The sequence below is a fragment of the Gymnodraco acuticeps genome, unplaced genomic scaffold, assembly GCF_902827175.1.
Source record: "Gymnodraco acuticeps unplaced genomic scaffold, fGymAcu1.1, whole genome shotgun sequence".
Lineage (NCBI taxonomy): Eukaryota > Metazoa > Chordata > Actinopteri > Perciformes > Bathydraconidae > Gymnodraco > Gymnodraco acuticeps.
The window spans coordinates 96696-240874 of record NW_022990186.1 but is presented as its reverse complement, the minus strand read 5'-3'; the positions used below and the strand labels follow the sequence as shown (position 1 = coordinate 240874).

Here is a 144179-nt window from a genome sequence, read left to right as displayed (position 1 = left end):
AAAGAGTCCAATGGAAGCGTTTCAGGCAGGGTGTGTTGGAGATGTATGTAATCTATTTAAGTAATGTTATTTACTTTAATGCACATTCTTACTTTTACTTCTCAATGTTTTATATATACTTTATATATGTGTATATATATTATTTCTTCATTTTAATTCTTAGCATTTTTAACAAAATCTACTTCCCTCAACGCATTCTGATTGATTCTGATGAACGTTGTTTGGGGAAGGCTAGTTTCAGAGAAAACGAGGCCACTAAATGACAGAAAACTTCTCTCTGCAGTCGAGTCAAACAGCTCATTTAGAATGTGTGAATACCAAGAACAATGCATTTTACTGTATGTCACTATGGTTACTGAGGAAGCAGTTTACGTATCACAATATAACCCAACCACATAACATACAGACAAAAGGAGTTGTAGATTTCTCACACAACATTCTCTAGAACACTCTTTCCCTCTGTATCTCATCAAGAGACTCATAAATACACACCACAGCTCTGAGAGAGGACTGCATCGACACAGAGGTCAGAGGTCACAACCATCCTTTGCTGCCTTTGTTTCTCTTAGCTTTTGCTTCTCTGACATGACAGATGGACCCTCGCTACAGAGAGCTCACACACTATTGAGAGAGACTGTGTGGAAAAGAGGTGCAAAACTAAGTTATTTAGTCAAGCTGGGGGGGGGGGGAATGTAGTGCCTTTGAACGTCCTGCCCTTCTTCAGGGTCCTACATCATGTTTGTTCTTCTATGCAGAAAGTGAGCTGAAGTTGTATCTTTACCATGTTGCCACTTTCTGATGTCCAATGTTGGGGACTTCACTGTATGTGGGAGATTGCCAGAACCCACTAATCACTACTTTAACTATAGTTTGTTATTTGGTCCTAGGGAGGTAAATCTTTTTCACACTTTTCCCATTTTTCAATTTTTTTTCCCTTACAATATGCGTTATACCCTTTGAATAACATTGACTTATGCTGCGTTCAGACCGGTCGCGATGCGAATATTCGCTTCGCTCTAATCGCTCCTATCGCATCGCTCTCTAAACGCTCGAGTTTCACCGCGGCTGCCAGCATCATTCAAACAAGACGCGCTGGCTCGGGAGCTACAACTACAACAAAATGAACATATTTGACCGTGATTAAATTGTAATACACGTTTCTAAATGATGCCGAAGTAACAACATACTGATACCGGTTAGTAAAAACCATGAGTGAATGCTTGACAAGTCTGCAGACAGACGGCAGACGAAACACCTTTTAAAATGCTTGTTTTCTGAATGGAGATTGGGTCGACCAGGCTAAGCTAACGTTGTATATGCTCACTCCACACTCATAACAACGGCCTACAGACATAAATAAACCAGCGACTGTATTCGCCATGACACAGACAGTCTGTGGTTTGTACTTGCTTAACTTTTGTCCAGTTTCTGAACAGATATGAGGAGCTGTGAGCTCTGAGGGCTAACAGCTAATGGCTGATGTTTTCTGGTTGAACGTCAGTGACGGCAGGCTGAGATCCTCACCGCTGATTGGCTACCGCGAGATTGCGTCACGCGAATATGACGCTCGAGTTGAAAAAATTGAACTTGAGCGTTTATCGCGGCCCCCTTCAATCGCGCCGCGGAATTCGTGTCTCTGCATTTTAATTTAATTTAATTTAGTGGGAATGCTGTTTACAGCATTCCCACTAAAGTGGGAATGCTCAAGTGGGAATGCTGTTTACAGCATTCCCACTAAATGTTATTCTACGCACGAAAAGTTTATTATTATTATTCCGCCGGTATTTTGGCCCTCTTCTCCTCCCGCATTGAACATCGCAGAAACTCCGTTCAAACATTAAAACGTTCAGCTCGGTCGGGAATCGATGGCTATTACTTTTCTCATTCATAACTTTCATAATTCCAGAGATCCATCCCATAATACATCACATTTTTAACATGGAAGTCAATGGAGGAAATCTTCAGACTTCAACAAATCTTCATGCGACTTCAACTGCTAACTGTTTATTCATACTTTCACTCAGAAACCTCATTCCAACTTTAAAATGTTTCAAATCTTTCTGACATTATTCGTGTGAAACTACTTTTAAATCTGATTCTTACTTTTAGAGATATTAACATTTGTTTAGACCTTGTTTTAGAGGTTTTCTTCACATTTTAACATTAACTAGAGTGCATGATGTCACAGCTAGAGGGTGAGAAATCTTGAAATTTGCCTTCATATATTTTTTTTAAACTGCCATAATTCCCAAACCCTACATTCCTGGGACATCATTTGTCATGATAAACGTAGGAAAACATCTCGTAGCTTGAAAAATGACAAATAATTAAGCAAAAATAATTAAACAAAATGCCTCTTGAGGGCATGAAGTGACAACAACGTTCAACATTCCTCCATTGAAGCCCATTGTAATTTCAGGCTGATATTTCCTCACGGTAGCAGCCGCACACCTTTAGTTAAACTGCCAAAAAGGCCACATTATTAACCCGAAAGTACACAAAAATTACACTTCAGATACTCAACTTCCTTGACATGCTTCACGTTTTGAAATGTCACAGATATCTGTTACGGTTCTTCCACAAAACGTTCACATGTAAGAGGTTCATCTCTCATTCAGAACAATGGAAACCTGTGATCTCAACAGAGCTCGTTAGCTCAACTATAAACACCTGTGTAATGGAACACGATGATGTCATCACTCCAGCTGACATGCAGCAGACTTCAACAGTCCAGCTGTGAAGACATCTTCGGGACAGTTTGGAGATTTCTTCAAATGCCGTTGCCATGGCGACAGATCATTCGCCATCAACTTAGTTCCGAAGTTTGCAGTTCAAATATTCTGCTGCTTTTCCAAGCCTTTTTACTTTCTTTTCTTCTCTCATCACACATTCAAGCCCCCAGTGTTCATGTATCATTTCAATCTAAATGATTCACTTTCTTCTCACACATTTCATTTCAGCATAGCAGTTCAGCGTCAGCTTTTCAGCATAAAGCATTCCCACTAGCAATTTCTTCAGGAATTGCATTCTCTAGTTTTTATTTGTCCCGCTCATGGTACGCAAAACCAAATGTAAAATAATTGCCAAGAAAATATGACTACCAAAACACCATTGAGCGAAAAGGAGCAGGGAGAAGAATACAATCTTATGTGACCTGCCCCTTTCTAAAAAAACTAAATAAATACAAATAGATTGTCTGCCCTTCATAATAATTTTTTTTCACAGCCAAACATAACAGTATCTTAGGATACTAAGAGAAACACAACAAAAATACTTATTTCCCACTTGACGGTTAACGGAAAGAACCAAAACATCACATCTATAAGGAAAAGAAAAGGGAAAGAAAAGTGCAACACCCTCAATAAATTGACTTTACATGTAATCGCGCCACCCCCAAACATCGCATCGCGTCCGGTGTGAACGCAGCATTACACACCAACTAATAGTCTATTTGCTAGCTCATAGAGTCCTGTTGTGAACCCTGAAATGTTGAGTCCCCCAAAGTGTATGATAGAAGTGTATAGTAGGGTCCCCAGCACATAGGAACCACTTTCTCCAACATTAGCTATTGAGGCTTCAGGCCTCACAAGAAGTGAACTATATTTGTTATCAGATCAGGAGATTCACTGTGCTATATCAAAGATTCAGAGCCATCTTCACTACAAAGGATATGCTGTCACACTTCCTGTATTTTTAGAGTTGTTATTTTGTCTTCTTGACAAGACCAAGACAAGGACACATTCCTCCAGGGAGGAGATGTCTCCTGCGGATATAAAAAGCAAAGGCTTCTGGAAGTCTTACTTTTAAATTGAAACAACTTGAGGCACAGCAACATTTGACCTTGAACAGGGAGGCACAATGTTTGAACATGATGTAACTGAAACAAAAAACATGGTTTCATATTGGTTAGAATTGTATTTGCTGGAGATAAGCAGTTTTAGCAACACTATTTGTGTGATTTAGTTTATTTTCTTCATTTGTCTTTTAAATGTTACAACACGCTGCTCTGCTGAGTCAGTTCTGACCCTGTACCAACTGACCAGATTCATGTTGACATATAATGACTTATGACACTAATGGATTGAGTAGGCCTTAGGGTAACATGAAATTGATTCAAGTGTGAGGATTCTGTAAACCACAATGCCGAAAGACCCATAGGGCTGACCTGTAAAATCTCCACACTAAGTTTAAAATATCCTCACACTGAATAAACCAAAACCCAATCAAGCTGCTATAGAATGGTTTTCTAAAATGTTTGTCCGTGTGCTTGCTATCTTTCACATGCCAATTACCAAACCCACCTAACCCATTACTTATCAGTGGAAAACAAACAGAATCCTAAAGCATATGCTCCATGAAATAACCTTACATTTGATTTGATTTAAATCCTCATACCCTCTGCATATTTATTAGGCTGCCAGGTCTTACAATATTTCATCCATTAATAATATAATTTTGCCCTCTTCCCGTTAAAGACTATGATGAACCACCAATTTAGAACATACATGGAATCAAATGAGTGGCAGAGTAAAACAAAACTTTTCAAAATAACCCTAAAAATAATAACTAAATTCAAGTATTTTCTCTAGACTAAATTGTACATGCAGAAATCCTGCTGCCGTGGTCAAGAGAACAAGAGGAAGGAGAAACGGGGGGACTGTAGCCTTTCTGTCGTCCCACATCTGAGGAACCTTTAGTCCACACTAATAATGTAGACAGACGAGGGCAATGTCATTCCTTTAGTCATCACCTGAGCCATGGGAGGATTGCAGGACTAAAAATAAAGCTGTGCAAATCAAACAGAATGCACACTTCATGTGACAGGAAAAGATCAGAGAGAAGAAAGAAAAAGACTGCAGCAAGTAAATGAAATAAACAGATTATAAAACATCACAGAGTTAGGCAATTGTGATTTAGCTAGTGGTGTGATGTAAATGTATAAACAATTATTCAAAAGATTGCAATGAAATGTCCTACAGACATTTATGGTAAAACAATTACCCAGCACCCTCTCCTCCACCAGTTTACCTCATTTCAGTTGTAGTCAACCACACCAACAATTAAAACCAAACCATTTATTTGAAAGGGAAGTTTTATTTATTTTATTTGCTTGTAAACTGACATTATTCAGTTTATTTTCACACGTTTTTGCACAGCTAACACAAGTGTGTGTTTGTATTGTATTAATTACTTTCTTTCTTTGAGTTAGTGAAGGAGGTTACTTCCTGGTTCAGCAGAAGGCGTGGCTGGGGGCGAAGGATATAAACTGCAAGCAGCCAATGGGTGGTGTCCCAGATGAATACTCTAGAGCAGAGGTCTTCAACAGGGGGTCCGCGACCCCCAGGGGGTCCGTGGAGGTACTGCAGGGGGGTCGCGAAATCTTTGGTTGATTAGACAATTTTTTATATTTCTTAAAAAAAAAAAATTTCAAAACAAATTGAAATGTCTTTAAATGCACATTAACATGATTCCAACATATTGTAGCGAACGGAGAAATGGAGGACGTTATCTTTCAGTCAGCAATGCACGCATTCAGCTACACACAGTAGCTATCTCAAGCTAGGCGCCGGTTCACTCACAGCAGGAGACTACCCCGGACCTGTCCCACCAGGCCTCCTGTACCCGCCCTTATCGCTGCTGTGCCAATCACGAGGCCGCATGACACACGCTGGCTCTGTCAGGTTCCCCGTGATTGGCCGAGAGCCTATTCAGTCCCCAGTTTACTAAGGACCCAGACACAAGGACGCACGCTGCGATATTATTGAGAAGACCATAACTTTATATATATATAAAAATGGATCGTTTTGTAACTCGACCAAAAAAATCCACAAGCACAAGAGAGATACCATCCACCTCAGAAACCACCAGTGAACATGCAAGTGGCGAGGCAGAACCTGCTGCTGATGTAGCAGCTAATAAGGGTAAGCACAAACGAGAGAAGACCCACAAATATGCATATGCCATCCACAGATGGTTTGTGGATTCACTGTCCCTTCTACATGTATGTTTAAAGTTAAAATCTGTGAATTAATGTAATAGCTCTGTGTTCCGTGCAAGATGTATGTTTATAAATGGCAGTGGCATGGCCACCTTGCACATGTTTAAAAATAAAAACATGAATATATTAACCTGTGTATTATTTTAATACAGTAGCTTAGTATTGAATGTACAATAACAGAGTAGCTATGTTTATACACGGCACTAGGCCCCGTTTAATATAAAACACAATTGTATGCCATACATATAGTAGGGGGGTCCCTGCTCCAGCTCTCCATCAGTTTGGGGGTCCCTGGCCTGAAAAACGTTGAAGACCCCTGCTCTAGAGCCCCTTTCTGGTACCTGGACTTTGACACTATGCTAAGTTGTAAGAACTTAACTCTGAATAGCAGTTTGAGCCACAGTTGCTTCAACACATGATTAAAGTGTTGTAGTTAAGTCTCCTTTGTGTAGTTGTGTAATGTTGTATAGGAGAGAAGACAATGATGGTAGGAGCAGTTTTTATCACTACAAAGGATACAATGACATTTTCTTTTCCCTGTAAAGAAACCCTGCTGCCTAATGTTGGCCTGTGTTTGTATCTCGGCAGCAACAATGTATTTAGATTGTTCTCTCTTCTAGTTCAAGGTCCTTTCTGTTATAATTCAAGGGTGAAACAGGCAACAACAGCGGAGCAGGAAAATTGCTCTGTCATTTGAAGAAGCCTTTATAAAGACAAAAAAATAAAAATGTCTATGCTGGGGACCCGTGTTTTTTTTGTTGTTGAGCCAAGACAATAAAGCCACAGATCCGGGCCCTATAGTCCAGGAGGCATAAGGACGGATGTCACAGTGAGTGTCAGTAAAGCTTGATATTTGTCTCTCAATCACCCGTTTCATGATCCTGCTGCTCCGTGACTTGCCACATGTTTCCACATATGTTAGAAGCAGAGACTGAAGGGACTGTCCCTTAAACATGAAACTCCTCAACAACACTAATCTAGTTATTCAGTATATGAAAGCTCTCTGTACCTTGGTATTATCTGAAAAAAGTAATACAATGGAAAGTGTTCAACAAGTCAAGTCCATTGGGGATCATGGTATTTTCATTTCTTGGCTCGTCGCCCTGTCTGCCAGCACTCGCGCTTTAATGACTTCCTGTGGCACAGTGGCAACACTTCACCAGCAACTCACCATCAGTATTTCCATCTGCATAGCCCAGTAAAACCTGGATCCTCTTCCATATGGAAAATACCGAAACAGAAGGGCTTTAAGAGCTCTACATTAGCTCTGTGTGCTAAACATGACTCCAAACCAGTCATTTATTACAGTTTCATTTTGGGCTGAGAAAGATCTAACAAAAGCTGAACTAATTAATGTTCTTTTACAATGGGTAAAAAGAGTGAAAGGTGTCACTTATAGTGATCACATATCAGATACAGGGTCCCAGGATTTAATAAAGTCAGACTGAAGCTCTCCTTTGTGCACCAGTCCATCCTCACATTAAATACAGAGCTAATCCCAGGTCTAATGTGCGATAGAGGGTCTTAAGCATGTGGTCTTCAGTGATTGTAATCTTATGTTAAATACCTGTTTCCTTGTATCTTGTCTTAATATCTGTCCTTGTTTGATGTTGCAAATGGGATGTAATAAAAAAATGACAGACTTAATCATATCGTTAACAACATTGTTCCAAACGTGCAGTCCCGATCAGCTCTGCAGAAGCTTTTTAGTTTCTTTCAGCTTGTTTTTTTTGTTCTAGCTTACATTAACCTGTTTTCTAACAACAGATTAGTAATCTCAGTTAACCAGAGGTGGGAAGTAACGAAGTAGAAATACTTCGTTACTGTACTTAAATTGATTTTTCAGGTATCTTTACTTTAGTATATATTTCTCTGACGACTTTTTACTTTTACCCCCTACATTACATTTTAACACAAATATCTGTACTTTCTACTTCTTACATTTTCAAAACAGGCTTGTAACTTTCATTTTAATGAATGCATGTGAGGTGCATTATCAATTCTTTTTATTTACATCATTGTGGGCCTTCCCCGAGATCAAGACTGATTTAAAACTAAATGGATGTGACAATAACACGTAGAGAAGACGAGCCATGGGGTGCAGATCATGCACGACAGACGAAAGTAACGTAAAAAACGTATGACGAAACAGCTGCAGAGATGTTAAGGGAGAAAGGTCTAACGGCATAATGTCCATGAGTAACCCTAGTACAGTCAGCGACAGGACTGAAAATGAAGATAACATTGAAGCGATTCATCAGACCACCAGCAAGACATCCCGCATCCATGGCCTTACTTAAGGGAGATGTTTGAAGTTGTGGGAGCAAAAAAGTATTCGTGGCGAATGCACTATAATCATTTTTGTTGTTGTTCACGCTGAATACATTCAGAATGACAGTAATAAAAGTTTAAATGAAGTGTTACGATCTCAGGCACTTAGGATGTTGGACCCAATTGCAAACAGGGAGACAGAGGTAAAGTATTGTAAGATACTGTATTTTTCCATCACTGGCAAAAATGAACAAAAAGGTAACCACCAAAACTCTAGTCGAGATGACAAAAAACAGAGAGCAAAAAATGAAAGCGCTCACGCAGTGAGGAATCAAAAATCTTTCATGAGTACCAGGAGCATAGACCTTACCATGACAATAGACAAGACGAACTGACACTGAACACTGGGAGACAGGGGAATTTAAACACAGGGTAACAAGACACAGGTGGGAACAATCAGGGGCGGGGCTGACACTGATGAGCACAGGAGACACACAAGGAGGGTGAAAACAATCAGGAAATTAGACACACCAGGGAACTAACGACAGACATGAAAACACAGGGAAAAGAGACCAGACAATATACAGGGAGGAAAACATGACTATAGAGGCTTCTCAATACTCAAATTTCCCCTCCTCGACTCCTCGGTCCTCCGGTAGTGACCCGGAAATGAATTTCAGCGCGCCATTTTGAAGGACATCTAATTTCTCTAAATGCACACCGAGGACCGAGGATCGAGCGTCGAGGAGGCTCTCTGGATGAGCTATAACCGAGGATACACTGATGGTTCCTCCACGGCTCCTCCACGGATGCATTTCCGGGAACGGTGGAGGCGTGACGCACGGCCGGACTTATCTCAGCCAATGACAGCTATGCATGCATCCCCTGGATATTATTTTAGAAACTGCTTTCATCGCGTCGCGATGTTTCCAGAGAGAACAGCTATAAGGTCCATGCAGAAAGCAGAGCAGTGTGTATAATATATATCACTCAGTATAACAGGCCTACTCTCTTTATTTGCTTTAGTTTAGTAGATATCTACAAACAAAGAGTCGATATTTTTTGCTTCACATAATAAAATACACAACGGCTTGTGCTTTAGGAGCTGTAGGTGCGTGTGGTACAGTGTGTAGGTGTGTGTTGTACAGTGTGTAGGTGTGTGTGTGGTACAGTGTGTATGTGTGTGTTGTACAGTGCGTAAATGCGGCGGACAGACGGGTCTCAGTTGGTTTGGTGTCCTCTGATAGGCCTACTTGTAAATACAACTTTTGGCCCGTAATTTCAATTCCCCATTTCAGTGACCAGAGAGAGGGGGGAATATATCCAGTCTCTGATTGTGTTACGTTATTATGAGAGTGCTCTCATACTTTAAATTGTATATATTTATATAAATATATTTGTGTGTGTGTGTCCGCATCTGTAGCCTGTTATTGTCTCATTATACCGCACTCTCAATGAATTCAAAGTAAATATGTGGGGGAACAATGTTCAGCTGATCTAACAGAGATACAGCGCTATGACAAAACACTCGACAGCTGTTGCCACGTAATAATGAACAGACGTCTCTTTAAAATGACCGCTCAGAGGAGAGGAGTTCTCATTTCTTTAAACGTCTGCTGCTTCCCCTCCTCTCTCCTCGGTTCCCCTCCTCGGTCCTCCGCTCGCATCTCCTGTGGGCGGGTCTAAGTCTCGAGGAGGGGAACCGAGGAGGGGAGTCGAGGAGGGGAAATTTGAGTATTGAGAAGCCTCTAAGGAGAACGGAAAAACACCCACACCTAGACATAGAAACGTGACATGACATAATAATCCTGACATGAAGCTCCTTTTCAATTATATTAATATTATATTAACATGATGTAAGGTTCAGTTAGCTTTGCACAAAAACAGCCAGTTTAAAAGTTACTTTGTACGTTTTACTGTGAGTACATTTCAGAGACTGTACTTTTGTACTTTTACTTAAAGAGCCTGTGACACGAGTTTCCCCCATCATCCAAACCCATCAATTTGAGTAAATATTGTCCCCTTCAAACCGTTACTGAACTGATTTTGGATATTTGTACTTTGATAACCATTAATCTGCCCTTCAATGTTGACCATTTTCTGGATCTTCTCGGGGATTCTTCAAGTCCCGCCAAATGATGTGTGACGTCATTGCGGGAACAGCGCTCCAGCTGCACCGTTCAGGATCCCAGCATCTGCATGTAAACGCACGATGGCGCACACAGCAGCAAGCTCAGACAGCGATGACAGTTTCATTTTGAACGTGTCTGAGAGCTCATATGAGGCTGAAGGATCGCTTTATGTTTTATCTGTTAGAAGTTTAGGAATTAGGTGCGTTAATATGGGCGATCATACGGTCATGTAGCCAGTGGTGGACTGGGACTAAAAATCATCCCGGGACTCTCGACCGGCCCACTTCGGTACCGCTAGTAAATTGTCAACGGGGGGAGTGGGGGATGTGCTAGTGACTTATCCGACCGGCCCACTTCGGTACCGGCCCATCGGGATTCGTCCCGATGGCCAGTCCGCCACTGCACCCAGCCCAGCCCACGTAAACTGTCAACGGGGGGAGCCTCGCTGCGGGGAAACGGTGGACCTAGTGTCCCGATCGGAGTGGGAATAATAATAATAATAATCCGTGCATTTTATCCATTAATTTCCCCAACATTGTGGTAAAAAAAAACACACGTTTAATCCATGTTGGTGTACTACAACTACAAAAAGCATTGGTTTGTTTTCTCATCAGGAAATGCAGACAAACAATTTTTTAAATCATCATTCTCACGATCATTTAATGTATCATATGTTCGCCGAATTGACATGAAAGCACTAATAAATGTAGTTTCATCCACTTGAGTTTACAACTACAAAAATAATCGATTTGTTTTATATCACATCCGACGGGAGGAAATTCAGAAGCTCTCACTACCGATTTGTAATCCTAATGTAATCATCATCTTCACCACGATCATTTATGTTTATGTTCGCCGAATTGACATGAAAGCACTGACAAATATGAATATACTGTAGTCAACTTAATTAAAACGTTATTAACGTGCCTAAACTCAGTAATTCACCATTTCTACGCATGACAACACACTTTGTCCGTGTTTGGCTCTCTCGCCGCACAGTGAAGCGTTCCCGCATTGACGTCACTTCCGGCTTCCCCCAAAACGGCCATGGCCGTCGTAGCCCCTCGGTCTGGCCGTTATGCCCCACAAATAATTGTACGTCCTACGGCCACCATGGCCTTTGGGCCCCTCGCACTGTTAAAAGTTGCTTTAAAAGCGTCAGAACAGTGGTTTCTGAACTGCATTATGCTGCGTTCACAACGGACGCGATGCGAATACTAGCACTGCTCCAACCGCTGGAGTTTCACCGCGGCTGTCAGCTGTGTTTACTCCTGTCATTCAAACAGGACGCGCTGGAGAGGGGGCGGGGCTTATATCCATGTAAATACTGTGGTGGAAACCAACTACGACCAAATTAACCTATTATATCGTGATTTCATTGTAATACACGTTTCAAAATGATGCCGAAGTAACTAAATACTGATAACGGTTAGTAAAAACCATGAATTAATGCTTTGACAAGTGTGCAGACAAGACGGCATGCGAAAAACCTTTTAAAATGCGTGTTTTGTGAATGGAGATTGGATCGATCAGGCTAAACTAACGTTGTAGCTGCTCCGTCCAAACTCACAACAACGTCCTAAAGACAGAATTAAAGCAGCGACTGTATTCGTCATGACAGAGACAGTCTGTGGTTTGTACATCTTTAACTTTTGTCCAGTTTCTGAACAGATATGAGGAGCTGTGAGGAGTTGATTAAAGAGACACATGCACGCACGCACGCACACACACACACGCACACACACACACACTTTTGCATTTCAAAGTATTGCTTGTTCATACAGTTGGATGTTGGAGCTTCACTGTGCACTGCTGAATGATATATGTGCAGAGTTTGACCCTTGAAGGCTGTTTCTTCTGCTCTGAAATGGAATATATTTGTTACATATTAATAGAATTTTTGATTTTTAGATTTAATTTCGGATTTGTGAATGGGAGTAGTAGATGTAAAACATACCAAACACTAATTATTCAAAGTAAAGTATTTCATTTTATATACGGTAATACTAAGGAGGCATAGGCCTATATGATTATTGATATTAAAAAAGTGATTTATTTGTTGTCATTAGAAAGTGAAGTTATTTATTTTTAAGCTCCAAATCCCAATTTTTCCCTCAATGGTCTTTGTGCCCTGGCATGTGGCCTTTGCGCCCTAAAAAAATGTGTGACACCAAAGGCCAAATGGCCTTGCCCCTAAAATGACGAAAATCCAAGCCTGCTAGTAGCCCAATATTTCATTGCACAACAGTTGTTGGGAGGCTGTCACAGGCTCTTTAAAGGGGACCTATCATGCAAAATGCACTTTTTGATGTATTTTATACATAAACATGTGTCCCCGGTGCGTCGGGGAACTCACGCAGCGTCAGAAAATAAAACCCTTTCTCTTTTCCTCCGTACCCAAATATTTTAAAAACGGGTGTACAACGAGCGGATACAGATTTGCTGCCGATATGACGTCAAATCAGCAGCGGACCCACAGAAAGTTGCTATCAAAAACAATGCCTGACGTGTTTTGGACGTAATCTCGTCTTTGTTTACATTAGCAAACCTCGCTAACACTCAGAGCTAACCTGTACTGAAGAGCACATGTGTTTAAAAAGCAGGAAATCAAAAAAGGAACTCACCTTGTGATAAACCTGCAAGAGAAAAAGCATTTGAGCTCCATACTGTTTCAGAAATAATCCTTGACGTGGTTTAGAACAGGATGGCGTTTTATCACAGCAGAATTTAACTTTATCTCCGGTAGAATTTTGATCAGGCATTAGCTCCGCCTCCTCTTTTTTTTTTTAAGCTAAGGACCCAAAATCTGCGTTTCTCTAACAGGGCTGCAAAAGAGGGGTATGAGCAGTATGAGGCATGGCTACAATGGGTGATCTGTTTGGTATTTTAAGCAAAAAACTTCACAGACATGTTTTGTGCCATACCACTCACTGCCATACCTATGTATGGCCCTACAATATGTGTTTCCAATGTAGCATAATAGGTCCACTTTAAGTAACAAGTTGAATCAGTACTTCTACTTTTACTAAAGTCTTTTTTTACACAAGTATCTGTATGTATACTTAAGTAAATAGAGTGTGTACTTTTGCCACCTCTGCAGTTAACCCACTGTACGCTTCAGCACCACGGACAAAGTTAAAGAAATGTTTTGATGGGGCACCGCTATTGGACAGAACATTTCCTTACAAACTTTTACAAATCCCCTTATGACCATTCTCTGCCTGCCCTTTTCAAGGTTTGGTTTGTAAGGACACAACAACTACGAGGTGAGATTACAGTTTGAGTCACTGTCTGGATTTGTTGACCAATACAGACACAGCCTTCCCTCTGAGGGTTTGAGGGTCAGTTCAGTGTCACACTGGTTCCCCATTTGCTTCTTGCAGCAGAGAGTCATTATTCACTTTGCAGGCATTTTGACAAATGACAAAATACTTGCTGTCATTTTCTTGGGAGGACATTCTCAATAAAAAAGATGGCCAAAAGAAGGAAGATCCACATCCAGGAAACTTTATAAAGTCATAGTTGTTTTTGGCTAGACTTTTCTATAGGCTCTATGAATATATTGTTATAAATGAATCAATGATTGGTCCTGATATGTAGCCTGCAAAGCAAATTCTCCCCTTTAAAGTATTATTATTTCAGGGTATATCTAAAGAACACAAAAGGAAATGGACACAATGTGACCAAGTCATGGTGGATATATTGGACCAGTCACCAGTCTCCTGAATCCCTTTATCTGTCCCAGAGAGGGGAGAGTTACCTTGTTACAGCAGTAGAGACGATACAATACAAATAACACACTATTAGATAAAAAGGCAAGCACATAGTATTTAAAATTATAAAGAGTAAACATTTTTTACAGAAGTACACATTCATGAAAAATAGGTAAGTAAGCAGTATTTATGAAATAAAATAAATGTAGAAAAGTGTTGTAGCGGGTAGATGCAGTTGTAAATAAAATAATATAATATATTTACATAATAACATACAGATTATTGTTGGAATGGACTACCTAAGAAGTAGCAGACAGTAGTCATAATAATAGTAGTTATGAACAAATTGCACATAAGTGGTGTCATAGTCTCTGTTTGTTTTGACATTATTGCACCTTGGTGTCATAGAGATGCATGTTAAAGAGGGTTGACAGAAGAACACCCACACACCACGTCCTAGGAGATATGACACAGATAATTCCACAGATCTGGGTACAGTTTCATTGTTATCTCTGCTGAGGACAGTTGTGACATTTATGTCATTAACCATCTGGTTTCTTGGCTCATTTGCGTCCAGGATTGTCAATTCCGGCTTACCGAGACATCGATAACCAACATATTTTAAGGTCACGACTTCTTCAAATCAAGCCAAGACTCTAGTCTATAAATCGGAATATAAATCTAACAAAAGGAATCCAGTCTGGATCCACATCCAGCGTCTTAACTCTCCCTCTCTGCTGTGTGTGACAGGCTGCTTCCACCCAGCCAGCCACAACAGAGACACATTCCTGGCAGGCAGAGCTGTGCAGCTCCACGATCACCACAGCTATGTTAAAGTCCAAAGGATGAAGGTATAAGGTGTTACTACAGCAGGCTAATCAGAGGAATGCTCTTCTCCAGCAGCTAACTAAAGTCTGGCTTCAACAGCTCAGATGTGTCATGCTTACAAACATGTAGAATCAATGTTGCTGTCAGAACTAAGTGAAACATTCGAGGGCTGAGGTGAATTCTGCTCTTTTTTTTTTTTTTGGCCCTCCGGCCCACACACAGCACCGGCCCACCGGGGAAACTCCCGGTATTCCCAATGGCCAGTCCGCCCCTGAAGCTACCAATGAATGATATGTTAAATAATAAAACAAAGTATTCATTCAAATGTGTGCGGTAAAATCTAAAATAGAATGAACTTTTGACATATCAAATGTCCCAATACAGCTAGCTGGTAGCACTGTTCATTGCTGCATTGCATTTTATTTCAAAAACTGCTTTTCCATTCCAAGTCAAATGTCTGCTGTGAAAAGAGGCCAATGAATTGGATTCACATAGGGTCGATAAAGCATCATGGGTGCTCTAATACATTTTTCTTATTCAAGCAACTTGCAATTTAATAAAATAACTGTACATTTCACATCAAACCTGCTCCTATTTAAATCTAGCCAAGATTGTTTTTCTAAATTCATCGGCACAAATAAAGTGTAAACCTGACAAGAATCCCCCATCACTTTTTACGTTGACTGATAATGGCTCTTTTCAGCTTAAGGGAAAAAAAGAAAAAGTCAGTTATCACTAACACAGTGATCCTCACAATTTACCAAAGAACCAGAGCTCCACTGACTTTGAAATGTTGCCTGGAATCAGGATCCCAGGTTAATATGTAGCTCTTGTAACAGCACACACACAAAGTAAAGCCTGAAGGCGTACAAATGGCTTGATGCTTGGTCATACTTCAAGACATGATTTGTTGGTAAGAATAAAGTGAAAACAGCAATGGATATTCTGGATGTAGGCTGGATTGGAAATCTGTAAGACTGCTTGGTTTGTTACTTGCACTATTTAACCATTATTTATAGAGCAAATGGCTCATCCTAATTGATGATTTTTGAATAAACCGTGACAAAAACATAACAATTGGCCCCAAAATATAAGTGTATCCAAGTGATGTCACAGGTCTGTGGAGTGAAAGTCAAAGTTGAACTGCAGGTATTTTTTATTTCATGCTTAAAGGGGACCTATCATGCAAAATGCACTTTCTGATGTTTTACATAAATATGTGTCCCCGGTGCGTAAGGAGACTCACAAAGTTTCAGAAAATAAAACCCTCTCTCTTTTCCTCCTTACCCACATCTCTAAAAAAACAAAAAACGGGGTATACAGCAGAGCTGATCCAGTATTTGGGTCCTGCTATGACGTAATTGGCGACGTGTGGCACACGTGACACGTCCCAACCTATCGTCTCTGGGCACACGTGACACGTCCCAACCTATCACCTCCGGCACACGTGACACGTCCAAACCTATCGCCTCCGTATAGAGTCTGAATCCCTTCTCGCAGCTGTGTGTCTGTGTATTCAGCAGGATGTTTGCAGGAGGCACTTAGAGTAAAGTTGTTATATATAATACATATAATGGCACTGTTCTCGCGGCAAACACTTAAGAAAGAACATGTCAACCTATGTGCTGTATCAGAAACAATGCGCGGCGTGTTTTGGGAGTAATATGCTCTGTGTTTACATTAGCATCGCTAACACTCAGAGCTAACGCTGTACTGGAGAGAGTATGTGTAAATAAGCAGGATATAAAAAGGTACTGCCCTTGAGGCAAACCCGCGAGAGAGAAAGCGTTTGAGCTCCATACTGTTTTAGAAATAATGCTTGATGTGGTTTGGAACATAATATGGCGTTTAATCATGGCAGCGTTTAGCTGAGTTTCTCTCGGTAGAAAACTCTCTTAGCAGGGGAAAGCTGGGTGACACTACAAAGGGGCGTGGCTAGCAGCAGCTGTTCCATTTAAAGCTACGGTCACAGAATCAGCCTTTTTGGAACAGGGTTGGAATAGAGGGGTATGAGCAGTATGAGGCATGCTATGGGTGATCTGTTTGGTATTTTAAGCAAAAAATTTCACAGACATGTTTTGTATAGGCATTGCCCTACAATATATGTTTCAAATATAGCATAATAGGTCCCCTTTAAGCTAGAAGGTTTATCTAAAAAAAGAAATCCAAGTCATGTTAGAATTAGCCTTAAAAGAAAAGGTGATCCTGTAAAGTACACAACCACAACCAGAATCCTCTGCAGTGACTCCTCCATTCTCTCAGCTGTAATGCATCTTCTACAGTCAGCTGCTGTTCTACATCACCTCTCAGTCTGGATCTCAGCTGAAGGGTGGTGTATCTGAAAAATAATGAAATACTTTTCTCCTTGGACAGTGAGTGGTGCACGCCACAAAACTGATTGCCCCCCCCCCCCCCCCTCTATCGCTCCATGCATATTTCTACACTGTCGTCTGTCAAATAAAACTACAACAAGACACATTTTCTCCTCCAAGCTCCTGCCATTCACAGTCTCTTGAGTATGGCAACAATTAACACCACCCTTTTGATTCAAATAGTAAACTCTTTATTTCTCATACATTTAATAATTTAAGAAAATCAATTAATCAATTAAGTAAATCTGATCTGACCTTATCATAAACAGCAGAGACAGAGGGACAGACAGACAGACAGAGGGACAGACAGACAGACAGAGGGACAGACAGACAGACAGAGGGACCCCAGAGACAGACAGAGGGACAGCAGAGAGAGGGACCCCAGAGACAGACAGAGGGACAGCAGAGACAGACAGAGGGACAGCAGAGAGAGGGACAGACAGACAGACAGAGGGACAGACAGACAGACAGACAGACAGACAGACAGACAGAGGGACAGACAGACAGAGGGACAGACAGACAGAGGGACAGCAGAGAGAGGGACAGACAGACAGAGGGACAGCAGAGAGAGGGACAGACAGACAGAGGGACAGACAGACAGAGGGACCCCAGAGACAGACAGAGGGACAGCAGAGACAGACAGAGGGACAGCAGAGAGAGGGACAGACAGACAGACAGAGGGACAGACAGACAGACAGACAGACAGACAGACAGACAGACAGAGGGACAGACAGACAGAGGGACAGACAGACAGAGGGACAGCAGAGAGAGGGACAGACAGACAGAGGGACAGACAGACAGAGGGACCCCAGAGACAGACAGAGGGACAGCAGAGACAAACAGAGACAGAGGGACAGACAGAGAGACAGCAGGAAAACAATCCGTCTCTCTGGGCGGGGGTCCAAACTCAGGGCCAAAGATCAGAGTTATCCGTTATTTGAAAAGCTGTCAACACAAATGTGAGGTCAGACACGATGACAACCCTACACACAACCCTCTGAATACACAGAAACACTCTGACCAGAGGACAAATAGCAGGGAGAAGAGCTAGAGACAGGTGAAGCAGCAGGACTCACACAGGTAGGAAGTATGGGGTTTTGCGCCCACAACACACACACACACACACACACACACACACACACACACATAAACACACGTACAGAAGAGATATGCTCAGTGAGAGAGATGATTGGATTAGAGCCCCCTGCTATAGGAACATTGAGACAGGCAGCCGGCACACTTTCTGACTGCACTGTGGAAGTGAGAGGCTTCCAAGTGAAATGAATAATTATGATTAGAAAAGTGTGTTTTAGAGACGGTGTTATGGGACAGCATAAAAAGTCACAAATGTCCCAAATGTATGGTTTGCTAATTTCTCACATGTATCAAGCATCAAGATAAGACAGCATTGTTGGTGAAAAAAAGCTAATCTGAAATGTAGGATGAGCCCCCCCATGGTAAGGCGCCAGGACATAGATGAAGAAGGATGTGATGCATCTATTAGCTGACGGAATACTAATATTATTTCAGTGTCCTCAAATTACCTCAAAATCAAATGCAAATAAATACAAGAGAAAATAAATATATAATTAAGATGTTTTTACTAAAGTGTATTATGTAAGACAACAGAACAATGTGACCTGAGAAAAGAAGAAACCAAGATATTTAGGATCAGGAATGATTTTATTTATAGGAAAAGCTTATATCAAGATTATTCAGGCAGTAGCCAAACACATACGCACATACTACAGTTTAAAACTAAATTAAGTTTGATGACATTAAAGATATTCTCATTCCGATAACGGGTTAAAAAATACATTTTCTTCAACAAGGATTAAAGACATTAGTGACATCTTCCACACAAGCACATACACACACACATTTTGAACAAGTGTATTGAGAAATAATTCATTTTAAAAGAGACAAAGCATTACATCAGTTGAGATAAACTCACACAGCAGCTGCACAGAGCCTGCAGCAACACCAAGAACCAGAGCGACTCCACCATATACACACACACCCACACACACACACACACACACACACACACACACACACAGCACAACACACATCCCACACCACACGCCCACACACAACCACACACCCTTACTCCACACCCACACACACACCACACACACACACACACAACCCACACACACACACACAACACACACACAACACTATTCACTACACAACACCCACACATCATCCACACACACACACACAGATTCATCCACCACACCACACACACACACACCCACACCACACACACACACACACCCACCCACACACACACCACACACACCCACCCACCCCACACAACACACACACACCACCACACACACACACACCACACACACACCCACACACACACACACACACACACACATTCAACACACACCCCACACACCACACACAACATTACACACACACCCACACCACACACACACACACACACACACACACATCATTCCATTTACACCAACATCTACACATCATGTGAGACCGTGAATAGGTTGGTGTGTTTGGAGCGAGCCATGAGGCCAATAATATATATAAACACAACATTGAAAACAAACATTATTCTGGTGGAGATACATGTTAGCACTTTGTCAGCATGGAACACAGTTTATATTAATAAGCACTAATGCATTAGACATGACCATGGGATATAAAGTCTTTTAAATCCCATGTTAGACATTCCCTGATTTGTTATCCAGCGGGAAGAAAACTGATTTATTGTTGGCTTTTTTTAGGGACATGATTTTATCAAATGTTCCAAAACCCTTTCTTCATCGAAAAAAACCCCAAAGATACGGCAGAGTTCAAGGTGTGTGCTCCGGATAAGCTGAGCAGGCGGAGCCGCACTGTATCACACAGCCAGCCAGCTAACGGAGCTAAACGATGAGCTAATGGCATGCGAACAACCAGCCGCTAGCAAGCAGTGAGGCACTTCCTTGTTACTCAGCTGGCCGCGCCCTCATTTTTTCTTTACTTGATGCTTTAAAGGTCTCCTATTATACTGTTTTTCAATAATATATTACAGGTCTCAGATATACTGTATACAAACATGTCTCTGAAGTGTTTGGCTCCAAACACCAAACAGATCATTGCAGCATCCCATAATCCTCTCTGTTTCAGCCCTGTTTCAAAAGTGCTGATTCTCTGTCTGTTACTTTAGATCAGGGGTGCCCAACCTTTTTTGAACCGAGAGCTACTTTTAAAGTTGCCAGTCTGCCGAGATCTACCAGTCCAAATAGAGAGGCGTAGCCATTACTGACAGCGTACTACCAGGTAAATACACACTTCTACTTGTATAAAACTGACCTTTGTACGATGAATACTTCATAAAATACTGCAGATCCTTTATCTTACCTCTTTCTAATCTACACACATACAAGTATTTAACTGAAGTTACACAACAGTGTTGTTGATACAGAGTTGGTGTTTATTCACACGTCACATACTACAGTGGGTAATGTTTTCAAGAAACATTGAATAGTGCTGCCACATATGACACAGGAAAAAAAGAAAAGACTCTGAACCCTTTCTTTGCCATTATATAAAAATAGTGTTGCTACAAAAGTATAAATTATGCTTACTAATAAAACAACTCAGATCTGAAGCTACACAGGAATCTAATCAAATCCTTTTTTTTTGTTGCATTTTAGTAGAGTATACAAATAAATGCCTTTCAAATAGGATGCCAGCAACACTAGTTTCTTAACCTGAATTGATAATAGACTATAATCAATTTAAACAGAACAGATCTTAATGTTTGCATTCTTATACCATTTTGTACAATAATTATAATGAATAAGTTCAAACAAACTAAAACTTACAGCTGATTAATAACGATATCTAACTTGAGTTTTTATTATATCAAAAACCTGTTGAAATGCTACTGTTATTTTTACTGTCCCCCAAAAGCGCGTCGGCAGCCTCCAGGAATGCTTCTTTCACAACTTCGCCGTCTTTGAAAGACTTCATGTGTTTCTCAAGAACGTGACTGACACGATAAGATGCTATGGTAGCAGCCTTGCTCTTGATGTTGGGCCTGGTGAAAATGGACTGCTGTGCATTTAGCTGTCCTTTCAGGCCCCTCCCCTTTTTGGAGCGTAGGGCAGAATTAGGAGGGAATTCCGTCTCGTAGCGTTTGTGCACTGTTTTGAAATGCCGCTCCTAAATTACCCTTCTTCGATAAAGCCACGCTCGCATTGCAGATGAGACAGATGGACTTTGAATTGGAATAGATACAAAAATAATCATCCTCCCACTCGGAGTGAAAATTATATATTTTGGGCTCTTTTGCTTCTGCCATAATTGCAGTCTTGTGTGTGTGCGGACTGTCACTCCAGTTGACACGGACAACGTCAGCGAACTAGTGCCCACCAGCCACGCCATGACACATGGGGTCACGCCGGCCAATCACAAATCTTTGATGCGTTCAAGTGCATTATTCTGGCACAGGAAGATTATGTTATAATATAGGACATTAACGATAAAACTGAATATTGTTGTTCTATTTTTAGACGAATCTTGCTGGGAATCTCCCCGCGATCAACCGGTCGATCGCGATCGACTGGTTGGGCACCCCTGCTTTAGATGAAAATAAGGAGCCCCTCCCCACGCCCCTCTGAGAGAGATTTGGTTACAAAGAACTCAATGGTGCTCTAGGAGAGGATTCAGGTGATAAGGTGATACCTTGGTTGGTGATTGGCTAATGGTTACACAAGCCAAAAATACGTTATGACATCATAAAGTGGCCAAGATCTGATCAGCTCATTTTCAGACAGGTTTTTATAGAAATGGATCAGGACAAAAAGTGAGTGAATATTTTTTCCTGGAACTTTCAGAATCTCTTAACACAGAGGGGACACATGTTGATGTATAAAAGACATGAAAAAGTGGATTTTGCATAATAGGTCCCCTTTAATATTTCATTTCATTTCATTTCATTTTTATTTGTCCCGCTCATGGTACGCAAAACCAAATGTACAATAATTGCCACAAAACATGACTCTACCATTGAGCGAAAAGGAGCAGGGAGAAGAATATGTGACCTGCCCCTTTCTAAAAAAAACAAATAAATACAAATAGATGGTCTGCCCTTCATAATAACAATTTTTTTTTTTCACCGCCAAACATAACAGTATCTTAGGATACTAAGAGAAACACACACTTGACGGTTAACGGAAAGAAACAAAACACCAAAACATCACATGTAAAAGAAAAGTGCAACTTTACCAGGTGAGTTATGAGAAATGAACACCCCCCAAAGTTGTCATAAAGGGGGAATCTAACTATACAGAGAATATGGTTTTTGAACCAGGGCAGATGCATGTTTATTTCTGCTGTAAAGTTGGAAATGTCAACATGGGGGTCTATGGAAGTTGCTCCCATCTGCAGCCAGCCCCACAGCAGTTTGTGGCACTTCCACAGAGGCTTCACTATGGAGCCCCAGATATTGCAACTTGATTGGTATGCAAGCACATAGTTACAGTACACCACTCCTATGCTTCAAGGAATAAGGTGACATAAGAGATTGTTGCACAGTGAACACATTAGGTTGCACACATTACAACCCATGGCCATGAATGAAAAAAACATCCAGCACAGCCCACAATCTCTGTTCAGTCATCTGTTCAGGATTTGAAGCATTTGACTTCCATCCAAGTGTTAGTCATTGTGCCGTATATCAGAAATCCTTTTATTGTCCAGCCCTGAGCTACACACATGGTTTAGTTCTACTAAAATGATCATCTGATCTAATTACTACTCAGAATAATCCACCGTGGGATTACAGCACCCATCGGCTTGGGGGTGGGGAGTGCCACACCTGAGCCTTTTTATTATTAGAAGAAGCTGCAATAGGAAGGCCCCCACCCTCCTTTTGTTTGTTAGTACAGCCGGGAATAATTGATTTCACATTGCAGCCACAATTTGACACAGGTCTTGTAATGCGGTGTAATGTAAGAACGGAAGATGATTAAATTAAAGTTAGGGTTAGGGTTGCGTGTGATTCTGGAGAGAGATGTGTCACATTATTTACTCAAGGTGACATCATGAAAACGCATAACAACTTATTGTTCTGAAAGACTTTAGGGAGTTTTTTTGTGGACAGTACAACAGGAAGTATTTGGTAGCTTTCCCATTTTGTCCCAGCTGTGAGTTTATCACACATCTAAAATCTAGAAGGCTTGGAATTAAATAAAATGTAGCAGATGCAAACAGTGATGTGCCTTCAGATTGTTCAATCTAACAGTTTTCCTAAAGTAGCACGAAGGGATGAATATCATATGGATGTGAAATCAAAAGTATCATAGACCGTATTCGGTGTGGATAACAGTCCTTATAGTCTTTCAGTTGGATTAGGTATTATTGTGTAGTTAAGGCCTTTTTCCTTTACTGTTATTTACTTCTAAAGAGTTTTTCATTTGACAGTCAGATGCAGTTGTTTCATATGCCATATTCACTTATGTAACACACGATTGACATACATTTCATACGTTCTGTGAGTGTAAAGGACCGAAGTGTATTATGGTACAACTATTAAAAAGAAATATTGGGAGAGCCACCAAAATGCACGGGACTTTCTCCTTGTACTGTCCACAAACAAACAACTTAATGAATTTCAGAACAATATCTTATACTGCATTTTCATAATGTCAGCTTGAGTAAACAATGTTGCACATCTCTGTCCAGACTTTATGAAATCAGTGTTGCAGATGCAAACTGTGAGGTGCCTTCAGATCATTCAATCGAACAGTTTTCCTAAAATAGCACTAATAACATGAAGTACCTTTAAACAAAAATGTAGTTCTTTAAGGACTAGCCGAGAACTTGACCACAGCAGGTCAGTGAAGCAGCTGCTATGTCTCGCTATGCTAACTTTAGCTAGTCGACCTAGTTAGCGGGCGCTCATTCATAGAGCTCAGTGAGATGGAGCTGCATGTTATATGGCAGGCCAAGAGGAAACTTGCTGCGTCAAGATTGTACACATTATACTTTTATCCTCAGGTCAGCTTCAGGTCTGCCTGGCTGTAATAATGTGGAGGCAGTGTGCAGAGAGGCCCAATATAACTGTGCCACAGTCCATTACGTTGTAATGTTCTGCTTTTTTTGCAATGGACACCTACCTGATAACACTTTCAGTCAGACAACTCACGTGTTCCTTTAACATGTTTATTAGAAGTAGCATATAGTTGAGTTTGGCGACTAGGCTCGGGCATCATCACTCCATAGATATACATAGCACGATGAGTGATGATTAAATAACTAACCCCGAGCCTACAGGTGGAAGCTGGGGTGGTGGTGGGGCAGGCAAGCAGCAGCGACGTAGAGGTAGCTGCAGCAATAGCAGCAGCAAGCAATGCATGGAGAGAGATCTGGCAGGTTAAATAGAGCGGCGTATTAAGGAGACTCTGTTTGGTTGGTTGTAGAGTGGCAAGGGGGCGTTATGTATGAATGCAGCATAAGTGCTCGAGTTGACTGCCTGAACTAGCTCGCAGGCTTCGCCCCATTTCACAGGGTTGATTGGATCACACACTTTAAAGGTCCCATGTCATGCTTCTCCGGTTATTACCCGTCCCCTTGTGTGTTATGTAGCTTTTTCTGCATGTAAACGGTCTGCAGAGTCACAAACCCTCAAAGTACACCCTGTAGCGAGTAAAACTCTAACACAGAAAAGACCTGTCTATGCTGCCCCAGAACGCCTCGTTGGACATTTCTCTTTTTCCATTGTTTTTTTCTTGGGGATAGAAACGTATTTGGGTATAGTGACGTAACGTAACGTTACGTCCGTGGAGCCGTTACGTTACACACACACTCAATCTTTTCTCAGCTGCAGCTCCGTCGATTTCTCCGCCTGAGACGGCGGGATGCGGCGAGGCTGTGAGTTTGTGTGTGAGCACACACACAAACTCACAGCCAGGCTGCGGGTGTGTGTGTGTGCTCGGGCTGGGTTTCACTGTGTCTCGCTGTCTCGCAGACGGCCACTGGGCTCACAGGGAGGGGGGGGCAGGAGCTCCAACAAGCCGTGTAGGAAAGAGAGTGAATACACATACTATACAGAGATGCTGTGAGAAACCAATGTGAGTTTGGAAAATTGCACAATTTAAATATATTCTAGCAGACCTCAACAATGGAATTATGATCAGTAGAAATGGCCATGACATGGGACCTTTAAGAGAAGTAAAACATCACCCACAATTCCTGAATTGTGACTCGAATATTGTAAATAAAGTGAGTAAATGTCATCGACATTTGGCAGAACTTCATGGTTCTTTACAAAATATAAAGAACTGAAAGGAATCAGACTGGAAAACATGAATTAAATAAGGAGTGAGAAACACAGACTCCGAAGATGCGTTTAAAAAAAATATTATTTTCTTTTAAACAAAGAAAAATCCAACATTTTAACCCAGTTTTGAGGAACATAATTACAACACACTTTTGGAGCTTGATCATTTTTAACGAAATACTGCAGCCAAATTGCATCGGAGAAAGATATTTTTTTAACATTGCTTTATTTATTGTTGCTATGGGTTTTACTCACAGGGTCTAGTTATTTTAGAAAGGAGGATACCTTTGTGGATAATTCGACTCCCAGTAAAAACCTCCAGGAAAAAGAACAATCTAGGAATCTGCTTCTAATTAGCTTCTAACTGGGAAAACTGACTGAAATAACAGAAATGAAGAAAAACTCCCATAATCCCATGCTACTTCTTTTGTAGTAGTTTTGATTGACAGTCCTCTAGTGGCAGCACATGACATAAGAACTCCACAGACCGCCAAACTGAGTCATTCTACCCTCCACAAAAATAAATAAAAATCCCCAAAATCAATTACAAACAGCCACTTACATTTCCAGGATGATTTACTATTTTTAGATGTTGACTCACATTCACATTCCTCAAATAGCTCTCGCAAGTGAAATAACATTGAGAATAAGAGCCTGAAATCCTCAAAGAAATTCTCTCATGCAATATTTCTGACATTTCCTGCCAAGTAATCTTGCCTGCACACACACAACACACACACACACAACACACACACACGCATGCACGCATGCACGCACGCACGCACACACACACATTCATTACACACTTTTTTCCACGTGCAACTACAAGGCAGAGTGAGTCTATGCGTTGGATAAACAATGTGTACAGGTTCATAAGGAGAGAGAGGAGCCCGATGGAATTGACTGGGTGTCATCTCGGTGCCGATGCAGCACCCTGCAGACAGCATGTAATCGCTGCTATTGATCTACTGTGTGTGGGGGGGGGGGGGGGATACAGAGTATCCTGGCTTGTAATGGGGGTTCAAACCCAGAAGCTGCTGGGCCATAACAGCCTTCACTCACAGTCTGCTGGACGTCAATCCCCCTTTACTGACAGCACAGAGGGGCTGGCTCTGATTGATTGGACAGGGACAAATGAGAAGGGACAGTGGTGGCATGGTGTGTGCATGTGTGTATATGCAGTCACACCAATCCGTAATGCTTGCAGGAATAAATGGTTACTAATTGACAAAAAAACATTTCATTGAATTTAGATGCAAAAAAGCAGAAAGAATACAGTGTCAGGCTGAAGGTGGTATAGGGCCTACTTCACTGGTAAATGGACTGCATTTATATAGCACATGTTCTGTTTTCACACACATTCATACAGAAGCAGAGGCTGCATCATACACACACATTCACACACAGTTGGTCATGATATTGAAGGACATGTGGGTTTAAGTATCTTGGGACACAATACGATACGATGATACTTTGTTCACTGCCAGTTGTGGAAATGAGCCTGCAATGTGTCTCTGCTGCCACACTGACAAATACAATTAGCTTCCTGTACATACCACTTTGTTAACACTCAACAAATCAAACTTACAACAAAGCAGTTATATCAATCTGCATCAGCGCAAAGAGAATCCATTCTTAAATGTTAACATCATTTAAACAATGACTTAATCAGCCTTTGATCATCTTAGGAACATAGCAAGACATATTTTTTCATTTTTCATTGTTACTGGACAGTAGCGTCAAAACCAAAAATTGAGAAGCAGCATTCAGTTGCAACTATCCATCCTACCAGAGGATGAAATTACTCAACAGTAGTCTACATGTGTGTATTCAAATATAGCTTCTGCTGTAGATGTATCTTTTCCAGAGGTAATGACACAGGAAGCAGAGACAGATGGCCCCTTCCACTGACCTCTCACACTGCACGGCAGATGATAAGAAAGCCTTAATTTAGATACCGTTTTAAATAGACCTGTTTATCAGGAAGGAGAAAGTACTTGTGTGATTTATTCATGCATGTCAATATAATTCCATTCTTCGATCAGAACTAAAACAGGGACCATTCATCTGGACTGAATAAAGGGATGTTTTTAAATCCAAGGCTTTCACATAAGATTACATTTAAGGCTCATGTACAAACATCATGGATTGAGCTTTGGAAGAAGAATTAAATATAGTTTGGAGATAATAAAAATACAAGTATCTGTAAAAAAACAAAGAAATCATTTCAGGTTAAGATAACAGAAAGGGATTAAATGGTAAATAATCAAACCTGTGGGTTTGTCACTGCGTACAGTACATTGTAGTGTTGTCACGATACCAACATTTTGTTTCGATACCGATACCAAGTCAAGAATTACAATATCTTAAAAAAGGGGAAACCGTCTTAAATGTCATTATTGTGCTTTATTATATATATATATATATATAATATATATAAATAATATATAAAATAAATTAAAGCAATGGCATTCAAGGTAAAATGACAAGAATCGCTATTAACTAAAATAGCAGTATCATCTCAAACTACTTTTTTGTCAAAATTCAAAATAGATTTGACATTAAGAAATAAGAAATGACATAAGACATAAGACACAATAAGAAATGACATTCAACACAATGAGTGAACAACGTGAACTGTCAACGGGGGGGCGCCTCGCTGCGGGGAAACTGTGGACCTCTGTCGCCTGTGTCAGCACTACTTAAATGATGACGTTTAAAAAAAAGTCTACCCCTGTTTTTGGCCAAGAAAACAAGGGTTTCTAAATGTTCCTCACTCATTCTAGAACGCCTCGTGGTGTCCGTAGGCTTGCCCTCGCTGTCGGAGATGTAACAAAAATACTTCCAATTTAAGCCGAGGCGCATCGGCAATAGCACTCGCACTTGCAGCCATGCTTCTCGTTTTGTCAATTGTCACATGATATGATAGCTAGAGCGTGCATGAGAGAAAAAAAACGGCACGTCACAGGGAGGCACTGCAGGGAGTGGAAGCAGAGCGCTGAACACACACAGGAAATACTGCTCTTATTAAAACAATGTCATTCTTAAAGTACAGATACTAATGAAATGGAGGAATCGTTTTTAACGGCAGTGTCGCGATACAGTACCTTTCTGTTTCATTCTTGCCCCTCATATTACAAGAATGGACGGTTGAAGCACTTTTAGCTGCTTACACTTTATTAAACTTTTACATAGAACGTAGCATAACATTTACACCCTGGCTTCATCCGCATGCCTACTCCGGTGTGTGTTCCCCTCAACAGGGTCCGTGTGGAAACATATAACAACTATTGTAACATCCGTTTTCTTTTTAAGTGTAGACCTCTACAAAATCACTTATTAATTTGTTTTCTTAAATACAAATTACAAAATACAATTTTCACTCAACATTTTTTCTTTTAAATCCCCCCCAAAGTCCTTGAGTCACATCACATCAGTGACCCCATATCAGTGTGCATAGTCCTGCAAGTACTGTGGCCTAACAACTGGTCGGCCAGCTCTGGTAGTCACAGTCTGTTGTGTGTCACACATGACTCTGTCAGGGGTTGTAACAGTTTCTGGAGTCGTGTGAGTGTCAACAGTCACCGTACGGGCTGTCACACTCGGTACTGTGCCCTGGACCCGTCTCAGGTGACGTTGATTCCTCCTTAGAACACCTCCATTCTCCAGCTGCACCGTGTAGGACCTGTGGTCAACAGGCTCCACCACAGTAGCCGTCCTCCAGATCGTGTGTGGTTCGTAAGGCTGAACTCTAACCCGGTCTCCCTGTTTGAGCATGTCCATGTCCTTAGCTGTCCTGTTGTAGTATGTGGCTTGCTTCTCCTGCCTGTCAATCCGCTCTTGTGTTGTCTGTTTCACCTCGGGTTGTAGGAGACTGTCCCAAGTAGGTAGTAGAGTTCTGGTCCTCCTGCTAAGCAGTCCCTGAGCCGGGCTTGTAGTCAGTCCTTGAGTAGGTGTGTTGCGGTGATCCAACATAGCCAGGTACGGCTCCTGTCCCGCCGCCTTAGCTTTCAGCATCAGTCGTTTTGCAGTTTTCACAGCAGACTCGGCCTTCCCGTTGCTCTGTGGGTATCCAGGAGACGACGTTTTGTGCTCGAACTCCCACGGCCGACTGAAACGCTGGAACTTTTGGGACGAATACTGGGGCCCATTGTCCGAAAAAAGAATAAGCGGAATCCCCTGACGGGAAAAGTGAGCTTCCAGCTTCCTAATTACAGTACTTGACTTTGTATCAGGTAGGTAGTCAACTTCCCAAAAGTTGGAATAGTAGTCCACTGTAATGAGGTAGTTCTTATCGTTAAAGGTAAACAAATCTGTACCAACCTTGGCCCATGGTCTGCCTGGTACCTCATGTGGATGTAGTGTCTCTTTTTGTTGTTTCGTGTCAACTGATCTGCAAATGTCACATTTCACTATGAACGTTTTTATCTGTTCATTCATTCCCGGCCAGTAGACACATTCTCTCGCACGCCTGAGGCATGCCTCCACACCCAGGTGAGAGGAGTGGATCCGGCGGGTGATGTCCCTTTGTAGTGAATATGGGATGACAGCTCTCTCCCCTCTGAAGATGATGTCATCCTATACACTCAGTTCCTCCTGGAATGAGTAGTAGTGCATAATATCTATCGGTGTGTCTTTCTTATGTTTAGGCCATCCCTTCTGAATGGTGTTGCTAAGTGTCTGTAGCGTTTTGTCTCCTTGTGTAGCAGAGCGGATTGTGCTCAGTCTCTCTTCAGAGATAGGCAAGTAGGCCACCATATTGACCGTCTCAATCTCAACTTCCACTGTTCCTGCAGATGAGCTCTCTGGTAAGTATACTCTACTCAATGTATCTGCAAGTAACATGTCACGACCTGGGACATAAATCACATCAAAATCATATCTCTGAAGTCTGAGCAACATACGTTGGAGTCTCTTTGGTGCACTTAACAGTGGCTTCTTGACATTGTTCTCCAACGGCTTATGGTCACTCTGTACTGTCACTTTCCGGCCATACGTGTATTGATGGAACTTTTCCATGCCATAGACAATAGCTAAACATTATTTTTCTATTTGGGCATAGCCCCTTTCGGTTGGTGTCAGTGCTCTGCTCCCGAATGCTACAGGTTTCCCTTTTTGAGTCAGTGCTGAAGCATCACACTGCAATGTCAGTTCCTCTTGTGGGTCATAGTACTTCAGTACTGGTGTTTTGGCTATATTGTCCTTGAGCCTGCTGAATGCTTCTTTGTGCATTCCTGTCCATTCCCACATATTTTCCTTGTGTGTGAGCTGTCTCACAATCTCACAGTCATCTGACAGGTGTTTGTAGAATTTAGAGAGATCATTTACCATGCCCATCAGTCTCTCACTGCCCTGATCTTCTCGGGGTCAATTTTCAGTCCATCTGCTGTCAGCAGGTGTCCAATATATGGCACCTCCTGCTGCCTCAACCTGAATTTCTCTGCATTCAGTCTGATATTCTTTTCTCTGCATCTGCTTAGAAACTGTCTCAATGTATCATCATGGTCTTTGAAGGCCATTTCTTGTGTGTCACCTTCTCCTGTGATCAATACGTCATCAGCTATGATGTAGATGCCTGGCAGACCCTCCAGTGCTTGATTCAGCATCCGCTGGAAAATCTCAGGTGCTGGGCTGATTCCCATCGGCATCTTGAGCCACCTAAATCTGCCAGACGGTGTAGCAAATGTTGTTAGATAGCTTGACTCCTCCTCCAATTTCACATGCCAAAAGCCATGTTTGACATCACAGACTGTGAACACCTTCGCTCTCGACAGGTCTGGAAGGATGTCATCAATGGTAGGAAGTGGGAAATGGCTCCGCTTTAGAGCCTTGTTCAGTGGTCTTGGATCAATACATATTCTTGGCTTGCCATTAGGTTTCTGCACTGTGACAAGACTACTTATCCAGTCTGTGCTTTTCTCCACAGGTGTGATGATCTCTCTCCTTTGTAGATCCTGCAGCTCTAACTTGAGAGGAGTCATCATGGCAACCGGGACTCGTCGTTTGGGGAGTTTCACCGGCTCAACCCTTTCGTCGATCTCGATCTTGTACTCTCCTTCCAGGCAGCCGTCACCTGTGAACACATCACTGTACTCCTTCTGTATTTGTTGCATGTGTAGACCACCGTGGGCTGATTTCACTTCAGTGATAATACTGTCTGTTTTGTCAGAGCCCCAAGTGCAATTCAACATCTGGCTCCAGTCCAGCAGGTGGAGACAGGGAGCCTAGGGTCTGTGATTCCACTGAGAATGTGGCTCAAAGGAAGAGTGAGTCTCCTATTTAATGAGCTAAATGCAACACACCTGGGAACACACTCTTAGCAGGCTAGCTGGTTAGCTGCACAGCAAAAGTTTGTTTTCTTTTTCTTCTTTTGTACTGCTCTCTTACTTCCAAGTTTCCAATTTCCGCTGCCACCATGTTTCATTTTTGCCCCTCATATTACAAGAATGGACGGTTGAAGCACTTTTAGCTGCTTACACTTTATTAAACTTTTACATAGAACGTAGCATAACATTTCAACCCAGTCTCATGGCATTTCGTGTTCACCAACACGATTTTTAATCTATTGATTCGTGTTCACCAACACGATTTTCCCCTTTTTTTCGTGTTGCACAGCACGATTTTAAAAGCAATGTATTTCTACTGGTAATGACGCTCATGGAAGCACGGCATTCGTTTGTGTCGGCTGCCCTTAAAGGCAATGTGAGCGTCCATTCCCATTGGATAACGGAGAATTGTACACCCGGAAGTAAGTATTCCCCTTACTGTCGATTGATTTTACAGTGATATCTGCATTACTCATCGACTAAAAAACACCAGATTATCCTTGTTAATTACACAACATTGATTGGTTTAAATTGTGTGCAATGCTTTTGTATTTTTCCCCTTCGATTCGGAGAAACAAATAGTTTTTCGGAGTAAAGGATGGCAGAAGACTTTTGCTTTTTAAACAACACAAACTCTATTAAACTCTTTTCACTTTAACGAATGCCGTGCTTCCATGCGCGTCATTACCAGTAGAAATACATTGCTTTTAAAATCGTGCTGTGCAACACGAAAAAAAGGGGAAAATCGTGTTGGTGAACACGAATCAATAGGGTTGAACATTTACACCCTGGCTTCATCCGCATGCCTGCTCCCGTGTGTTCCCCTCAACAGTGTCCGTGTGGAAACATATAACAACTATTGTAACACTTTCTAGTATCGGTGCACCGTGCAACACTAGTACATACAGTGTTTGGATCCATTGTTAATATTAAAACATAGATCAGTGCAGTTCAACAATATGTTTACGTTTCACTGTTTATTAAGTGAATTTTTTTTTTCTTTCACCTGTAGCTTGTTTTAGAACTGTTGGCTAAGGCATGCTGTCAGCCCTGCAGAGGGATTTATTTTAGACATGAAAAAACCTGAACAAAGTAATAAAGCGCTGTCTGATCAAGTAGCCAATTGTGTTTTTTTGAAAAACGAACAGTTTCCCAAAATGCTCCTGTCACAAACACAAGTGCTTGCTTTGTCCTGTAGGCTGTTGACCGACACAGACTGCTATTCAGACTGCTTACACACACACACACACACACACACACACACACACACACACACACACACACACACACACACACACACACACACACACTATACAAAACTAAAAGAGCCTCCAGTTGGCACTTGATTATATCAGTGCGGTGTACCGATCTGCACGTCACACGCTTCTCCTCATGCACACAACACACACGGTGACTTTATGTAGAACAGGAGGCCTGGTGGAGCCTTAGATGTGACTCATGCCCAGCCACAGTGCCTGGAGAGCTGTCTTCTGAATACTCACACTCCTGCACTCCTGTCAGCGCCTCCACTGGTACTGTAGATAACAATCTTTCAAAAGTAGATAGTGGATCAACATTTCCATGTTCATGTTCCTGCGGCCATTTTTTTTTTTTTTAAAGCCCGTAAACCACTTACATTATCAGAATTGCAACCATTTTTCAAGATGGCCATCATTGCCAGCAGATAAAATACATTTTACCACCGGATCAATTTTGGTGATTTTGGTATTGAATTGTATATGTTTTACTTTAGGAAGTCAAATGTACAATTGTAACTTCTTCTGGGCTTTTTTGTGTCATTTTTAACACAAAATGTTAGAATGCAAGGCTTATGAGATAGCATTTGAGACACTTAACCGCACTAATATGTATAATAGTTTTCTATGTTAGCTACATTAGTTGTCACCAGTACCCCGGGTTGTGCTGCAATAGTACTTCTGCTAGTGCACTCGTATGAAATTGGCAGATTATTTTGATCGTATGGCTGGCTGAGACATGGTAAAAGAAGCTTCTGAGTAATTCCTGATGTCTGAATTTTCAACGCATTCAACAATTATATTTCCAAGCCAGCTGGTTGGCCATGTGAAAAAGAACCCACAAATGCTGTTGAAGTTAGACGAGATGAATGACCTTATCACTTTATATCATTGGTAACCGGGTATGATTATAAAGACATTAATCCAATTTAAAATTACTGGGTTACATATCCTTTTTTAACCCTGTTATTGTGTGTCATCTTTTCAAAAGATTCTCTCAACAGCCAAAGCACTATAAAACAAAGCTTTTCATGAAACTTGAATAAAGAGGGATGTCATGTCACGATGAAGATAATTAATATAAGAATGCACTAACAGTTCAGTGCACGACAGTCTTTGTTCGATGTTATGATGAATATTTTTGAAGTAATGTGAGACTGCTTGTATAAGGAATTGAAATTTGAGATGTCTTTGTTCTTTGTAATTGTACTGCTTAAAAACCTCTTATAATGTTGAAGTGAAATTGTAGGACTTCAAACGGACTTTGACACGGATCCCAAGTTGCCACATTCCACGTTGGCTTTGTTGGACCATTTTCTTATAACCTACCTTCAATCAACCATCCACTCTTTGTAACTTTCTTAGCAACGATCAAATGGATTTTCATAAAATGAACTTGACAATATGTGTTTATGACCAAATACCTGCAATATAATGATGTTCCAATCAAGTGCTTTGTATGCAGTGTAGGCTACAGTGTACATCTGACATTTGGCATTATACTTCAGTCTAAACAGAAACGAGTGGTAAAAGAGGTCTAACACGCTTTGATATGCAATCTTAATGTAAGATTATAAAATATCTTCAAAATCAGTGGATCTACTCTCTGGGGAGCTTGATTGTGCTTAGTGAATTACAAATTGGACCATTAGATTTCATTTAAAAGATTAGTGGGGTCAATTAAACATTAGGATTCATCCTTAAGGGGCCACAATTACCCTCAGAAATTAACAGATTATCATGCACTGGACTTAAGTGTTCCAATCAACCTTATCATCCTTAGGCCTCGCCACTAATGGGGTCAGTCAGTGAAATGTTCCAATAATGAAATGATCTTTGTTTCCTTCACGCCTGGCTCTGAAGTCAAATGCATCATAGAATAGAAATGCCTCTCCTAATACTTGAAACTCTTATTCAACAGGCAGTACATGTATCAATAAAGTATTACACATGAACTTGATTTAATGTCTCAACTGAAACTGAATACAAGATTGAGAATATATTATGTTTAACATTGCTGTCCTTAGGTCCGCATGACAGTTCATGGTTGCGTGGTTACAAGCATGTAATGGGATTTGTGGGGATAAAGAAAAAGAGATGGTGACATAATGCTGGCTTATGATAGGAATGAATGAACAACAGTAACAGAGAGTGGGAGATCAAAGCAGAGAAAATAACAAATAAGTAAGGTGAGGAAGGGAGGACGATATATACTACAATTCAAGGATATAAAAGGACAACTCAGAGCAGAATGATGAAAATATGTGAGTGCAGTCGGACTGGAGAGATCCACAGCTTCGGATTTACTGACACAGCAAACAGAGCCTTGCACATCTGTCTGTTGCCAGCTGAGCGACACATCTGTGTGCTGTGATACCTGCCAGACTGATGATCACCCCTTCACACACTCACAGCCATACACAGCCATACACAGACACACACAGCCATACACACAGACACACACAGCCATACACAGACACACACAGACACACACAGCCATACACAGACACACACAGCCATACACACAGCCATACACAGACACACACAGCCATACACACAGACACACACAGCCATACACACAGACACACACAGCCATACACACAGCCATACACACAGCCATACACAGACACACACAGACACACACAGCCATACACAGACACACACAGCCATACACACAGCCATACACAGACACACACAGCCATACACACAGCCATACACACAGACACACACAGCCATACACACAGCCATACACAGACACACACAGACACACACAGCCATACACAGACACACACAGACACACACAGCCATACACAGACACACACAGCCATACACACAGACACACACAGCCATACACACAGACACACACAGCCATACACACAGCCATACACAGACACACACAGCCATACACACAGACACACACAGCCATACACACAGCCATACACAGACACACACATACACACACAGCCATACACAGACACACACAGACACACACAGCCATACACAGACACACACAGACACACACACAGCCATACACAGACACACACAGCCATACACAGACACACACACACACACAGCCATACACAGACACACACAGACACACACAGCCATACACAGACACACACAGACACACACAGCCATACACAGACACACACACAGACACACACAGCCATACACAGACACACACAGACACACACAGCCATACACAGACACACACAGACACACACAGACATACACAGACATACACAGACACACACAGCCACACATAGCCATACACAGAGACACACAGCCATACACAGCCACACACAGACACACACAGACACACACAGCCATACACAGACACACACAGACATACACAGACATACACAGACATACACAGACACACACACACAGACACACACAGATACACACAGACACACACAGACATACACAGACACACACAGCCATACACAACATACACAGCCATACACAGACACACACAGCCACACACAGACACACACAGCCATACACAGACACACACAGCCATACACAGACACACACAGCCATACACAGACACACACAGACACACACAGACACAAACAGCGTACACAGACACACACACACAGACACACACAGATGCACACAGACACACACAGACATACACAGACACACACAGCCATACACAACATACACAGCCATACACAGACACACACAGCCACACACAGACACACACAGCCATACACAGACACACACAGCCATACACAGACACACACAGACACACACAGACACAAACAGCGTACACAGACACACACATTACACAGTGGGAAGACAGACTGTGCGCTGATTACTGAGTCATTACAGATAGAAAAACTGTTTAGAATTGAGGCTAAAATACAGATGAACAAATATATTTTACCCAGTGTTAATGCAACATTATGCTCTTGTAGAAGTGGAGATACTTCAGTTTGTACCAACCAACCAACAAACACGCTAGCTGGGTGTAGCATGGGTAGCTGAAAAAGGCTAAGGTACCACCACCACCATCACCACTACTACTACTACTACTAAAGTGCCTGTAAATGGCCTAATGTCTGTGTAATATCTATATCTTAGCTCTGATTTGCACCTAACATTAACACTGTTTCCTGTAGATATAACAGTCCTCCCTAGTCCTGTCATGGCTAGGCTATATCCCAATTAAAGGCTCAAATCTGATACTTTTGACATTTAATGTGTCTCCTTTAAAACCTTAAGAAGCACCCAAACTATGATAGTTTCAAGAAAGTCGAGACTCTCGTGATGTTGGCCAAAAGGAAAATATACAGATCAATACCAAATAAAATGCTCAATTCTGCTCAGTTCTTCCTGGTAAAGTGGACATTTTTATTTACATACAGTACAGAAATAGGCCTGTTTTATTTCATTGACATACTGTATGTGTACTGCATTTATGTAATCTTAATAGAAACAATGGTTTCATTCAGAATGTGTCTGTTTTGAGGATGAGGAAATGACTGTACAATAAGAAATACCATAAGATAATACATCACATATCACTTCTCCAATTTAAAGCAAGTGCTCAGTAGATCAGATCTCTGGTCAGTTAAAGATCAATATCTTAAGCTTGTACGCTATGCTTATTCTGTCGATGCAAGTTTGTTTAGTTTTTCAATCTGTGATTCTGTTAGCCAAACTGTCAATCAAACGCTGATTTGAGCTATATGTGCATTTCTGTATTCTGATCCACAAAGCTTATGTTTTCTTCTTTTTAACAGTAAAATGCAAAGCCAACATTGAATTTTGCTTTAAGTTAGGAGATATCTATGGAGCTATTTCAGGGTCATACGTTTTGATAATTCAACAAAATACAATTTATTTGAAAGTTCAAGTTTTCATCCTGAACTTTGAAAAATACAATGATGTATTCAAAATAAAAATAAGTATTTGAAATCATTTTTCAGGTTGAATATTATTTTTGATTCAGTTCAGCAATTTTTTGGAATAAAATATTTATTTTCAGATTTCACTTTTATACATATTTTGATATTTGAATCCTTATTTTTTTCAGTTGCAGATTTTTCGTTTTCAGATTAAAAACAATTTCAGTTTCAAATCTTGTTTTTTCAGGTTTCACATTGCTTTTCACCTTCAGATCGTTTTTCACTTTCAGGTCTTTTTTTTCACTTTCAAACTTTTGGCCCTGATGTTGCTTGGGGGGGCGGGGCTTACCAAAGAGTAGTTGGGCATCCTGAGTGACAAGCCTCCCTCTGTCATGTTGCCTTCATGGATGTTAGTAATAGGTAGCGCGGGAAATATAACTCAATACTTTCTATACACAATACTCCCGTGATTGGTGGTAAACTGATACCAGCGTCAAAGTTCCGTTAAGCGAGCTGTTGAGCATCGTAGTTGGCAACAATCAAGTTATAAGAGCAATAAACTGTGCTAGAATGTGAAATTACGTACTTTTGCGAGATCTCGCAATACTTTTCATTTAGCTCACCTAGGATGAAAATTACAGGCCTCTCTCATCTTTTTAAGTGGGAGAACTTGCACAATTGGTGGTTGACTAAATACTTTTTTGCCCCACTGTATGTATCCTGCACTCATATTCTAACAAACAAGTATCTGCTCTGCTGGGAAAATGCTTAGTCATGTTCTGCAAGGTGGAGGCAGAGACAGAGAGGATTCTGGGCGTTGTGACTGCAGGAGGAAACTATGGACCCTCGAACACTAACACAACTGTCGCCCTGCATCTAACCTACCTTTAATTCTAAAGTTGTTCTGCATGGCTTCAATACTTAATGCTTTTCAAAACGCTATAATTTGATAAATAAAGACATAGGGTAGGAAAGGGAATTGAATGTAGAGTCTCTGTTGTAGCAGTGTGAGATCTGTGACATGCCTTCAGATGACAGCACAGGGAGCTTTCTCACTAAACACATGTCATCTCTTTTCTTTATTTATTCATTAGTTATTCATTAGTTCTATTCAGTGATAGCACCCCTGTGTGTTGCTGACTGTTATTCCAGCACTAAAATAGGTTTTTATAACCTCTAAATTCCAACAGCTTCAAAGGCAGCCTGGAGAATTCACACGCATACATAACTCCATGTTTGAAATCACTGAGTAACGTAATGAGTCGGCCTACTGCTGAACGTTCTGACAGTCTGGGTATTTAAAGTCACACGAACACACAGATAAGAGAAAGACTGCTAGTGACTCAGCAGCAGTGCTAATGTTAGCCTTCACTTTACGGCTGGAAGCTATAGCCTAGCTTGCTAGCTTCTACTCAACCCAAATGACCCCAGAGGGTACTTAGTATATGTTATAGTTTGGATTCCTAAAGCTTTTTGTCTACTATCCCATCATTCAAGGGTGGTTTTCACTATAAGTTATGGTTGTTTTTTTTGGACGGACACAATCATTTAATTTTTTTTACTATGTTCAATCTCAATTTACTTTCAAATAAAAACATCTATTGATTCTGACTTTTCTACATCCAACTCACAGGTGTATCATTGCTTTGAGAATTGTTGTAATTAATGTACCCCTTTTAGAAGTGAAGATATAGTCATTTGTTCTGGGCATGTCATTTTCGAGCCTGAAACCTGAAAAACAGGCTCAGGGCTTAACAGGTTAAAAGGACTCCAGCACAATATCTCCTTTCAGATCATGTAAGTTGTTAAACTTAAATCCCTGAAGGGTTTACATCCAAGTCTTTTGAAAATGTCCAAAAATCATAGAAATGTGTGTTGTCTTAATTGGAACACAAATTAATGAACTATAATATAATATCGAATCAGTTCATTCTTGAGACTAAGCGGACGTTTGTGCCAAATTTGAAGAAATTCCCTTAAAGTGTTTCTGAGATATCACGTCCACAAGAACCTGAAATACGTGAGGTCACAGTGGCCTTGACCTTTGACCGTCATAGTTTTATCAGTTTATGATTGAGTCCTAATGGCATTTGTTTGAAATTTGAAAAGATACCATCAAGGCATTGCTGAGATAACGCATTCATGGGACTGGAAAAGACAGACAAAGAAAATATATAGTTCCAGCCATCATGGAGGCATGAAAACGTGTTCAAACCATGCTTGAGCAACAATGCTCATTGGATATTAAAATAGTTTCTTCTGTCTAACCATTTTGTAACATTCCGAAACCAAAGATCATTCACAACATACAATAACAATAACCCAACAATTTTTTCAACACATCTTACAATCAGACAATTTTAAGACATTGAAGTTCCAGATCACAAGGATTACTTTTGAATAGCACAAAATTACTTTTTAGTAACAATGACCAAAACTCTTCTTTCTACGCACTGTTCTGGGATTTAAACCAGCAAACGTCTCATAACAAACTCCTACTTGCTTCCCATTAATAAAAAAATCCAACTGGGCTTCAAAGATGGAAACTGAATCAAGAAGTTCTGCCATTCTTCAATTGATCACTCCTTCATTTCTCTCCTCCCCTCTGTCTCTCTTTCAGATCACGCTGCCACAGTCCCAATCTGACCTTGGCAGTAACACAAAGACGAGTGGCAGATGTCCTCCTCTACAGGAGCAGATTGGCTTATTACACGTCGAGCCCCTCTACTGCCCCTCCACTCCACTCACCCGAGATGAATATCCTGAAGGCAACACTGACTACAAACAGGAAGTCACCCCTGTTTCAGGCCTGAGGTACTGGGGTGAAACCAAGCGGCAAACTCTGAGGCAGAGCCGGGACGCCAATAAGGAAGTGCCACAAACTGCAGTTCATCCATTGGCCGATAGGCGATGACTGCAGAAAGGATCCATTTCCATAGACCCCCATGTTAAAATGCCCAACTTTACAGCAGAAATAAACATGTTTCTACCTATGGATGCAATACAAATTATTCGGGATATAGTTAGATTCCACCTTCATGAATATGAATTGGTGAGTGAATTGTTTTCTAACAAGACCCTTTTATTTATATTAGGTCTTAACGTTTTTGCATAAATTAGGGCGTGGTCACATTGAGTGACAGCTCTGTCAAGTGACTGCTGCTGTTAGCTTCTTGTCTCTCTGCTAGCTGCTCCGTGAAGCTACAGGGACTCTGCCTGCTCAGTTCATCCAGGGAACACAACTTGAACTTGTTTGTTCTTCATGCTTATATATCGGACTATTGTGACTCGCACTGCGGTTGAAACAGACGGTACATGAATGCGGTTTTACGGTAAGTGAAATTTGAGTACTTTATTTATGTGTTAATGATTTTAATCAGCTACGTAATGAATGTTAAGGCTTGGGTTAGCATGTGAGCGAGTGGTAGCTACATCAGTGCTAACGATGCTAATCGTAGCCTACAAGTTAAAATCATAGACTGTATATATAAAGGTTAAAACGAAATATACAAGTGTTAAGTGGGATAATACTGTTGAACAAACGGCTTCTGTTTGAGGTTGATAAAATAAGGTCATCCTTGTAACTTAGAGAGATATTTTATTATGTAGGTAGGAACTGTATGCATCGCTAAGGTTAATTTATATTGGCTATGCTCAAGTATGTAGACAAGCTAACGTCGAAGTAGTGTATGTGAAATCAACCTCACAATAAGATGTGTATATTACAATTATGAATGTCATATTTCAAGATGATTAGTTCGATATTACAATATGGTTGGTTGAGCGGGAGTTCATTATCGAGCTTACACGTTAACGTCACAGTCATCTGAAGAACGAACCCAAACCTTGTTGTTTTTATTAATTGCATTACCAAATGGGTATCAAATAAACAGTAAGCATTGGTAACACAACTTCCAAAGTTACAGTAAAATAAAAAGGACCCTGACACGGACAATACATAATCCAACATGTTCAACAGAAGAGAATCAGTTGTAAGTTGTAAGTATTGACTTGAATACACTGATATACATTCTATTAAACAATACTAAATACTAGATCACCTACACATCAGTTAAATTGAGGGTTTTTTCCATGCAAAAAGTTACATTTAGATGTTAACAAGCAATATGACTTTGTCAGCTTTCTAATTTAATGTATTGAAGGCAAAGATATTTAACACATAGTGAGAACTGCTACTCTTTATCTCTCAATATTGTCTGTAAAAAACGTGGTAAAAGTTATTCTTTCAGTGAGACAACAGAGCAAGCTTCTACAGTTGCACTACGTTTTGATAACAGTTAAATATTATTTTGATAATAACATATATTTCAATGTTGATGAGCTTCATACATAATCTGATTGTCTTTGTAGCTCACTGTTGAAAGAAAAAAAAACATTACAATTACAAAATAATTATATCTACAGCCCCTAAACACACAAACACACTGCTTTCATAAATAACACACTTGTTCTGCAATAATACGTTTTATGTTTCCTGTCATTTTTGTTAGGAAATGACATGCCTGAAAGACACGACATTTTCTCCTTCTCTGAGGGTCAAGAAGAACTTCCAAGAGGAACATTAAAAGCTGATGTTATGAGATTTTAAGACCAGTACAGGACATTCACTAAGAAACTACTTTTATTGTAAAAACAGTCAGCTGATCGAATGCAGCTATTTCCACATCTACACTCCATCAGCTGATTATTTCTATTTGCCTCACTTTATGAGCTTCACATCACTTGTGCCTTGTACCGCAGAGTTTGCAACGTCACAAATAAATGGGGCCAATCTTCAGTCAGATGTGAATGTGTCATCTAACATTTTCAGTAAGAATAATGGACAAAAGGAGTGCAAATACAAATACAATTTATTGAAATGTGAACCAAAACTTAATCAAAAATGTTTTGAATAAAAAGCACATATGGACAGAAGGTTTAAACCTATTAAATGTATAAGTAAACACATTTAGTCAAATAAAGTGACCGACTAGGCCTGTGCAGTTGGTATCAGCTATGCCCAGCATGGGCTCCTCCATCAGGCCTGGTCCTCCTCGCAGAGGAAAGACCCTCAGTCCTGTCACGGTGTGTGAAGCAGGTAGGACCCAAATGCAGGTTAAAGTGAGAATTCCTTTATTTCAAGGCTAGGTGCTAAACAAAGACAAAACAGAACACTCACCGACGAACTAGTCATGACACAAGACTAATCACAGAAACAAGACACAGGTGAGGAGGGAGGAGAACTGGAGCCGGAACCATGGCTGTTGGGGCCTGTACTGGAGCCGGAACCATGGCTGCTGGGGCTCGGGCTGCTAGCCTGGCCTTGCGACGACTCCTCTTAGCAGCCTCCTGAATACTCCGTGGACCTCCATAAGCCAGACGAGTTCCGGAATACAACTCCTGGACAGGAGCAGGAACTGGGGCAGAAGCACGGGTTGACTTCAGGCGAAACCGACCTAGGCGTGTGGTGCCAGGTTGGGAATTGTGGAACATGGAGTTAGCATGCCTGGGGCTAGCAGGCCGGGAATCACATGTTTCAAGGAAGTCCAAAATCCAGTCAGGTAAGAACTCCACAAAACTTAGTTTCTCTGCTGCCAACCGGTGCGCCTCTACCAGAGCAGCCCTCTTCTACCGAACACTTCCACCAATCGAAGCAGCAAGCCAGATAGAATGTTAAATGCTGTAATTCAACCTCCCATGGATCATCTGCTGGGTCCATTTTGTGGTCGGTTCGTTCTGTCACGGTGTGTGAAGCAGGTAGGACCCAAATGCAGATTAAAGTGAGAATTCCTTTATTTCAAGGCTAGGTGAACAACAAAGACAAAACAGAACACTCACCGACGAACTAGTCATGACACAAGACTAATCACAGAAACAAGACACAGGTGAGGAGGGAGGAGAAAACACAGGGACACCAGTTGAACACAATCGGGTAAATTAGACACACCAGGGAAACTAACGACCGGGAACCACAGACAGATTTAAACAAGACACAACGCAGACAGAAACAGGCAAGACAGGAAGTGAAGACCTTTCAACATAAAACATGAAACAAGACAAGACAAAACACCATAAAGACAGATCGTGACAAGTCCTCTCCAAACCAACAGACAGGACGTCCATCACATGGAGGTTTCTTCCTGAAGTCTCTGCAGCTCTCTGGACACCATGCTGTCTCAATCCGTCCACACTGAATATGAGATTGGGAAAATGAAAATAATAAATGCTTGAGACAATAAGAAACATAAAGTTGACTGTTGAGTTGCTCAGTTTTTTTAGATTGTCAATACTATTACTGTATAACTAATATCTCAGGTTAAGAGGCACATTCAAATAAAGATTGGTCTTTAAATACATTTTGTCTTTTGAATTGTTTGTCTAAAGTCAAGGATCTAGAACTGGTACTTAGTTTTAATGATACAGTCTGGTTATTATGCTGTTTGGAGGAGGCCTCACAGGTAAGAGCGCTAACTAGCTACCATCACATGTACCTTAGCTTGACTTAAATGTATTAAACGTATAGTTAAGTGATATCAAAATATAAATAACTAATGTCATGCAAACATATTAATATTTGCTTGATTCCAGTGTTGAATTTAGCACAATTGCATACAAACGTTAAGGGGTTTTAAGATTCTGAAGTATTATGCTAAAAACTCAATAACTTAGATTATTATTTATAGTTTTGCTGAATAGTTTCATGTCCGCTTACCTTAGAAACGTCAAATGTGACGCATGTTAGCTTGGTAGCTTCAGCTAGCTCTGGAGCTTCCAGCTCAGTGGCAGCAGGTCCCGCCTCGGCTCCGCCTCTTTGCCCTTATTTGGAGCAGGCGTGAGTTGAACTCTGACGTCACTGTCGAGCCGTTCGTGGCCGACTCGGCCTACTAAGGGCTTCTCGGCAACTCTGCAGAATCCTATGGGTGACGTCCAGTCTATGGTGACGTCACGGACCCTACGTCCATTTATATATACAGTCTATGGGTGAAACGGGGGGAAGAGGATCATTTGTTCTTCATGGCAGCACAGCCTATAGGAAGTCCTCCACTTCCTGATTGGCTTGTGAATTCACATGTGTATGAAGGCTTATTTAAGTTACGAACATATTCGGGATATGATGTTTACATAAACACAGGGAAATCAGGGCTATTCATATTCCCCTTGTCCATGATACATTTGAGAGTCTTGTATGTGCTGTTTTAGACAAAACCGAGATGGGAGCAACAGGAAATATTAAACCCTACGCTGTATATACTACCACTTGACAACTTAATTGCTTATTTCTTTTCCGATCCAATTACCCAACAATACAATAATGCCTCATGGTTAGTGACCTCTTTGGATAGTAACATGTCCACAGAAAACAGCCACAAAGGCTAAACGGAGGGGAGCAATGGATTAAGACATGCAGCCTTTTCCATTACCAAAAGACATCATCGCTCCAACAGTGAGATTCTTTTGACATCACTTAGCTTAATATCTATGAAAATGTAGTCAAAGAGACAAATCTGTGTAATTTATCAACTAAGGGGGTGCCGAAGTTAGAAATGATCAAATTGACATAGTGGCTTTAAACTTGTTTGAAAGGTTGATTGTACTGATTATAAGACTGACGGAGGTCCTGCTAGCATGGCTTTTTTTAAATACCAACAATGTCCCTTGCTCGTGAAACATATCTAATTTCACAGCAATTAACTGCAGTTCTTTCTTTAAAGCACTCCTCTCACTTCCACCTTCTCACTTCATGAATGAGCTATGAATGAGTTTGTGTGTGTGATGATGACACAAGTCTGTACTGTTTTTACTTTGATTTAACCATTTCATTTGCATTGTAAGGCCTGGTCACTAGCCTATTAGTGAATGTACCTTACCCACTAAGAGTAAGCATTTAGTTTAAAGACTATACTGCCTCAAAACTTGACTTTAATTGAGAGTGTATAGTAAAAACTTGGTCAGATTTCAAGTTTAGACGTAACAGACAAAACTACATCAGGCAGACCTCGCATGGCCACACACTGAATATTAGATTTGTAGGCCTGTGCACTAAAAGGATTTGGTCTCTCTTATTGTCAGGGTCTTTTAACACAAACTATAAAGGAAATGTTATTTTGCTGAGTCATTTCAATGGTCAGCGCTCAAAGAGCAGAAAGGAAATTAGCTTAGTAAGATTTGTGGATTGACTCAGACTTGTCATCGAGGATTTACAGCTCTGATTAACTGATAAATCAATTGCAAACAGCTAACAGCTTAGAAAAGGAAACTGATGATTTTCTTTTAGAAAGTATTTGTATCCATGTTGATGCTTACTCATTAGCTTTTATTTTAAGCATATGAAGGTATGCATAGGCCGATTGAAACATCCAAACTCAGCTGCAGTGGTAATTTGGAGTGCTTACAGGAAATACTACAATTGTGGTTAAATGGAAAACACATTTCCATCACAACTTGGATCTCAAAAAACAACTTTAAAGGTCACCTATTATTCTATATTTGAACAATATATTATAGGGCCATATCTATGCAAAACATGTCTCTGAAGTATTTTAGTCAAAATACTGTTGTGTCTCGTCAGATTTGTTAGTATTATTTCTCTGTTTAGTTTATATTGTCAAGTCCGCGTCTGCTAACCCTTTTTTGTTGTCTGTCATTTCCTGTTTTACTTTGTTATCTCTTCTCTCATTTCAGGTAGTTCCACTCCTACCTTGTTAACTGACCTGAATATCTGCCCCGCCCTTATTGTTTGCACCTGTAGAGTCCCTTGTGTGTGTATTTATTCTGTGTGTTCCCTGTGCCCACTGCCAGATCTTTTCGACCCTTGTGTTGCCTGTCAGCCAGTTGTGTTCTGTGCTACAGTGAGTTTAGGTTAGCTTTTTGTGAAGTATTTTGAGAGTTTTGTATTACCTTGTATATCACCTCAAGTAAATCCTTTTTTTGAATCATCTTTTGTCTGGAGTAGTGCATTTGGGTCCTATCATTTTTGTGTGTGCCCCAGTCGTAACAAATACCAAACAGACCACCCATTGTAGGCGTACCTATCGCCGGTGCAGCCGGTGCAACGCACCGGGGCCCAGAGCCAGCCAGGGGCCCATGCAAAAAAAAGAATATATATATTTTTTTTTAATATATTTCTTTTAAATATATATTTGCCCCAATGGCATTGACCGGTTGCCTAAAGAAGCACAGTCTCAAGTGTGAAGGTTTTTGGATAAATGGTTCTTTACAAAGCTGCAGGCAATACCAGAGGCCAAGCTCAACCAATTCCAAACACGCACGTTTTAAATGGGCACTGCACGAGTACCATAGGCGTTGTTTATACTGGGGACTCTGACATGTCCCCACTACTTTTTGAAATGGCGAATTTCGTCCCCACCACTTTGCATTAGGATCATTTGTTAAAAATTGTGCAGTTTGGACCTGCGATACATTATTAATAATTGAATAGAGAATAGTAAGCCATTTTTGCTCCCTCTTTGCAGCAGTGTAGATTTCAACAAAAGTACTGTAAGCATGTATGTATGTATGTATGTATGTATATACAGTATGTTTGTATTGTTTGCTTGGGGGCTTAATTCAGTAGTGTTTTTTTAAATCAGAAAAAAGTGTCCCCACCACTTTTCTAACAAAGTGACGCCCATGACTAGTACTACTGACCAATGTACCAAAGTGATATCAGCTGTTAGAGTGACCTATAGGGGGTCGCTTCAATTAGCATGGGATTATAGTATTTCCTGCTAGAATAGATAAGAGGCTCCTTGTGAATAATGCATTTAACATATCCAGCCGTATTCCTATGTCCCAAACAAAGACCAGGTTTAACACACGACATCCTAAACCTGAACATGCTAGATGCATTTTTTGTAGTCACTAGGATTTAGATTGTAACTCAAAATGAGCCTCAGGTAACTCACAGACTCTCAGGTTTCAGATCAGGCGGTGTGAGCAGTATATCTGTCCCTCCAGTCATGTGTTCACATTAGGACATCAGAGGCTGCCAGACTGGTGGCCCTGATAGCAGCTACACCTGTTGTGAAGGCATCAGTGTGCAGGAGGAGGCAGTAAACAGATCTACCTTTACAAAGACACAAGCTGTATCGTGTCCTATATGAGTGTCAGAGCACTCTGTGTTTAATATTAATCTAAACTGTAGATGTTATATCAAAAGAACATCGTGACGTGCAGCTTGTCGAGATGATAGACTATGTAATAACACCAACATGCAATAATGTAAAAAACAAACATGACTATGACACCACTGTTCCGCAATAACACTTAGGGCTGAACGATATACCGTGTCATGGCGATAACCGCGGTATGCGCATGCGCGGTATTCACACCGCAGGGACGTGCGGTTTTATTCATTTTTTTTAAATGCTAACGCACTTTAGCACATAATTCAAAATAAAGATACCCTTATTACTTATCGAAACTGCACATACAATATATCCGATTAAAGCTGAGACTCCACAGATTATTTAAGTATAGTATCTAAGCGATCCGATCTCGCAACAGGGGAAGCAAGCACAGACATCACAACACGTACCTTTTACGGAGCTTTTACGGGAGATCGTCTCACCGTAGCTGTCAATCTGATCAAAAGACGTGTTCAATGGCATTAAACCGAGAAAGAAAAGACGCGGCTGAATCGGTTGATCCATAGGTTGATAATGTATCTGTGGCTTTGAAGCAATTGTTTATAATCCATAATTCCATTTTTATGTAAAAATCGGATCACAAAAGTTAGCTGCTAATGGTAGCCACCTTGGTGGTATGCAGCTTCCGGTTCTGGCTATGCGTCGTCACTCTCACTCCTTATTTGTTCATGTGTTGGTGTGTGTAGAACTTCCCCTGATATTTGACCTTTTTAGACAGATTTAGCACCAAAAAAACCCTCTTTTGGGGCCATTTGGGTGGATTTTCCATATCTCTGGCCCACCTTGCTGGATTTTGACATGTGACATCTCTTTCTGACCGTCAGAGCCAATGGAATCGAGGGGAAATCACACAGTCCTTATTTGGTAATGTGTGTGTGAGAGACTTCCGCATAGCCAAGACCGGAAGCAGCAGCCACTCTGGTGCCTACCATTAGCAGCTAACTTTTGCTCTGCGATATTTACATAAAAATGGAATTATGGATTATAAATTAAATCATTTTTTTATACAGAGACGTTAAAAACCTATGGATTAACCGATTCAGCCGCGTTTTTTCTTTCTCGTTTTAATGCCATTGAACACGTCTTTTGATCAGATGACAGCTACGGTGAGACATCTCCCCTCGAAGCTACGTAAAGGTACGTGTTGTGATGTCTGTGTTTACTTCCCCTGTCCGAGTTCAGATCACTCAGTGATGATACTATATACCTAAATAATCTGTGGAACCTCAGCTTTAATCGGATATCTTGTAAGTGCAGCTACGATAAGTAATAAGGGTACTTTTATCTTGAGTTCTGTGCCAAAGTGCGTTAGCATTTTTCGCTCAGGGGTCATTTAGATGCTTCTTATGAGACTTGTGTTTTGTTTTGGTATAAAATGGTTTGTATCGTCAGTTAGCTGAGATTATTTCCGTTAATCTGGTATAACACATTAATAGGTTCTTAAATATTACGATCCCCTGAGACACTAATATACCGCAGGGGGGGGGGAAACCGCGATGTCAGTTTTTTTCAATACCGTGCAACCCTAATAACACTTATGTGCAATTTGTTCCTATCGTTACAATTATTATTATTACTGGCTGCCTTCTTAGCTTTGATCATTGTAAGGGAGTGGCTATATACAGGACCGTCCTGTACACAACGCCAAATTACTATATACAGGACCGTCCTGTACACAACGCCAAATGACTATAGGACCGTCCTGTACACAACCCTCTGAAATGGCTATATACAAGACGGTCCTGTATATAAGGTCTCTGAAATGGCTATATACAGGACCGTCCTGTATATAAGGTCTCTGAAATGGCTATATACGGACCGTCCTGTATACAAGCTCCGAAATGGCTATATACAGGACCGTCCTGTATATAGCCATTTCAGGGCTTCTGTGCAGGACCGTCCTGTATATAGCCATTTCAGAGACCTGTGTACAGGACGGTCCTGTACACAACGCCATTTGGTGTTGTGTACAGGACGGTCCTGTATATAGCCTCGGCCTCATTGTAATACTGTAACAAGAATATGTATGTAACTCTGTCCAATATATAATTGTAACTCTGTTATAGCTTCTATTCATCATGTTACACTTTATTTATTGTATAAATACTGCCCGAATGTGTACATTGTCAATTGTAATGATTTATTTTATGAATATGAACTTTGTGAATTGAAATAACTTAGATTTTTTATATTTTGAATATTAAGTGCATGCCCTTTATCTAATAGTGTTTATTTGTGTGTCTCTATCTCTCCCCTCAGTGGGAAGAAGGAAGGAAATCTAATTCTGATTCCTGATTCAGAATGATTTAAATGTATTGTCAACATTGCACCGAAAGAAACCATCTTCATAAACACCAGCAGTGCCATCTCTTGCCCTGGATAAACAGCATGGAGAGCAGCCTGCAGACCCTCCAGCAGGGAATTGGAACAGCCAAATGTCACATTCAAGGAAACGCCTTTCCAACTACTGATGTCTTCTTATGGGACAAACACTACAGCCTTTAGTATCAGTGTCAACGACAGTGTCAGCAGCATCACGTCACACCAAACTCCACTTAAAACCTGTCAGTCCTGTGTCCCTCTGTCATCATGCATGACATGATATGACGTCTTCACGTGTTGTGCTACATTCGGCGTGCACTGGATTCACCAAGAGGCACTCTCTTCTATAAAATCTGAACTTTTATAAGTTATACACGTTGAAAAATCAGATTATCTTGTGTGAAGTGGTTACGATTTAAATGTGATTTTTGTTGTTGTCACTGGTTAACTCATGAATGCATGCCGAATTACACTGAAGTGTGTGATGACTCAGACTGTGTGGATTATTGCTCTTGTACGCACGTGCCCTTGCAGATGACCGAGTGAGTGTCAAGCTGATCTATTTTAAATGAAGTGTGGCATGGTGGTTTGGTTTTATAACACATGTGTTAGGGTGTATTGGGGAAGCAAGGGGGCACAAACCTGTCGGATTGTAGCGGGGTCCTCAGTCCCGGTGGGTGAAGGTGTCCCTCCTTCCATCGAGGCTGGGGGGACCGGAGAAGAAGCCATATTCCCCCCGTCAATCACTCACTAACAACTGAGTCACTTCCCGCGGTGTGCTCCGGCATCCAGAAGACCGGGAACCAAAGGTTTCCTACCCGAGCACAGTGCCTCTCTGTCCGGCTGCACAGTGGCGACTCTGTCCCTCCTCCGGCCGGAGCGCGTATGCTTGTAGTCCGGTAGTACGGTCCAGGCAGATGACGTCCCTCACTCTCACTCTCTCACACACGACCACGCACGCACACACGCACTTTCTCTCTCTCTCTCTCTCTCTCTCTCTCTCTCTCTCTCTCTCTCTCTCTCTCTCTCTCTCTCTCTCTCTCCCTCTCTTCTTCGCATCGGTGTGTGCATGTGTGTGTGTTTGTGTGCATGTGTGTATCTCTGTTGCCAGTTTTGTTAGCTCACTGCAACATTGCATTGGCATGACGGGAAGCAGTTCCCAGGATCCCATGAAGTCAACACAATATTATGTTGACTTGATAATAAGACATGTGGATAATGTGTAGCGTGCTACATGAACCTAATGTTGTTCTTTCATGATGAACCAAACGGGATATAAACAACAAGCCTGTAATAAACCTGTAAAGTGCAATATACCCTTTTCTTGGCAAATATTGTTCATAATATGTTGATATAGCAATTTAAATGCTGCTACTCATTTTTAGCCATGGAAGAGTACATATTTGCCTTTATTGTCATTTTATTACGAATGTGTGCTTTTTCTCTATTTAAAATGTTAGCTATGTAATCTTTTATTTTCTGCCCTTATTACCTGCTGTCACTTTTTGCTGTAATGCTGTACATTTTCCCACTGCGGGACTCATTCTGATTTTGATAAAATACCTCCCACACACACATCCCACACAGTCAAATGTGCCTCCTCTTGTCATAATATGTTTTTCTTCACTTGTCTGCCTGACACAGACAGGGGGAGGCACTTTAAAAATCAAAAAGGCCCCCCATCATATCATATACACCTGCACCCTATGCAGGACATAATGGGGAGGGTGGTCTGTCTGATGGGGGTTGGGGTACCAAGACCCTCAGCCATCCAATTTGTCACAGGGGATGCTGGGGGGGTGTGGTGTTTGGATGAAGAAGACGAACGAGGAGGGGGGGGGGGGACAGCTGGTTCATGATTGGTTGTGTTGGTTCAGGGCGATGACATTGACTGCCCCTCAGGGTGACCCCATAACACAGGCAGAATAGAAGAATGGGAGGGGGGTCCTGCTTATACCCCGGGAGAGGAGAGTGTTATCATATGAAAACACACAGTCATATTCAGAAATGTGGGAACACATTGTAATGCTGAGTAATTCCAGCTGAACATAAAACAGAAGTGTTAAAACCACAGATTAGAAGAACGGATAGTGACTTTGTGAAGACTATATTTTATTGTGGTAAAATGTGTTTTTAAAGCCAAAGTAGAACTTTCAATTTGTTTTGTTCCCCACATTGTGATGTCAGTGAGTTTATTGTGTCCTTTTTAATAAAACACGTTTGATTTTGAGAGTATAGTGCATCTATTTATCCTCCTTTGCATTGTCCATCAGCATGAGATACTTTCCAATGACTCTGACCCAACCTTTCCTCTTAGAGATGCTACCAGAGGGCCAGCTGTGAGAAAATACAGTCCCCCCATACTGCCAACACAGAGGGCTGCAGTAAAACGCTGGGTCATTGGCATCACAATGCAATGTTGTCCTGCAAAGCACTGTCTCAGCCAATCAGATAAGTGCAAAAGATTCAAGATATTTTATTGTCCTATAACAGGCAGGTGCACTGTACAATGACATTCTTACGCTCAGCTCTCCTCACCTAAATATTTAGAGCTATACATACAAGAAAACTTAAAATATTAGCTGATCTACATAAAAAAGGAAAGAAAGAAAGTAGAAAGAAGTAGAGATTTCTAGAAGCTGTGTACAATTCCTGCCCCAGAACAAAAGTGAAGGATATGCTGTATGATCAAACTAAAACTAAATAAGATGTATAAACAGCAAAGTAGAGCCCCCCTCTCCTTCCACGTTTCTGAGGCCGGAGTTGTTACACTTTGCCGGCCGGTAACGGCGCTGTCTGACCGTCGTAGAAAGTTGAAGTCGGTCTAAAAACAAGCCCTGGTGAGCTTTGCCGACATACGTGTGTCTCTGCTATATCTTATAAATGCATTACACAACTTGATGTTTAAAGCAAATAAACAAGACAAAAAGGAGTCTGTGTTGGGAGAGCAAAACAATGACTTCTGCCAGGGTGGGCGCCATCTTTTTTCCAACCTGTCATGGCAAATTCTTTATAGATTGCATTCTAACCCAAATAAAAGAATGGTATTGTTAACCTCACCATTATTACAAGAGATGATTAAAAGAGTGTCAATGTGATGACAATATTCCCTCTTCTTTAGATGTGCTGGTCCATGAGATCCTGAGTAAAAGATGTGTCTCCTTAGCTTCTAAATGGTCCAATCTGATCGTAGCTGTTGTCTCGTGTGTGCTGGTTAGTGCACAGTTGGTTTATCAAAGGTTTTTCACTGAAACGGCTGCTGCTGGACACAAGGTTAATAAGACCAAAAACAACAATCAGCTAAAAGATGAAAAATATAACTGATATACCCATAAAACTAAGGTGTTTATGGGTTTACAAGGTACCCCCTTCACAATAAACACAGGTCACACACACACTGATCCATTGTGTATTAATACTGGCTGTTAAAACAGCTTTGAGGTAGAATAGCTATTCAATCAACACAGCTTGAGCAATTGCCATTATTCCATAAATTGTAGCTAGAGTAAATAATTGATGTCAAATTCCCTGGATACATTTCAGTGCCTGCCTAAATAAAATGCCTACTTTGTTGCAATTCAAAAGATCCATACCTTTGTTGCTGTAGGAGCCATGAAACATGTATAGTAATGTGTTCTGTTTTAATATAAGATATTTGTTTGATCACTATTGATTGGTTGGCTTGGGTCACATGGATATGGGCGGCACTCATTATAATCCTGTTCACCTGCGTGAGGTGTGTGTGTGGAAGAGAGGGTGACACAGGGCCATTGTACTTTTTGTTGACCGCAAGATTTATGATTGCTTTGATCATTATTATTACAATGTCTATGTCTGATCACCGCATATTTTTCATTAAACTACATCACAATTCAACAGAGTTTTGATCTCAGCAAGTACTCTTTTTTAGCGCGTCATACAATATCAAAGTGTATGTGTGTGTGGTGTGTGTGTGTGTGTGTGTGTGTGTGTGTGTGTGTGTGGTGTGTGTGTGTGTGTGTGTGTTGTGTGTGTGTGTGTGTGTGTGTCAATCCAGTTGTCCTTTGTCAATGTTACAGCCAGTCCAGAAAGGAAGGTCAAGAGTGATTGACAGCTCAGTCTGTGCTCTCAACTGACATTTTCCATTCAGCCAGGGCACTGAATGGAAAACATATACACACATACAGTACACTTCAGCTGTGATGTCATTAGGGGCTTGATTCCTCAGCAGTTTGCGATTGGCTGAATAACGATTGTGGGAGTGGCTTAAGGACTAAGAATGAACTCTGCAGGTTTGTCATCATGTAGAGATAACAGCTGTATTGCTTCAAATGTGTACATCAATCAAACTGACACATGTTCAAGCAGAATGGCTGTGAATCTTTGAACCATGTTTCATTTGATGTTTTCTTTTGGATTTGACTCACATGAACCTCACATTTATAACCTTTTATCCAGTATCAAATCAAGACAAAACATTAGCATTTTAGAGAGGGGTGGCTAACCAGACGGGTACATCTCAGTTCTGGGTCTCCCAGACACTCTGACTCAGACAGAGGATGACGCCACACCAGCAGCACAAAACCCTTCCCTGCAGACATGCACTGCAGAGGAGCCACACAAAGCAAGCTTTCCCAGTGAAATTAAAATACAAAAATCCACATGTGAAGGGAACCTGAGACTCCAACAGACTCACATATGACTGTTTGGTATTATGCTACAGGGGAGGACATCATGCATGATCATGTGGAGATACACGTGTTTAACTGCAACATTCAGAGGATGTTTTCAGGATGTTATTGAGGCCTGAGATGACAGAAAGTTTATTTATAAAACGTTCCTTTAATGTGATATGTTAACAAAGGTGGAACGTTTTGCCTGCAACATTCTAAGGATGTGTTTTGGACGTTGTTGGGTAACACATTAAACATGTTCTTTATAAAGCGTTCCCTCAATGTTACATGATAACCAAAGAAGAACATTTTTAAAGCAACATTTGGATAATGTTTTCAGGAGGTTATTATGTTTTTATAAAATGTTCCTGTGATGCGAAATATTAACACGGTCATGGTCAACGTCAGATTTATTTGTAGTGCGCTTTAAAAAACAAACTTGCTGCATTTGTTTGAAAAGGATGTTGAAAAGAAATCTGATGTCACCACATTTTCCTTTTTAGAAAAAAACAAGCACGTAATTCATGATATTGCATGTTTGCGGTGGCATGTCTGAGTTCCCAGCTAGACATTGTTGGTTCTAAAAACATTCTGAGAATGTTACCATTCATTGTTCTAGGAATGGTTTCATCGAGAAGTTTTATTTTGGTTCCTAGAATGTTCTTCTGAAAGGTAGGATAACGTTCTCTAAAAACATTCTTAAAATGTTTGGTGATAACATTGTTGGAACATTATACCCCAAGTGTTTTTGTTGTTTATGCACATATCTCTATGGTCATATCGAATAACACTTAGAAAACCAAAGACAGACATTTAGAAGAACGGACCGACTATCACTGCCCGTCCCTGAAACCCCTGTTAAATGTTACTTTCACCAGCTGATTCCGAGTCATCCTTTTACATGTGTTAATAGTCAAATTCCAATAGTTAAGTAAACTATCAAAATCATCCTAATGACCACAGTGGTCAGTCCACTTACCCAGGAATTTTGAGTTGAACAATTACAGGAATATTATGTCTTTATGTTCGAATAATGTAAACATATTTTAGTAAATTGTTACCACAGAACATTTGCATAATGTTTTAAACATTAAGCATGTTATCCTTCTCTAAAATAATAACATTCTGGCAACATAAACAAATCTAAAAACATTGTAAGAACAGTAGGGCATAATGTTCTAACAATGTTATCAAAACACTTAAAGAATGTTTTTAGAGAACGTTATCCTACCTTTCAGAAGAACGTTCTGGGAACCAAAAGAAAACTTCCCGCTGAAAACATTCCTCGAACAATGAATGTAACATTCTCAGAATGTTTTTAGAACCAAACATTTCTAGCTGGTATGGTCCATACATACAGTAAACACAGTTAAAGAAGATACATTTGAGGAAAAACAACCATAAAACTACTGATTATGAAATTAAAATATAGAGAAAAATGTACATGAAATATAGATATATATAAAAAACAACATACAGTATAATATGCGCTCCTGCCTGACTCATCATACTACTTAGCTGATGGCTCCCACAGGATTGCTGACATCCTCGTGGATCTTCTTATTACAGACACATGCATTTCCAAACATTTGGACTACCTATGCTGTAAATATATTATCTCTTCGATTTCCACACGGCATCTATTGCACGTCTGTCCGTCCTGGGAGAGGGATCCCTCCTCTGTTGCTCTCCCTGAGGTTTCTCCCATGTTCCCTTTAAACTGTGGGTTTTCTCTGGAAGTTTTTCCTTGTACGATGTGAGGGTCTAAGCACAGAGGGTCTAAGGACAGAGGGTCTAAGGATAGAGGGTCTAAGGACAGAGGGTCTAAGGACAGAGGGTCTAAGGATAGAGGGTCTAAGCACAGAGGGTGTCGTATTGTCATACTGATATTCTGTACACACTGTGAAGTCCACTGAGACAAATGTAACATTTGTGATATTGGGCTATATAAATATACATTGATTGATTGATTGATAATATGACAAAATCATAAAAATAAAATAATAATGTTAAAAGTGGAAAGCTATACAGATGTGCATAGAAAATGTACTATTATACATGCAACACAATGCATACTATGTGAGCTAACCCCAGATCAATCTGTGATATCTCTCACAGTGTACAGTTTTATTTATATAGCACATTTATAAACGATTTTTGGTCGAGCCAAAGTGCTGTACATATAAGAAAAATAGCCTACAGTAGAGACACTTTACAGCAAATACAACAGCACAGATTGTTCAGAATATCAGTATGAGAAAAACGACACCCTCTGTCCTTAGACCCTCTGTCCTTAGACCCTCTGTCCTTAGACCCTCACATCGTACAAGGAAAAACTTCCAGAGAAAACCCACAGTTTAAGGGGAACATGGGAGAAACCTCAGGGAGAGCAACAGAGGAGGGATCCCTCTCCCAGGACGGACAGACGTGCAATAGATGCCGTGTGTAAATCGAAGAGATAATACATTTTACAGCATATAGACCGAATGTTAGGAAATGCATGTGTCTGTAATAAGAAGATTTTTCACCCATCAGCTGCGATATTCTTTGACAGGTGAACTGAGTCATTTCTAAGTAACCTCGCTTCCTACTCCCAGCCTCAGACACACACACACACACACACACACACACACACACACACACACACACACACACACACACACACACACACACACACACACACACACACACACACACACACACACACACACACACACACACACACACACACACACACACACTGGATGTCTAGCGGCCTAATACATGTTAACACACGAGACATAGACACACACACACACACTTGACCTCTCTAATACAAATGTTAAGACACAAGAGACACCCCCCCCCCACCCCCACAAACACATACAAATACACAGAAATGGTTGTGAATGTTTAAACTACTACTACTACAACTATTACTACTTCTACAACTACTACTACTACTACTACTCAATACTACTACTACTACTACTAATTTACTCAGTTTACAGCATTCACACGCATTTTCAGCAGGAAATGGATTTTCTAGTTGTTTTCTTGTAATCCTACTAAGCCCTCCAAAGGAAAAAAAACGTATTTAAAAAAAGAGCAAGCAAACATACAAGTGTTTTGTTATACATAATTTCTCTTCTGGTCTGGTTGAGAAAAACTTTCATATTAAATAATATATTGTGAAAATTGACATGATGTATTTTTTCTATATACAGAGCCTATATTATTCAAAATGCATTCAATGTCACATCCTGGCCCTGGCTGATCGCCTCACTCCCTCACCTGTGTATTTTCGCTCCTGTTAATCACCTGCCTGGTCTCAATGAGCCTCAGCTGTCCCTAATGATCACTCCTCACCTGTGTATTTAGTCTGTGCTGTTTCCTTGGTCAGTGCCAGTTCGTCTTGTCTGTATAGCAGAAGGTGCTCCATGTTTCTCTTCTGACGTAAGCTATTGTTCTAGCTGCTTAGCATTTGTACCAACCTAGTTGGCTGTTTTTTTGTTGCTTCTCTAGTAGTTTTCCGCCAACTTAGTTGGTTGTTTTTCGTTACTTCAAGTCAGTACATTTTTTGATCATTGCCTGTTTTATTTTTACCTTTTGGATTAAACGCTTGACTAAAGACCTTATTGCCTGGTTGTGCTCTTGAGTCCTATTTTTGCTCGTGCCCGTACTTGTGCTTGATATTCAATGTGTCACAGAAGATACGTAAACTGGAAAATAAAAGTCTTATTCTGAAGAAAAATCTTGAAATGTGCCACGTTAGCCTAGATACATTAGTAAATAATAGCTATTCAAGCGTTGGCCCATTTAAGGGTTCAATATACATCTGTATAGACTAAATGCATTACACTTATTTAGACAGCATTAAGCTTCCTCTCAGCGGCACCATCTGGTGAATAGCTCAACACTCTGACGTTTAGTTTAGTTTAGTTTTAGTTTATTTATTTTTTTCGAGCGTGTAAAACCAAAGAAAATACAAATGAAACAAAAGATGATACAGACATGACACAGTACTATACAAATGAATGCAATAACGAAACGAAATATTTCATTAATAATTGAATAATCTGTAGTATCATTGTCTGATATCAATAAACAACAAAACTTTAGCTAATTACACGTCCGAAAAGGGCTCGGAAGAAGTTTCCACTTATTTAATCCGACCCCTTCTCCCTTTTTTTAAAACTTTTTTTCAACGTCATAATGTTGGATGACTATCATGGTAGAGCAGAGAGCAATGCCCACACCTACTGGGCAAAATGATTAACCTCACATGGAGTTTTAAGATCCAAACTACAGATGATATTTTCAGTTACCTCTGAATCATCAGTAGTTTCCGGAGCTGGCGAAGCGAAGGGTTGGGCAAAAGTGAGCAAATTAAATATCACAATATTTCTGTTTAAAATAACTTTCTATCAAGATGGTATTGTTTGGTTGACTATAGGTGCTTTCAGAAAATATTGACACAATGATTTATTTGGAATAATCAACAGTAATATGGATATAATAAGTAAATGGGCAAATAATAGAAGAGTCCAGAAAGTTCAGTAAATCAAATATTTACTGTAATGCAGCCAAAGACGGAGAAGTTCAGGATATGGAGGGATCATTTTCATACATAATAAACAGCACAGAGGACTTTTTAATGTTTTTAATATACTAATACTAAGAAACAACAACACAGGAAATACACACTGAAACGTTTAATTTAATTAAATGTATTATATCAACAGATTTCACATCACTGTATTAGGTTAGTTTAAACTTTAAACTAACCTTTTTGAATTGAATTGAATTGAACCTAATACAGTGATGTGAAATGTGTAAAGGCAACATTTCACTTTTGTCAGTGCAGTCAACTGGGTTGTTTATAGCAGGTGCTTATTCATTGTGATGTCATACCCCATGGGTAATCCTACTTTAAAATATATACAGTGGCAATATCTTTCTGACAATACCCTTTCCCTGGACTTCAGCTTGTTCAAAAATACAAATGTTATTTATAAACTGTGTTCTTTATTTTCATGTGCACCCTCCAGTGTATATATGATAATATTGATTTAAATTACAGCATATTTAAAAATGTGTTGTAGGCAGAGTTCCCGTTAGAATATTTTTTTGCCGGTCAAAATGTCCGTTAAAGTTTAAATCTTCCGGACAAAATGAGAAAAGTGCCGGTCAAAGGTCTTCTTTGTTATTTATTGTGCTAACAAATTGATATGATTCGATATTAAACAAACTAATTATAGTAGATTAACTACATTATTCAAAAGTGTACAGTAACTTACAATAACACGGGAATAATAAACGGAGCGCTCTCTCTCTCCTGACAGCCCGTCAGTCTCATGCAGCTCGCTGATCCAGTAATGAGTGACCCGACAGTAAAACTAAACATATCTATAACTAGTTTAGGTAGTTTGAGAGGTCATTAAAATAGCTACGTGTGATATTCTAACCTGAAGTGTGTGTTTTGTCCGCTCACCGCTGCAGGGTCTCAAAAGAGACCTAAACAATAAGCATCGCTATGCAACCGGGTCAGGCCACAAAGCATAGCATTATGAATTTGTTTACATGCCCACCGAAACCCCGAGGCATTACCAACAGATCAACGCATACAGGACATCTCTTTCTCCACATTAAGTGTTAGACATTATAATTGACTATTCTTGTCTTGTCTGCCACATACTGTTCCTGTCTGTCATACTATTCTTGTCTGTCACATGAGTGGCGCAACTAAAGGGAAATTATTTTGACCGGAGAGATTTAGATTTGCCGGTCTTCAGCATATTTTACCGGTCATAGTCCGGTAATTACCAGCTAACGGGAACTCTGGCTGTAGGACTCATTTACAAACCATTGTTGGGACTGCTGTACTGTACCATTTGATCAAAATAAAAGGTATGCAGAAGTGAAACAAATTAAGTGCCAGTTTTAGTTCAAGTTAAATTCCAACATTTTACCCCCTCATTGCCTAAATGTGCATGTTGTTCCATTGAACATGTACTGTGGGGGAGAGTGGGGTAAGATGAGCCAGTGGGTAAGTTGACCCACCACCTTTATCTAGGGAAATCTGCACATTTGTTATCATGTGACCATAGCTTCAGGAAACACCCATCATTTCCATTTGGCTGTGATGGAGAGAAGCACATGGTGAAGTGGTAAATGTGATTTTTTCATAATAAACCATGTTTTGCTGACAAAGTAAATGTTCATCATGTCAGGTATAATTACTGTAATGTCAAAGAAAATGTATCCAGGTCTGAAAATATGTATCATACATGTTGATTATTTAACAAGGTGTAAAACCATGTGAATCATTTAGCTAAAGGTTAGCATGAAGGTCTAAGGACAGTTTTTCCCCAAAAAAGGGGCAAAGTGAGCCAGTGGTTCAACTTCAAATTGAAGTTTAGTTAAGTTTCTGTACAAAATGGTATTTCAGTGTAGTTTTACACAAGTGATTTGTTTTGGATGTTTTAAACGTTGTAGAAAGAACATCCTTCTGTACCAAACAGCTGGAGAGAAGTATGTGCAAGAGATCACATGATCCAGTAGGTTAACAGCTAAGGTTAACTGGTCTTGTGTAGCTAAATCCAGTATCTTGATTGAATGAATTCTATTCTTAGATCTGGATTGGTTCAATCATTTTAAGGCAAGACACCATCTTTCCTGCCGTATGCCTGGCAGGAGTTCTTTGACAATCTGGTTAAAGTGATAGACGGATGAGAAAATAACCATTTGATAATCAAATCAAATCAAGTTTTATTTATAAAGCACATTTAAAAGCGATTTTTGGTCGAGCCAAAGTGCTGTACATATAACATGAAATAACTACAGTATGAGTGACTAGCCTGCAGGGACTCAGCCCCCCCCCCCCACCTCAGGCCTCTGGCCCCCCATTGACCAGAGATGCTGATACCAGAGGTAAGTTATATGGTTGTTTTCTTATGTATTTTTCTATTTAAAGTATAGATAGCTATAGACAAGTTAAGTCAATAGCAAAGCAGTGGTGGAAATAATTAAGTACATTTACCACACATACAGTGTTAAAGCAGTGACTAGTAATGTTAGGAAAAGTCTCCAAGTCTCTCACAGGTTTTGTAACAGGTCTCCAGCATTACATTACATCCGGCATCAACCTCCCCCCCGGGAAGAAGAGTTTACTGAGGACCAGATGTGAAGGAAGGATGACTACTGATGAAAGTAAGGGAGTAAGTAATCCCCTCACAAGGATTGGATTTAATAAAGGAGTTTTATTATATTTTTCCATCATTGTGTAACATCTAACAACAAAGAGGTTGCATATTAGTTTCTGTCTCACAGGGCAGGACTCCTCTTTGTGTTTTTGGCAGGTGAATGTGGACCACCACCTGATGATCACAAAAGTGTGATTTACCCTGAAACTGAAGTTACCTACTGTAACCCCAGTTTCTATGAATAAATGGCGTAGCCCTCTAAACCCCAGTTTCCACCGGGTCCGTCTGCGCCGCGCTGCGCCGCTTTACGGCTGCGCCGGGTTACGGCTGCGCCGCGGCGGTCGTAAGGATCGCGGCCACTCTAGTCAATGGGTGCTATTCCACCACACGCGCCGCGTTACGGCTCAGACGCGTCCCAGAAGCATCCCAGAAGCGGCTCGGCGCAGCGCTTCTCCAAAATTAGGATGAATCCTATTTTTGCCACGGCACAGCCGTAACATAAGGTCGAGCAGGCAGCCCCCCCCTCGCAGGAAGTGGAAAGGTGAGCATCCGGGCCAGGCCCATCCCCCACATATACTAATTTAGCAGACCCCCCTCCTTCATCACAACACCTCCACTACGATACGCACAATGGACGACGAGGTTTTCATCATGGAAGTGGAAAAACACACTATTTTATATGATGTAACCAATGCTTACTACAAGGACAACATCAGAAAGGACAAGGCCTGGTTTTAGTCGCTGCAGTTTGTGGAGTGGAAGGTAACAACTACATATTAGGAAATTTATAACAACAATAAACACAATTTAAACAGACACAAAAATAAAACATTTAACTACGTAGCCTACTTACTTTCTTGTAGAAGTACAAATGTCCAGGATGCCCGAATCAATAACAAAACTGCGAGCCTGCACGCACGACGCTACGCTTCTGAAACGCTTCTGGGACGCGTCCGGTGGGTTATGGCGCTAGAGGAGGTCGGACCAAAACCTCGGCGCAGCCGTGACGCGGCGCAGCGCGGTGCAGACGGACCCAGTGGAAACTGGGGGTAAGGCTATCACTATTGGGTAATCCCCCTGCGCCCCCGCGCAGCACTGAAACACTTGTAGTCCACGCCCACCCGCAAGGTGGGCCCCACCCTCGGGCTTCCTTCCGGTATAAATAGGAAGGAGGCTCTGCAATCTGCTCCCATACAAAATAACTTTTCTTCAGCTATTCGTAGAGCCAGTGGGGCCCAGCACTTAGAGGGCTGCGCCAATACTCATAGAAGCTGGGTTACAGTGGGTAACTTCAGTTCTATTTCGTATATGGCTTCGCTATTGGGTTAAGGGCGAAGCATGATGTAGTCTGCGCCCCACTGGGTCCGCCCGGCACTAGAAGCACAGACACACCTGCTCAATAACACCCCCTGCCTGTTGTGCCATGCGTAATGGCGCATCACCGTCCCTGGAACATAGCAAAACATGCCTATTTTCCCGACGGGGTGAAGGCTGGGAACAATACATACCGGCCGCTGTGAGAAAGTAGAGACGAAGGTCCCACCTTGTCCAGCTATCCTAGAGGGGGAACAGCAGCTCTCTGCGTGTCAGACAGGTAGGAGAGCGCCCAGCTGGATCCCTGACGTCACTCACTCTGACCAGGCACTCCGTACAAAGTGTGTCAGAGGAAAAAGGAACATCCCTCCTATAAGAGGGAAAGAGGGCCGCTCTCCGCGTGCCGAGAGGCAGGAGAGAGGCGCACAGCTGGCTCCCTGACGTCACTCACTCCGACAGGACACCCAGTACAGGGTGTGTCCGCTCTTCGCTTCCTGTCGGCTGATGGGAGACGGGCACAATGCGAGCAAGCGACCTGCTGGCTGAGAGCCGTGTCCGCGTGCTCTGGCCCCAGGCAGAATTCGCACATTGCGTGCTGGTCATAGCTCATGATATATCCCGAGCCACACGAGGGACAATCACGGACACAGTTGTTGCTCATGATGATTCTCAATTGCTGTGCTTCACTAACTGTGCTGGTTTGCTGAAGAAAAGAGGGAGCAGATTGTCGGGCCTGCTTCCTATTTATACCGGAAGGAAGCCCGAGGGTGGGGCCCACCTTGCGGGGGGGCGTGGACTACAAGTGTTTCAGTGCTGCGCGGGGGCGCAGGGGGATTACCCAATAGCGATAGCCTTAGAGGGCGAAGCCATATACGAAATAGAACCGTTTACGTGCCTGCTTCATTAAAGCCAAACCGCGCGGAAATCCCTCACATCGACAACAACAACAATGGCCGATTGTATTGAAGCACTGTTCGCTTTGGTTATGCTCTTACGAAACGAAATGGAAGGCATGGGACGACTTTACAAGGAACAACTTTACAAGGAACGACTTTACAAGGAACGACTTTACAAGGAACGACTTTACAAGGAACGACTTTACAAGGGACGACTTTACTTGGAACTTTACAAACATCGAATACGAAATTCAAGACTTCTTTGCGGTCTTCAGGAGGTTGATCCCGCCCATGCCCCTGCCCCCGCCTCGACGTAACCCCTAGATTCCAACGGGTCCGTCTGCGGCGCGCTACGGCGAGTTACGGCGCGTTACGGACGCGTTATGGCTGCGCCACGGCGTCCGCAAGGATCGCGGCCACTCTAGTCAATGGGTGCTATTCCACCAGACGCGCCGCGTTACGGCTCAGAAGCGTCCCAGAAACATCTCGCCTCTGGGCTCCGCTCGAAATAGGATTGAAGTCTATTTTTCGACGCGATGCAGCAGTAAGGTAATGTCGGGCAGGCAGGAAGTGGAACGTTCAGAGCATATATATATATACACACACACAAACTAATTTTGCAGACCCTATCCCTCTGTAGTCTTTCAAGTAGGAGGAGAAATGCCAGTGTTCTCCTCCGGTTTACAGGCACAGTGTAAATTATATATATAGAATAGTTATGATGATGAATGCTTTTTTTTACCACTAAAATACAGCAACACATCTTTGATTCATGTCGTTTATAACTGTGATATTACAATTATTATTAACTTTGTCTGTACATAGTAGCCTGTCCAGGAAATATGCCCAAATCAACAAAAACTGCGAGCCGGCAGGCAAGACGCTCCGCTTCTGAAATGCTTCTGAAATGCGCCCGGTAGGGTATGACGCCGGAGGAGGCCGGACAAAAACCGCGGCGTAAACCCGGTGGAATCTAGTGGTGAGAGAGACGTAAGCGGCGCCGCCTCTCAGCTAAGAGGCGGCGCCGCTGCGGTGTGAAGAGGAGAAACCGGTACTTTTCATGCTACAATGATCTGTTTGGTATTTCAGTTATATACAGAGACATGTTCTGTATATAACTGACAGTGGCTTTTTTATATGTACAAAAGTGGTGGGGCACAAAAAACTTAGATGCTTATATATAAGCTTCTGCAGTGACGTGCAGTGAGGTTCATGGCTGGTGAGGCACTGGCACTGACTCTTCAGCAGGGGTGTCGCCTGGACCTGAAAACATTCGGGGCTTAGCCCACAGTGGCGCTACAGTGGAATTTTCTACTGCAACACTCCTCACGCACACACACACACAGACTGTTACAATGAAGGCTCAATAATCAGCTCACGGCATATAGGCAGGGGTAAAGTGCTATTTTTTATGAGTGGGGGGCGGACCTCACCTCCTCTAGGGGGGTCCGGGGGGATGCTCCCCTGGGAAGATTGTTTTTTAAATACTGAAGTTAAAAGCATCAATCTGGTGCACTTTGAGAGCAACATGGAGAGATCTATGGATTAGGGATGTTAAGATTCAGCGATTGACATCGGTGCACCGGCATAAACATTCAAGATGCGACTGCACCGGATGAAAGAGTGCACATCGGCTACAGTTCGGGTTGAACTCGTGATGCAGCGATTGTAGCATCCTTGCATCGGTAAAAAAACGATTCATTCATATAATATCCTCTCATCCTGTCAGCACTCAGCAGAGACGATCTTTGATCTTTGCTTCGTACTACGGAGGCCGAGAGTCTCAGTTATCAACACACATGGAAGTTGAGGAGAAAGAGAAACACAGCGCACCGAAAAATACCTACAAATCAAACGTTTGGCAACACTTCGGATTTTTCAAGAAAGACGGTCAACTTGAAAAATCGCTCGCAAATTGTAAACGATGCCGTGCCGCTTTAAAGTACACAAGTAGTACGAGGAATTTAGCAACGCACATAAAGAGGCGACATGGGGTCTGCGTCTGAAAAGAGAAACCTGAAAGTTAGACATATGAGTGAAATCACTCAGTGAGGTGTTCTGTCAGAGAGAGTGGTGTTTAGTTTACAGCAGCCTGTGACGGCCAATAATAATAATCCTAATCCTACAATAATCCTTACTGTAAGCAGTTAGGAAAGAGCTGTTTGTGAAAGGTTATTTGTATTCTTTATTGTTCCTATAGAAACCACTGCTTTCTGCTCACTGGTGAGTTAGCCTATGAATGAGTGTCAAGCACATCAGGCTGGCAGTTGTATGGGCATTGCACTATGGTAGTTGTTATTAATCATTGGCAATGCATCCTTAAATAGTTTAACTGTGAGGTGTTATACAATTGTACTGTACTCTGGAGAGTTTTTTTAAGGTAAAAAAGGTAAAAAAGAAACAGCATGATGGGATGTGCAGTACTAGTAGAGAGAACCAATTATGTAAAGCACTTTTTTGTTAATTTATGATTTGCTGCATATAAGGAATAAAACAAAATCCTCTGTCGTACCATATTGAAGTATCATTATTTTGCATCGTGTTGAATCGCATCGTATCGCCCCGTATCGCCCCGTATCGCATAATGTTGAATCAAATCGTATCGAACTGTATCGCAACAGGGGTGAATCGTATCGTATCGCATCACCTGGTGTTTCAAATGTATCGTTAATGTATTGTATTGTGGCAACGTATCGAGATGCGCATCACATCGGCCTCAGTGATGGAGATGCACATCCCTACTATGGATTCATCTCTCAAGGGCACACTAGTGGTGGTGTTCCAGGCGGGAACACCCATATGAAACAGAACTGTAAACAGATTTTCTTTTTCTTTATGGATATTTTACAAATCACTCCCCTTTCAAACTCTATCTTGTTTACTGCCATATAGTAGATTTCATAACTGTTTTTCCTTTATTCTCTCTTTTTTATAACTATAATGATCATATGAAGGTGTGCCGCGGAGATAATCTTTTGAATAAATTGTGACCAAACCATTTGAGACCCACTGAGACAACTTAGACTAAAGTGAACTATCTAAACACTCAGAGAGTCCTTTGTTTAGCTCACCTGAGCCTCTCAGTCTGAGAGGAGAGGAGTCTCCTCCAGCTTGTTGTGGAACAAACAGCTCCTTATGTCCGTTAGTGCAGCGAGCTAACCAGATGCTAACGACACGATTCCCTGCTGGCACCGGTCCCCCTCTCTCCCCTCTCTCCCCTCTCCCTCTTCTCTCTCTCTCTCTCTCTCTCCTCTCTCTCTCTCCTCTCTCTCTCTCTCTCTCTCTCTCTCTCTCTCTCTCTCTCTCTCTCTCTCCTCTCTCTCTCTCTCTCTCTCTCTCTCTATCACACTAAATGCGCTATTGCCACACACACACAGAGCCGAGCTTGAATGACACAAGCCCACGTTTATTGCAACTCTCTGATTGGTCTGGTGTCTTGCCTCTGTTGCATTCATTGAACACGGGAAATTACAGTTCTGCCGTCCTCTCTTGTGTCATGATGAGGTTCACGTAAAGCACGGTTAATGTATTATATTATTGAGGGAGAATTGTCCGGGGCTACAGAAAAAACATTTGGGGCTCAGGCCAGGGCAGGCGACGCCACTTCTCTTCAGGTTTACAAATATTATATTTTGACCTAAATCAAAATATTCAATTATTTTCAAAAGCTTTTTTAGTCTGATGCTTTGATTAATTTTGAATAGACAGTTCAACAAAAGGATACCCAAAAAATGTAATTTTATCATTTAAATATTGGATTGTTCTCTCTTAGTAACTTCCCATTTTCAATACAATTGTGGTCTTACCTTGACTTGAAGATTAAGTCCATTTGCCTATCCTTCTGGACAAAAATCTCTATTACTTTTTTGTAAAAGTCCTCCATCTTCCTCTAGTTTCAAAAGTCGAATCATAAATCTAATCGATAGATTTATTATAATTATAAAAGTAGGGTATGGATATTATCCGGCTGAACAAAACGTGCATTTATCTAACAGGTTCGTTTTCCACAGACCTTATTTCGAGCTATTTTCTAAAATCCTATGGAGAAATCTCATCGCTTTTTTGTCGAGGGAACCAAGCCCCCAGGAAGGGCGCCGGACTCAGATGAAAATATTCGTTGTGGCCAAACGGCGGTACTACACTTCCATTTGGTTGCCAGGCCCGGAAACACTTTTTCCCATTGACTTACATTGGGAAAGAGTGGTCTGTAAATCGTTGGATAATTTTTTGTTAAACTAAATAAAGAACCCAGTATGAACACTTGTATAGCCCTTATTAAAAACATTCGTTCCTCAAGTTGTAAAAATGTGCTAATAACGTTATTCTGAGAGTTATTTCCCTCTGCATTATGAACGCGCATATAACCCACGGGACCGCGCCGCCCGGCACGTTCATGTTACGTGTTCAGCACTACATGAGTTGTACCTTTACCCTTGATGTGAACGAGCATTTTGGTTAAAGTTTCGCATGCGCTATGAGCGCACATACGGGTACTTCTCAGGCATGCTGGGTAATCTGTGACGTTTCGCTCTCTCAAAAGTTGGGCCATTTTATCATCATGCGCTAATGAGCAACTCTCATAGGAATGAATGAGGCCCCGCCTCCCACGCTGTATCCAGTTCTTATTATACATCCATGGAGGGAACCCATGCGTAGCTTACTTCCGGGTTTTAGGACACGTCACTGCACCACTCTTTCGTCTCCTCTTCACACACTACACTTTTTGCGGCACAAGTACTTACAGCCAATCAGCTCTGAATTATGTGAGATTACGTTTGGTGGGGATGCCAGCACTATGCCCCTATGGTGATTATTTTGTTGCCCCATTTCTCCTCCTCGACTCCTCGACATCTAATTTCTCTAAATGCAAATCCAGGACCGAGCATCGAGGAGGCTCTCTGGAGGAGCTATAATCGAGGAAACAGTGATAGTTCCTCCGCGGATGTATTTCCGGCAACAGTGATGTTTCAAAGAGTAGTGACGCACGGCCGGATTTATCCGGATGAGGAGGAGGCTCATTGGCTCCGTGCAGAAAGCAGAGCAGTGTGTATCATATATATCACTCAGCATAACAGGCCTACATTACTCTCTTTATTTGTATGCTTTAGTTTAGTAGATATCTACAAACAAAGAGTCGATATTTTTCTAAAACCATTAGTGCTTCACATAATAAAATACACAACGGCTGTAGCCTGATATATATGATATGCTTTAGGAGCTTTAGGTGCGTGTTGCACTACAGCAGGGATATGCAATTACACATTCAGTTGGGCCAGATTTTATAACTACAAAATTCAGCTGGGCCAGACATTCAGCGGCCTGTAAAAAGCGGGTAATGACACATTTTAAACCAACACATATTACTGCGATGAAAAACATGCCATTTGTATTCATTGTTCATCTAACAAAGGTACGTCAAAAAGTGCATAAAAACACAACAAATTAGCATTAATTTAACAGAATCTGAGGATTCTCAAAGTGCATAAAAAAAAAAGTGCACAGTTGTAGCATTACATTTGTTTGCTTTAGAAGTCAAATATTCAGGTTATTTTTTTTTTAACCAGGCACATCACGAAGTGCATTTAACTGCATACAATAATAGCAGTCTTAATAAATGTTCTCACATACAAAATACAATTGGATACATATGACACATGCACATCAAAAAGTGCATTAACAAACAGTTAAAGAGCTCCAATGTAACAAAAAGAGGTAGTAGGCCTCTAGCAATACTATTTTTTCACTTTTCAAGTAATAACAAAAAAATCATACGTTTTGGTCACATTTGACCCAGACACATTACAAAGTGCATTTAAACACAAAAACAACTGTCAAACCCTTCAGTGCACAAACAAGAACATAACAACATAACATATGGATAAGGGTAACTAACATATGAATGAATACTACACTACACGTCTACTATAGTAAACTAGGTGCTTACTATCACCTCATTTGTGATTTGTCATCGCTGAACTTTCTCAATGGGAGAAGTGACATTTTAGTTTTGAACAAGAGCAGTGATTTTTGGCTCATAGGATGTCAATGCAATCCTAGAGACATTGGTGAAGAGTGCCGTCAGTCAGGGAGCAGCGAGTGCTACTTTTTATTGAGTTAATGTGTGAAAAGCTTGATTCACATTTGTATGTTGATCCAAACATACTGAGCACACAGATCGCTACTTTCTGAACGTTAGGGAACTGTTGTTTTTTGACATCACTCCAAAACTTCGCTGGCCCGTCAGTGCGCTGCTCTTGTGCCATGGTTACGGATGAATGCATGTCAATAAGTTCCAGTGTACATTTCCCCTCGTCGATGGAGGGGACCACTTCCTTTGGTTGATACGTCCCCCTCTATTGCAACAGTGAAGGGGTCTCTGGCAAAGCCCATCACCTCTTTGGGCAGAGCAAGTCCATCCAATCGACCGGCAAAGTTCTCTTTCAACCTCGCAATGAAATCTGTCATCACATCGGTGATTTGTGCTGGGGATGTGATGTGTTTGCGGAGCGTCGGAAAATGCAACATCTGACCCGTACTGAAGTCGGTCGCGAAAAGGTCCAGCTTGACTTGGGCAATGACTCGCGCATCTGCTCCACAAAATCAATGACCGTGTTGTCTTTGTTTACGCTTCAGAGTTGAGAGAGACATGTTTTAGAGTTGCTATCATAGGACCACCGTTACTAGCACCACGAGATGCACTTTCAAAAAACGTGCTGCGTTGTGGTTTCTATGCAACATGGAGTGTTGCGTTCATGGTCTGTACTAGTGTAGGAATTTGGCCACGGGAGGCTGGGCCACTCGGGAGTTGGTTCTGGGCCGCATCTGGCCCGCGGGTCGCCATTTGAATAGGCCTGCACTACAGTGTGTAGGTGCCTGTTATACAGTGCGTAGATGTGGCGGACAGACAGGTCTCAGTTGGTTTGTTGTCTTTTGCTTACTTTTACTTGTAAATAGAACTTTTGGCCCGTAATTTCAATTCCCCATTTCAGCGACCAGAGAGGGGGGGGGGGGGGGGGGGGGGGGGGGGGGGGGGGGGGGGGGGGGGGGGGGGGTATATCCAGTCTCTAATTGTGTTGTCGTTATTATGAGAGTGCTCTCATACGTGTTTGATTCTGAAATTGTATATAAATATATATGTGTGTCCGCATCTGTAGCCTGTTATTGTCTCATTATACCGCACGAACACATCTGTCATCATTAATGGACGTCTCTTTAAAATGACCGCTCAGAGGAGAGGATTTCTCATTTCTCTAAACGCCTGCTGCTTCCCCTCCTCTCTCCTCGGTTCCCCTCCTCGGCTCCTCCGCTCGCATCTCCTGTGGGCGGGACTAAGACACGAGGATAGGAGTCGAGGAGGGGAAATTAGAGAATTGAGAAGCCTTCCATTGAATAGCAAAAGACTGAGCATAGAATGCGCAGTGTAGTTTTGAGCCCACATGGCTCAACACAGCTCAATAAGCAACACGCACACACTGTAGACAGGGCCGGCTCTAGAACAAATCGAATGGGGGGGGAATAATTTACCACGGTGGGGGGGAGGGGCACACACTGCCGTCAACAACCAACACACAAACACCAACGCAACTTCAATTTCAAAACATGCTGTAAAGTCTATTGTATTTCACACACATTGCAGGGGTGTAGTGCTATTTATAGCGCACCTATGACTTGTGCATACATGCACGGTTGTGGCACGACCACCAAAACAGAAACATATGGACATAGGCCACCATATTAAAAGTGTGCAAATGTATTTAGTATCCTATACATGTGAACATGTTTTAGGTGGGGGGGTGGACCTTGTTCTAGTGGAACGCGGTTCCAGGGCCGGTTCGGAGCTGGAGCTTGAAAAGCACTGGTTTTTCCTGTTCACACCGCAGCAGAGCCGCCTCTAAGCTCTGGAATCCGGTTTGTTTCAAGCACCAAAAAGTTGTGGGTCTAGAAAGCAAGCACCGCATACGTCACGCTTACGTCGGAGGCGGGGGCAGGGGCATCAGTTTTAATGTTATACCATAGTAATTAATGCTGCAAAGCTGGGTATTTTGAGCTTGGCGCATGCAGAGGCTAACAACAGCTAGCTCTAACCTCATCGAATAGGACGTATATTTATATAACCCTAACCCTTCTTTCTCCTACGGAATCGTCGTTGAAGTTGATGATGATGATTGTAAAGAACTTTTTAATGTAGCATGTAACGACTGTAAAGTTGGGAGTAAAGTAGTCCCATGTCTTCCATTTCGTTTAGACAGAGCAAAACCAAAATGAGTAGCGCTTCAATACAATTGGTAATTGTAGTTGTTGTCGATGTGAGGTGTTTCCGCGCGGTTTGGTTTTATGAAGCATGCACGCAAACTGTTACGTCATGATACATACAATGACGCAATGACGCAGTACCAGTCGGGCTCTGAGCGGTGTGAACAGAGTGGGAGCTGAACCGAAGAACCGGTTCCGAACCAGAACAGCTCTAGCACGGAGCTAAAATGGGAAAAGCCTTGGTGTGAAAGGGGCATTAGGGGGTCCGGGGGCATGCTCCTCTCCACCGTAGTCCCAATCCTGATTGTATTTGTGTAGTCTCTAACAATAACATATTTGATAAACTAGTGGTCTTTCTATAAGATTAGTCTCAACCACAGAAGAGAGATACAGGATATTTCATAAAGCAAGCAGCAGCCACACACACAGCACACACGTTGTGCCTGATGTCACATGTGTTATAGTTGTGGTGTCTAATACCAAAACCCCCTCCTCTTCCACAAGAACAGTCATTTTGTATCTTTATTTATAGTGTTGGAAAGTAACTAAGTACTGTGGTGGAACATTACGGGACATAATTCACTGTGTTATACATAGTATTTTACCCCACAGACCTGTTAGGTAGCGCACCTGTGGTTTGTTATCATTCTAGCTTGAGTAGCATGTAATGAAGTTGTTCTGAGTTGGTATACGGTCAGCCGCTGAGGGTTCCAGGGGATATCCTCCCCAACGCCTCGGCCCCCTGGTCGGCGGCGGTCGAGCGGGTTTTCCTGCAGGACGCCGCTAAGGCCTTTGCTCCGATCCCCACTGCTCAGCACGGAACTCAGGTGTCCCGGGTTCCCGTGGAGCTTCGCTCGGCAGAGCACGTGTTCATCCGGCACGACGCTCACAGAGGCCCCCTGCAGCCCCCTTACGATGGGCCTTTCCGGGTCTTGGAACACAGGGGCAAGCACTTGGTGGTCGACCTGGGTGGCAAGGCCGAGCAAGTCTCGGTGAACCGGGTTCAGGCCACTCACCTGGACTTGGACCAGCCGGTGGTGCTGGCACGGCCTCCGCGTCGGGGCCGCCCCCCCAGCATTGACCCCGGTCACCGATTTGGGGCCTGCGGTTCCGGTCCCACCTCTTCCAGCGGCCGCCCCTGCAGGGGTCGCCTCCCCGGCTCCAGTTCTCCGGAGTCGTGGTGGTCGGCCTGTCGTTCCTCCCCACCGCACGGACTTTGTGTATGGGTGAATTCTGGGGGGGCTTGTGTGGTGGAACATTACGGGACATAATTCACTGTGTTACAGAGAGTGTGTTGCGCCACTGACCTGTTAGGTAGCGCACCTGTGGTTTGTTATCATTCTAGCTTGAGTAGCATGTAATGAAGTTGTTCCTACCTTTCTGTAAACTAATGGAAAATAAAGTGTGGAGTTCCATACTCAACACGACGCCTCCGATTCCCATTCATCGGCTCTACAATACTCAAGTTTTTTTTACTCAACTACTTTTTGGGCATATTTGTACTTTACTTGATTATTTGCATATAATTCTACTTTATATGTCTACATTTCAGTGGCAAATATTGTCATTTTACTCCACTTCATTTATTTAACACTCACAGTTACAAGTTACTCTCTACATATGCTGATATGGCTAAATGCAGTACTGTACAGTACTACTAATCCTCATAGTATCTAAGTATTGCAATGTGTTCTACATGGAGAAGCTACAATACTGAAATCCTCTTGTTAAAAAACAGGATAATAAAATAACTATAATAAAACGAAAATATAATACGGTGAGAAGACTTTTGAAACTTGAACTACATTTAGCTGATAACGAGCCATTGTGCATGATGAGCAGTTTTACTTTTAAAGTCTATTTTGATGCTAATACTTTTGTACCTAAGTAAAGTTCAAATGTTTACTTTTGCTTTTACTGGAGTACGTTACGACCACAGTGTTTGTACTTTTACTCAAGAAAAGGATCTGAGTACTTCTTCCAACAATGGGTGTTTTTATGAAGAATTGCGTTTCCACCAGTATTTGAGATGGGATGCTTTTATTGTGAAGAACACTCTGACCGGAAGTACCGTGCTGCTGCTGCTGCTGCTGACAGCGGAACTCGGGTCTGTATGAGGTTAGCTCTCTTGACAGTGTTTTTACACGGTCTTGCCCTGCCATATATCCTCTGTATAAACCCCCTCTGCTGCACACAAAGGTAAGAACTTCTCAATCTGAACACATTTACATGCTGTCTCAAAAACTCTCTTTCTGTAGCGTGAGAGTCACGTACTACTACCCCTGTTCCTGCTGTCATGCAGAACATTTGAGCTAAGAGCTAGCTAACTGGAGCTGTCACATATTAAACCTGTATTTGTTTATGCCATTTTGTGATATTTAAATCGGGAAATAACTACTAGTAATTATTTATATGACTGTCCCTTTTGTCTGGTGTTTTCAAGCTACACTTTGGAGGTCTGTTTGATTGAGCAAGCTAACGCTAACGGACGTCAGAGGGCCAGGTTAGGTCAGTGCGCTGGAAATGCGAAGCTGAGGGAATATGAATGAACAGAGGACAGGAGGACTAACATCATTATGTTCAACAAAAGGGACGTATAACACCCAGAGGTGGAGAAGTACCAGAGTGTAGGAATACTCTGTTTCAGTAAAAGTCCTGCATTCAAAATGTTCCTCAAGTAAAAGTAGAAAAGTATTCTCATCAAAATATAGTGAAAGTAGCGACAGTAAAAGTAGTCGTTGTGTAGATTGGTCCATTTCAGAATAATATATATGATATGTTTTATAATGATTGATCATGAAAGTGTTCTCAAAGCTGGTAAAGGTGCAGCTAGTTTGAATGACTTTGTGTACTGCAGGGTAGCTTGTGAATTTACTCCAGGTGGAACTAAAGTCTGATTCAACACTTGATTAGATTTCACATCATTCATCCAGATCTGTGAAGTAACTAAAGGTATTAAATACATGTAGTGGAGGAAAAGTACACCATGTACCTCTGAACTGTAGAGGAGTAAAAGTACAAAGTACAAAAGTTCATGTCCCTCAAAATTGTACTTAAGTATAGTACAGTAAGTATGATCTTGGGGTACTACAAAATCCTTCAAAATACACATGTTTTCACTGTCAAGCATTGGTGCTGGTTGTTCAGGGGGTTGTACCACACAGTAAGGCCCTGCTCCTAAACTAACCTGTCAAATATGTGGAAATTCAGGATGTGAGGGCCCCGTAAAGAGCTTCTTTTATCAGTTCACCTTTCACACAGATAATATCTTTCAAGGAAATGACTTGCCGTTAAACCTGATGTTCTGATCTCTTATTCTGTTTCATTTTCAACAAGCAGGCAAAAGCTTGTCCAACATTCAGATACACATTTCCATTCTAGATTTTTAAAGATTGATTGGTTTAAAGTGTAATCAGATTACCAAAGGACATTTTCAGTTATGAAAGGTTTGGGAAATACGGGCCAAGAGTTCACTAACCCTCAGGGTAATCCATTTCCACACATGCAAAGACCCCAGATTGTAGGCTAGGCCTTGTTAATAACCCTCTTTATGCCTTGTTTCATATGATCCCTTCTTCTGTGTGTCAGTGTAAGGCATTAAACACATGCTTCTGTTGCTTCCATTTTTTGATTTAGATTTGTACTGACAAACAGAGGAGGATGTCTGCGACTGTGAATAATCCTTTCCAACATATAGTTGAGCCCCTGGACCCCAAGGACCCAACGCAGCAGTTTTACAATCTTTCCAAACTTGGAGATCCCAGATATGGTAACGGAATGCTTTACTATATGCAGATATGAAACTTCTTTACAGGGTCATTTGTATTTTACTGATATCAATTCCAGCAATGTTCCATGTGAATGTGTTCTTCAGAGCGTCTCCCGTTCTCCATCCGGGTCCTCCTGGAGTCTGCTATCAGGAACTGTGATGAGTTCCTGGTGAAGAGCTCAGATGTGGAGAGCATCCTGAACTGGAAGCATACCCAGACTCAAACTGTGGAGGTCCCGTTCAGACCGGCTCGAGTCATCCTGCAGGACTTCACGTGAGTGGACCCCCCTCTTATAATCAGTGTCAGTGATTTGCTCCAAAGGATTTGAGCAAAGGAACAAACATCAAATAAAGCTCTATTGTGTAGTAACGCATAGAGCATTTCAAATTCTACACATATGTCTCAGAGTCACATGGAGTGTAACTTGTTCTGTGAAAACACATTCTTACAGTATGTCTTATGATCTTCTGGAGGAACGATAACCCTGATGCTGTCATAGTCATGTGATCAGGGTCATCTCAGTTTGGGCTCGGAGACTTAACGTTTCTAATAGAAAGCCTGTTTGGATTATAAGAGACATGGTCCTTTGTCAGTCAGAGAGGGTCTACCAGAAAGAGAACTATTGAGTTGCATTATGGGAAATGTTATATCCAGTGTTTTTGCTCGTTGACCCGACCAGGGTCTTAAAGTCAGGTCACACTCGGCTGCTTCCATTTTGACCATTTTGGGGACATATCTTTATTGTATACTGATACACAACTTAAAGGATAAGTCAGGTCATATTCTATATTTGCATTGTTTGCAGCAAATCTTATTTACACAGCCAAACCAGCAATGAATGGACTTACTAACAATAATAGTGTTTATCGTAACCTGATGTGTTATAATCTGTGCTATAGCGCTCTGTTCAACACCTCAATGAGCCACTCTGTAGTGCATACATGTTCATTGATTCCAGTAAACTGTGGTTTTAACCCAAATACAGCGTCCTGTTGCCCCAAACACTCAGTAGAGCCTCAAATATGTATTCTTCCGCCACTGAAAATAGTCTTCAATAAATGCGCAAATTCCATCAATTTGAAGTGACTTCTGATCAAAACTACAGTGAGATAAGAAATGCCTTTAACAGCTTTTAAAATGATCATATTAAAGAGCAACATAAGGGTATGGAATACAGAAAGCATTTAGAGAAATGCAAAATGGTGTCATTCTTATCCTTTACAATATCTATTATTTTAGCATTTTATGATACTGTGCAAATATAAGAACATGCTGTCAAACAAAAAGCTCAATGGTTAATGAACTACTGAATATGTGAATAAGAAGACCAGTGCAGACCATGGTGAAAGAATATGATGCTTTCAGGCCCATCCCTGATTTGACTGCTATGTTTCCTTAGTTAAGTCATGACCAAGTCTAAGTGACGACGCCTTTCTTTTCATCCCTCCTTGCAGTGGAGTTCCTGCTGTGGTGGACTTTGCTGCCATGCGTGACGCCGTGATGAAACTCGGCGGAGACCCAGAGAAGATTAATCCTGTCTGCCCTGCTGACCTGGTCATCGATCACTCCATCCAAGTGGACTTTAACAGGAAGTAAGACCAGGTTCATCATGCTCTTTTCACCACTGCACCACCTGCTCATAGTTCCTGTGTTATCATCCAAATAGCTACGATATCATAACTGCTGTGTCTTTCTTTACAGTTTCAATATACTGGGGTAGCGTTCAAACTGTTTCCTTAACACTATTCCTTAACCTCAATGAAAAAGATGTGAAGGGGAATTATCAGGACTTATGCAAAGACAACCACTTCCTAACAGAATCCGACTGCTCTACGTTCTTATGATGCGGAGGCAGATGTTATCATTTAGCATCTGCTGTGGGAAAACTACTATTTTCTGTAGATCGATTACTAAGAACCCATCTAGATACTCTGCCTTGTAAGGACTTCATTACCAAGGTTTGAATTAAAATAAGAAATAGTTGTTCACGCTCTCTCTGTCCACTTGGACAATTTATCAACATAAAACCCAATTATTATGATTGAATTCAACCATTTTAATAAATAATCTTATTATATACTACTGAACTAATTAGGAACAGTCAAAAGCAAAACAAGTATTTGACTGCAACCAAGATTCATCAAGCTCCTTCCACCATCGTTCCATAGGTTTATAGATACAGTATGTATATTCCGTTTTTTTTAGGCTTTAACACACTATCTTTTTCCATTAGGTCTGATAGCCTCCAGAAAAACCAGGACTTGGAGTTTGACCGCAACAGAGAGAGATTTCAGTTCTTAAAGGTATGTCAAGAGAACCGTGTGGGTTCTACTTGTCTGATTATATGGTTGACTATGAACAGATGTTCTAACTTCTCTGCCTCTCCTCCCCAGTGGGGCTCTAAAGCCTTCAGGAACATGCGGATCATCCCTCCCGGTTCAGGGATTGTTCACCAGGTCAACCTGGAGTACTTGGCCAGGGTGGTGTTTAACTTTGATGGGTACTTCTACCCCGACAGCCTGGTTGGCACGGACTCCCACACCACCATGATAGATGGACTGGGAGTCCTGGGCTGGGGTAAGAAAAAGTATAACGCATAAGTTATGATAGGATAAACCGCTATTGATGTCCTTTGGGAAATTCAAGTGAGAAGCCATCAAAAAAAAGGCAAGCATATGTTGGGATCTACTGTACAGAGGAATTGACTTAGGGCTCCCATAGCCTACTGCAATTCTCAAATTGCAGGAAGTGCATTATTTGTCCAGGCAAAATATGTATAAATATTATTCTCAATTAAAGATTGTGGTGCCACATAGATTTCCTACCCTTCAAATTGTATTTTATGGACTTATTAAAAAAAGATCCTCTTTCAAAATTCCCATTGTAAATAAAGTTTTCAATGATAATAAGAAAGATTATGCAAAAATTATAAATCGCTTCAATATCATGAATCAAATCGCAATTCCAATATCAGTCATTACTATGGCAATGAGTTCTGTTTTCTGAATCGTCCAGCTGTTTTGAATAGCAGTCCTTGCAACAGCCAATAGATAAGCTCCTATCTGACGATAACAGCACAATAACCCAAACATCTTCCCTTGAGCGGATCATTAATAATGAGTTCCTAAATAATTCCTCATGAAATCCTCAGGTGTGGGTGGAATTGAGGCGGAGGCTGTAATGCTGGGTCAGCCAATCAGCATGGTACTTCCTGAGGTGGTGGGATACAAACTGTCCGGGACCCCAAACCAGTTCATAACCTCCACTGACATCGTCCTCACTGTCACTAAGGTAATTGCAATCCGTTTATAAAGACATGTTTGATTATTTTCACAATCTGATATTTCCCTCCCCCTTGTGTTTTTAGCATCTCCGTCAGGTGGGTGTCGTTGGAAAGTTTGTGGAGTTTTTTGGCCCGGGTGTCTCTCAGCTGTCCATCGCTGACAGAGCCACCATCGCCAACATGTGTCCAGAGTACGGAGCCACGGCAGCCTTCTTCCCCGTAGACGAGGTCAGCGTTCAGTATCTGGAGCAGACCGGTGGGTGCTGAGCTGTTTAGTAAACACATGTGTACAAATAATCTAGCACGGTGACATTAAGTGAATGTTCTGAGGCACAAGTTTGACTGATTGACATTGACCTTTATATGTTTCCTTCAGCACCATCAATATACAAAAGATTAGATTTTTCACCCAAAGAAGCAGCTTTCACATTTCAAATGACCGGTGTACCAACAAATGCATAAAAGACAGTCTATAAGGAATGGGAATGTGACGTCCTGACTCGGGACTTGACTTGGACTTGAGCCTTCTGACTTGAGCTGACTTGATAATTTAATTCAGAGGTCTCCAACACGCCGATCGCGAGCTGCCGCTAGAAGAGCAGACTCCCGTCGGGGAGAACAGAATCTTCAGCCGCTTCTACTCTTGCTGAGAATCCTTGCAGGCAGGGGCGGGTCTTTATTTAGATGGGCCACCATGCGGCCAATCATATGCGAGGACACACTAGGATCATGCCATTATGTGAAAGAAGGGTGGGGGGCAGACGCTCCAAAGACAGCAAGTGTAGTGGTACAGGCCAGCTACAGAGCGACGGGGAGACGGATTGAAATGCAAGCGCGTCGGAAAAAGTCAAGAAATGAGCGAAAACCGAAAAAAGAAGCAGCATCTGGCTGCTTTTCAATGATATTGGAGAAAGCAAAGCTGAGTGCAGGATTTGTAAAATGAAAATAACCTTCAGAGCAGGGTTTTTGTTTGGTAACCACTCAGGATGTATTGCCAGAGGTGGGGGAGAAGTTCAGATCTTGTACTTGAGTAAAAGCACCAGAGTGTAGGAATACTCGGTTACAATAAAAAGTCCTGCATTCAAAATGTTACAAGTAAAAGTACAAAAGTATTATCATCAAAATATACTTAAAGGAGACCTATCATGCTATATTTGAATAATATATTGTAGGGCCATACCTATATAAGGTATATTTATACGTTTTCTTTTTCAAAATACCAAACAGATCATGCATTTTAGCCATGCCTCATTTTGCTCTCCTCCACCCTGTCTTTGCATGAGCTGCAGCTGACCACGCCCCCTTCAAAGGAGGGGCCGAGTTACGACGTCATGTTACCATGCTGTTACCATGCGGTTACCATGCTGTTACCATGCTGTTACCATGCGGTTACCATGCGGTTACCATGCTGTTACCATGCTGTTACCATGCAGTTACCATGCTGTTACCATGCTGTTACCATGCTGTTACCATGCTGTTACCATGCGGTTACCATGCGGTTACCATGCTGTTACCATGCTGTTACCATGCCACGGCAACCTCTCATTCCCCTGATTGGTGGAGAGTTGCCCATATAGGCGGAGCTCCTCGTTCCTGACGTCAGACTATTTTCAAATCTGGATCAGTCTGTATCAGATCTGTTAAAGCCCCGTTTTTAGAGATTTGGGTATGGAGGAAAAGAGAGAGGGTCGTGTTTTCTGACACTTGGTGAGTTCCCTGACACACCGGGGACACATATTCATGAATAAAAGACGTACAAAGGTGCATTTTGCTTGATAGGTCCCCTTTAAAGTACCACCTGCAGAGGGATCTAGACTCAGGTGTTCTCTTCCCCATAGAGACCGCCTCGCTGCACATTATCCCTTGCATAAAGATAGATTGTGGGTCCCTTATAACATGTTGTACACAGTGGAAATAAACATTCTGGTCACCTCAACATCAGGGATCTTATCCATTAAACTCCTTCTGAATCAAACCGTCACGGTAGCCTCACCTTACTGATCCCTCTTCAAATAGAAAAAAGCACGTTACTTTACCAGCAGAGAGAAAATGGATTATTATTAATGTGACTAATAAAGAGCAGTTTGATTATTAAGTATCGGTGTCATTACATTTGTTGAAAAGCACATAAGAACTTTAAGACTCGTTTTGTCAAAGTTTAGGACTTGGACTTGACTTGAACTTGCCCATCCTGACTTGAGACTTGACTCGGACTTGAGCGCAAAGACTTGAGACTTAACTCAGACTTGCAAAACAATGACTTGGTCCCACCTCTGGTAACAGGAATCGGTCCGTTCTTCTCTCAATGGACAGAACGGCTGCTGCTGTTCCCAGAATGCACAGCAGTTCACATTCCTTCAGTCAGAGCATTGTTCAATTACTGACTTGAGATTTTGATTTAAAGGGATCTCTCATTTTTCAGATTGTTCAGCAGAATATTATTTTCAAAATGTTTGTTTCCATTTGTGTTGTATTCAGGGCGAGACGCAGAGAAGCTGGCCTACATTACAAAGTACCTGAAGGCAGTGTCCATGTTCAGAGACTACAACAATGTCTCCCAGGATCCAGACTTCACCAGGGTCAGTCTCCTCATCAGTCTGTCTGTTTTCAGTTATACAATGTTGAGCCCATAAAAGAAGGGTTGATTAAGACTTGCCTTCAAAAGGTAGACTTTGTGGTATTAATGCCCCAATGGCATAACAGAACACCTACAGACACTTTCTTATGTCATAGTAGAAAAAGATACCAGGGTGTCAAGATTTCCTTCTGTAGGCGACAAGTTGTAACATGATACTAATAGCAAAAGATATACAAAGTTTCTGCAGACTCTTCCATTTCTTCATGAACCTTAAAATAGGAAGTAATTGCTACTAAAATGTCCGATTCCCAAAAGTCTTAAAAAAGCTGATGCATGGGCAGTACAATTAATTGTAAATGTACAAAAAAAAAAGTCATGTTTTACATTACAATTCACAAAGTGACATATGTTGTTTGTTTTGTCAAATGTGTGTATTGTAAAGGTCTGGAATCTAAGATCGGAGTGGCATTGGAAAGCTTACAAAGTCTTAAATGTCACTTGCCTTTAACTGTAGGAAACCTCAAATAATATTGAGAATAAATTATACATTTAACAAAATACTGCAGACAGTTTTAAATGTAAAATGTATAAGCAGAATGTATTAACTACCATGCCTAATATATTCTGATATCTCTCCTGCTCTCAGATTGTGGAGTTGGACCTCACCACAGTGGTTCCATGCTGCAGCGGCCCCAAAAGACCTCAGGACAGAATTGCTGTGTCTGATATGAAATCAGACTTTGAATCCTGCCTGGGAGCCAAGGTAAGCAGCACTACGCTCTCATGCTGCACATTAGAAAGCAGGCTGGCACCCTATCAAGGTGTTTTGATATACCAAGGTATTGAGAATTAGTCAGAAATACTATCTATTAAACTGATCCAGAGGCTTTTCTGAGGGCACGTGTTGTAGTGCACGGCTTCAGCCACCAGAGGTCAGGCTATACTTGTAGAACAACAGACTGCAAGCCCTAAAGATAACGTGACAGCAGCGGTGGAAGAAGTATTCAGATTAATTTCAAGTTAAAGTCCTGTATTCAAGATCTTACTACTACTAAAGTATTATCAGCAAAATGTACTTAAAGTATAAAAAGTAAAAGTAATCGTTGTGCAGAAAAATGGCCTTTATGTGTGTATATAATTCTATCTATATGTGGCATTTCCACATAGTAGTGTTCTATCAAGTAGCATTTGACTGTTACTTTCAGTTCTGATTGACATTTTGTAAAATATTTTGACTTTTGTGACTCAAAGAGTTAGATTTTTAGAGATGCTTTTCGTTCAAAGTAGCTATAGCTGTTAAATAAATGTAGTACAGTACAATTACATTATTTCCCTTTGAAATGTAGTGGAGTAGAAGTATAAATTAGCATAACATGGAAATACTCAAGTAAAGTACAAGAACCTCAAAATGTTGAGTCTTCTTTCAACCACAGAGGCAGCTTATTAGCTACATGATTCACAAAGTGTGTTTCCTGTTGAAGACCATGAGCTATTCAACGTTTGCTTTTGTTGTTTTTCTTATAAAACCTTTTTTACCGTATTCCTAGTGAGATGTCAGGAACTTATGAAGGAATGAAAAATGAAATATAGTCCAAGCCTTTAATGAAGAATGAAGGATTCAGATGTTTATTTCTTACGTATTTATTTAAAAAGGACCATGCATACATTCATCTCAGAAAAGAGAAGGGATATATACTCAACTGCTGTTACTCTCAGTTCATTGGCAACTCATTTCCTGGTGGTGTGTGTCATTTCCAGCAAGGCTTCAAGGGTTTCCAGATTCCTCCGGAGCATCACAGCACTGCTGTCCCCTTCCGGTTTAATGACAAAGATTATACATTAAACCACGGCTCTGTGGTCATCGCTGCTATCACCAGCTGCACCAACACCAGCAACCCCTCCGTCATGCTGGGGGCAGGTGGGTCTATATTGGATTATAGTGGGCTTCAAAGATGGTCAGGGTGAAGACTGTCATTGGACAAACGTATACAATATAAATCCTCTTCTTTCAGGGCTCCTTGCAAAGAAAGCAATAGAGTGTGGCTTGAGTGTGAAGCCGTACATAAAGACCAGCCTGTCCCCCGGCAGCGGGGTGGTCACCTACTACCTGAAGGAGAGCGGAGTGATGGACTACCTCTTTCAGCTGGGGTAAGATCCACATGTCTCACTTCGGTTATTTTTCATTTCCTCGCTCCTCGGGCTCGGTCTCACCAGAAGTTGATTTGTCTGCGCCATCTTGAGTAGCGTCCCAGTGGCCTTATTTTTGCCGGAGGATCGAGGAGTGATAACGGAGGAGCGATAATCGAGGAGCTACCAGACCATCCTCCGGTGAACTCCTCAGACACTCGCCCCGCCCCCTTACTGTGTATCGCTCACTGATTGGACGATGCAGCGCATGCACTGATCTGGCTGCTGTCAGGCGATCAGCTTTGCAGAGTCATCACAAACAGACGTCGCTTCACGTGACGCTCCGGAGGAAACGACGTCTCATTGCTCTTAAAACTCATTTCCCTGCTTCTCGTGGTTTCCTTGCGTCTCTCCATGCTTCCCTGGTGGGAGGGACTAGACGCAGGGAAACGACGCAAGTGAGGGACGCAAGGAATCAATTTAACCGAAGTGAGAAGCACCCGTAGAAACATGTTGTGTCCATTATGTTAGTTGATTATTTACATTAGAGAACAGTAGTTTGACACTAATCAACACAACTCAAGATCTTCTTACTAGCTTTTTTCTTTACCTTTTCAACTCAATTTGCACTGAGGTCATGGATATAGCTCATAAACACATAGATTACATCTGCATGTACTTTAGACAATCATACATATATACACACGTATATCATTTCCCAAATGATCCTTGCTGTCCCTATCTGAGACTGAAAGGCAACTTAAACCTTTGGAAATATGTGAGCCAATTTGTAAAAGGAAGTTGCAATAGAAAAGAAGGAACAAATGTTTGCTATGATTTAAATACTTAATCACCAGTACTTTTCCAACAGTAAAATGCTCCAATCAGCATTTTAAAAGGGATCAGACGTGTCAACATCTAAACTAGTGTCAGCTTCACAAATCACTTGCTGGTTTATTTGAACTAAACAGTGTATTATGTAGTGTATAAACATCTTCAGTAATATTACACCACCTTTTAAATACATTTCCTGTTGTATTATGTACATTATTTTGAGACACTGTTTACAGATACTGGCTATCTAGTAAAGAGAGCTAAATATCTAGAAAAAGTAAGGTTCTTATTGATATTTACGGAAATGGTGCATTCGCAGGAATGTAGCATAAAGCTGTCCTGCTCACTGATATGCAGCATGGCCTGCTGAGTGTACACAGAGATATTAAAGAGTTGCCACAATAAAAGAGACAGCTTTCTGTAGGCACGAAATCACCATTCAAATATAGTTCTATTATTGTTAAGGCTGCTTGATACAGTCAAATAGTGATATCTGATGGATTATCTTTTGTTTGTATGTATTCAAACACCATGATGGAACCAGGTCTCACAGCTGTCATTATTAATATAGTCAGTAAATATTACCTCCATAAAACTACACTTGAAGGTGGTCATGTCATGTTTGGCACTTGAAGTTAGCATGAAGTTATTTAAAGATACTTTTCTAACCTTTTAAACCCTCATTTTGTGTCTCCTGATAGCTTTGAGGTTGTTGGCTATGGTTGCATGACCTGTATAGGCAACAGTGGGCCGCTCCCAGAGCCGGTGGTGGAGGCCATTACCCAGGTACCCCGGGCTGTTTCAACATTGCTGCTGTGTCGTTGCATATGTCAAAGCTCTCATTAGCTCCTTTTCCCCTCATTGTTTCTCTTCCCACCATTCCTCACCCACCTCATTTTATTTTTGTTTTCCTTTTTCCTGATCTGCCTGATCTTCACTTCCTCATTTTACAAGCTATGTACATAAACAATAATGCATAAACAAAATGATATCCTCCCAACATTTAAGGTTTGTTTTTCTTTCAGGGTGATCTGGTGGCTTCAGGCGTCCTATCAGGAAACAGAAACTTTGAAGGCAGAGTCCACCCCAACACCAGAGCCAACTACCTGGCTTCCCCCCCGCTCGTCATCGCCTATGCTATAGCCGGCACTGTGAGGATAGACTTTGATAAAGAGCCCATCGGTGAGAAGTTAGATTTGGAAAGTAACTGCAAAAAGAGAAACAATTAAGTTAAGAAATTCCCTTCATTACTCCTAACACATTGAGTCATCAGTTCAATGGATAAGCATATTGGATAAGCAAACTGTCAGGTGGCATTGTGGGTAATGTGGTGCCAGGATTTGACAAGGGAGAGAAGGGATGTGTGGAAGAGAATATTTCTGATACTGCTGCTTTGTTTATTACCTTCTTTATATTCATCCAAAACATGTATTGTGTGTCTGACTGTTAGAAGACTGTAATGGCAAATCAGCGCAAAACTATTTGGATCACTTTTATTTTCCATTCCTTCTTTATCAATTTGAATAACTCAGCGTAGCTAGTCTTTACAGTGGCCGTAAGACACGAGCTATAGATCAATCTCTTATCTGTAATCATACACAACCTATTTATAGACATCCATGGATAATTAACGGTAACTTTGGGAATTTAAACCGATTGGGAATGACGTTCTGGAACTGGAGACTTTGGACTTTGAATATGACACTGACTCATAAGGATGAAACATGTTCAAGCACAAAGGACTAGATGTTTCAATCCCTTCAGTTTTTCCTCAGGTCCTTACAGGGAAATGTTGATTTACTTTCTCTGCCTTCATTGCATCTCAGAAGACAGCTCATTCAAAAATAATTACGGTGGAAACAGAATGAACAGAGGTTGTTGTGTGGATTTGCTGTTGGTGTTTGGCCGTGTGTGCAGCGTGTGGGAGCTTTGGACAGGTTGGCAGACCTGCTGGATCAACAGTATTGTTATAATGACCTTTTGTTATTGTTCTAATACTGTCAGCAGTTGTGGTCTGGCTTGAGGAGAGAAATAAGGTTGCCTTCCCTTTGCCACAGAAATGTGTCTGAGGGGTCCAAATTAACACATTCCAACCACCAGGGACAAGAGGGAGCCATGCATCTAATCTAAATCTACTATAACTAAAGAAGAGGCATTTCCACCAGGCTGTCAGAGTTGTTGCTATAAGAGGATATATTCTGCTGATGTTCAGGTGTATATCAGTATGTAGTGTCTCTACTTTAAAGAGTCCTCTCCTGCTGATGTTCAGGTGTATATCAGTATGTAGTGTCTCTACTTTAAAGAGTCCTCTCTTGCTGATGTTCAGGTGTATATCAGTATGTAGTGTCTCTACTTTAAAGAGTCCTCCTGCTGATGTTCAGGTGTATATCAGTATGTAGTGTCTCTACTTTAAAGAGTCCTCTCTTGCTGATGTTCAGGTGTATATCAGTATGTAGTGTCTCTACTTTAAAGAGTCCTCTCCTGCTGATGTTCAGGTGTATATCAGTATGTGGTGTCTCTACTTTAAAGAGTCCTCTCCTGCTGATGTTCAGGTGTATATCAGTATGTAGTGTCTCTACTTTAAAGAGTCCTCTCCTGCTGATGTTCAGGTGTATATCAGTATGTAGTGTCTCTACTTTAAAGAGTCCTCTCCTGCTGATGTTCAGGTGTATATCAGTATGTAGTGTCTCTACTTTAAAGAGTCCTCTCCTGCTGATGTTCAGGTGTATATCAGTATGTAGTGTCTCTACTTTAAAGAGTCCTTTCCTGCTGATGTTCAGGTGTATATCAGTATGTAGTGTCTCTACTTTAAAGAGTCCTCTCCTGCTGATGTTCAGGTGTATATCAGTATGTAGTGTCTCTACTTTAAAGAGTCCTCTCCTGCTGATGTTCAGGTGTATATCAGTATGTAGTGTCTCTACTTTAAGAGTCCTCTCCTGCTGATGTTCAGGTGTATATCAGTATGTAGTGTCTCTACTTTAAAGAGTCCTCTCCTGCTGATGTTCAGGTGTATATCAGTATGTAGTGTCTCTACTTTAAAGAGTCCTCTCCTGCTGATGTTCAGGTGTATATCAGTATGTAGAGTCTCTACTTTAAAGAGTCCTCTCCTGCTGATGTTCAGGTGTATATCAGTATGTAGAGTCTCTACTTTAAAGAGTCCTCTCCTGCTGATGTTCAGGTGTATATCAGTATGTAGTGTCTCTACTTTAAAGAGTCCTCTCCTGCTGATGTTCAGGTGTATATCAGTATGTAGTGTCTCTACTTTAAAGAGTCCTCTCCTGCTGATGTTCAGGTGTATATCAGTATGTAGAGTCTCTACTTTAAAGAGTCCTTTCCTGCTGATGTTCAGGTGTATATCAGTATGTAGTGTCTCTACTTTAAAGAGTCCTCTCCTGCTGATGTTCAGGTGTATATCAGTATGTAGAGTCTCTACTTTAAAGAGTCCTCTCCTGCTGATGTTCAGGTGTATATCAGTATGTAGTGTCTCTACTTTAAAGAGTCCTCTCCTGCTGATGTTCAGGTGCATATCAGTATGTAGTGTCTCTACTTTAAAGAGTCCTCCCCTGCTGATGTTCAGGTGTATATCAGTATGTAGAGTCTCTACTTTAAAGAGTCCTCTCCTGCTGATGTTCAGGTGTATATCAGTATGTAGTGTCTCTACTTTAAAGAGTCCTCTCCTGCTGATGTTCAGGTGTGTATCAGTATGTAGTGTCTCTACTTTAAAGAGTCCTCTCCTGCTGATGTTCAGGTGTATATCAGTATGTAGTGTCTCTACTTTAAAGAGTCCTCTCCTGCTGACGTTCAGGTGTATATCAGTATGTAGTGTCTCTACTTTAAAGAGTCCTCTCCTGCTGATATATCAGTATGTAGTGTCTCTACTTTAAAGAGTCCTCTCCTGCTCATGTTCAGGTGTATATCAGTATGTAGTGTCTCTACTTTAAAGAGTCCTCTCCTGCTGATGTTCAGGTGTATATCAGTATGTAGTGTCTCTACTTTAAAGAGTCCTCTCCTGCTGACGTTCAGGTGTATATCAGTATGTAGTGTCTCTACTTTAAAGAGTCCTCTCCTGCTGATATATCAGTATGTAGTGTCTCTACTTTAAAGAGTTCTCTCCTGCTGATGGTCAGGTGTATATCAGTATGTAGTGTCTCTACTTTAAAGAGTCCTCTCCTGCTCATGTTCAGGTGTATATCAGTATGTAGTGTAGGGCTGTGCGATTATGGCAAAAATCATAATCACGATTATTTGGGTCAATAATTGATATCACGATTATTTTGACGATTATTCATTGACCATTTATTGAACTTTAAAACAAATAATATTTTACCAATAAACAAGATCAACAAATATGTTGGAGCACACTTCCAAAACCATACTAAACATATATTATTAATATGATAAATAAAAATAAATTAGACCAAAATAAATGAAATCAAACATGTTGCAGTGCACTGTCACAACCTACTGAAAACTCCTTAACATATAGCCAACATGTTGGTAAAACATATTCAACATATTCCACTCAGTTAAACGTTGAAGGCTGGCCAACCGTCATGGTCCAGAAGTAACAGGAAATAAATGTTGAACTACAATTTAAGACCAAATAAAAATGTTTAGGCCACCATGGCAAATGCTGGTAGGGCTGCTCATGTCATCATGTTAAAGATTGTTCGCTAGAAACACCAGCCTGTTTACATGGTCTGGTTTCAGAGATGAGCGCAGGCAGGTGACAATATTGCCACCTGTACTGAAGACCCTCAGCCACGCCCCGACACATGGGGTGACGCCGGCCAATCACAAAGCTTTGATGCGTTCAAGTGCATTATTCTGGCACAGGAAGATTATGTTACAGGACATTAACGATAAAACAGAATATTGTTGTTCTATTTTTAGACACATCTCGCGATCGACTGGTTGGGCACCCCTGGGCTAGACCATAGGTCCGTTGTGGTCGCAAAGTAGTCAGCTGAAGCCACATCTCTCTCAACTTCCCCACGGCATTTGTCATATAGCGCAGGCAGCGCAGACCTGCTGAAATAATACCGAGACGGCATCGCGTAACGCTTGTCCAACGTGTTGACAAGTTGCTTAAAACCCTGGTTGCTAACAGTGCTAACTGGGCACATATCTTTAGCGATGTGAAATGTAATGGCACCTGTAATATCTCTGTGTCTCTGCGAGCTCGTCGCGTAGGCCGTTGCTCTGTACAATGCGTCCAGAATCGATGACTGTGATGATGTGGTGGATGAAGTCGAGCGGGCATCTGCTTTTTGTTGTATTACTGCCCGGTCGTATTGCACTTTGTGGTTGTATTTCAGCTGATTAAAGAGATTGGTTGTGTTAGCGTGTGGTGCCAACACAACCTGGTAACAAATCCTGCACTGTACTTTGTTTTGCTCCACGTCGGACTCCTGAAAGCCAAAGTACTTCCAAATAGTGGAAATAGTTTGACCCTTCTTTTTAACGAGTTGCTGCTCTTGATCTGACATCTTGGCTCGCGCTGAACACTCACAACACATGTCACTCCCACGTGGCCGAGTGGGCTTTTAGGGAGGGGCGAAAGCGCACCCAGCAAAAATAATCGTATTTTGTCAATTATGCTGTTTTCATAATCGTCGCAAACCATAATCGTAATCGCGATTAAAATACGATTAATTGCACAGCCCTAATGTAGTGTCTCTACTTTAAAGAGTCCTCTCTTGCTGATGTTCAGGTGTATATCAGTATGTAGTGTCTCTACTTTAAAGAGTCCTCTCCTGCTGATGTTCAAGTGTATATCAGTATGTAGTGTTTCTACTTTAAAGAGTCCTCCTGCTGATGTTCAGGTGTATATCAGTGTGTAGTGTCTCTACTTTAAAGAGTCCTCTCCTGCTGATGTTCAGGTGTATATCAGTATGTAGTGTCTCTACTTTAAAGAGTCCTCTCCTGCTGATGTTCAGGTGTATATCAGTATGTAGTGTCTCTACTTTAAAGAGTCCTCTCCTGCTGATGTTCAGGTGTATATCAGTATGTAGTGTCTCTACTTTAAAGAGTCCTCTCCTGCTGATGTTCAGGTGTATATCAGTATGTAGTGTCTCTACTTTAAAGAGTCCTCTCCTGCTGATGTTCAGGTGTATATCAGTATGTAGTGTCTCTACTTTAAAGAGTCCTCTCCTGCTGATGTTCAGGTGTATATCAGTATGTAGTGTCTCTACTTTAAAGAGTCCTCTCCTGCTGATGTTCAGGTGTATATCAGTATGTAGTGTCTCTACTTTAAAGAGTCCTCTCCTGCTGATGTTCAGGTGTATATCAGTATGTAGTGTCTCTACTTTAAAGAGTCCTCTCCTGCTGATGTTCAGGTGTATATCAGTATGTAGTGTCTCTACTTTAAAGAGTCCTCTCCTGCTGATGTTCAGGTGTATATCAGTATGTAGTGTCTCTACTTTAAAGAGTCCTCTCCTGCTGATGTTCAGGGTGTATATCAGTATGTAGTGTCTCTACTTTAAAGAGTCCTCTCCTGCTGATGTTCAGGTGTATATCAGTATGTAGTGTCTCTACTTTAAAGAGTCCTCTCCTGCTGATGTCCAGGTGTATATCAGTATGTAGTGTCTCTACTTTAAAGAGTCCTCTCCTGGTGATGTTCAGGTGTATATCAGTATGTAGTGTCTCTACTTTAAAGAGTCCTCTCCTGCTGATGTTCAGGTGTATATCAGTATGTAGTGTCTCTACTTTAAAGAGTCCTCTCCTGATGATGTTCAGGTGTATATCAGTATGTAGTGTCTCTACTTTAAAGAGTCCTCTCTTGCTGATGTTCAGGTGTATATCAGTATGTAGTGTCTCTACTTTAAAGAGTCCTCTCCTGCTGATGTTCAGGTGTATATCAGTATGTAGTGTCTCTACTTTAAAGAGTCCTCTCCTGCTGATGTTCAGGTGTATATCAGTATGTAGTGTCTCTACTTTAAAGAGTCCTCTCCTGCTGATGTTCAGGTGTATATCAGTATGTAGTGTCTCTACTTTAAAGAGTCCTCTCCTGCTGATGTTCAGGTGTATATCAGTATGTAGTGTCTCTACTTTAAAGAGTCCTCTCCTGCTGATGTTCAGGTGTATATCAGTATGTTGTGTCTCTACTTTAAAGAGTCCTCTCCTGCTGATGTTCAGGTGTATATCAGTATGTAGTGTCTCTACTTTAAAGAGTCCTCTCCTGATGATGTTCAGGTGTATATCAGCATGTAGTGTCTCTACTTTAAAGAGTCCTCTCCTGCTGATGTTCAGGTGTATATCAGTATGTTGTGTCTCTACTTTAAAGAGTCCTCTCCTGCTGATGTTCAGGTGTATATCAGTATGTAGTGTCTCTACTTTAAAGAGTCCTCTCCTGCTGATGTTCAGGTGTATATCAGTATGTAGTGTCTCTACTTTAAAGAGTCCTCTCCTGCTGATGTTCAGGTGTATATCAGTATGTTGTGTCTCTACTTTAAAGAGTCCTCTCCTGCTGATGTTCAGGTGTATATCAGTATGTAGTGTCTCTACTTTAAAGAGTCCTCTCCTGATGATGTTCAGGTGTATATCAGCATGTAATGTCTCTACTTTAAAGAGTCCTCTCCTGCTGATGTTCAGGTGTATATCAGTATGTTGTGTCTCTACTTTAAAGAGTCCTCTCCTGCTGATGTTCAGGTGTATATCAGTATGTAGTGTCTCTACTTTAAAGAGTCCTCTCCTGCTGATGTTCAGGTGTATATCAGTATGTAGTGTCTCTACTTTAAAGAGTCCTCTCCTGATGATGTTCAGGTGTATATCAGTATGTAGTGTCTCTACTTTAAAGAGTCCTCTCCTGCTGATGTTCAGGTGTATATCAGTATGTAGTGTCTCTACTTTAAAGAGTCCTCTCCTGCTGATGTTCAGGTGTATATCAGTATGTAGTGTCTCTACTTTAAAGAGTCCTCTCCTGCTGATGTTCAGGTGTATATCAGTATGTAGTGTCTCTACTTTAAAGAGTCCTCTCCTGCTGATGTTCAGGTGTATATCAGTATGTAGTGTCTCTTCTTTAAAGAGTCCTCTCCTGCTGATGTTCAGGTGTATATCAGTATGTAGTGTCTCTACTTTAAAGAGTCCTCTCCTGCTGATGTTCAGGTGTATATCAGTATGTAGTGTCTCTACTTTAAAGAGTCCTCTCCTGATGATGTTCAGGTGTATATCAGTATGTAGTGTCTCTACTTTAAAGAGTCCTCTCCTGCTGATGTTCAGGTGTATATCAGTATGTAGTGTCTCTACTTTAAAGAGTCCTCTCCTGCTGATGTTCAGGTGTATATCAGTATTTAGTGTCTCTACTTTAAAGAGTCCTCTCCTGCTGATGTTCAGGTGTATATCAGTATGTAGTGTCTCTACTTTAAAGAGTCCTCTCCTGCTGATGTTCAGGTGTATATCAGTATGTAGTGTCTCTTCTTTAAAGAGTCCTCTCCTGCTGATGTTCAGGTGTATATCAGTATGTAGTGTCTCTACTTTAAAGAGTCCTCTCCTGCTGATGTTCAGGTGTATATCAGTATTTAGTGTCTCTACTTTAAAGAGTCCTCTCCTGCTGATGTTCAGGTGTATATCAGTATGTAGTGTCTCTACTTTAAAGAGTCCTCTCCTGCTGATGTTCAGGTGTATATCAGTATGTAGTGTCTCTTCTTTAAAGAGTCCTCTCCTGCTGATGTTCAGGTGTATATCAGTATGTTGTGTCTCTACTTTAAAGAGTCCTCTCCTGCTGATGTTCAGGTGTATATCAGTATGTAGTGTCTCTACTTTAAAGAGTCCTCTCCTGATGATGTTCAGGTGTATATCAGCATGTAATGTCTCTACTTTAAAGAGTCCTCTCCTGCTGATGTTCAGGTGTATATCAGTATGTTGTGTCTCTACTTTAAAGAGTCCTCTCCTGCTGATGTTCAGGTGTATATCAGTATGTAGTGTCTCTACTTTAAAGAGTCCTCTCCTGCTGATGTTCAGGTGTATATCAGTATGTAGTGTCTCTACTTTAAAGAGTCCTCTCCTGATGATGTTCAGGTGTATATCAGTATGTAGTGTCTCTACTTTAAAGAGTCCTCTCCTGCTGATGTTCAGGTGTATATCAGTATGTAGTGTCTCTACTTTAAAGAGTCCTCTCCTGCTGATGTTCAGGTGTATATCAGTATGTAGTGTCTCTACTTTAAAGAGTCCTCTCCTGCTGATGTTCAGGTGTATATCAGTATGTAGTGTCTCTACTTTAAAGAGTCCTCTCCTGCTGATGTTCAGGTGTATATCAGTATGTAGTGTCTCTTCTTTAAAGAGTCCTCTCCTGCTGATGTTCAGGTGTATATCAGTATGTAGTGTCTCTACTTTAAAGAGTCCTCTCCTGCTGATGTTCAGGTGTATATCAGTATGTAGTGTCTCTACTTTAAAGAGTCCTCTCCTGATGATGTTCAGGTGTATATCAGTATGTAGTGTCTCTACTTTAAAGAGTCCTCTCCTGCTGATGTTCAGGTGTATATCAGTATGTAGTGTCTCTACTTTAAAGAGTCCTCTCCTGCTGATGTTCAGGTGTATATCAGTATTTAGTGTCTCTACTTTAAAGAGTCCTCTCCTGCTGATGTTCAGGTGTATATCAGTATGTAGTGTCTCTACTTTAAAGAGTCCTCTCCTGCTGATGTTCAGGTGTATATCAGTATGTAGTGTCTCTTCTTTAAAGAGTCCTCTCCTGCTGATGTTCAGGTGTATATCAGTATGTAGTGTCTCTACTTTAAAGAGTCCTCTCCTGCTGATGTTCAGGTGTATATCAGTATGTAGTGTCTCTACTTTAAAGAGTCCTCTCCTGCTGATGTTCAGGTGTATATCAGTATGTAGTGTCTCTACTTTAAAGAGTCCTCTCCTGCTGATGTTCAGGTGTATATCAGTATGTAGTGTCTCTACTTTAAAGAGTCCTCTCCTGCTGATGTTCAGGTGTATATCAGTATGTAGTGTCTCTACTTTAAAGAGTCCTCTCCTGCTGATGTTCAGGTGTATATCAGTATGTAGTGTCTCTACTTTAAAGAGTCCTCTCCTGCTGATGTTCAGGTGTATATCAGTATTTAGTGTCTCTACTTTAAAGAGTCCTCTCCTGCTGATGTTCAGGTGTATATCAGTATGTAGTGTCTCTACTTTAAAGAGTCCTCTCCTGCTGATGTTCAGGTGTATATCAGTATGTAGTGTCTCTTCTTTAAAGAGTCCTCTCCTGCTGATGTTCAGGTGTATATCAGTATGTAGTGTCTCTACTTTAAAGAGTCCTCTCCTGCTGATGTTCAGGTGTATATCAGTATGTAGTGTCTCTACTTTAAAGAGTCCTCTCCTGCTGATGTTCAGGTGTATATCAGTATGTAGTGTCTCTACTTTAAAGAGTCCTCTCCTGCTGATGTTCAGGTGTATATCAGTATGTAGTGTCTCTACTTTAAAGAGTCCTCTCCTGCTGATGTTCAGGTGTATATCAGTATGTAGTGTCTCTACTTTAAAGAGTCCTCTCCTGCTGATGTTCAGGTGTATATCAGTATGTAGTGTCTCTACTTTAAAGAGTCCTCTCCTGCTGATGTTCAGGTGTATATCAGTATGTAGTGTCTCTACTTAAAGAGTCCTCTCCTGCTGATGTTCAGGTGTATATCAGTGTGTAGTGTCTCTACTTTAAAGAGTCCTCTTCTGCTGATGTTCAGGTGTATATCAGTATGTAGTGTCTCTATATGTCTCCATGCTTTAATGTTCAAAAAGCTCTTCATTTTTCTCATACTGCCTGTGCTGCAGCACAGTGGTGTTTATGTTTCACTGCCGTTCCGCCCAGTGGTGAAACTAGGTCTTCATAGAGCAAGGTTTGGGTAATTAGGAGTTTGGGAGCTCAACATAGACATAAACGATACAATCCTTTATTCTTACTCCACCAACACATTCTCTCCTTTGTTTTGGTCGCTTGACAGAAGATGACCCTCTCTAAAGAGCCTGCTGTCCCTATTGCAGCTCTTTATTTTTCTCATACTGCCTGTACTGCAGCACCTCTTTTCACCCTCTGTCTGAAACCAGAGCCCAGTCTGCTCTGATTGGTCAGCTGGCCGGCTCTGTTATGATTGGTCAATTTCTTATGAAATAAGAACTGGACGCGATGCGAATATTGGCTTTGCTCTAATCGCTCTTATCGCATCGCCCTAAACGCTCTAGTTTCCCCGCGGCTGTCAGCTGTGTTTACTCGCATCATTCATTGAATGTGTGGGAAAGAAACTCCCTCTGGAGGGAACACAGGGGTTTTAGCCTCTGCAGACCATTTACATGCACAAATACCTGCAGGAGAGGGACAAAAACAAAAGTAGTTTTCACATATTTAATTATTTTCACTGTGTCTTTTGCAGGCACTAATTCCGAGGGCAAAGAAGTGTTCCTCAGGGATATCTGGCCCACACGGGAGGAGATCCAGGCTGTGGAGAGAGAGTTTGTGATCCCAACAATGTTCAAAGAAGTCTATGAGAAGATTGAGGTAGTGAGCCTGGAGTCTGATGGCCCAGCATTGTACATGTATGTGTGATTGACCTGATCATCTGATACGTGTTGTGTCGTAGAGTGTGAACGAGCGCTGGAACTCTCTGGTTGCTCCCTCCGACAAGCTGTATCCCTGGGACACCAACTCAACATACATCAAGTCTCCACCTTTCTTCCATGGTTTGGTAAATATACAAATTAAACATCCTCCTAAACTCATGCTACGACTAGAATTACTCAACTTGAAGACAACAAGTAAATGAATTCAAATGGTATTTTTCCAGTTTTTCTGTAAATGGCTATGGGAATGTTTGTATCGGCAGCAGTAGTGTAAAAGCTCTATTATTACCATACTATACTTTGACTTTCTCGAAATACTGTAGTATATTGTTTTTTCTGATATGTTTAACATACTACACTACATACGATGATATTTAGATTTACTCATTCACATTCACAATGTTGACATCTCACTGATACCACTGCTATTATGAACTACTACTGCTAGTAACTACACAATTATATAGACTAATATTAGCATTGTTTTTGGCCATGGCTGTACTGTTCGTGTCTCATGTTGTCTTTATTCAGACCATGAAGCTGCAGCCCCCCCAGTCCATCCATGAGGCCTACGTGCTGCTGAACCTGGGGGACTCGGTGACCACGGACCACATCTCTCCTGCAGGGAACATCGCCAGGAACAGCTCTGCAGCGCGCTACCTGACCAGCAGAGGGTGGGTCACCTCACCACTTTAGAAAAGAAGAGAAATCTCTTTTCTCTTTTGGTTCAATGTGTGAGTCATGTGAGCTTCAAAAATAGTTGGCCAATCATTCTTGAAACTATGAAAACAACCTAGGAGCAAAATCTGCAGCATCTGTCTGACTTTCACCTCATGTCATACGATCATTATTATCCACTGAACAGGAGTTTGTGTATGTTTCAAGGTGTTGTAGGATCCTTTATCTCTGAGATTACAGTTATTATGTTGTTTGTCGACTAAAGCAGAAAAAAACAACAAATAGAAGTCAAACTTTTACATCGAATTCTCCTCAAAACCACAGGAAAAAATACAAATGTAACTAAAATGAGAATGATGTATCCAAACTGTCAATGAAAGCTTTTCCTTTCACACTTTTCTTCACAGTTTGAGCGCCCGTGACTACAACTCGTACGGGTCCCGTCGAGGGAACGATGCCGTCATGGCCAGAGGGACGTTCGCCAACATCCGCCTCTTCAACAAGTTCCTTAATAAGCAGGCGCCGAAGACCATTCACCTGCCCACAGAGGAAACGGTTAGCAAGCCTCTCTTTAACTCTGTAACAACTATCAGGAAAATGCTTTTGTGTTAGCGAGTAACTTAACACCATCTAGGCTACTGAGACTGTTACATGGACTAACTCCTGCATGTTGTCCCTGTTGTCCAGATGGATGTGTTTGATGCTGCAGAGAGATACATTCAGTCCGGTGTGCCTCTGGTGATTCTGGCAGGGAAGGAGTACGGCTCCGGGAGCTCCAGAGACTGGGCCGCTAAGGGCCCCTTCCTGCAGGTGACGAGGATCACTTCTTTGTAACCATTTGAAGAAAATAATGAATGTGTTCTTTTAAGAGAAAGCAGTGAAAGAAGTGTTTTAAAGGTTTGATTATGAACCATTTATTTTTGTTGTAGGGTATTAAGGCGGTGGTGGCGGAGAGCTATGAGCGGATCCACCGCAGTAACCTGGTGGGGATGGGGGTGATTCCTCTGGAGTATCTGGCAGGAGACAGCGCTGAGAGCCTGGGTCTCACCGGCAGGGAGCGCTACACCATCCTCATCCCCGAGCCCCTCACTCCCAGGATGCTTGTGGACGTGAAGGTAAACACACTCTCTCTAGGACTGGAACATAACTGCAATGTTGAGGTAATACTGAATGTGGCCTGTCTCTGTCCCTCAGCTGGACACAGGGAAGACGTTCCAAGTGAGGATGAGGTTCGACACGGACGTGGAGCTGACCTACTTCCACCACGGAGGCATCCTCAACTACATGATCCGCAAGATGTCTGAAAACTAACATGCCAAGTACAGTGCAGCGCACAGCGAGAGCAACACGTGCTATTTTTCTAATTCCTAACTAGCGTCCAACACTGCATCACTGTTTTGAGTTCATCCAATGATTTACAGAAGAATTATGTCCAAAAATAATCCAGTCATTGGCCATGTTGGGGCAGAGAACTAATGTACAGCCAGAAAACAGTATCAGTTGAGGAAATGTATATTTTAGATGTGTATATTAACTAAAGATATGCTATAGAAGATGATTTAAAGAGTTATCTGAGAGGGTGTATGGTTGTGTCAAAAGATTATTCCAGATTATTCCAACATTAGTCTTGTTTTTGTACGTTTGGTCTTCATTTATGATAGCATGAAGTTGCTACTCACTAGAGCGAGGTAAAACTAATTATGGTCCTACATGCTTTGGTACGACAGCAGCATGTAGCGAGCAGTAAAGTCAGTACTCCAAATTGACAGTTGAAAGGTTATCCGTCAGCCAGGAGAGATTGATTATATCCCCATAGTACTGTGTTTACGTTTTTTGGTCTAGCTTCTTTTCGTTAGCCAATATTTTATTATGTGAACAAAGTTGAATTAACTGTGATAATGCCTGGGGGGTGCAGTGAGCAGTGGAGATGTATTTGTCTGTTACTGCAAAGAAAACCCAAACAGCCAATCACAGTGGCCTCAGCTTGTAGTAGCACAGCTTCCATCACATGTAGCCAGTGAGGTAGTGCTTCACCTTCACGCAGCAGCAGCTTAAATCCTTCAAGGGAAACAGTGCCAGCACTTTATCAAACTGCCATGTCTGGTAGGTCTGGTTGGTGTGCCGCTGTTAGCTCTCAGGGGTGAAAACGTGACATTCCAGCTGAGGTTCTACACTGTTCAGCAGTTGGCAGTATAATGTAAACAGGTTTCAAACTGTTCCTGAGAGTAAACAGAAACCTTAAACCCCATAACTCTTCTTCAGCTGTTCCATCTCCACCCACAGCCAGGCCCAGCTCTGAACAGATAACAGTCACTAAAGACCCATGTTTTAGTCATCCAGAATTCTCTTTTAAAAACCAGGACCATTATGAGATTCAATCATATATTTTCTTGACTGTAATGAAGAAGATGTTGTGATGCGTTCAAAGCTGCAGGAAAAGCCACTGCATGGAGGAAGTGGAAGTATGTTGATGATAATATCATATTATTGACTATGATTAATGAATGAAGTGTGACTTGAATGAGTTAAATATCGTCATGGTTACTCCTCCAGGTAAATACGCTGAAGTCTGAAGCTAACCATTATTCCTCTTTATTGATTAATGTGCAGATTATTTCCCTTAATTAAATGTTATAAAATGTCAAGAAATTGTGAAAAATTCAAACCTAAAGAAATGTAAATATGTTCTAAAAAGCAACCGATAACAGTACAGCACCTGAGACGCTGGAAACAGCAATTGCTGCCATTCTTGTGTGACACATTGTTTTTTGTTTCATTCTACCCTCTTGATGTTTCCGGATTATTCACAAATATGTTCATGGTTTCTCTTTCTGTCCGTCTCAGATAACTGTACAGAAATCATGCCTGTTTGTTCTTCAGACATTCCAAACGTCATTGTGAATCTGCCTTAATAACGTCATGCGATCGCCTTGATTTCATATGTTTGTGTCTTCTTACAACACTGATCATTTGATTAAGAAGACTGTCAAAACCGTGCTCCATGTTGATTCAACCTAAACTGATTGCATTAAGCCACAGATGACTGAAAAGCTGAATAAAATTAGATTTTTCATTTGTGGTTATTTTCAAGTCATTAATAAGCTTGTATTTAAATTGTGTTTATTTGTAGAAGGGACCAATATAATGTGTGGAGCCAGTCTGTGAAGCTGGTCCTCTGCAGTCGCTCGGCCCTGCTCTGAACTCCAAACACTATTACAAGACTATAAGGGTTTAAGTTTTCTTCCTTTTCTGTCTTTAATACACTGGAGGATATGAGCCTTAAATTGTCCCCAAAGCTCGCTCTGACATGTCATAAATATTCTGCAGCCTGTTGGTACTCTGCTGTCACTTAGGGTTATAGAGTTTATCGACAGCACAAATGTTCAAAGTGACACACATTAAAGAAACAAAGCTTTTTGGAAAAGTTACCTTCATACTTTTAAAGTGGAACACTTTATGTCTGGTCCAGCTGCTCATTTTACTAGCCATAATAATAATAACACATTTAATTGATATGGTGCTTTTCTAGATATTCAAAGTCGCTTTGCGAACAACAAACAAAGATGTACTGAGCGTGTTGACACCTACAGATTATAAGTGAGGGATTGGAAGATCCCTTGAATCCTGTTTTTGCTGCTTACATTTCCCATGAAGTTAAAAGAAATCTAATCTGAATGCTATTATAATGTTTCCAACACATCACAAGGAAATATTTCAATTCATCGCAGCATGGCTTTCATTCATTGCTAGAGCCATGACTCTCACACTAGTCCATTCACTTCAGTTATGTGTTCTGTTAATGGTCCTAATTACAAAACACTGTTTGAACTATAAATATTAATATTGTGAGAGTTTAACAAATGATACAATATCCGTATTCTTAACTACCTTCAACATATCTTTGGCAAATCCTTTCAGCTTAATCTTGGTTCCTATTGTCAACGTATAAACAAATACAGGCAAATCAAATGGGGCTGACTGTGGAAACACTACTTCCTGTTAGCAGCACCCAAATGATGTCATCAGCAGTAAAAAGCTAATGTTAAGGCTAAACAAACTGCACCAGTCACATGACTTCACTGCACCACCGTCAGCTGAGGAGCTGGAGGACATTTAATGTCCACACCTTTGGTGACATCTCTTGAGCTTGTGTTCACCACAGATCTATTTCAGGCATCTAACCAAAAGCCATTGCTTAAAGATGAGGAAACAGGAAGTGCAAAAACGCTGACTCATGTTACAACTTAATCCTCCAGCAGTGTCAGATGTTATCTGACACTTTCATCATGCTCCTCCGGCACTTCTCTTTCATTTGTAATCACTTGCCACTCAGACTGAATTACATGTACTCTTGTTGGATTACTAGAAGACACTGTGAGAGGACGGCCATTGATCAGGGTCTCCTCTCTGGTTCCTGTTCCAGCCGTTTGTCTCAAACAGAGGGGGATGGAAAAAAGCTGGTGGGGGAGGAGTGGATTTAGACATAAAAGCAGCTGCACGTGTTTCCCACACGCATGACCCAGCCGAGGCCCGTGCTGGACACACAGCATGAGCACATGCTCCAGGAGAAATGAACATAGCTGAGGTTGTGTTGCGCTCATTGAAGAAACACATTTGAATGATTCAAACCTTTGTAAACCTTTCAGTTCACTTAACCCTTTAAGTGCTGAGAGCCGAGCGCTTAGAAGATAAAACAAAAATATCCTGTGTAGTCTATTTTTAGTCAGGATGCGGTTAGCCTAGCTTAGCATAAAGCCTAGAAATGGGAATCGTGTTTTTTTTTGTCAATCCCACAAATAGTCTGATTAGTACTCAGATTATTTACTTAAGTAAAAGTACAAATATTAAAGTGTGAAAATACTCATTAACAAGTAAAAGTGTTTCAAAGTTCTACTTAAGTAAAAGTATTAGCATCAAAATATACTTTAAGCATCAAAAAAGTAAAAGTCCTCGTCCTTGCACAATGGGACATTAAAGAGCCAGATATTTTTATTTTATAAATGATTGTATTTAAATGATTGGTTCATTATGTGTTCATCATCTTAAATGTTGTACTTGGTAGGAGGGTTTTATTTGACCTGACTTCAAAATATTTGAAATTATTCACTTTTTACATGTGACTCATTACTCATTAATTTGGAGTTTTTTTCTTTTGATTGATTACTTTAAAAAAATATTTAATAACACAATACATTACATATATAAATACTTCCATTTACAAATCAACATTTTGATACAAATGACCTATGAAAGGTCAAAGGATCGTGTAGAGCCATATGAAGTGTCATATAAACAGCAAATGAATACATTGGCACAATGATTGCAACTTTTTCGCATCATTTATTCAATAAAATCATCCAAATTAGAGCTATTTGATACATCAATTTCCATACTGGAGGAGGGTTTGTCAGCATTAGCAGATTCTATACATATCCTCCCTCCCTACTTGATCATTGAAATGTGTAGATATTGTGTTAGTAGTTCCTCAGTCCCCCTGAGTACATGACAGGGTGAGAGACAGCAGTACAACAGATTCAGGTCTGATGACGGACGATGGTTCTTCAACACATGCTCTATTGAGGTAGAAACATCGGACGCATCATAATCTGATGATTCTCTGACTACTCTTTGAAAGAGTCTAAACCTGAAATGTAATGAATAATACAGTGGTCCACCCTTAAAGGAACATCTTGCTAGATTTAAAGTGCTATATTATCACATGTAGTCATTCCAGTGCCGTACATAATAAACATAATCATTTCTAAACATTGTTCACGGGAACACAGCAGTATATATGAGAACAACTTACAGTGTTAATCATATTTCTGAAATTAGACAGTGATCAACATGAGTTATCAACATGTAACCGTAACATGCAAGTCTACTTTAGATGGAATTCCCTCCCTAATCACAGAGGACAGAACAGCATGAAAACACACAGACACAACACATCTTCATCCCACTAATGCTCATGTAACATTTTCAGTGCAAAATAAACTCTGAACAAAGAAATGACCTTTTGGTAATTCTGCATTCAAGTCCAATTTCCTCTTCATTCATCGTCAGGCTCAGGTAAACACAGAGCTTTTTCATGGACTCTCAACCATGTATTTTGTTAAAGACAAAACACATTTACGGAATGCAATCGAACATGCCACAAAGTGACCCAGCAGAAATGAAAACGCCCAAAAAGATGAGCCAGAAAACACACTTTAGCCTGTCAGACCAAATCCAACGGCCATCATTGACGAAGGTTCGGACATTTTTCTTTTTGGCTGAGACATTAGAAACTGCAAGGCTGTACTTTTGATCTGTTACTGACCAATAATTCACCTTCTCCCGAACCCTGTGCCTCTACTTGAAACACATGGACATAGACAATTAGCACAGTCAAAGATATTTGCAACAAATATTTGAAACAACCAAACCCAGCAGGACTCTATAAAGACAGAAGCAGTCTAGCAGGCAGGAGATCATCCTACAGCAGACGGCGCACATGCTTCATGCAGCTGAAGCTGATAAAGAGAGAGATGTGTCCCATAATGCAGAACACATGAAGCATTCATTCTGTTCAGGTGATAAATACTCCATCATCTCTAAAAACCCAGATAGCCCTAAAAACATTTAATGTTGTTCTGAAGACATTGTTCAATTGTTCAATGACTGTTTTATCAATCAGGATAATTAATATAGCAACCAAACTAAAAATGTATATATTTTTGTATGAAACAATAAAAACACAACATTGATTTAACCTAGGGCTGCTCGATTATGGCAAAAATGATAATCTCGATTATTTGGGTCAATAATTGATATCACGATTATTAAAAACGATTATCCATTTACTTTGAAAACATCCATTTATTAAAAAAAATAAATAATTGAACAGCATGTTTTTAACAGTTGATTACCCTGAACTTTAAGTATAATTCAACTGAAAAACCAATAAAATAAAATAAATAATCGTTTTATTTCGATTATGTTGTTTTCATAATCGTTGCGAGCCAAAATCGTAATTGTGATTAAAATACGATGAATTGAGCAGCCCTAACCTGTGAATTAACTTTCAATTTTGGTTATCGAATTGAGCAAGGACATTTTTACTTTTTAATTGGGTGCATAGAAGAGTCACTAAAATATATTCAGAACATACAAAAAAAAGACCCTCTGGTTTTTTTAAAGATTGCCTGGTGTATACAATATTTGTAGGAAAACAGCTCTTTGACTCGAAGGTTTTAGTAATAAATGAAATGTGCAAATTGTTATTTACCTGATCTAACTGTCGAGTGCAGATCTAACCAGGAAGTTCCTGATGCAGGACTGTCACTGTTCCAGTATGGCTTTTGCTCAGAAAGGCTGCGGTCATCAGACAACATAAAAAGAAATCTCTGCTTACGTTGTCCAAAAATATCTCAAAGCAGGCGTTTGAAATGGAGCTACTGCTTAGAAATCTTTTTGAATGTTAGACATGTGAATGTTCAGATTGAGTACCAGGTCGAGAACGCTTTTATACTGACAATTCAGATTGACATGGCATTTAATCTGAACAAGAGCACACGTTTGAACATCATCTATGGGGAACTAGTCATCGCATTATATATACACTACACATTTTGAATAAACAAAACACATCAGCAGGACATCATTTCCTGCTTCAGTAATGATACACGTTCTTTAAAGTTAAAAGCTAGCATGGCTTCTTAATGACAAAGCGGGTTTGAAAGTGCTTTACTGTAAGACTGATATAAGCTCTCAGTTATTTCTGTTGCGTCATCAAGGCCACCGCGCTTCCTGCTGCAAGGGTCACTTGAAAGGAGAGGAAATGAGAGTGCGTGCGAGCGTTCATGGAAGGAAGAGGAAGAGAAGGTGTGGTCACCAGAAGCCAATTGAGCCTAATACAATGTATAACAGCGGGTTCAACTGCAACCATAGTGCAGGTCTTCTTGAAATATGACGTTCAAGGTTAGGGGAAGTGGAACAGGAAGGACTACTAGACTGCACATAAGCAACTTCTGTAAATGACATTTAAACCACATTACCAAGTGTTATGTGGAAAATGTTCTGCTGGGTACCAACACCTTTCCTGTGTCCTCAAGTGTACAGTGCACTCCCTAGAGGTAGTCATTATCGCCACTGCTCACGCATCCTGTTGGAACATGCAGGAGCAGCTCAGGGGAAAGAACTGGCAACGTCCATCAATATCCACTCAACCAGACAGCCACCATGTGGTGAGCTCAGAATATAATCCTCTCATCTCTCGTTGTCCCTGATTTCTGCCTATTACAGCCTGAAAATCACTCTTAAAGGGGTTGGAACATATGAGGGATTTAAATTCAGGACAGGAAATGCTCAGTGGCATTTGAGATGTTCCCTGGGGTGTTCCTTTGCTAGCTTGTCTCTCTCGGGTCCGAAAATGCAGTTGGCATGCCAGGAGAACCACACGATGACGGAGATGATGGTGGTCTGGAGGAGGAGCATCACCCCATAGGTTGAAGTAATGGTAGGTCCAGGTAGGGGGGCGAGGGTGGCGGGGGGCAGCAGCAGAGTCGGGCTGAGCAGGATGGCCTTCACCTCGGCCTTGATCAGGTGGAGCTCGTCCAGGATGGACAGAAAGGTGCAGCAGTGGAACCACTGGTGGCTGTGGCCCCAGATGTCGAAGCGCCCCGGGGCCAGCCGCTCGGGGATCTTACTGATGTTGAACACGGCTGAGACCAGCAGCCAGAAGCAGTGGCGACAGAAGAAGCCGGCTGTAGAGGTGGAAGCCGCAAAGGACGAGGAGGTGGTGGAGTAAGGTGATCTGGTGAGGAGGCGGTAGAAAATGGGCGTGGAAGAGACGAGGAACGGCAGGAGGAAAACGAAGGTTCGGATGAGGTATCGATGCCGCCTCCACCTCTGTCGAGTATTGCAGCAAGACAAGACGCAAATGATCGCGACAAGACATGCGGAAGGGATGTAGAAGTTCTCAAAAAACACACAGAAGTCTGGGATTGCATAGGATAGAGAGCCTGCAGGTTCCTCTTTCAAGTCCGTTTGGGAGCCATTGTTGCCTCCTGTCTCCACTATACCTGCTCGAGGGTGGATGTAGTAGTAGTACGCCAAAGATGAGCCAACTGTGTAGGAACTGATGGTGCCGTAATCCACAAAGAAGCAGACTTCCCTCACCACCAGAGACATTGAGTTGAGCAGGTGGGCCATGCTGCTAGCCATTAACAGACAGAAGACCCCAATAAAGTAGTTCCACAGTGGATAGAAGAACGGGGAGTCGGCGTGTGGCGCACCTTCCCAACCAAATACCTCCACGAAATAATATGCAAAGATAAAAACTGGCAGGAAGTGTGTCCAGAAGTTTCCTGTCTCATTGGTAGGCCTGAATGCTGACAGTAAGCAATCCTTCACGCTGTAGTTTGGGAAGCGATAGCCGGTCAAGATGAAGTTTTCTTTGACCCGAGATGGCACATCCGTGTGCCTCAGAAGAGGCATTGACTGGCCACAGTTTAGAAGCATACTGGCAACAGTTAATGTCTGACAGCAGAAAGTGTTTAATTGAAGGTTTTATTGCTTGACTGTCGGCTGATTACAGCAGTTAATGATCACAATAGAATCTCTTGCTTACATGTGGATAAGGCATCTGCCGGCTGCTCTGCTTTGAAAGACATTTCAGCCCTGCTCTTCTGTCGACCTTTGACCCCAGCTCCACTGTGGGCCCCATGAGCTGTAGGCTTATCCAAATAGAAGATATGGTGTATATTCTAGCGGTATCCCGTGAGAAAACGGCAGGGCAGGGTTCAGCAAAGAGAATTCTCAGGCCAACTGCTTTGATATGTTTTGCTTCCTCTTGACCCTAGAGCCCTACAAAAACGTCAGCATGCAATGATATTCATGCTGTGTATATCATGTTCCCTTCTTAGCACAAGGCATGGTTTGCATCTCCGTCTCCATCTCACATCCACATTCACATGTCTTGCTTTGGACAGATCTGCAGCAGCAAATAAAAATGAAGGTCACTTATTACTGTGTTACAAGGTTACACAGGACGTCAGTCAGTAAGATGCTTCCACGCAGCAGAGTGGTCCTGAAGGAGCGTCCATTCAGCTTTGCGGTATGTAGGTCAGACTGGCATTCAACCCCCAAATACAGGCTTCTCTTCTCCTGTTGTTCCGTCCTTCAGCCTGGATCCACGTTCGACTTTCATTTCATCCAGCTCCGGTCCGTTGCAATGAAGTCCGCTGCGGAGGGGAATAAATCCCCCGGGGTTAAAAACAAACGCTCTGTGTGACCTCGGTCCTTTACCGTGAGGTCCCGTTTAAATATTTCCCGGGTCACGGGTGATAGCTGGGACAACGACTGCCGTGAGTCCCTGTGAGGCTGAAGCCGACCGGCGTTTCGGCAACGCACCGGGGAGAACCGGAGACTGTTTGACAGGTACTCGCATCAAGTTACATAAGCGTTAATACCGGGGTTCCGCTTGTGAGTTTCAAAATAAAACTAAGAGGTAGTTATCACTTCTAAAGGTCATAATGGTTGTTTCCAGTTACATCTAAACCAGGGGTGGGCAACCTTCTATGGAATGCCATTTAAGCCAAAATTAAATAAATAAATTCATAAATAATTAAATATAAATATAAATATGCCTATGAAATAAATAAATGAGGTAATAAATAAATGAGGCAATAAATATGTATACATGTAGATTTAAATACACATTTATTTATTTCATGGGACTTTTATTTCATAATGACACATTTATTTATTTCAAGAGACTTTTATTTCATAATGACACGTTTATTTATTTCAGGGGACTTTTATTTCATAATGACATATTTATTTATTTCAGGGGACTTCACGGGCCGTATATGCAGGTCCGGCCTTAGACATTTTGGTACCCTAGGCGAGATTATGATTTGGTGTCCCCCCCCCCCCCCCCCCCCCCCCCCTTCCAAGCAATACACAATAGAATATATAAAGAATAAATGAAAAATATCTACAAAAGACCAATACACTACAACAACTTAAACGTATTGACATGTTGGTTATATACATAAACAAGGTTTCAAATGTATTAATTATTGTATGAACATGTTTTAATTGGGGGGTGGACGTCAAATCCTCTAGGGGGGTCCGGGGGTATTTAACATTTTAAAGTAAAATGCTTCAATCTGGTGCACTTTGAGCAGAATTACTAGAGACTAGATCTAGGGGGTACAACTCTAAAACACCCATATGAAAAAGATCGGTTTATATTTTAATAATCAAATAAGTATCTAACAAATAACAAATAAATGTAACGTATTTTATTTTTGTTGTTCATTTATATCTTATTTTACCTAGTTAACATTTATTTATTCATGCATATTTTTAATATCTCCAGTTTTAAAAGATAATATGTTGGTTTACTGTCCTATAGTATACATTGGAATGATTTCAAACCTGTTGTTATTTATCCTAATAATTATGTGCCTAGGAAATATTTGTTTACATAAGTTGTGACCAAACCGTTTGAGACCCACTGAGAAACTTAGACTAGAATGAACTATCTAAACACTCAAGAGTCCTTTACCTCACTGAGCTGTAGTTATCAGCCTCAATCCAACAACAATACGCGGTACCGATTTGCGCCCTCTCTCTCTCTCTCTCTCTCTTGCTCGCTCGGAGGCTCGCTCGCACTTTGGCTGTGAGCTGCGTGCGCCTGATAAGTCCCGAAAAGGTCAGAACAGAACACAACAAGCCTAACGTGTCATCACGTGGTATATGTCTCGTCTGACATGAGTGTAGTGCTGACGGAGAGCACCGGAATGCCACTCCGGCACTTGAAAAATTGCAGTACGCATAAGGAGTTGCACACATGGGACGCGGGAAGTCAGTCAGAGTTGGGGGTGCGACGACTGAACAGGACCAGGTAAGAGTGCAGAGGGGGGTGTGCTAGTGGAGCCTCGCAGCGGCGAAACTGTGTCACGCTACACTGTGGCACGCTACACTGTGGCACGCTACACCGTAGATGCGCCGCGTTTGCGGAGGCTCCCTCCGCAAAATGAGGCCCCACCCGCGAGGGGTCTGCGTGTAGGGAGGTATAATAACGTCATATTAAATGCAGTCATTTGGTCTTTAGCAACAGCTTGTGAGAGTAGTGCATTCATCGGTGTTCATTTGAATGCTGCCAGTTTGTTGACGGCCTGTGTGTTGATGGGACTTCTTATGCTCCCTAAATGTTTCCCCTGCCTTTCGCCATTAAACCCTGCTTTCACAAAACTCCCATCCCTGATCTTGTCTGCACCGTCAAGCTTCTTTTCTATAGCAGAGCAACAGAAGAAGCACACCGCATTATCACTTTCTCTTATATAGTGAAGCTTTTTATTAACTGCTTACACTAAATGCTAACTAAAAAATAGTAACTAAAAATAAAACTTTTGTATTGATTTGTTTAGTGAACTTTTTGGCGTTGCAGTTACAACAGATGGGGGTGCTGCAGCCCCCTCAGCACTCCCCCTTCCCACGTCCCTGTACACATTCCGCAGTTTTTGCGTGGCTGTGTCTTTAGTTGTAAACTCAGTGGCGATCTGTTCATCTGTTATACTGATCATATAATAACGCCATCGAAAATAATAGGATGCATTACATTACAAGTACTTCTGGGTCTTTGTGTGTCATTCAAGTTTAAAAGTGGAGTGATTAGTAAAATATCCATAAAGAAAAAGAAAATCTGCTTACAGTTCTGATTCATATGGATGTTGAGAGATGCATCCATAGATCTCTTAATGTTGCTCTCAAACTGCACCAGATTGATGCTTTTAACTTCAACATAAATAAATAAAAATCTCCCCGGGGTCATGGTGAGATATCTGGATTAAGAGGTTGCTTTTTCTTGGCACAGCATGAAAGAAAGGCGAAATGAATGGGCTTTGATTTTAGTTTTTTTAAGCAGAGGTTGAGTTCAATCATTTGTACGGCCCTCGGAGGATGTTGTACAAATTGAAATGGCCCTTGAGAGGAAAAATGTCCCCTACCCCTGATACAAACGGACCTGATTCATAAATGTTACTTTCACTAGACCTTTGATAATTCAAATATTTTACAGGCAAGCGCATTTAATTCCCATTAGTATTGCCAAAGTAGAATGAATATAATAGCAAAGGAGCGGACCCCCCCCCCCCCCCCCCCCTTACATCTTATTTTTGGATGTTTTATTGTTTGTTTAGTCGGGGCAGTAAAGCAATTAATCTGAATTAAAACAGAGAGAAAACCTGAGCCTTATTTTGAAGGCAGATTCACTCCATTTCCGGTCCCATTCTGAATAACTGCGTGCTTGCCCTTGAGGCAGTCTAACGGGGAGAGCCGAACTGTTTTAAAGCTTTGAGTTTCTCTTTTTCAGTCTGTTTGCTGTTCAGTCCTCCATACAAATATCCTGTAGACGAACATTAGAGACAGACTGAACTGAGCCGAGCCGTGCTGGCTCTCCTGGGCTCGGTTTGAAATGCACAGTCCGTCCTGTAGAGAGTAATCCTTTTTCTGAGTATCTGAACCACAAAGAGCCTTCAGCTGCCCTCCCCTCCTCTGTTTGTGTTGTGAGGCTTCCAATGGACACACAGAGCCTCCTCATGCTAAAGCAAAGGTCCTGTGTCACATCACATATCTCCTTCATCAGTGTTCTCAATCCCTTTACATGTTAGCACCTTCGTTCGAGTTCAGTCTCTGGTCCATTTGTATTTCAGTTTAGCTTATGCCCTCTATGAAAATGGGTTAATGTGGAGAGGTGGAAGAAGTACTCAGATCCTTTACTTAAGTAGAATTAGAAAACTATGGTCCTAAAATACTACATCACAAGTAAACAAAGATCCTGTATTCAAAATGTTACTATAAGTAGCCTACAGAATATTTATCAGCTAAATGTAAAATAAGAAGTACCCAGTATGCAAATGGTTCTGTCACCAAATTGGATTATCATAGATTATTATATATATATTTGTACATTTAAGTGTATTTTAAACGTGTAGTTTGTCAGTTTTAGAGGTTTGTGATATACTGGGTTTAATAGTAATGTACTGCATCATATCAAATTAGTACATCATGTGTTTGTATATAGAAATGTAACTAGTAAGTGTTAAGAGTGTTCAAAAAGTACAATATTGCCTCCTAAATGTAATGGAGTAGAAGTGTAAAGTAGTATACAATGGATATACCTAAGTTAAAGGGGACATCATGCAAAATGCACTTTTGTACGTCTTTTATACATGAATATGTGTCCCCGGTGTGTCAGGGAACTCACCAAGTGTCAGAAAACACAACCCTCTCTCTTTTCCTCCATACCCAAATCTCTAAAAACGGGGCTGCAACGGATCTGATACAGATTTGAAAATTCTCTGACGTCAGGAACGAGGAGCTCCGCCTATATGGCCAACTCTCCACCTATCAGGGGAATGTGGGGTTGGGCCATGGCCGGCCATTGCCGCTCGAAAGCGCTGTAGTACATATGCCAGGCCTGTAAGTGGCGCTGTAGTCTGCCACAAAAGCAGCGAAGAAGACTTCCCGCGCATGGTTGCCCTTCTGTTTATTCTCCGCAGTGGCTCTTTTTCTCCCTCCCCGAGGCAAGTGTTTGCTCCCGCTGCTGTAATTCAATGCAATCCCTCCCCGTCGAGGCAAGCACTGTAATTCTCTCCGGTAGTCCACCAGCAGATGACAAACACCCACCTCTCCGCCTCTTCCAAGGAACGAGGGAACCGTGCGGCAGAATTTCAGTTAGATTGTTTTCCGCCAGTCAACATGTCCGTTAAAGTTTAAATCGTCCGGACAAAATTAGAAAAAGTGCCGGTCAAAGGTCTTCTTTGTTATTTATTGATCTTTAAAACAAATTAATAATGACTCTATATAATCATATAAGAATAAAACACGGAGGACGGAGATCTCTTTTTCTCCCCCTCTTCTGAGAGCCCAGCAGCTGATCAGAGCACGCTCCCCTCTCCTGCAGGGGGGCGTGGTTAGCTGCAGCTCACAGAATCAGCCCTTGCAAAAACAGGGCTGGAAAGAGCAAATAGAGCGAAATGAGGCATGGCTAAAATGCAGGATCTGTTTGGTATTTTGAAAAAAAAAACGATATTTATATACTTTATATAGGTATGGCCCTATTCAAATATAGCATGAAATGTCCCCTTTAAGTAAAATACTTGAGTAAATAGTTACATTCCACCTCTTAAGAATGTGTTTCTTTCCCACAACATTTGCTTATGATCTGATGGCTTCTGTAACTGCAATTTCCCATTTCATATCTATATCTATAGCAAGATGCTCATTCCATTAAAGAAATACAAATTAGTCGATATTAAAAAGGGTATTTCATTTAAAGTCAATTATATTCAAATACATGTATGTGGCCCTTTACAAGCATGGGTTTACCCTTCTTTATATCTATCCTAAAGTCTTATCAGTTTATACAGCAGGCTTATGCTGGACCCCCAAACAAGAACAATTAATCAATTATTAAAGAAGTATATGGCTTCTTTTTTGCAACGTATCACACTGAATAAACCATAGTGGTGCTCATATATCATTTCCTTTAGGGTATATGAGACAACCAGGACCAAGTCAAGGAGCCCCGCTCATCCTTCTTCCCTCTCTATGGTGGCCAGATGTCAGCAAGTCTTAGAACCAGCAATTTTGGCGGAATGCGGTGAAGGTGGCCACTTTCCAAATTCCCCTGAAGAATAAAAAGCAGTGCACGGCAACCTGGGAGAAAAAAGTGCAGCAGGCTTCTTATTTAACGAGTGACAGGCTCGGGGGGTTCATGGATGTGGAGCTACGCCTGTAGCAAGTTATTATGATATAATGGATATGAAAGGCAGTGGCGGAGCTGGAGGGTGGCTGGGAGTGGCCACGGCCACCCCCAGCTGAATCCTGGCCACCCTATTGGCCACCTCAAACACCCTCACCACGGGGGCCCAAACTATTTTAGAACATTAAGAAAACAATGTTTAAGTAACCTTTCATCATTCATCAATAATTAACATTAATAGGACGTTATATTGATAATGTTCTCACTAAACTTACAATTACTTTTACTTATTTTCTTCCAAAAGTTAATTATCCAAAGCCTCTGTAAACCCCTTATATTTACATGCAATGGTTTGGTCCTGCCTCCAAACACGGTGCAGCACCGCTGGCACTTTCTAGCAGAGAGTGAGAGCATGTTAGGAGCAGGGATGCTAGTACTTACGTGTGAACCATGTCTCAACGACTAACAAAGTCAGGCTTTCAAAAAGAAAAGAAAGGAGAGAAAGTCAAGAGAGAGGGACTAAAGGGCGAGAATATGTCACCCAGTTTTTCAAAGAAAAGGTGGGTGTGGTCTATGAGTGGTGGAAATGTGTCTGTTAGCTAAGCTTAGTCCATTGTAAATAATAATAATTATGTTTTTTTGTTACTAAGCTGACATTAAGTACTGTTAATATCTATACAGGTTTTTAATTTCACTCCTCTTTTAGCTGACTTTTAGTAAATGCAGGTACATTTTTAGCAGCTATTCATACTAAATCAGTTGTCCCTCCCCCTGGTGCCAGGACCAACAGATCCATATCTAGACTCAGCAGCCCTGTCCCCCCATAAGTGTTATATTTTCACAGCTCAGTGTCAGTAAATAGTGTGCGGTTAGTATTGGACTACAAGATAGATGCAAGCCTGTACAGGTAGTAGGAGTTATTTAAAGAATACATGAGTGAGTTGGGTTCTGGAGGTGTGGTTACAGCAATTGTGCTTGGTTGGCGTGGCCGTGTGGCGTGGCGTGACCTGGTGGTGGGGCCGTGATATATTTCCATGGGGCCCAAAATCCCTGGCGTGTATGGCCAGAGGGCAGGACCTATAACACATTTACTACCCAATAGCATTGTGAGGCTGAACAAAAGGACCTTTTGACTATGTAAATGTAGTATTTAAAACATTTACTGACTTTTTTAGGATAGCGTCAAGTAATGTTGTAACATTACAACCGGGGGCCTTACAGGGTTAAGGTCTATTGTTTATTGTTATTTACTTTAAGATGTTTATTCTTAACCTGTGAAAACACAGGTTAAGAATGTGTGCCCTGATGAACCCTCTCTGAAGAACCAGCACCGTACCGTGGTAGAAAGGTTTGTGTGCCCTGATGAACCTGGGGGCTGTGTTGTCTGGAACCTTGTGTTCCTGGTAGGGTCTCCCATGGCAAATTGGTCTCAGGCAAGGGGCCAGACTAAGATTGGTTCAAAAGACCTCATGAAAGACGATACAAGAAGTGAGGATACCCGGCCCGGAGGAAGCCCGGGGTCCCCTTCTGGAGCCAGGCCCAGAAGGAGGACTCGTCGGCGAGCGTCTGGTGGCCGGGCTTGCCACGGAGCCCGGCCGGGCCCAGCCCGAAAAGGCAACATGGGCAACACCTCCGCTTCACCGTCCCGCGGGCCCACCACCTACGGGAAACAGCGATGGGGTCGGGTGCGCTGCCAGAAGGGTGGCAGTGAAAGCGGAGGGTCTCGACGGACCAGACCTGGGCGACAGAAGCTGGCTTTGGGGACGTGGAACGTCACCACTCTGGGGGGGAAGGAGCCGGAGCTTGTGCGGGAGGTGGAGCGTTACCAGTTGGATCTGGTTGGGCTCACCTCTACGCACAGCGTCGGCTCTGGAACCTTACTTCTGGATAGGGGTTGGACTCTATTCTTGAGTTGCTCAAGGTGTGAGGTGCCGGGCGGGTGTGGGGATACTCACAAGTCCCCGGTTGGGTGCTTCGTTGTTGGAGTTTACCCCTGTGGACGAGAGGGTCGCCTCCCTACGCCTGCGGGTTATGGGGGGGGAAACTCTGACTGTTGTGTGTGCTTATGCACCCAACAGCAGTTCAGAGTATACGGCCTTCTTGGAGACCCTGGAAAGAGTCCTGTATGGTGCTCCTGAAGGGGACTCTTTAATCTTGCTGGAAGACTTCAACGCACATGTGGGCAATGATGGAGACACTTGGAGGAGCGTGATTGGGAGGAACGGCCCCCCTGATCTGAACCGGAGTGGTGGTTTGTTACTGGACTTCTGTGCTAGTCATGGATTGGCCATAACAAACACCATGTTCGAACATAAGGATGCTCATAAGTGTACGTGGTACCAGAGCACCCTAGGCAGAAGGTCCATGATCGATTTCATTATCGTATCATCAGACCTGAGGCCGTATGTTTTGGACACTCGGGTAAAGAGAGGGGCGGAGTTGTCAACTGATCACCATCTGGTGGTGAGTTGGGTCGAGTGGCGGGGGAAGCCTCTGGATAGACCTGGTAAGCCCAAAGGTGTAGTTAGGGTGAACTGGGAACGTCTGGAGGAGGCCCAAGTTCAGGAGGCCTTCAACTCACACCTCCGGCGGAGTTTTTTGGGCATTCCTGTGGAGGTTGGGGACATTGAACCAGAGTGGTCGGTGTTCAAAGCCTCTATTGCCGAAGCCGCGGCGGGGAGCTGTGGTCTCAAGGTCCTAGGTGCCTCAAGGGGCGGTAACACTCGAACCTCCTGGTAGACACCGGTGGTCAGGGAAGCCGTCCGACTGAAGAAGGAGGCCTTCAGGGATTTATTATCCCGGGGGACTCCCGAGGCAGTTGCAAGGTACCGACAGGCCCGAAGGGCAGCAGTCTCATCCGTGGCCGAGGCAAAGCAGCGGGTGTGGGAGAAGTTCGGAGAAGACATGGAGAAGGACTTTCGGGCGACACCAAAGTTGTTCTAGAAAACTGTCCGACACCTCAGGAGGGGGAAGCAGGGAACCATCCAAGCTGTGTACAGTAAGGATGGGACGTTGTTGACCTCAACTGATGGAGTGTTAGGGCGTTGGATGGAACACTTTGAGGAACTCCTGAACCCGACAACTCCGCCCTCTATGTTAGAGGCAGAGCTGGAGTATAACGGGGGATCAACACCAATCTCCCGGGCGGAGGTCACTGAGGTCGTCAAACAACTCCACAGTGGCAAAACCCCGGGGTTGGATGAGATCCACCCAGAAATGCTGAAGGCTCTGGATGTTGAGGGACTGTCATGGTTGAGACGTCTCATCAACATTGCGTGGAAGTCGGAAACAGTACCGAAGGAGAGGCAGACCGGGGTGGTGGTTCCCCTTTTTAAAAAGGGGGATCAGAGGGTGTGTGCCAATTACAGAGGCATCACACTACTCAGCCTCCCCGGGAAAGTTTACTCTAAGGTACTCGAAAGGAGGGTCAGGCCTGTATAGGAAACTTCTGTAGCAATGGAGAGTCAGGACTCAGAGAGACACGGGACGAGCAGGAGTTCTGATGTCAAACACTGGCAGTTTATTACAAGCATCGGCCAGAGAATTCATATCACAAGTCACAGCAGCAAAAAGTTCTGACTGCACGGGTGGGTTGTCATGTCAATTCTGATCCGCCTCGCATCTTGGTAGACCCTTTAACTAGTTTACCGAGAGCTAATCAGCATATTGGGGGAAGGTATCCATGAACACCTGGAGACACTGAATCACTTATCTGACTTTATGGCTCTTGTGACCGAGAGTTGACCGGTCATAAAACTGGTAATGTCAGCAATAGCTCAGACTTCCCATTCCTTAAGACAGATAACAGACTTCGGCTTCGTCGTAAATGTCAACAGGCCGAAAGGTCAAATATCTTAAGTAAAGACAAAATTAATCCCTAACAAGGCCGATTGTCGAACCTCAGATTGAGGAGGAACAATGCGGATTCCGTCCTGGTCGTGGAACGACGGATCAGCTTTTTACTCTCGCAAGGATCCTGGAGGGGGCCTGGGATTACGCTTATCCGGTCTACATGTGTTTTGTAGACTTGGAGAAGGCGTATGACCGAGTTACCAGGGAGTTACTGTGGGAGGCGCTGCGGGAGTATGGGGTGAGGGGGTCTCTACTCCGGGCCAATCTCTGTACTCCCAAAGCGAGAGCTGTGTCCGGGTCCTCGGCAATAAGTCGGACCCATTTCCGGTGAGGGTTGGCCTCCGCCAGGGCTGCGCTTCGTCACCAATCCTGTTTGTAATATACACGGATCGGATTTCGAGGCGTAGTCGTGGGGGAGGGGGTCTGCAGTTCGGTGGACTAAGGATTGCACCACTGCTTTTTGCAGATGATGTGGTTCTGGTGGCTTCATCGGTCTGCGACCTTCAGCACTCACTGGATCGGTTCGCAACCGAGTGTGAAGCGGCTGGGATGAGGATCAGCACCTCCAAATCTGAGGCCATGGTTCTCAGCAGGAAACCGATGGACTGTCCACTCCAAGTAGGGAATGAGTCCTTACCCCAAGTGAAGGAGTTCAAGTATCGCGGGGTCTTGTTCTCGAGTGAGGGAACAATGGAGCGTGAGATGGGCCGGAGAATCGGAGCAGCGGGAGCGGTACTGCAGTCGCTTTACCGCACCGTTGTGACGAAAAGGGAGCTGAGCCAGAAGGCAAAGCTCTCTGTCTACCGGGCCATTTTCGTTCCTACCCTCACCTATGGTCATGAAGGATGGGTCATGACCGAAAGAACGAGATTGCGGATACAAGCGGCCGAGATGGGTTTTCTCCGCAGGGTGGCTGGTGTCTCCCTTAGGGATAAGGTGAGAAGTTCGGTCATCCGGGAGGGACTCGGAGTTGAGCCGCTCCTCCTTCGCGTCGAAAGGAGCCAGTTGAGGTGGTTCGGGCACCTAGTTAGGATGCCACCTGGGCGCCTCCCTAGCAGTGACGTGCGGTGAGGTTCATGGCTGGTGAGGCACTGACTCTTTCAGAGTCAGATTTACAAATATTATATTCTGACCTTAATCGAAATATTCTGTTATTTTCAAAAGCTTTTTTGGTCTGATGTTTCGATTCATTTTAAACAGACCATTCAACAAAAGGATACCCACAATCTAAATATTGGATTGTTCTTTCTTAGTAAGATCCAATTTTCATTACCAATGTGGTCTTACCTTGACTTGAAGATGAAGTCCATGCTATCCTTCTGGACAACAATCTCTATTACTTTTTTGTAAAAGTCCTCCTTATCTTCCTCTAGTTTCAAAAGTCTAGTTTGTTGTTTGCGTCTACGGTCTACCGTCTCTAAGGAGAATAACAGTAGCAACAAGGACCTGTGGGCTCACGTGCGCTCCCTTCAGTGCGGCAGAGGTTATGGCTGCCTCCCCTGGTGCTTTTTTCATTGCCGTTGTACGGCGAGCCTAAATATCATAAATACGTGAAATAAGTTATTTAGAGACTATGGATGGTGAGGATAAATGTAATAAAGGGATCTACAAACATTACATTGGTGACATACAGTGAGATGGTGCAGGCATGTGCTTAGGGCCCGCTTTCCAGACAGTTTCTGTGAGGTGACGCATTTTGAGGTGAGGCAGAGCTCATCTGTGCCTCACCTCACCCCACAGTAACTGGCTTGAGCGTGCTCACAAAATAAGTGCCCGCGCTAAATTAGTGCCCGCGCTCCAGCCAGTTACTGTGGGTTTACGTGAGGCAGAGCTCATCCCTGCCTCACTTCTCATCGCTACCCGTAGTTGTAGCGGAGCTCAGCAAATTTGCTGATTTTGACTATAAAAAGCGATTGGAATCATACAGAAATCACACTTACAACACAGATCAGTGGAGACATTTTATTATTATTACTATTTAGTTTTTCTTTAGTTGTTTTTCCGTTACATTGTAGTATGGCCAGTCTATGAGTATGACAGGGGAGGCTCTGCCTCCCCTGCCTCCCCTGACTGCACGTCGCTGCTCCCTAGGGAGGTGTTCCAGGCACGTCCAGCTGGGAAGAGACCAAGGGCTAGACCTAGGACCAGGTGGAGGGATTATATCTCTTCGCTGGCCTGGGAGCACCTTGGGATCCCCCAGTCAGAGCTGATTGATGTGGCCAGGGAAAAGAAACTTTGGGGCTCTCTGCTGGAACTGCTGGAACTGCTACCCCCACGACCCGACCACGGATAAGCGGGAGAAGATGGATGGATGGATGGATTCTTAACCTATCATTGAATTTATAAACTCTTATTTAAATGATGTGTGTGTGTCTCTGTATTCCTGATGATACACTGAGAGAATGAGCTCATAGGGCTGCTGATCACCATAAGCTAAACAGTCTGTATTTTGCATTACATTTGTATAATGTAAGCTTTGTTGTTACTTTGCCTGTAGGAATACGAAAAAAATAGTTAGATATACTGAATATTATTTGATCTATTCCACCACTTAATCCCAAATAATGTAGAGGTGTATTATAGGTGCCTTAAATAACCCCTTATTTTATAGTGAGATGTATTTTTATGTTCATATAATAGTGATTTCAATGCCACCCCAAAATGATCACTGGTTCCATCCTGGCCACCCCACTGAAAATGTCCTGGCTCCGCCACTGATGGCTGAGTAGATGTACATTAAAGGCCCTCATACAGACTCATATTTGGCCCTGGACACATTTGAAGTGTAGGACTGTTTCCAACACATTGCCTCTGATTGGTCATCCTTAGATCTGCATGAGTTAGTCTGCATGTGTAAACAGGACAAATAACAACAAGTAGGCTATGCAGTGAGTCAGTGACTTGACTGGTCATGTTTTGTCTTTAAATATTCATGTCCCCTGGCTATAAAAATGCTATTTCTTTCAGTATCAACAATGCCAAATTGTTCTCTTTATAAATGGTTTGGTCTTTAAAATTGTAAACAATGTCCATTAAGGTTTCGGATGGTTTCATTTAGCATTTAAATGTTCTGTTCAGCTCGACCAAAAGTCCATAACCAAAATATATTCATACATAAAATTGCAAATTTGCATATCTAAAAAGCTAGAACAAATATATGTTTTAACTTTTTTGTAAAATGAATGTGTTGATTGTCAATTATTAAACTAACTGTTTCAAATTATCGTTAATATATTGTTTTTACGCAGTTTTTTCATCATGCTTTTTCAAATAGAGCTGCATCTCACTTCTTTAACACTAGAACCGCCAACGGGTACATTTTACCCGCAGCTGTTTTTTGATTGTAGCATATGTAGGCCATATTAAAGTCTCCCAGTCCGTGACTTTTCCTGAAAGTGTGTTATGTAGCACCCTCTGTTGTTAACAATTGTCAATATGAAGTCAGATTGAAAAAATCGCCAAATAAATGACCATTTATACCCATATCCGCCAGCGGGTAATATTTACCTCATAGAAAATGCAGCGTAAACATGACGTGTTGCTATAGCAACGCCTTTTGTCTACTGCGGTTCCTTATAGATAGATATATTGATAGAGAGAGAGAGAGATAGACAGATAGATAGTTATAGATAGTGTAACATTTTGGAGAATACAAGATCTTGGATGACTGAGCTCAAGTTGAGGACGTAATGCATGTGTGCAGGTTACGTGACTTGAATAAAGATGGACACTCGGAATGAGAGAAGTAGTCCGCCTCATCTGTTTATGTAGACAATTATATGTCCATAGAACAGAACATTATAGATAGATTGATAGATAGTTATAGATAGAGAGATTTGTACCTAAACAAAACACAAGTCTAACACCAAGCGTTTTTAAATCAGCACTCTTAGCGATATTTTATACTTCATGCTATCTGCACAAACTATATCATATGAAAATCTGAGAGTCCACAGATTCTATTGGTATACGTTTCATCCCTGTGCGATCAAAACTCACTGTTCTGTATGATAAATAAAAGAACATTGTACCTTGAAAATCAATAGCGGGTACATTTTACCGGTTGGCGGTTTTAGGTATACAGCGACCTCTGGCGGTTCTAGTGTTAAATGGTATTTCATTTGTCTTTTCCCCCCTCTCTGCCCCAGTGCTGCTCGGCCTTCTTCTCTCTGAAGGTGCGCTGCGGGGACAGGGAGGCTGAGGTCAGGTCACTGAGGGGTGTGTCCATCACAGGCGGCTGCCGATTGGCTGAAGGCTTGTACATGAGGTGGAAGATAAAGCCGTTGAAATATCTAGGAAGCAAAGTAAAATAACTAGGAGTACAGAATAACTAGATTAAAATGTTACAACGCAGTGATGAATGGTAAAGATTGTCCAATGCGTTGTAGAAGTGAGAGCTGACATGGAGTCAGAGTTACAGTGATGCAGCAAAACATGTTGGAATCTATCGCATCATACTATTTCATTGAAGCTGTGACACAACATTTAGCAAAATAAATGAGATGTGTTTACTCTAAAGCAGAGGCTCCATGACCTTCTGCTGGACTATCTTTTATGTTTTTAAAGCATTTTTGACATACATTTGAACAAGAACTGTGTCAATCCACACAGATTCAGACATGTATTACTTCCTGCATTTTTGTGAGTCACTTTCTTTATATCAAAGAGATTCAAATCAAATTAAATAATTGTCTCTTAGGTTAACTGCAGGTGTTTCCTGTCATGACCTGTTTGGTGGACTGATAGAAATGTGCAGCTGCCATGAAGCCCTTGGTCTTACAAATCGCTTTTATAAGAGCCTTTTACAACAAAAACATTTGGTGGATTAGGTAGAATTTAGATTGAATCCAAGTCCAGTAACAAATGCATTTTTCAAATGTATGTTTATATCATGTTGAATAATTTTGTATTTGGCTCAAATTTGACTAAAGTAAAAACAGAACGATAAACCAATCAGTTTTATCAGTGGAAAAGATAGAAAGGATCCATGTTCAGAACCTGCAGCTGCAGAGTCAGCACTCCACACATAAGGAGTGAAACATTCATGTGATTACACATTTGAGAATAGCTTTTCTGCTATGAATTGAATCATTCCTCAGCTCCAGGTTGCCGGGGCCTACAGGTGGTGTAAGACAGTTTTAAACTCCCTCACCGTGGCAGCCGGTTGTCTCCTCCGTTCCTGCGCAGTGGAAAGAGTTGATGGTGGGTCGGGACACGGTCCCCCCGGTGGCCTCCCTCATCACCTGATCACTGCGCTCACATCGCAGCTCGCTCATCTCACAGAAGAAGGTGGGGACCCTCAGAGACTGATGGACACAGAGCTGTCAGTCAGGCTGGGAGTTGTGCAGTGGAACGGTGATGTCATTAAAAAGGCCCGTTTGAGTTACACCTCTAATTGATCGTCAGTTACAGGATGGTTCCCATATCGGCTCTACGATTATCAAAGTTATTTTTGATTCTGCAACCTATTTACGTTCCTACCATCCCCACTTTGGCAGGCTTAACCCTTAAATGGTTTCTGTTTCCTGTGGATAGTGGCATTTGACCGGCTTTGTCCATGTGTAAAACGGGCTTAATCAATATAGGAGACCAAACAGTGTACAGTGTAACATGGGCATATTATGGGTGTAATAATGGTGAAACATGGTGTAATAGCGGTTTTCTAATGTGTAATGTGGGTGTAATAATGGTGTAATAAAAGTGTAATTACGGTATACTATGGGTATAATACTGGTGTAACATAACTGTAATATATGTCTATTAACAGAGTTATATGGGTGTAATACGGGTGTAAAAACTGTGTAATAGGGATATATTTTTGTGTAGTAAAAGTACAATATGCGTATAATTTAGAAAATAGCAATACATACATTTTCGAATAATATGTGATTGCCCATTTAAGGGTTAACACTACCATATTTGCAATGGTTGGTAGGACTGAGATCAATGTGGTCCCGGCCCAGTCCATTGTCTTAAAATCACAAACTGTATTTTTGACATTTCTGCTATTGCTGAGGAAAAGATCCAGGCTGAAAAAGACCAGAATTTCCAATGACTTTTTTCTACTGACAGTGTGATTTGTTGTCTGAGCCGCCCTGTGTTGTGTGTTTCTTGTATTTGTAACCTGGAGTTTTGGAAGAGTGCTCAACCAAGAGTCATTTTGCAGGAAGGCAGGCTGGAAACCTGTGGACGAACAAACACAGATCATAGAACAGAAGCTCACAGACAAAGGCTTAAGAAGTGAGCTTCCTTCCCACCATTCAACAACCGACAATACATTTATCATTCAAATAAACACATGAATACAACTAAAACAAGCAGCCAGTTTACAGTTTGACACACACACACACACACACACACACACACACACACACACACACACACACACACACACACACACACACACACACACACACACACACACACACACACACACACACACACACACACACACACACACACACACACACACACACACACACATGACCAGGTCGGGCGGGGGCTCCTGCGGTGCAGACTCACTCTGACGCCCCCCCCTGGCTGCAGTCAGTGCACTGATTATGAAATATTCATAGAAGATAAGATATACTTTACTGATCCCAATCACAGCAGCATTGATAAGACATTGGGCATGAATTAACAAATGGAATAAGACAATAAAGATATTCACATCAGCAGTAGAAGATAAACAAAATATGAAGGATGTATATCTAGAGATTATATATACTGAATACACAATATAAATATACAAATATACACAATAGAGGCAGTGCTTGACCAGCCTATCAAACTCCCAAAATGTGAACATTGAATACAATATACTTCACATTTACATTTGAGTTAGCACATATATGTAGTTCTCAGTGTTGGAAGAAGTACTCCATTACTTAAGTAAACGTAGTAGTATTGTAGTCAATGTGGACCAAATGTAGATACTAGAAACACTGTAGTAAAGTACTGCATTATACCACATCAGCATATCATGTGTTTTTATATGTACAAAGTAACAGTGAGCGTAAAAAAAATAATGTAGTCGAGTAAAAGTACAATATTTGCCTCTGAAGTGTAAAGGATTAGAAGCATAAAGTATTACATGGAAATACTCAAGTAAAGTATAAATATGTCAAAAAAGTACTTAACCTGTTAAGCACTGAGCCTGTTTTTCAGGTCTCAGGCTCGAAAATGACATTCCCAGAACAAATGACCATATCTTCACTTTTAAAAGGGTTAAATTAATAATCTTTTTTCTCAAAATAATGATACACCTGTGAGTTGGATGTAGAAGAGTCAGAACAATATAGATGTTTTTTATTTTAAAGAAAATTCAGATTGAACATGGTAAAAAACTGTAAATTATAGTGTCCGTCCAAAAATTCGTTTTTACTTATAGTGAAAACTAACCTTGGATGATGGGTTAGTAGACTAAAAGCTTTAGGAATCCAAAGTAGCCTACAACATATAATAAGTACCCTGTATCAAGATTGATGCAAAACAAGTGACATTTGACCTTTTTAGTGAGGTTTAGCAACAAAAAAACACTTCTGGGGTCATTTGGGTGAATTTTCCATATCTCTGGCCGTTGCAACCTGATCTCACCAGAATGTGTGACTCCACCACGACTCCTTAACACCGCATTGCGTGGTGGAGTCATGAACTTTGCTACATTTACGTGTCTGCACCACGCAAACAACGCCAATGTAAAGTGAATGAAGCTCCTTTGTCGTGGTGCACACACACATTTCTATAACGTCCAGCAGTGAGCTTTTATTCTATTAAAATCTACTTTATAGCTTGTAGTAACTCACGGGAGGCTTCTTTTATTTTATTTGTATTCATAACAATTTGGATTTTTCGTCAGAATGTATTATGGCAACCCTGTCTCATAAAAATTACGTTCCCACAGAACTAAACTGCATTCTCAATTACGTTTAGCCAGAAACATATTTTCTCCCACGTTACGTTTCTTATGAACGTATCTTAAATACGTTTATTTTCTAAATATCTTTGCCATTTATTTTCTTGCTTATAATAATGATAATAGTCATTTATAAATATCATTTTAGAGCACACATTTGAAATCAGTCGGCGAGGCTGTAATTTCTCCAGCTGTTACTCTCATGAACGAGGCAGAACATAATAGTTTTAACATGCCAAAAAGCTGCTGTGTCGTTTATTGCACCTCAAACATTAAAACAAATCCAGAGTTACGTGTTTCTGTACTTCCTCTAAGAAGAAAGGACAGTAACAGAAGATCTCTGTGACGCCAGATGTGGTGTTGTTAATGCGATATGATACCCGAAAAAAAAATGCAGTTTAGGATGGCCGAAGACACTACACTACCCATAATCCCCAACTATCGTTTGGGACTACAGTCCCGTTGACAAACCCCGTGATTAATCTTCAAGCTCTGGGATTGGATGTTGGAGTGGCATTGCGCCAAGGTTACGCCGAGCGTCAAGCTCTTTGAAATGGAACGAAACCACGGCAGACTATTCAAAACTGGACTTGAACGCCCCCCCAGAACTACACATGCTGGCTATTGTGTTTCGCAACTTCTCTATGGCACATCTACTGGGAATTGTAGTTTTAAAAGACGTTTTCGTTTTTCCCAAATTAGAAGTTGCCAGTATTAAACTGTGTACAGCCCTGGAGGTTTAGGGGATGTGTACAAATGTAAAACATGTAATTACTAAATGGGTGAAAATCGCTTGTGTCCATAATGCGCAGCATTAATATATACCCACATGACAGCTCATTGTTACTTTGTAATTGTCACGATCTGTCTTTATGGTGTTTTGTCTTGTCTTGTTTCATGTTTTATTTTGTAAGGTCTTCACCTCCTGTCTTGCCTGTTTCTGTCTGCGTTGTGTCTTGTTTGGATTTGTCTGTGGTTCCCTGTCGTTAGTTCCCTGGTGTGTCTGATTACCCAATTGTGTTCACCTGTGTTTTCTCCTTCCTCCTCACCTGTGTCTTGTTTGTGTGATTAGTCTTGTGTGTATTTAAGTTCTGGTTTTTCTGTCTGTCTTTGTCAGTTCGTCTTTTGTCATAACTAGTTCGTCGGTGAGTGTTCTGTTCTGTCTGTTATCACCTAGCCTTGAAATAAAGGAACTTTCACTTTAATCTGCATTTGGGTCCTACCTGCTTCACACACCGTGACAGTACGAACCGACCAAACAAATGGACCCAGCAGATGATCCATGGGAGGTAGAATTACAGCATTTTACCTTCTATCTGGCTTGCTGCTTCGATTGGTGGAAGAAGCGTCCAGTGTTCGGCAGAAGAGGGCCGCTCTGGTAGAGGCGCACCGGTTGGCAGCAGAGAAACTATGTTTTGTTGAGTTCTTACCCGACTGGATTTTGGACTTCCTTGAAACATGTGATTCCCGGCCTGCTAGCCCCAGGCATGCTAACTCCATTTCTCCCAATTCCCAACCTGGCACCATACGCCTTGGTGGGTTCCGCCTGAAGTCAACCCGTGCTTCTGCCCCAGTTCCTGCTCCTGTCCAGGAGTCGTATTCCGGAACTCGTCAGGCTTATGGAGGTCCACGGAGTATTCAGGAGGCTGCTAAGAGGAGTCGTCGCAGGGCCAGGCTGGCAGCCCGAGCCCCAGCGGCCGTTGTTCCGGCTCCAGTGCAGGCCCCAACAGCCATGGTTCCGGCTCCAGTGCCGGCCCCAGCAGCCATGTTTCCGGCTCCAAAACCAGCCCACACAGCCATGATCCAGGCTCCAGTACAGGCCCCAACAGCCATGGTCCCTGCACCAGAGCTGGCCCATACAGCCATGGTTCCGGCCCCAGTTCCAGCCATGGTTCCGGCTCAAGTACCGGCTCCAGCAGTCATGGTCCCGACTCCAGCACCTCGGTCTCCTGCTGGCTCCCCAGCCGACGCCAGCTCCCCGAGTCTTGTCGGCGTACCGGCCGACTCCAGCACCTCGTCTCCTGTTGGCTCTCCAGCCAACACCAGCTCCCCGAGTCTTGTCGGCGTACCGGCCGACTCCAGCACCTCGTCTCCTGCTGGCTCCCCAGCCGACGCAAGCTCCCCGAGTCTTGTCGGCGTACCGGCCGACTCCAGCACCTCGTCTCCCGCTGGCTCCCCAGACGACGCCAGCTCCCCGTGTCCTGTCGGCGTACCGACCGACACAAGTTCCCTCTCAAGTCCCCTCTCCAGTTCCTACCCGAGTCCCCTCTCCAGTTCCTACCCGAGTCCCCTCTCCAGTTCCTACCCGAGTCCCCTCTCCAGTTCCTACCCGAGTTCCCTCTCGGGTCCCCTCTCGAGTCCCCTCTCGAGTCCCCTCTCGAGTCCCCTCTCCAGTCTCCTCTCGAGTCCCCTCTCGAGTCCCCTCTCCAGGCTCCTCTCGAGTCCCTTCTCGAGTCCCCTCTCCAGGCTCCTCTCGAGTCCCTTCTCGAGTTCCCTCTCCAGTCCCCTCTCGAGTCCCCTCTCCAGTTCCCTCTCCAGTCCCCTCTCCAGTTCCCTCTCCAGTCCCCTCTCCAGTTCCCTCTCCAGTTCCCTCTCCAGTTCCCTCTCGAGTCCCCTCTCGAGTCCCTTCTCGAGTCCCCTCTCTAGTCACCTCTCAAGTCACCCTTCAAGTCTCCTCTCGAGTTCCCTCTCAAGTCCCCTCTCAAGTCCCCTCTCAGGTCCCCTCTCGAGTCTCTTCTCAAGTCCCCTCTCAGGTCCCATCTCGAGTCCTCTCTCGAGTCCCCTCTCAGGTCCCATCTCGAGTCCCCTCTCGAGTCCCCTCTCGAGTTCCCTCTCGAGTTCCCTCTCAAGTCTCCTCTCGAGTTCCCTCTCAGGTCCCATCTCGAGTCTCTTCTCGAGTTCCCTCTCAAGTCATCTCTCGAGTCCCCTCTCAAGTCTCCTCTCGAGTTCCCTCTCAAGTCATCTCTCGAGTCCCCGCTCGAGTTCCCTCTCGAGTTCCCTCTCGAGTTCCCTCCTCTAGTCCCCTCTCTAGTCCCTCCTCTAGTTCCCCTCGCGAGTCCCCTCTCGAGTTCCCTTCTCTAGTTCCTCCTCTAGTCCCTCCTTTAGTCCCTCCTCTAGTCTCTCCTCGAGTCCCCTCTCTAGTTCCCCTCTCGAGTCCCCTCTCGAGTTCCCCCTTAGTTCTCCTCTCGGTTCCCCTCTCGAGTCTCCTCTCGAGTCCCCTCTCGAGTCACGTCTCAAGTCCCTACCCAATGTCCTGGTCCGTTGGAGGTTCTGCTGGGGGTCCTGCCAACTCCATGTCCTGTCCCGTTGGAGGCCCCGTCGACTACTCCTCTGCCGGGGGTCCTACCAATCGTATGTCTGTCCCGTTGGAGGTCCCGCCGTCTACTCTCCTGCCGGGGGTCCTGCCAGCTCCTTGTCCTGTCTCGTTGGAGGTCCCGCCGACTACTCTCCTGCCGGGGGTCCTGCCAACCCTTTGTCCTGTGCCGTTGGAGGCCCTGCCGACTACTCTCCTGCCGGGGGTCCTGCCAACCCTTTGTCCTGTCCCGTTGGAGGTCCCGCCGTCTACTCTCCTGCCGGGGGTCCTGCCAACCCTTTGTCCTGTGCCGTTGGAGGCCCCGCCGACTACTCTCCTGCCAGGGGTCCTGCCAACCCTTTGTCCTGTGCCGTTGGAGGCCCCGCCGACTAGTCTCCTGCCGGGGGTCCTGCCAACCCTTTGTCCTGTCCCGTTGGAGGTCCCGCCGTCTACTCTCCTGCCGGGGGTCCTGCCAACCCTTTGTCCTGTGCCGTTGGAGGCCCCGCCGACTACTCCTGCCGGGGGTCCTACCAACTCCTTGTCCTGTTCCATTGGAGGCCCCGCCATCCTCTGTCTCGCCGGGGGTCCTGCCAATCCCGTGTCCTGGTCCTCTTCCGTGGGGGATCCTGCCGAGGCCTGTCCCACCAGCTCCGGTTCCTGTCCTGCCCGGCCTCCGGCGCTGGCCCGTCAGCGCCTTCCTGCCCGGCCTCCGGAGCTCTCTGGTCTTTGCCCTCGATCCCGGCCCTCTGTGAGCCGTGGTCTTCGCCCGCGATCCCGGCCCTCTGTGAGCCGTGGTCTTCGTCCGCGATCCCGGCCCCCTGACTCTTCCTGCCGCTGCCCTCGTCCTCGAGCCCGGCCCCCTGACTCTTCCTGCCGCGGCCTTTGCCCTCGAGCCCGGCCCCCTGACTTTCCCGGCCGCGGTCCTCGCCCTCATGCTCAGCCCCCTGAGTTCGCCCGCGATGGCTTTCGCCCCTCCATAACCCCCACCTTGAACTCTGCCTTGCCCCCGGGCCGTCCGCCCGAATACCCCTTTTTGAACTCTGCCTTGCCCCCGGGCCGTCCGCCCGAGAACCCCTCCTTGAACTCTGCCTTGCCCACGGGCCGTCCGCCCGAGATCCCTTCCTGGTCCTCTGCTGTGCTCCTGGGCGGTCAGCTCAGTCCCGTCCTCCTGACCCCCTCCACCCACCCTGGTGGCCTAGTGATACTTTAGAAGGCAATATAACGGCAGATAAATCTCACCCAGAAGGTGACCAGAGTTTGGGACTCCCTGTAGGACTCGATGATGTGGATCCTCTGGAACTGAGAGATGAGAGACACAAACACACAGCCACACCAACATAGACTTTTATTCTAAATTAATGTATTTCGTACTCTAGCGTTACTTCAAATTGCACTGTTTTTATATATTTAATACAGCCTTAAATCAAGTTTCAGCCTTAAACAAATCCCTCGCTCCTCCCTTGTTGAGAGGTTATCCCTGTGGAACACTCACATTGCCTGGGCAGCAGGGAGGTGATGATGTAGTAGATGGAGAGGGTGGAGCTGAGAAGGGGGGCCACGTCAGAGCTCAGACTGAGGCCTCTCCACTCATAGTACTGACGCCACGACACTGAGAGGAAGTACAGCACACGCATTAGTGCTAGAATCTCTATCATTGTGTGAGTCAAACCCTTGTGCCTCACTAGACACATTTTCCTCTTTTATTATATGTTTCATTCTCATGGCTGTTGGTGGCTATGGTGTGAGTTTAATTCCGAACTTTAGCTCCTATAATTCTCTAGTAAACTTTGAAGCCAAAATACAGACACTCAGACAGAGAAAGACTAAAATGTCCCCATTGAAACCCAACAGGCTCCAAATCTAAAGCCATATAGAATTGTGGCTTTTACTATTTACTATCCAATTGAGCCCAATTGAGCCCAATCCAATCGATACAATCCACTAATGTCAATGTTGTTGCAATCCATTGAAATATCACAGAATGTGGGAGGGAAAAAAGAACATGAGTAAAAAAGAATTACATTTGTGTGTTTCTTATCCTAAAAACGTATGTGAATATGAACATTAGGATCAGGATTTGTTGTTGGTTTGAATATTTAACTCAGCCTAAATGGAAAATAATATTAATTGAATACATTCGTGACAGTTCTTGAAGCATCTTTAAAGTGAGGCATGGGGTTCATTTGATAGAAACATATTCAGTTCAGATGTTCTCCTACCGAGGGGTTCACTGGGACTGGTGGTGTTGTTGGGGTCTGGTCCACACATCAGTATTTCTGCTTCCTGTTTGAGAGGCTGGTAGGCATGGCTGTGACCTGGACACACATTGATGACATAACATGTATACATCTCCTTCTCTTTATTCTTATTTGTTACATCGCTGTATATTTTTACCTTCCAGCCAATCACAGAAGGAGTCTGCGCAGACGGAGTGAACCAACTCCAGTGAACTGACTCCAGTGCAGCCAGTAGCTGCTCACCAGTTTGTTTTTGAACAGGAAGTCCTCCAAACTGAAGTCCTCAGATGTGACTTCTAAAAGGAGAAAGGAGAGGTTTAAAGTCAAATGGGAGATTGAAAGGGATGGAATAATAGTTCTATCTCGTCCCTACTGACCGCCAGAGGCGGTGCTTTAGCACTGGATATGTCCATTGCACGCATGCACCTTACGAGTACCAATAACAACAAAGTCACCTGTGACCCACGTGACACCGGCTATATCAGCTAGTGTCATCAGAGGATCTGTTCCTTTCATCCTCTCGCTGCGCGAGAGTACCGTGGCTACAATATTGTAGCCTACAGCGTTCAGTTGGAACGTTTGATTTAAGGATTTCTCTGCATCCAGTTGGCTGCGTGCAGCTTCGCGACTGATCCAGTCGGAGCAGCGGGGTTACCCGTCCTCCAGGAGCTGTGGCCGGCTGCGCAGAAAACTTCAACGGACAGGTTGGTGTCGGCTTGGTCGATGACGGCAGTGTTTCCACTCCCTCTCCCAGCTAGGTTGTCCTAATTTCTGTCTTGGTTGCTACCTGGCTTGAACTTTCTGGTGACGGCAGCGTTTTCGCCCCCTCTTCCAGGAGTTGCCCTTGTTGCGCTCTCTGTACTTTTCTGATAGCGTGGCGTCTTCTGGCACATTCTCCAGGTTCTACCGGGTCAATGTCGCCACCCCCCATCCTTTGGGCGTGGTCCTGTTGCCAAGCTCTGCTGCTTCCAGCTAGGTGAGTATTAGGTTTCTTCATGACATGGTTGGCATAAGTCATCCAGTGCTAGAGCACCACCTCTGGCGGTCAGTAGGGACGAAATAGAACGATAGTTACGTCTGTATACGGTTCTATGTGTCCCGAATGACCGCCAGAGTTTCCTGTCACTCAGAATCCTTGTGTGCTCGCGAGAAGATTCTGGGAACAGATCCTCTGATGACACCAGCTGATATAGCCGGTGTCACGTGGGTCACACAGGTGACTTTGTTGTTATTGGTACTCGTACGGTGCATGCGCACGATGGACATATCCAGTGCTAAAGCACCGCTTCTGGCGGTCATCCGGGACTCATAGAACCGTAGTTATAGACGTAACTATCGCTTTTTACTGACTGACAAAAGGAAACCAAAGAGAAGAGGAATTTTAAGTAACTTTAAGTAACTTGTATTATTTACTCCTGCAGCTTAAATAGACACATGCAATAAAGTATAATGTGCCATATGAATCTAAATCCTGCATGTTAACATCTAAGGCATTGTATATTTAAATGATAGGATCATGCTGTGGAATGTGTAAGAAATTTAGATGAAATATTACGGTTTTAATTAAAGGTGCAGGTAATTTTGGAGGAACCAGCTCGAGTGCGCTAGGATTTGAAAATACACAGCCAGAACAAATCTGCCACTTCCTTACAGAGCCCCTCCTCCAACATACACGAACGCGCACATGACCAATGAGGGCACGAGATAAGTTTGTGCACAGATGGAAGGCTGACAGGCAGGAAGGCCAAAAAAATACAAAAAATGGCGAAGCAAATTAAGTTGTTTGACTGTGGGGTAAAAATTCGTCTAACCCGTCAACATCTCAAACGAATGTTCAAAGTGATTCAACTGATAAAGCGCAAGATGAACCCGAACGAAAAGCAAAGAGGAAATGTGTAAAGTCTTGGGAGGCTAAATATATATTATGTACATTCTGCTCCGTTTTCCATTCACTTCTGGTAAAAGTTCCTTCAAAATAACAGTCCCGATCTTATTACTACCAAAATAAAAGTGCAAAATGAAACTTTACCATAGGAAAATATTGGCATACAAAGATTATCACTTATATAAAAAGGTAACATATTTTAAATATAGTTGGACATATTAAAGGTAATTTACAGCATTAATAATTAATATCTAATTCTGAACTGTGAATGATTTTCATTTATTTAACATTAGAAATGTACTAGTCTGACCAATCCAAGACTTCAATGCTGAAGGGCCAATGGATCTATGGTGGGGGTCAGCACAAAGGTCAAGAAAACCCACATTTGAAAGGGAGACAATGGATGACCAAAAAACTAGTGACTTGCTCAATTCATTTGTGGATCTGTGAAGAACATGACAACAGCTGCACTACTGGTATTTAGTATACCAGCAATTGAGGGTGGACAAGTTTACTACCACTTACGTTTCAAATAATTGTGTTAATTACTTATTGTAAAGCATTTGAACATTCTTTTGTGTCACACGTTCATTATTAAGTTGATGTATAACTGTATAGTATCTTAATTATTTAAAATATAAGGTGACTAAAAATGGCAACCGTATTTTCAGTTTTGGAAACCAAAAGCTGATGCCTGGTTGCCAGCCTGGCAACCACTTTTAAAAGTTAGCGTTGAGCCCTGCTACCCCACCTTTAAAGCTGTTTTATTCTGAAAAACCGGAAGTTCACACTCACTCTTAATTTAAAACTTTTATTCTGAAAATTCTTCATCTCCGGTTAGCATTAGCATGTGGCTAATCTTACATTTTTGAGAAAAGTGAATTTAAGGTGAAAATGACAGTGTTGCACACTAAAACACACTGACTTTAACACTACATTTATTGACGCCGAGATGTTATTATTGCTGAATATTAAATGAATGTACATGAATGAGAAGAATATGAGGAGAAAAAAGGCGTGTGGAGTTATACAATAAACACACAACGTCTAAATCTTTTTATTTACGCAATATCAGACACAGAAGAACGAGGGAGAGGAATACCCCCCCATCGTCGAAGCAGCCAATGAGAAGAGGAGCCAGGAATCGCATATACAGACGCTCCACGGAGAATTGGCCTCTCTCCTTCCTCCTCCCGACACCACGCCTTGTTTTGACTTCCTCTGTCTGATTCAAAACCACGTTACTTCAATAAATTACCCATTTGAACTTTTCCGGGACTGCATTGTCTCTTTTTAACTTCCTGCTGGGTTCGAGAACAACGATCACGATCTACAAATTGGTGACCCCGACGTGAGCTCGAAGATCCAGGAGAGAAAACTGCAGCTTCGAAGGAATTTCTACGAATCCATCTGACACACTGGGCCCAAATACATGGTAAGACAGAGCCACTTAAATCAAAAATCTTCAATAGTTTACGTAGGAAATATTAGATGTGTGTTTGATGTTGAGTAAACCTCCTGAGAAGAACTGCTTAATTAATGTTAAAAAACTAATTTTGCAACAGATCTAAAACGTGGCGTTGTTTTGAAGCGGACAAGGTGAGTCTGTTTTGTCTCTTTGTTCTTTCATCGGCGCCGCCCGAAATTTTTTGTGTGTGTTTTTAAGCCGGAATATATTAATGTGTGTTTTTAATTAAGAGTGTTTAAAAGACAGTTAGAGACTGCTTCCTCTGTCTGATTCAAAACCACGTTATTTCAATAAATTACCCATTTCAACTTTTCCGGGACTACATTGTCTCTTTTTAACTTCCTCCTGGGTTCGAGAACAACGATCACAATCTACAAATGTTAAGTGTAAAAGCCTTAACTGAATAAGGTTTGTTTCTTTGGGAACATCAGTGTACCTGCAGTGAAGCTGAACGGCAGCTCTGCCAGCCGGGCTCCCTGCTTCATGTGACGGCTCAGTTTGGCACACCAGTGTTTGGCATCTGAGAGGAAACACTCACCACAGAAAAACACTGCCTTACAGCGGGGGCTGCGGAGAGATAAGCAAAGCAGGCAGTTAAAGATAGAGGGAGGGGGAAGAACATAAGGTTCCAGAGCAGAGAGGCGAGCACCATAGGAAGAACCCAGATAACAGAGAGAAGGAGGGGAGAGGATATGAAAACACTGCAAAGCACACTGGAGACTTGTTATCAACACAAAGCATGTGGTAGAAGGCAATATATATAGACATTTTTATTGATTGGGATAAACCCCTTGAGATGCACCATCTCGTTTTCAAGGGGGTCCCGAATATGTAAATATGGCAATATGTAACACTGAGAGGGAAACAATGGGTGGCAGCATTTAAAGAAGAACTTCTTGTCCTGTTCACATGATTAATATGGTATACCCCAAACTGTATATTTTAAAGATAACATTTAACCCTTACTGTAAATGGTTTCTGTATCTTGTGGTCACAGTCATTTGACAGCCTGTGTCAATGTGTAACATGGGTCTAAACTAATTGTAATATTGGTGTAATATTGATGTTATATGTGCGTAATATGGGTGTACTAATGTTGTAATAAGGGTGTAATATGGGTGTAATATTGGTGTCATACTGTATGCATGTAATTTGGGTGTAAAAACATTTTAATAACAGAGTAATATGGGTGTCATATAGATGCAATTGATAATAGATCAAATGGATCTTAAGAGTGCTTATATGTGCTTATATGTGCTTGCCCATCTAAGGGTTACGTTAAACTACAGGTAAATCTTATGTCATGCACCTGTTAGGTAAGAACACAGAACTGTACCTGCAATCCTAAAACCACATCTGTACATAGTTATGGGTTATATAATTATAATATTGATCTTAGAACATGAAGTAAAATTCCAGACTTCAAAATGACATTTAAAAATGGCAATAAGTTAACTTAACTGGACTTTCTACTGAATTAATTCCTGCTGAATTTGAAGACAGTATTTGTGGGTAATGAAGTGTATTCCAGATATTCTGACATTCAGCTGGGTAACTGACTCTTTCATTGGCCGGCTGCAGTGCCAGGTTGCCAGGTGACACAGGAATGCTGTTAGCTGCTCCACATGCTGAGCGCCTGCTGAGGGTTAGAAGAAGTCTGAGCACAGAACAGAGGACAGAGCCTCAGGCAGAGTGAGTCTGTACAGGCAGCCAATGACTGACCTGCAGTCAGTGCTGGTGACCTGAGGCTCTGTTTTGATGTAAAGCCTCTGACAGGGGAGACAAGCAGGACCCCAAGTCTGCTGATAGCTTCACTGTTTCATGGTGGACTCGAATGTTCTATTTTTAATTTGTGCAATACAAAATGTCTTGCAATGTTATCCAAAAAACTGATGTTAATGTCATCAGCATTGATTCAGTCTGACATGGCTATACCAAGCCTGGGGAAATAGCTGTATTATATGGTAAGTGGTTTAAGATATTAACCCTGATGCTGTCATTGTCAGGGAAAGCAGAGGTTAATATATACACTCAGTATATTTAGACTTTTGGTGCTACAAATGAATTGAAATGGAACAATTGGAAGCCATATCATTGTTTTTTTAAATCTTAAGAGAAAAATGATCTTGCTTAAAGGTGGGGTAGGTAAGTTTGAGAAACCGACTCGAGATACACTTGTTGTTATATTCCATGGAATGCTCTTAACATCCCGATAGCAATGAATATCTGAAGTGCTTTGACAAAAAATCCATAAAAATATGTCATCTCTGGAAGCCGTAGTACTGTAAAAAGCACGACCAATCATTTTAGCCGGCCCGGCTAAAGTAACTGGATGGCCTACCTGCCTGTCAGCCTCCATCTGGGCACAAACTTATCTCGTGCCCTCATTGGTCATGTGCGCGTTTGTGTGTGTTGGAGGAAGGGCTCTGTAAGGAAGTGGCAGATTTGTTCCGGCTGTGTATTTTCAAATTCTAGCGCACTCGAGCTGGTTTCTCCAAAATTACCTACCCCACCTTTAACATACAGTATTTGTGGAGCTAACGTCAAAATCGTTTTGACATTATTGTCAAATTAGGCGCTCTCACCACTCCTGCAGCCGGCTAGGGAAGGAGCGTCTCTTGCAGTTCTGACAGTAGTTTATCTGGGGCAAGCGCAGGCTGACTGCTGAAGGGCCCATCTGGTCTGGGGGCTCACAGAGTCTGAGGGCCCGGGGACACAGCTCCTCATCCAGCATCTCCTCTCCCTTTTTGAGCATGTGATCGCGCAGCAGCCTGCAAGTAAACAGAAAGAGATCAGTCAGTTGTGGTGTACTGATCTTATTTCAGGAACCGTTTCCAATTATAAAGCAGCACATTTACCAAGATTGCAGTTAGTGATACATGTAGGGGCATTCCTGTGATGTGTAACTACAAAATATCAGCAGCTGCTGTTTGTGTCCCACCTGTGCAGGGTCTCGTCGTTGACCTTCAGTCTTCAGGGTTGGCGTGGCAGCCCCCCCCCACCATTGGGGCATCCATGCACCTCTGCAGCAGGGTCACAATGTTGTAAAAAGTCCTGTCTTCTACACTGTCCCCTTCAGCGAGGTCTGTACTGCAGGGGGACGACACTTTGTCCAGCACATCAAAACCCAGGGGGAGCCCCGACGCATCCGTCACCATCAGGACACTTTTCCCCTCATATTTCTCTGCAAAGAAAAGAGTGACACCTGTGAGCATCTGTAACTGGACAACATTTAATTGAATTATTTCTTGACATTTCTATGGGATATATTGTGCTCCCCACCAAACTCAAACATCCAATTCAATTGATCAGCTTAATTCATAATAATAGTGGATTATGCGACTAGCTTGTTCCCAGTTTGCAAATCATTCTTTTCTCAGACTCTTTCAGATGAATAGACATCAATCTTATGTTGGTGTCGTGATTCCTGGTACTAGTGTTAAAAACTGAGCTGGAGTCAGGCTCAGGACGTAGTTAGCCTATGTTAGCTTAGCTTAAAGACTGGAGCAGCTAGCCTTCTACATGCTAACAGTTTTTAAGTGGTAAACTAGCTTAGCTTGATCTGACTGCAGTTCCTTACTACCACTCCTCCAACATTTAACAGTCTACATGTCACATAAACTGAAGAATAAGCCAATTTAAATATTCCTTAAACACTCTTGTGAACACAACCTATATACACACTGAAGTCAGATATTCAAGTATTACAATTATAGGCTTTTAAATATAAAAAGAACACATAAACCATTATAGCATATAGGTATTAGGTCAGCTTTAACATAACTTTCCATTAAATGTTAACAAATGTTAGCTAACCATGTTATTCTACTTATTGTGTGAGAATGACTTCCTTGTTATAAAAATGTTGGATTAGCTAGAGCCAAAAAGGGATTCATAAATAGATATATATTAACAATATATGGAGTTATTGGAGTGCCATGAAACATCTGTGAATACATTATTAAATAAATGTGGAAATATAAAGAGGAACACTTTGAGAATACAAGTAAAACATAAAATACAATAACAATTGTATCAAATAGAAAAACAAATACAAATAAAATAATAATAATAATAATAATTAGCAGTATTTTAATTTAACTGTGCTGCATTTCATTTAGCATTCTATTTGTAGCTCATCTTATTGTATTTACTTTATACTGTAGTTAACTTCTCCTGAATCTTTGAACAATAATAATAAATACATTTAACATGACTCTTGCTTTATGTTACTACCATAACTCTAAACACTCACTCAGTTCAGAGAGGGGTATCCCCATAGCTATATATAAACACTAGATGACTCACCCGCGCTGCTGGCCAATGGAGACCGACGTTGCCACATGGCGGCCATCTTGCCACAGGCAGCTCGCTCATTCATAACATTATGTCTATGGTGCACTATTGAAATAACCGCGTAGATTGCTCAATTTTCAAACGGTTTGATTTGTTATAAACTGTTAATTGTAAGTATTAATATGTCTGCATGTAACTGCACTATAACTGTTCCACATTAAGAGGGCGCGATAGGCGTAAGGAGGCGCAGCTATTGTAGCTGACGTCAGGTATCAGATATAAGGGATTGTTCCCTCCCCTTCTATCTCTCTCTCTCTCTAGCTCTCATGGAGAGCAGGTCAAGTGGTGCAATGCACATATGAAAATAAACCACGCCAGTTAAGGCTAAAGAAGACCTCGTCGTCATGACCAGTTTATTGCTATACATGTGACTCTGTCAACAGGTTATGGGCCCAGATCACGGAAGAGCGAAATAACGATAGCTAGTTAGCTGAAAAGTTTAGGCTAGTTTAGCGGCGGGAAAACCGCGGGACGCTAAAGCTAAACTAATGGGTAGCTAAGCTAAGCTACAATCAAAAGATGGCGACCAGAGGCAGAAGCAAGTGGCCCACGTTTGACGGAAGGGCAGAAGAATATGAGCTCTGGGAAGAGCGGATGTTGTGCTGTATGCACGGAGTGGGGCTGAAAAAGACAATTTTGACGGGCCTCACGGGAGAAATAACGGAGGCCGCGCGAGCCCTGGATACTAAGCTGAACGCCGACGCATACTGCGAACTAGCACCACTCCTAGACAACACAAGCTTGGGGCTGATATTCCGGGACACAAAGGACAAAGGCCGAGAGAGTCTAAAAGTGTTAAGAGAACACTAAATCGGCAGAGGTAGGCCCCGGATTGTATCCCTGTATATAACATTGACCGCGCTGAAGAAAGCTAACACAGAGACTGTGACTGAATACGTCATCAGGGCGGAGCAGATCATCACGGCGCTCAAAAGTGCAGGAGAAGCACAGAGCGATGGACTAATGATGGCGATGGTTATGAGGGGACTACCAGAGATGTATAAACCGTTCACACTGTTGGTGACGCACGGTTCAGCGGACATGTCGCTGGGGGAGTTCAAGGCCAAGTTGCGGAACTTCGAGGCCTCAGAAGACTCAGACCCGGTCACCGAGGAGGCGGGAGAAAGGGTAATGAAGGCCCGGGCAGCGCCAAAGAAAAAGACCGGACCCCCGACGGAGATGGCGTGTTGGCGATGTGGAGAAAAGGGTCACCGAAAAGATAATTGCACAAAAACTGTTTGGTGTAGTTTCTGTAAAACTTCGGGACACGCAGACAGAGTGTGTAGAAAGAAGCGCAAACAGAGCGCTCGGTACGCGTGCATGCAAGATGGCGGCTGTGGACAAGATGGCGGCAGCGGTGGACGTGAGGCGAGTCGAGAAGACGCCCGGAGAGCAGCGGGAAGAGAGGACTTCACCTTCGGGGCGCAGACAGCATACGACAGCCGGTCAGCGCAGCAGCAGCAGGCCGAAAGGAAGGGACTGATCGTGGACACAGGTGCGTCGTCCCACATTATCAACGACAGGAACCGATTCAAGAACTTTGACAGCACCTTCGAGCCGGAGAGACACAGCATGGAGCTGGCAGACGGGAAGCGCACTTTCGGGTTGGCGCACGGGAGAGGAGACGCACAGGTATGCCTCATAGACAGTGAGGGGCGCCGGTGTACAGTGACGTTGAAGAACGCCCTCTACATACCCTCGTTCCCCCAAAAACTATTTTCTGTAAAATCTGCTACTGCAAATGGTGCCAAGGTGTTCTTCAATGAAGGTAACGATGTTCTTGTGGAGCCTGACGGTACAAGATTTAACATTGAGGTGTACAAGAGAATGTATTATCTACAAACAGAATGTAATGAAAATGATGTGTGTAATGTCAGTCATGATATTCAGACATGGCATGAGATCATGGGTCATTGTAATTACGAGGATATACTGAAGCTGCAGGCGGTAACAGTAGGCATGCACATTAACGGTGAAAAGCATAGACCTAACAAAGAATGTGATGTGTGTATAAAGGGAAAGTTCACTCAAACAAGGAACAGAGGTCCCACAGAAAAAGTAAAGACACCACTTGAGCTAGTTAACACAGATCTAGCCGGTCCAGTAAATAATGAGTCCATAGGTGGCTTTAAATATATGCAGTCTTTCACAGATGTGTATACAGGGGCAGTGTTTGTTTACTTTCTCAAAGCAAAGAGTGACGCACTTCAGGCCACAGAGAAATTCCTTGCAGATGTAGCTCCGTATGGCAGCGTAAAATGCCTGAGGTCCGACAACGGAACAGAGTTTACAAATAGAGAGTTTCAGTCACTGCTGAGAAGGAACAAGATCAGACACGAGACGTCCTGTCCTTACTCCCCGGCGGGGGCGGATCTACGGGGGGGCAATGGGGGGCAGCTGTCCCCCCACTGTAGAGCCTTGCCCCCCCAGCTGCCCCCCTAACTTTTGTTTCCATAAAACTGTACTAAAACAAACCTACACTATTTACACAAGCTTCTCAAGCAACAAAACAAGCATTACATTAGTTAGAAGTGAATCATTTTAAATATAATTTTAGGCCCGTTAAAAACGCATCTACGGCCCTGCATTAAACTGCGGAGCGGCGTTCACACAGACCGCGGCTCACACCGCTGCAGAGAGGGAGCGAGCTGTCCCAGCACCTATGGATCAGCTTCCCCTGGGAGCATTTCCCTTTCCACTAGTTTTGTTTTTACTAAGGACGAGAGCTTGAAACTAAATATTAATAAAACGCTGCCGTTTGAATCGATAGCGTTTAACAAACGGGCGCTGTTTGGGGCGTTACGTTACAAAATACTACGCAGACAGCGTTAGCTGGGAGATCGATCACTTTGCTAAACTACGCGGTAGCCTACTATTAAATCCACGTAAACTACACATCACAGCCATGAGGCCAGATCAATGAAACCAGGATACATCCTTTACCGTAAAAACTGGATCTAAACACAGCTGCCTGTGTGCGTTTGATAAATACTTTCTGATGTTATATGATATGCTACATATTAGCTAGGCTACATGGCCCTAACGTGTAAAGTTATACAAGCATTTGTACCAGTGCTTTTCACAAGTAGACTCTTGCAGGCCAGAGTATAGGAGTGATTCAACAACAACACAAAGACATATGAGAAGTGATCAGGACGAACAGAAAGAGGAAAAGGAAAAGAGAGTTCACTGAAGAGACCAGGAGGGTCAGAGCAGGAGGAAGAGGAGGAGATGAAGAGACCAGGAGGGTCAGAGCAGGAGGAGGAGATGAAGACATTAGTGAAGAAGAAGAAATGTATGTGAGGAATAAAGATGAAGTGTCAGAAAGAGGGACAGAGGCAGGGATCAGGAGGCAGATGAAACTCCAGCTGGACCACATGGTATGTTCTTATTCTCCTTACATATTCCATTACAGCAGCTCAATCTAGCAGCTCTTAGTATTGACAAATATTGATTGAAATGTGTTGCTGCACAGGTCACCTTCAGCTCTCTGAAGAGATGGGTGATGTCATTTGTGTACTTAATTATAAGTTGAAATGTTGAGTTTGTCAATCTTAATCTGAAAATACAAAAACTGAAATATAGGTAAGAGAAGAAACGGACACTTTTATGATGTAATTCCCTCAATGCAGATCACACATGGACTGATCCATTATTTGAGTAGGAGGGTAAATGGTATGGCGTGACGGGGTTGAAACAAACTGAGGGACAATATTGCAATTTCATAGATAATTCAAGTATTTTTTCAGAATTGATTTTTGATCAGTTAAAGTTGACAAGCATATGATTATATTAGCAGCAACATTTTGGGATAATTGGCCATTTTGATTTGTTTGATATTAAATTAATATGTAATAATGCTTAGTGAGGACATGCAAATATGTCTGTCTAATACTAAGAAAACCAATTTTTTTAAAACTAAATATATATTTAGTTTGACATTGTAATGCAAAAAAACCTGTTCCATTAATTAATTGCTTTAAAATACATTTTGTAGTTTCCTTTCATTTAAAATGGTTGAGGTAAGCTTGGGGGACTCAAAGGGCACCCGATTGTTTGTCTGAACACCTTGTTTCTCTTGTGCATTAAGAACACTTGTGTTAGGGCATGAATGAACAATAAATAGGTTATATACAGTATAAAATACCACGTACTGTCCGCCCTCCCATGCCACCCTGGCATGACCTCTTGCCCCCCCTTTGCCCCCCCATGTAAAATGTTCTAGAACCGCTACTGCTCCCCGCACCAGAACGGGATAGCTGAGAGGGAAGGGCGCACTCTTTTCGAAATGGCTAGGTGTAAGCTAATAGACGGTAACTTACCTAAGAGTCTATGGCATTATGCGGTCCAAGAAGCAGCTTACACCAGAAATCGGTGTTTTAACAAGCACACGGGCACCACCCCATATACAGCACTGACAGGAAAAAGGTGTGATCTAGCCAGGATGCACAAGTTTGGGTCAGTGTGTTATGCTTACCAACAGGACAGAGGAAAACTCGATTCCAGGTGTGAGAAAGGACTTTTTGTAGGGCATGACAAGGGCAACCCCGCTTTTCTAGTCTATTATCCCGGTAAGGGGAAAGTGCAAAAGCACAGGTTAGTAAAGTTTGTCACAAAGACAACATGTGAGAACGAGACACAGACACAGGAGCCAGAGCTGGACTCCAGAGTAGGGTGTGAGAAAAGAGAGACGCCACAGCCTAGTGTACTGAGCACAGACATGCAGACAGACGGTCAACAGCCACCGGAGGATGATGGCGAGAAGCACCCTAGTGTGACGTCACGTGCCTCATGCAGTGGGAGATATCCCCCTCGGGAACATAAACCCCCAAAGTATCTGAAAGACTATGCCCAGAGAGAAAGTGACGAGGATGACAGTACACTTACCAGCATAGATTACTGCTACAGAGTAGTGAGTGGTGTACCTCAAACCTTTAACACTAGAACCGCCAGAGGTCGCTGTATACCTAAAACCGCCAACGGGTCAAATTGACCCGCTATTGATTTTCAAGGTACAATGTTCTTTTATTTATCATGTAGAACAGTAAGTTTTGATCACACAGGGATGAAACTTATACCAATAGAATCTGTGGACTCTCAGCTTTACATATAATAAAGTTTGTACAGATAACATGAAGTATAAAATATGGCTACCAGTGCTGATTTAAACACTTGGTGTTAGACTTATGTTTTGTTTAGGTACAAATCTCTCTATCTCTCTCTATCAATCTATCTATCTGTCTATCTCTCAATCTATCTATCTATCTATCTATCTATCTATAAGGAACCGCAGTAGACAAAAGGCGTTGCTATAGCAACACGTCATGTTTACGCTGCATTTTCTATGAGGTAAATATTACCCGCTGGCGGATATAGGTATAAATGGCCATTTTTTGGGCGATTTTTTCAATCTGACTTCATGTTGACACTTTTTAACAACAGAGGGTGCTACATAACACCCTTTCAGGAAAAGTCACGGACTGGGAGACCTTAATATTCTATTGAAAAAAAGTTACATACAATCAAAAAACAGCTGCGGGTAAAACTGACCCGTTGGCGGTTCTAGTGTTAAAGAGGCCATGATATCCCCTGAGTCGGGAAAACGGGAGAGAGCGATGGATGAGGAGATGAGGTCTCTGGAGGACAATCATACTTTTACTCTAACAAAGTTACCCGAGGGTAGACAGACAGTGGGAGGCAAGTGGGTGTACTCAATCAAGGAGGGTATTGAAGGGCACGACAGGTACAAGGCCAGGTTTGTAGCTAAAGGCTACAGTCAG

The 144179-nt window shown here is 42.2% G+C and overlaps 3 protein-coding genes across 4 annotated transcripts; 1 reads left to right on the top strand and 2 right to left on the bottom strand.

Annotated features, from left to right (window-relative positions):
* The first annotated feature begins 74887 nt into the window (after positions 1-74887).
* Positions 74888-100707, top strand: aco1 (aconitase 1, soluble). 2 transcript variants are annotated; one of them, XM_034217859.1, is made up of 21 exons: positions 74888-75022; positions 76460-76592; positions 76698-76866; positions 78048-78185; positions 78827-78896; positions 78987-79170; positions 79745-79884; positions 79961-80132; positions 82355-82455; positions 83101-83217; positions 84213-84372; positions 84467-84602; positions 86117-86201; positions 86441-86597; positions 96770-96894; positions 96977-97081; positions 97488-97630; positions 98042-98189; positions 98322-98444; positions 98564-98749; positions 98829-100707. In XM_034217859.1, the coding sequence occupies exons 2-21, from the start codon at positions 76484-76486 to the stop codon at positions 98943-98945; spliced, it is 2685 nt and encodes an 894-aa protein (XP_034073750.1). In that variant the 5' UTR covers positions 74888-75022; positions 76460-76483; the 3' UTR covers positions 98946-100707. The 2 variants fall into 2 exon arrangements, with proteins under 2 accessions (XP_034073750.1, XP_034073751.1); XM_034217860.1 differs by lacking the exons at positions 97488-97630; positions 98042-98189; positions 98322-98444; positions 98564-98749; positions 98829-100707 and adding an exon at positions 97179-97452 and having other exon boundaries at positions 96977-97141.
* A 2247-nt stretch (positions 100708-102954) lies between these two features.
* paqr9 (progestin and adipoQ receptor family member 9) lies at positions 102955-108064 on the bottom strand. Its single transcript, XM_034217850.1, has one exon. The coding sequence runs from the start codon at positions 107136-107138 to the stop codon at positions 105984-105986; it is 1155 nt and encodes a 384-aa protein (XP_034073741.1). The 5' UTR covers positions 107139-108064; the 3' UTR covers positions 102955-105983.
* A 13299-nt stretch (positions 108065-121363) lies between these two features.
* On the bottom strand, positions 121364-137282 carry LOC117547262 (zinc finger MYND domain-containing protein 15-like). The gene is given in 14 exon segments (XM_034217853.1): positions 121364-121538; positions 122399-122426; positions 122429-122552; positions 123371-123429; positions 123727-123786; positions 129693-129752; positions 129946-130062; positions 130673-130768; positions 130848-130888; positions 130890-130986; positions 134480-134610; positions 136629-136814; positions 136985-137043; positions 137046-137282. Coding segments are annotated over 14 exon segments (1446 nt in total). The 5' UTR covers positions 137259-137282.
* Positions 137283-144179: the final 6897 nt, after the last annotated feature.

Bases quoted from the DNA above. Each gene is read 5' to 3' on its own strand.
- aco1 (XM_034217859.1), top strand. From the start codon at position 76,484: ATGTCTGCGACTGTGAATAATCCTTTCCAACATATAGTTGAGCCCCTG. The intron at 78,897-78,986 runs GTATGTCAAGAG...TCTCCTCCCCAG, and splicing joins AGAGATTTCAGTTCTTAAAG to TGGGGCTCTAAAGCCTTCAG. The intron at 98,750-98,828 runs GTAAACACACTC...TCTGTCCCTCAG, and splicing joins GGATGCTTGTGGACGTGAAG to CTGGACACAGGGAAGACGTT.
- paqr9 (XM_034217850.1), bottom strand. From the start codon at position 107,138: ATGCTTCTAAACTGTGGCCAGTCAATGCCTCTTCTGAGGCACACGGAT.